Source organism: Myodes glareolus, chromosome 2 (assembly GCF_982192425.1).
Source record: "Myodes glareolus chromosome 2, mMyoGla1.1, whole genome shotgun sequence".
Lineage (NCBI taxonomy): Eukaryota > Metazoa > Chordata > Mammalia > Rodentia > Cricetidae > Myodes > Myodes glareolus.
In genome coordinates this window covers 52,427,299-52,571,477 of record NC_142027.1, presented here as the reverse complement: position 1 = coordinate 52,571,477, position 144,179 = coordinate 52,427,299, and the positions used below count along the sequence as shown (strand labels likewise).

Here is a 144,179-nt window from a genome sequence, read left to right as displayed (position 1 = left end):
TGAGGTTTTAAATGCTCAATTTACAGCCAATTTGGTATCTAGTCTTACTCTTTTTCCTGCAGATCAAGATATAGAAATCTTAGCTCAATCTCCAGCAACATATTTGCTTGCACACTGCCATACTTTCTACCATAATGATAAAGTTCTAGACTTCTGAAACTATAAGCCAACCCCAATTAAACATTTTCCTTGATAAGAGTTGCTGCAGTCAACCTTATTCAAATGAACAATTCTCAACTTCTTTTAGGAAAAAAAAATCCAGGACAGCTAAAATAATCCTGTATATATAACTTTCAGAGGTAGTTTTAGGCTCTATTATTGAGCTACAATAATAAAACCCACGTGGTATTGGCATAAAAACAGACAGGTGGATGAATGAAATCGAATCAAAGGCCCAGATGTAAACCCATATGCCTATGGATACCAATTTTCAACAAGGAAGCCAAAATTATACAATGGAAAAAAAGGAAGCACCTTCAACAAATGGTGCTGGTATAACAGGATGTAGGCATGTAAGAGAATGCAAATCAATCCTTATTTACTGCCCTGCATAAAACTCGAGTACAAGTGGATGAAAAACCTCAACATTAATCCAGATACACTGAACTTATAGAAGAGAAACTGAGAAGTAATCTCAAATGAATTGGCACAGGAGACAACTTTCTGAACAGAACACCAATAGCACAGGCACTAAGATCTACAATTAATAAATGGGAGTTCATGAAATGGAAACGCATAAAGACACCATCAATAGGACAAAATGGCAGCCCACAGAATGGAAAAAGATCTTCACCAACTTCACATCTGACAGAGGACTGATTTCTACAATATATAAAGAACTTAAGAAACTAGATATCAACAAACTTAATGATCTAACAAAAATGGGGTACAAATCTAAACAGAGAATTCTCAGTAGAAGAATGTTGAATGGCTAAGAAACATTTAAGATGTTCAACATTTTTAGTCTCATCAGGGAAATGCAAATCAAAATAACTTTGAGATTTCATCTTACATTTGTCAAAATGGCTAAGATCAAAAACACAAGAAACAAATCATGCTGGAGAGAATGTTGAGCAAGTAAAACACTCCTCCCTTGCTGTTGATAGTACAAACTTGTACAGCCACTTTGGAAAACAGTGTAGTAGCTTCTGAGAAAACTGGGAATCAACCTACCACAAGACCAAGTTGTACCACTGTTGGGCATATACCCAAAGGAAGTTCAATCATATCACAAGAAAACTTGCTCAGCTCTGTTCAAAACAGCTTTATTTGTAATAAATAGCCTCTGGAAACAACCTAGATGCCCCCTCAACTGAGGAATGGATAAGGAAAATGTGGTACATTTACACAATGGAGTATTACTCAGTGGTAAAAACATAATGACAATGAAATTTGTAAGCAAATGGATAGAACTAGAAAAGATTATCCTAAGTGAGGTAACCCAGGCTCAGAAAGACAAACATAGTACGTACTCACTCGATAGTGGATATTAACTATAAAATAAAGAATAACTCTGCTATAATCCACAGGTCCTGAGAGACTCAGTAATACTAGGTAACAAGGAGGGTTCATGGGGCAGAAATCCCGATCTCCCTGGAAAGGGTGTGTGTGTGTGTGTGTGTGTGTGTGAAGAAGTCAATGGGAAAGAGCCCAGCCTAGACTCCTTGCAGTAGCAAATAAGTAGCTTGAACTGGCCATCCCCTTTGACCAGACTGGTGCCTGGCACAAATGTGATCAGAAAAGTGACATCCACCAACTGATGGAAGCAGATGCAGAGACCCATAGCCAAACATGAGGTGGAGGTTCAGAATCCTATGGAGCAGCAGGATGAAAAAGGAGTGTAGGACCCCAATGGGGTCAAGGGCAAAATGAGAAGGTTCACACAATCAACTAACTGGGGCTCATAGGGATTCACAGAGACTGAACAGAAAATAGGGAGCCTCGGTGAGACTGACCTAGGCACTCTGCATATATGTTACAGTTGTGTAGGTTGGTCATTTTGTGAGACTCCCACCAGCAAAAACAGGAACTATTTCTGACTCTCTTACTGGCTTTTGGTACCCTACTCCTCATACTGGGTCTCCTTGCCCAGCATTAGTACATGTGGAGGTGCTTAGTGTTATGATTGTTAGGCACTTTAAGAGACAAGCCACGCCCACTCTCTGCGCTCCCCTCCCCCTCCTCTTGCCATTTTGATTCTCTCTCTGTTCCCTTTGGCCCCGTACACTCCCCTTCTTCCCCTTTCTTCTTCCCTCCCCCTCTCTCTGTCCTCTCCTTTGTCTTCTCTTTCTCTCTCTCCTCTCTTCCCCCACTTCTCCCCTCTTTTCTTCCCATTCCATAATTCAACTAATAAATATTCAATTCTGTTCTGTACGATGTGTCTGTGCCTCCTACCTGCCGCCTGCCCACAAGCCACTCCTTGCTGGGAACTTGGGACCAGCCTGCTGCCCTGCCCAGGGCTGGTTGCTCTCTCAGTCAGGGAACCTCACTCTCGCCAGGACCAACCCAGTGCTGCATAGCCACCTCTGTCTGGGACTGGAGGCTCCCAGGGCCCGCTGCCTGCCACCACATGGCCCATTACCACCATTTGGGGACTTACAGCATTTCTGCTGCTTACTGCCGCAGGGGATCTTGCAGCATTTTAAAAAAACATTCATAACACTTAGTCTTGTTGAAACTTGATATGCCATGTTTTGTTGATATTCATGGGATACCTGCCCTTTCCTGGATGGAAACAGATTAGGAGTGGATTTGGAGGTGAGAGGTAGGGGCTGGGGGAGAGGGTCTGAGATGGGAGGATGGGAGGGAGGCTGCAGCTGGGATGCAAAATAAATAGATGAACTGAAAAATATGAAAACAAAAATAAAACTACAACAGAAAAGAGTTGTTGCAGTCACGATGTCCCTTCAATGCAATAAAAACCCTAACACAAAGACATTTTTCTTGGTTTTAAGTGGGTGGTTTCATTTCCAGACTGGACCTTTGAAGTGAAAACACACATACCTCTGATTCAGATCTTGAGGCAGGAAGATGGACCTTGAATCTGTACAATACCTTCAGCCTGAAGTCTATATAAGTACATAGAAGAAGTAAGTTTTTACTCTTTGCCCGCAAGTCCTTGTATTGCTACCATATCTATTCCTTTACTGAAATTAGAGTCTAATTCTTCAGGATTACTGCATATACTCAAGACCATCTGAGAAATCTAGCACTGTGAACTGAGCAGGGACTGGATTCTTGGACTTTCTGTTCACAGACAATCATTGTTGGACTAGCTGTTTGCTGAATTGCAGACTGTATTTACAATATATATACTTCTTTAATTGTGTTTATCACCTGTTTTAGTCAGAGTTCTCTAGAATAACAACTTTTAGAATATGTCTCTCTCTCCCTAACACACACACACACACACACACACACACACATTAAGGGAATTTATTAGAACAATTTACAGACTTTGGTGCAGCTAATCCAACAATAGCTAGAAAGGTGGTCTTAAATACTGTGACATGAGTGAATGAGCAAGGTTTTTATTAACTTTACATAAATAACTGTGTTGGGCGTTGTAACTTAGAAAAGGAGTCAGATTAAAACATGTAATTTGAAAGTTTTCTGGAGCTTTCACTGTGTTATACTTCATTCCCTTTCACTATAGATCTTAAATAGTTTTTAAAGGTCTGCAAATCAAAATCTAATACTGGTATTTGTAGCAAATACATAAGGTGGTGTGCATAGTATTCTATATTGTTCATATGGCAACAGAAGCCACTTGATTCTACTTAATAACAATTGCAGTTGCGTTTTACATTCAGTAACTGAGGAAAGCAGATGCAGTGATCCACAGCCAAACACTGGGCTGAGCTCCTGGAGTTCAGTTGAAGAGAGGGAGGAGGGATCATATGAGCAAAGAAGGGTTAAGGTCATGATGGGGAAAATCACAGAGGCAGCTGATCCCAGCTAGTGGAAGCTCACTGACTCTGTACTGACAGCTGGGGAGCCTGCAGCATAGAACCAAACTAAGTAAGCCCTCTGAATGTGGGTGACAATTATGTGCCTTTGATCTGTTTCGGGGGTGCAGACAGTGCGACCAGGACTTATCGAGGGTACATGAACTAGTTTTTTGCATCCATTCCCTATGGTAGGATACCTTGCTCAGTCTTGATATGGAAGGGGAGGGGACTTGGTCCTGCCTCTACTTGGTATGCCAGACTTTGTTGACTCCCCAAGGGAGGCCTTACCCCCTCTGAGGAGTGTTTGAATAGGTGAGAAGAGGGGTGCTGGGGGGTGGGAGAAGCTGAGGGAGAGAGAACTGGAGTTGGTATGTAAAATAAAAAATTTAAATAAAACAAAAACAAAACAAAATAAAAGACAACACCAAAAACTTTGGAAAACTTGAGCCCACCAGAAAAGGCATGAGTCACAAACAGGTTCATAAAAGACAAAACCTTACACAGTAGTATATAGCAGCTGATTAAATTTCTGATGAGGAAGGATTAGTAAATTTTTTTTAGGGTCACTTTTTTTTTTAAAAAAAAGAAAAGCAAAGGCAGATTTATTTAGTGAGGCCACACTGGGTGGAAGACACATAAGGACCACCGCTGGTTCCCTGCACACGTGTGCATCCTTTTCTAGGGTTAGTTTTGCTTGGATGCTGACTTTATCCATCCCTTCATCTACTCCAGACATCAGGAAGAAGCTGTAAGAGGAGGCATTCCAGTTTAACTTTTAAATTTTGGAGTTTTGAGGTTTTCAAGAACAGAAGTAAAACAGAGACAATCCCTAAGGCCCAGAAGAAATTAGCAAAGCAAAGGGACAATCCCGAGTGACAGCCTTAGACACCAGGACAGTTCTTTCCCCCTGGCACATAAGTGCCTGCTACCCCAGAGAAACTCCACAGAGAACAAGATCCAATGGGCGATGCTTCCCGTAGTTGTAGACACCTTGGTCACTGCTCTCAGTGGAGTTGCAAAATGCAAGTCTATGCTCCAAGGGTGCTGGACCATCGGCTCCAATAACGCTTACCCTTAAAGACTGGAGCTGCCATACATTCACTGATGATGTCACTCAAATGACTCCAGATAACCGAGGAGGTACCTTGGGAAACTCTTGACATGTGAGAAAATTATTTTCAATATTGGGGGTTTGTTCTCTTCCCTTTCACATCCCAGCATTCCTTACTGACTATACTTGTATAGTAACAGGTGTGGTAAATTCTTTCAAAAGTCAAAGGAGTTGTGTTAGTCCCAGATTCAGAACTGCCCTCACCTGAAAATTAGGGTACGTTCCTGGACCCACAACTTACTTGCCCATCTACTCTGTAACACATGAATAACTAGGGCACTTATAATCTATAGTAGCTATGGTAGCTATGGTAGCTATAGCGATATGGTAGATGAAACTACAAAATGACTTGACTATCTCTTTTCCATAATTAAATATAAACCCATAAATACAGAAGCAGATAAAGAATGGACCACCCAGTGAGTCAGACTAACCAAAATGCTCAAGAGGAAGGTTCTGTTGTCCTAAGTGAAGAGGGAAAAACTATTAAGAGGATTTATGACTCACGGTACCTCAAAAATACAGGCATTGAAGGTTCTAGGTAATTGTGCCTTTGCCACAAAGGATTGTGATCTAAAAGTCAGAAAGGCCCTATCTGCCCTGTCATGGATGTGAACCTTTCCTTCATCCAGTACAAAGGATGTATACATTCTGAGAAAGTAACTGACAATTGCATTTTAATTAAATGCTACCCCTGTCAAGGGTGTGAATATCTCCTGATGTTTGCTGATAATCTTCTCAGAATGGAAAGAATGCTACCTCTTAGGCTAGATAGGGGCCTATCCTGTCAGGCTACAGAGCTCAGGAATTTAGCCTCTAGAATAAAACTTTCTTCTGTAGCCAGGCCCTCAAGTGTATCCTAAGATTTAGGCCACTTAAACCTACCAACTATTAAAAGACTTAGAAATTCTCTTCAAACAAGGGGAAAAAACACATATATTAACTTCATTGGTTTTGTTTTGTTTTTTAAGACAATGTTTCTCTGTAGAACTCTGGCTGCTCTGGAACTTGCTCTGTAGACCATGCTGGCCCAAAGCTTAGATATCTATCTGAGTGCTGGGATTAAAGGCATGCACCACACCGAACTGTGCAAATTAACTTTTTAATGTGAAGAAGTTCAATTTATGAGCCTATGTGTAGGGAGCAGAGACAGCAGAGTGGGTGAAGTCCTGAGTGACTATGTATTGTTGACATGCCCCAAACCATGGCAAGGTCTCTAGTCCATGGAAGAGGGGCAAGCCCCGTCCCCTTTGTTCTGGGTGAAGGAGTCAAAATTGTTTGTCATTTTGATATTTGTCTATGGCCTCTTTCCCAGTCTGTTTGCCTGGCAGAATGCTTATCTGCCCTCATAGCCTCAAACTATTTTCATACTAATTTATTCCACCATTAGAGTTCCTTCTTAGAACTGCTCTTTTGTGCTTGCCACATTCTCAGGATGGAGCTATCACTGTTTGTCTGTTTTTCCAGTCCGCAGACTCTCATTTCTGAACTAAAGTTAAAATAATGAGGGCTGTTATGTTACCAGACCTGGTGGCCTTGGATATTTGCTTCCAGGTAGCAGAAGTGGTTACCCGCTTATTTCTTAAAGTGAGATGCTGTTTTATTGGTGGTTTCTTTTGCTTTGTTTTTGTTTTGGATTTTTTTTCCTGTGTCTTTTTTTTTTTTTATTAATTTATAAAAGTTTCCACTTCCGCCCCTCCTCCCAATACCCTCCCACTCCCCCCACTCCCTCTCCTCCTCCCTCTCCAGCCCTTAGAACAGTCAGGGTTTCCTGCCCTGTGGGAAATTCAAGTTCCTCTCCCCTCCCTCCAGGTATAGGAAGGTGAGCATCCAAACTGACTAGCATCCCAAAAAGCCAGTACATGCAGAGGAAACAAGTCCCAGTGCCATTATGAAGGGCTTTTCAGACAGTCCCCATGCCAGCCACATACAGAGAATCCGGCCACATTCAGAGAATCCGGTTTGATCACGTGCTAGTTCAGACCCAGTCCAGCTGACCTTGGTGAACTCTCATTAGATCAGTCCCCTTGTACCAGTGGGTGAACGCACTCCTCACGGTCCTGCCTTCCTTGTTCATGTTCTCCCTCCTTTTGCTCCTCATTTGGACCTTGAGGGCTCAGTCCAGTGCTCCAATGTGGGTCTCTGTCTCAATCTCCATCCACTGTCTGGTGAAGGTTCCCTCTGATCCTGCCTTTCTTGCTCGCATTCTCCCTCCTTCTGCTTCTCATTTGGACCTAGGGGGTTAAGTCCAGTGTTCCAATGTGGGTCTCTGTCTCTGTCTCCATCCATCGCCAGATGAAGGTTCTAAGGTGATACGCAAAATATTCATCAGTATGATTATGGGCCAAGGCCAGTTCAGGCACCCTCTCCTCTGCTGTCTAGGGAACAATCTGGGGATCTCTCCTTGGACCTGGGAACCCCTCTAGAATCAAGTCTCTTGCAAACCCTAAAATGGCTCCCTTAGTTTACATATATACTTCCCTGCTCCCTAATCAATGAATAAATGGGACCTCCTGAAACTGAGAAGCTTCTGTAAAGCAAAGGACACTGTCAGTAAGACAAAAAGGCTACCTTCCGACTGGGAGAAGATCTTCACCAACCCCTCATCAGACAAAGGTCTGATCTCCAAAATATACAAAGAACTCAAGAAACTAGACACTAAAACTCTAATTAACCCAATAAAAAAAATGGGGTACTGATCTGAACAGAGAATTCACAACAGATGAACTTCGAATGGCCAGAAGACACTTAAGGACATGTTCAACCTCCTTAGCGATCAGGGAAATGCAAATTAAAACCACTTTGAGATACCATCTTACACTTGTCAGAATAGCTAAACTCAAAAACACCAATGATAGCCTATGCTGGAGAGGATGTGGAGTGAGGGGAACACTCATCCATTGTTGGTAGGAATGCAAACTTGTGCAGCCACTGTGGAAATCAGTGTGGCAGTTTCTCAGGAAACTGGGAGTCAACCTCCCTCAGGACCCAGCAATTCCACTCTTGGGAATATACCCAAGAGATGCCCTATCATACCACAAAAGCATTTGTTCAACTAAATTCATAGCTGCACTATTTGTAATAGCCAAGACCTGGATTTCATTGGGCCTTAATTGTTGAATGAGAAATATAAGGAAGCATTCCTGCTGATAAAATCATTTCTTTTGTTTTCCCCAAATAGAAGACAGCATAGGGCAAAGGAGGTAAAGCGCCTTCATCAGTCTCTCAGCTCCAGTCCTTAGCAACCACTTCATGTTACCCCAAATTCAAGGTGTTCTAAATTCTTATTTCAGCAGTGGTTTCATTAATTGTTGTTTCCCCAAGAGTCTCTGCACACAAGGGCTTATCTCTTCAGTTCAAATAAAGAAAGAAACTTGACAAAAATAGATTGTTAATTTGTTCAAATTTGCAAGACTAAGGTGGAATTTGATTTCCTGGCATGGAGTGTCTATCTTTTACGAAGATTTGTGGCAGAAACTACAGCGAAATGTGGGACGGAGACAAACTGGTCAGTCCTGTTGGCCCAGCCAGGTGTCCAGCTGCCTCCTCTTGGTTTAATCTCTCATCACATACAGCTTGTAGCCAGAGGTGCTCCTTTAGGAGATGACAAAGAAGCAGGGACCAGACCTCTCTTCTCCCATTCTTGGACTTGGGCAAGGACCTTCTCAGAACTGCTGTTTTGCAAACCCTGTCCTACTTGACCTGCATCTGCCTTTTGTTACAATAGAAGCTCTGTGAACAAAGACTACACGGGGAGATCCAATAGTGCTTGTATGTAGTAGGCTAAGATGCTGGGTGAAGATGCTTGGTGAGTTAACTTATCCTCCTGGTTTGAACATTCTGACCCACTTATCTCCAAAACCAAGTTCTAAGGGGATGGTGGTGGCACAGGCCTTTAATCCTAGTCCCGTGGAGGCAGAGACAGGGAGAGCTCTGTGTGTTGAAGACTAACCTGATCTGTATAGTGAAATCCTGTTTCAAAAAAATTCTTTGCAGAAAGTTTAAAGTAACGGCTATATGCATTGCACTTGGGAGAGAGAGGTAGGTAAATCTGTGCAAGATCAAGGGAACAACACTAATAACAACAGCAGCTTATCCCATGCTCACAATGGTCTCACTCTATATTTAATTCACAATGATCAAAATCAGCCTGGTCAACAAAGCAAATTCCAGGCCAGTCAGAATGTTAATGAATGAGTGAAGGCATACTATTTTTAAACTCAGTTTACATTGAGAGATTTGATACACAAAGATAATGAAAGTAACCCCCTGCTTTAGAATACTGATGATCCTAGAGACAGAGTTTGTACTCAAGAAGTCTGGTTTTTGCTGTGCTCCTGACTATAATCATGCCAAAAGCACCAAACCATCTTCTCCGTGACACCAGCTAAAGTTACTTGGCTGGGAGTTCTTGCTCCATAACAGTATGACCATTCTTTAAAACAAGGTCTTTTAGTTTTAGCCATTGAATAATCTTAAGAGATGACCGACTGGAAATTACTGAGGTACAGGCATAACTTCAGAGAGTATGTATATGTTCACATGTATGTATGCATTTCTGTACATGTGTGTGTATGCATATGTGTTTGTGCTTTGTGTGCACTTCTGTGCACGTGGTGTGTGTGTGTGCATCTGTTTGCATGCATGTATACTTCATGCATTCCTGTGTTTATGGGATGCTGGAAGCAGAGATCCTATCAGTCTTTGAAGAGAAACAGCAACCAATTCAGCTCCAAATGTCATCATTTCTGAGCCCCAAGGCATCTGTTAGCAGGTAGCCTCACAGTAGCCCCACTGAAGAACCCTTACTGACAACAGAGAGTCTTGTGTCAGGGGTGACAGTCCTGTGTATGCCTTCCCCTATAAGACACGGATCATATAAGGAGGTTAAAAGTAGCAGGTCTCAAAAAGAGCACCTTGATTCTGGCAGCAATTAGCACCATAGAGAACAAATGCCAGGGAAGCCATGACACTGTTAGAAAATGTCAGCTTCTTTTCCAGCTCTGCATGAAGGCACTTGAGAAAACTTCCCAGCCCAAGCTAAAGACCCGTCATTATCTCTGTGTGGCCAATAATGTGCAAAATGTGGATACATTTTGAGGCCCCTTGAGTTCAGTGAATTTACTGCTACCCGAGAAGGAGATGAAAATCATTCAAAGTGGGAAAGCAACAGAGTATAGAAATAGCATCCAATTCCCCTGTTCCCTTCATACTGTATAACATTAGTAAAGCCAAAAAAAAAAAAAAAAAAAAAAAAACTCTGTATGAATTGGACATACAGTTCCACTGGCCAAAGTAAAATATGTCAAACCCCAAGGAATCAGATTTCTTCTGGCCTGAGCCAGTTTAAATGAGTGTCTCTCAAGTTAATTCCACGTATTGTGAGCTAGAGTAACAAAGCAGCACAAATCCCCTCTCTTAGGTCTTCTGTTGCACAGCACAGCCTCCATTTCCTGTCCTTTCCTACTGCCCGCCTTTTCTTCTGCCTCGTTTCCCACCTTTAGCCATTTCTAGTGTTCCACAGCTGCTCCCTCTGCACACACTAACTAGTCCGACTACATGGAATAATTGATGGGTATACTATATTTCCCTACTGTCCTGACTTCTGACGATTTTCCAGAGCCTCTCTAGAGAAAGGATTCTTTCTTATTTTATATCATTAGAGCTAAGTAGAATATCTTGCTCATATCTACTAAAACAAACAAACAAAACAACAACCAAAAAAAAAGCAAAAAACAAAAACCAAGCTATTGTTTGAAATGAATGTCTAGCCACATGGAGAAGGAGGCTAAAGGTAGTTTTTCTTATGCTTCCCGAAATCTAGCTCAGAGTAGAAGTTCTCTTTTCACCCCACCCCACCCTTCAGTTCACCCAAGTTGGCTTCCTCTTTTATTCTCGCAGCTTCATTGAGCTCCAGTGAAACAGTTCTTGAAGGGGGATTAAAGTTTAAATTTCAAATGTTCCCCCAAAGACTCGGGTTATACATGCTTGCTGCCCGGTTTGAGGTGCTGTTTTGATGGCTGTGGATCCTGTAGGAGTAGGGGCCGGGCCATGGGTATAGACCACTAGGAATGGGCTGAAGGTCATAGCCTCCCCTGGTCCTAGTCTAACGTTCTTCTTTATGGCCCACTGCCATGTGAGTAGGCTCCACACACTCCCAGCACTATAAATGGAGCCATGCAGCTATGTCATCACTGTGGTGATGAGCTACAATTATTCTGAAACCATGAGACAGAATAAACTTCTCCTTCTTTAAATTGCTCCTTCCTCCCTCCTCCTGATTCTTTTCTTTCTTCTCACCATGTGTCTGTTTCCCTCCCTCCCTCCATCCCTCCCTCCCTCCCTCCCTCCCTCCCTCCCTTCTCTCTCTCTCTCTCTCTCTCTCTCTCTCTCTCTCTTTCTTTCTTTCTTTATTTTCTTTGAGACAGAGTCTAGTGTAGCTCAGGGAATCTTTCCACTCTGAATAGCGCAGGGTGATCTTCAACTCCTGATCCTCCTGTCTCCACTTTTCAAGTCATGGGATTACTAGGATGTATCACCATGCCTGACTGAGCCATGATATTTCTACATAGCTGTACTAACTGCCAAATGCAACCTTACTCTACTCTCCCTTTACTTTACAAAATAGTGCTATGAACTATTGTTTAATAGCCAGACTAGAATTCAGATATTACTTTCTGGAGAGATTCTTCAAAAGGTTTAAAACAGCAAAACCTAAACATTCCAAATGTCAAAGGCATCAAAATTATTTCCAACTAAGAATATCTTACTAAGCTGGTTTATAGTTGATAAAGTTACTTAGCCTTACTATACCTCTCAAGTTTGCTGTAGTTGGCTGTAAGTCAAATTTTGGTTACTTCTTACAGAGTTGTAAGCATTAAATAAAACACTATGTTAGCAGCAATCTGCACTATGCCTGATTAAGATGGTAATGCCCTCAACACAAGTTGGCTGCTTATATTACCATAATATGTAAACACTTTGCAATTTTCTCCTGGAGCCTTGCTTTCACTGATGATTAAGACATGGCCACTCCTCTTATTTATCAGCTCTATCTAATGCATCAAAGTGTTAGATTTGTAATTATGTGAAATCATTGTGAAAACTAAATCATGATACATAGATTGAACATGCTTAATCTGAATTTTTCCTAAAACCAAAAACATTTCAAGTGCCTACACAGTACCCCTTGGGGAGACTTGCACACTTGACCTCAAGTGGTGGATCACAGACACAGCAGCACACTAAAAATACCTTGCGAATATTGGTGAGATGGCTCAGTGGGCAAAAGCTCTTGCTTCACAAGTCTTTTGACTTGTGTTCTGATCCCTGAGAAGCCATAGTGTAAGAAGTGAATCAAGTCTCAAATGTTGTCCCCTGACCTCCACATATGTGCTGTGAAATGAGTGTTCTTGTAAGCATGCCTGCACACATAGACACATCACATATACATTAGGTAGATATACACACAAATAATGAAAATTTTAAAAATATTGTATAAAATTTAAAAGTACTGTGTAAAATTTCATTTAGCACACACACATAATGTATGTGTGATTTATGCAAAACATAAAACAATTGTGTTTAGACTTGGATCGTGGTTTCAGAATGTGTAAAGAAATTTAAAATTATAATTAGTTAAAATACTTCTGCTCTAAAGCATGGACATTTTGCATTTGAACAGGTTATTTCATGAATGTCAACAGGTTGCACCTGAATCCATGGAAATAGAGTTATTTCATGTGTTCTTAACTGCTGAAATTCTCTATTACAAGGTTTTACTAATTCCTTCCCATCCATCTACTTCTCCTTCTCAGCACGTTATGTGCCTCTTGAGTGACATTTTGTTCAAGGTTTGCCCATTTCTGGATATATATCGCTCATTTGATCGCCCTAAACTCTGTTCTAATACAGAAACACCTGGCACAACACACTACAGAGAAATACACACCGCCTCCTAACTGTATAGGAAAACTATTCTTATATTTTTAGTATAAAATGCAGTAGTGACAAACTTCCTAAGTGATGTTAGGATGTATTCTGTCCTTCAAAATCAAAACCAACCAGGTCCCAGTGTTTGTCAATCATTTGCTTTCTTTCTCTTCATCTTTTGTCCAAGTTAGAAATGTTCCCTGGGGTGTGTTTAGGCTTTGAAACTTGAGGAGGATGAACGGAAACTCATTCAAGTCTGGCTTTATGTATTTGCTTCATGGTTGGCTCCTTGGGTTTTAATATAGTTTTTAATTTTGTTGTTAGCCTGCTATTTCTGGACATGTGTCCTTCTCCAGCTAAGACACACTGAAATACACTTCTCTGCATTCAAGGGAAATAAATACCCCTGAGAAAAACAACCACATGACCCTACCCAAGAGAAAAGCTACTCTCCAGAACTTAAGAGTCTTTTGTACTTTGCACTGTCAAAAATGCTTGAAGTCAATCAAAAGCCAGTCATGGGAATGTCTTGAACCTTGTTCAAAAGCAGTTTTAAGAAAGTTTTGGATTAAGGTAAACTCTGAGGTCTTAACACTATATATAAATGAGGGAAATGCTTTTCTCATCTGACCTGGAGCAGGAGACCAACTCTACCAGACCACAGAAGAATTATAACAGTGTTCTAACCTTTTCTAGAATTTTGTGGTATTTGAGAAGCATGGCCAGAGCAGTTGGGTTTTGGCACACCTCTGCAACTAGACTGGAAAGCGATGGCCTCTCCCAGAAAAACTGAACTCAACTTTGTTGAGTTCCAAATTTATTTATTTTAGTTAAAAAAAAAGAAAAAGAAAGAACAAGTGAAGACTAGTACTTCAAAATTGCACGTGGTGTCCACGAAATGTTGTAATGTTTGTGAGTGGTAGCTTTCTAATTTCTTGACTAACATGAATCAGAAAGAAAAATCTCCCAACGGTGTTACCTCTGCTTCAGAAATATGAGCCTGGAGAAAGAACCTTCAGGGCAGTTGTGACATCCTACTTAAGTCATCGGGAGCATGACTGTCATCATGGAAAAGGTCTCAACATTCACTCTTGAAAGTCACATGGGGTGATGTTCAGTGTTATGTCTGCTTGACAGGACATAGAATTACTGGAAGATGGGCTTGGAAGAGCTGTTTTCTATAGGTTAGTTGATGTGGAAAAACCCATCTTAACAGAAGTTAAGACCATTCCCTGGGCAGGGATCCAGGACTGTGTAAGAAGTACAAAGTGAAGAGCTTGCTCTGCTTCTTGAGCCAACACGTCCACCTTCCTCTAGCACTTATGTCTGTGACGTGCCCCCCTTCCTCACACACCACAATGGACTGTATCTTGAACTGTGAGCCCTTCACCCCTTCTGGCTTTGTCAGAGTACTCTATCTCAGGGACAGGAAATTCTGCTGAACTGCAAACCATGCCAGGAAAGTCAGCTTTGCATAAGTGGGTTTTTAAACTTTTCTTGTTTCTTTTGTTTCTTGACACAGAAAAATGTCAACTGAAACTGGTTTGTTATTAACTCATGAAGAGGTCCCTGTATGGATACCAGATTTCTTTATTTCACATCACCAGATTCTACTGTGATACAGTTAATGTTTTCCTACTGACTTCCTAAGAATTGTAACTCTTAACTTTTGCAATGAACATTAAAATATCCTAGAAAATGAAAAACAGAAATGTCCATTTGTGAGAAAGAAAGCTTATAGGTTTTCTTAAACAGCATCAACCTTTATGTATTTTATGAACAATAAGCATGTAGTGCTGTTCCCCCTTATTCATATATTCAAACATCCCCAACTTATTATAAAAGAATGATATTTAACTTATTTCATCTTTTGCATCCCTTGTGACGACTCACCTCGCTCCTGCTTTCGGTGATGTTTCCAGTATAATAAGATTGAGATCAAGACCAGAAGAATCACCAGGGAAACAATGCTTAGCAACAGTGGAACTAAAATCCTGCAGGGGGTGAGGGGAAAACGGGAAAAGGAACAGAAAAGGAGGCCACAGAGCAAAAAGTGAAAAAAGCCACAAATTCACAAGTATGATCACTTTTAAAAACAACTGAACTCACACCTAAAATTGTCCTGAAATACAGACCTAGTTATGTTTGTAGTCATAGCCTCATAGAATTTGTGAAACATTTAGATATTAGTGATAGCCAGCATATTTCATGCAGTTACATATAATAAGATCTTTGTCAATGCCACCTAATATAGTCTTAAAAACATTCCCGGGGTTAAATGTTATTAATATATAACAGACTTCAAAATGAAACCACTCCTAATGTGAAAGACTAACTGAGCATAATACCAGGGTAGAAAATGTAAGAGCCAAGGCTTAGTCAAATCATTTTGCTTCCAAAACTCATATTCTTTGCTGTAGGTAACACTAAGGTGACAGGTTCATTAAAGAAAAATTTAAAAATATTAGGAGATATAAAGGGGAAATTATGAATCCCATGATGCCAATCATTGGAAGGAATTCCTTCAGTGTTTTATTGCATTTCTTCCATTCTATATCATCATTACTAAATCTTTTTCCAGAAGTGCCCTATGGAGCAAAACACTGGCTCCTTGGTGTTGATAACACAAAGGGAAAGGAAGTATCGAGCACCTTCTTTATAACAGAATTTTCATAACTGAACTCAAAGCCTTTGGGTTTGTCTCGTTTCCTTGGTTTCTAGAGCTGCATACAGTGCTCTTGGCATCATCAGTAAATGTTCAGAGAATAAACAAAGACTGTGCAAACAAGAGCAAACAGTTAATGTAAGTCAAACTCAGAATTCTTGGAAAAGAACTAATTTTCCCATTCAAGCTCTTGTTTCTCAAGACATTGCTCGTGGCCTTGGCTGATCCTGAAGCTTTCTTCATGAGTGTCCAAATGCAGTTCACAAGGCCCTTTACCCAAAAGGTAGCTAAATACCCAAATCTGAACTAGCCTTGAGATTTTAGGGAGCCCAGATCCTGCTGGATGAGCCACTTCCCAGAGGCACTGCACAAGATGACATGGGGAGCTCTTCCAGGCTGTAGTGATTGAAACATGTCCTGCACAGTAGCCATCATTTTAGGATGCTTATCACCGTGTGTCAATTCCAGAGCTAATGCTTCAAAACTACAGAGAAAGAAATACTTATTAAGCTCCCAACTCTGAAACCAAGTCCTCTGTAGTCACTTACACACAATCCTCACTCCTGGCATCCATGAGTCCCAGGAAGAATTTGGAAAGAATCGTCTGAGAGATTAGAAAAACATATGAATGGTAAGCAATTTCTCTTGAAAGACTGATGACCCTTCAGACAGGGCCTTTCTCAGTGAAGATTATCCAAAGATTTCATCACAGACATGGGGTTTCCCAGGAAACCTTCCTAATTCTCCAGAAAGATCTGAGGATTCTTCACCTTTGGTACTTTCATGGTCTACCATGGCTTTCTTACTGGAGTATTGAACACACGCTTTTGTGATTGCCTAGAAAATTGTTCCACATGATGGTTATCAACTACAGATATGTAAATCAATATGCTGTCTTCCCATCTTCTCTTGCGGGCAATTTTACTTTCTGAAACTTCAGTTAGCTGTTGGGCCGTGCAGAATTATGAAAAGAAAAATCCCTGAAAGAAACAATTTACAAATATTAGCTCATGGGCTACTCTGAGTAGTGTGACCACATCCCACATCATCTCATCCTACCCCACAAAGCACATGAATTGCCCAGTGTATCCACACTGTGTTTGCTGCTTCTGCTAGTCATGGAGTTGCTGCCTTGATTTTCAGATCAACTTTTTTTCCCACCACATGCTTATAGTCAAGGTTTTTTTTCTTAAAGGGATTCTAAATATAAATGTTTACTAAAGCAGTTGCTGTAATTCTATTTTCTTTATTTGTGTTTGTTGTTTAACCTTTTACCATGCCTATTAGAGAGTCATCTTAATTATAGGTGTGTGTGTGTGTGTGTGTGTCTGTGTCTGTGTCTGTGTGTGTAAAACATACTGTTCAATACTCTCTGCAGCTTCATGCAGCCGCTTTAGGTCTTAGAATGTCACCTCTTTGGATGGGGAGACTGTAGAAAAACTTGCTTTATTTGCTCCCTCAACTCTTTGTACACTTGCCTCATTCTCTCTCAACTATGTCCTTTACTGAGTAGTTGAAAGTCTCTGAAGACCATGACCCTCTTCCAGGTACATAAATATAGAAGCATCAGTCTTTCTTGCCCACCTTCTCTTACCTTTGTCCAGAGTCCTGTAGTCAAACACAGTGCCCAGGTATAAAACCTGGCAGATCACTTCCTTTCCAACCTGATTTTTGGGGGTCTTGATCTGGAAAATGTTGGTGACAGATGTGGTGCCATTTGAGTGGAAGTGACTCTTGGTACTATTCTCAATTCCTATACCAGTGCGGTTCCAGGCCATGGAGTTGCCACCAGAGACAGACATACCAAAACTTTGCTGGTAAGCCACAGTCACATGGCAATGCACAGAGTAATAGAAATGAATTTATAAATGTTTGTTTTTATTTAAAGGGAGATATGCTATAGATATTTGCATTGGTATGAATCTTGCTTTATTGATACAAATTTAAGGTCTGTTTTGTTATATGTATATTTCTGTTCTTATTAAGGTATTGTGTTTGTGCAGCTCATTTAAAAATGTAACGTGTAATTAAGAAATACAGGTTAGTAGATAGTCATCTATAATAGTCTGGCTTATAGTCATGTTAGTTTGATTTTCTAGATATATAGAGGTATATTTCTGTGACATGAGGGCTGGGCTGGTTGGGGTTTCTGTCCTGCCCAGTCCCCTCAATCGTTAGGTCCCAAAGAAAATCACACAGAGATCTCCATATGTTATAAAACTGATTGGCCCATTTGCTCAGGTTACTTATTAGCGCTTGTAACTTGTATTAACCCATTATTCTTATCTATATTAGCCACATGGCTCAGTACCTTTCTCACTGAGGCAGTTCACATTTTGTTTTTTCAGTGATCTGGGCAGGACTGCTGAGGGAGTGTCCTGCTTCCCAGAATACTCCTGTTCTCATTGCCCCGCCTCTACTTCCTGTCTGGTTGACCCACCAATACTTCCTGCCTGGCCAATCAGCATTTATTTAAAACATGACTGACAGAATACAGACAATTCTCTCTTACCATATTTAAGTTAGATGGATATCCTTCAAATCTTTCAGAGACCTTCAGACTAAGGCATATAAAATGTTTTAAGAGCTTAAGACTTTTTAAGGCAATGAGGCACATCTGCTCCTAGCAGCACCAATCTACTTCAAGAGGATGATTGGCATCAAAGAGGCTCCTCATGGAGTTTGCTAGCCACTTGGGCAAGAAACTTCTCTTGCCTGAACTGCTTGACTGAACTTGCAGGACCCACAAAAAAATCACTGCTGAAGCTGCCTAAAAAAGGTGAGACAGCTCTTTGGGGTTCCTGTTCCATGAAAGAGTCTTCAAGACATTCTTTAGGACACCTAAAAAGTGATTGACAAACTGCCAATATAGGCAGATCTGTCTTTGAAATTTCATGCTCTGTGGAAAAGTCTGCTAGATACTATGGGACTGTAGGCTGAAGGTGGATGCTCCAATGATACAGAAAAAACTTTGGGTGACTGTCCAGGCAGCAAGATGTCTCTGTCAATTCTAAAGTTTTGGATGTTTCTTACTATGCACCTCCTGTTTATTTAAGCAATATTATATCTTTCTTGGATCTTTGATGGAGTTGAATAATAGACAGTTATAATTATAGTTTCCCTTAGTTGTGATAAAAGATAAAGCAGATATAAATATTATAAATGTAATTCTTGCTTGATACCTGTTTTGTAATATGTAATTTTACCGTGTTAAAGTTAAAACCTTTTTATATAAACAGAAAAGGGGAAATGGTGTGGGAAGTCCTTCTGTATATGTATTGCTTTTATGGGTTAACGAATAAAGAAGCTGCCTTGGACTGTAATAGGGCAAGTAGAAATAGGCAAGGAAAAGTAAACTGAATGGTGGTAAAAAAAAAAAAAAGGCAGAGTCAGAGAGATGCCATGTAGCCACCAAAGATGAAAAATACAAGTTGCCAGCTGGAACCTTGCTGGAGGCCATGAACCTTGGGGTAAAATATAAAATAATGGAAGTGGGTCAGTTCTAGATGTAAGAGCTAGCTAGCAATATGCTTAAGCTATTGGCCAAAATATTGCAAATCATATAGCTTTTGATTGATTATTTCGGGAGTCTGGGCAGTCAGGAATGGAACAAGCTGTCTATCCAAACAGTAAGGCTAGGGCAAGTAAACAAAGGGTTAAAGTTCCTTTCCTCCATGTCCTTATATAGGCTTACAATAGAAGGTGTGGCCCAGATTAGAGGTGAGTTTTCCCACATCAAATGAAATGGATTAAAGATGTGTCTTCACAGCTCAAGATCTGGATTAAAGGCGTGTATGTCTTTCCTTGCTCAAATGATCTGAACTGTGTCTTCCCTCTTCAAGATCTAGATTAGAAGTGGATATTAGTATTTTAAATTAAGCAAAATTCCCTCACAGGTGTGTACTCCATTTTTTGGTTTTGGTTAATTCCAGATGTAGTCATGTAGACAACCAAGAATAGCCATCACAACCCCACCCCTTCCCAACTTGGCACATGAACATATCTCATTATATTGTGATCAATTTTCAAATGATAACAATAATTCCCAACACAATATAACCATCCCACATAAAATTAATAATGTATTATATATATAACCAAGACATAATTACACCGAAAATGAAACAATTGTGTCTCATATAACCACAAGTTTATTATAAATTTAAAATAGGTAGTAATGTCCCTTGAGGACATCCATTTATTATCTCCAACATAACATGATAAACATTGATATTCTCTTAAGAGATATAGCATTACATGATAAAGAAACTGAAGAAAGAAAATACAAATGTCTGTACAAATATATCCTCTGCAAAATTTTTACAAGAACACTCATATCAATTATGATCCTTGTTTTTGTAACTGGTCATGTGACCTTAGCTAGCATTTGTAAATCCCTTCCTCCATGACTCATTCTGTATTTTTCCTACCCTGGGCAAGAATTTCAGGAAGTCTTAGGCCTTTTCCTGGAGGAGTTTCCCAAAGTTTCATTCCTAATGAGTCTGTGCCCTCTGTCATTCTGCCTGGATTAGACTCTTAATTTCCCATTGCTTTAATCACAGGATCTTGTAGCAGCAAGAGACATCTAAAAGGACTCCCTACCCTCCAACCATAATCCTTATTGTCTCCATTGTGGAGAGGCAATACAATTTCTCCATGGTAATATGGATCAATCACCCATTATAATACTGTTGTTCCTTCCTTAGTCTGTTGTTTACAGTCATCAGAAGCCCAAAGTGTCTAAGGGTAAGAATGAGGTTCCAGTTTAATGCAATGTTGCTATGTCTCTGGACAGAAGCACTACACCCCATGGAACCAAAACTAGGCCAGAGAACTTAAGGCCACAGAACCAGGAAGGAAAACTAGGGGTGATAGTATGTGGAACTCTATTTTTTCTACCCCATGATTCCTAGACCTGTGGATCCTGGGTACAGTAAAAGCTGTATTATATACTGGATATGGAGTCAAAGCAGAGTTCTTCCTTCTGGAGAACTCTGCCATAGCACTCATGGCTTCTGCCACCTAATTGGCACTGTAACTGTCTTCAAAAGTCCTCCATATTGCTATCAGGACAACTACTTCAAGATGGTGGGGAACAGGGTGAAAGCAGCAGAATCCACAATCATTGGGACCACTGTAGCTCTTCTCTTGATGTGAAATGAGTACCTTGGTTAATAACAAAACCGTGGAATACCATGATGATAGATAAGACGTTCTGCATATTCATGGATGGTGGTTTTGGCAGAAGCATTATGTGCACAGAAGTCAAATCTATAATGAGAATAGGCATCTACACCAGTAAGGTCTCCTGGATCATATGGTTCCAGTAGTAGAGCAGCCCGTACAAGTCTGGGACTGTTGAAGAGACTTCTGTTTAGGCCCAAAAGATAGGACACAAAGATAGTAGCTGTCTGAGTGACTCAGCATATGGTTTATAACAAACCCAAGTAGAAACATGTTGTCTCCAGAATGCAAATAGGGCAACTAGATTTTGTGCTTCTTTCTTGTACATGGAAGGGGCCAGGTGCATTAACGTATCCTTTGCCTTAGAAGGAATATGTCTGCATGTCCCATACTACTGGACCCTTTAGAATTTCACTGAAGTAGAAAGTCCTTGAATTTGGTTGGATTTAATGAAAGAGATATCTTGAAAGAGGGGGCCATTTAGGGTTAGGGAGAAACTTGGTGTCAGAAAATTTCCCAGGAATCCACAAGAATTAGTTCAGTTAAGACTTCTAGAAAAAGTAGACAGGGTGCCTGAACTGGCCTTTTCCAATAATCAGGTTGGAGATTACCCTAATTATCATCAGAGAGTGTTCATCCAGTAATTGATGGAAGCAGGTGATGCAGAGATCCACAGCCAAACACTGGGCGAGCTCCGGGAGTCCAGTTGAAGAGAGGGAGGCAAGCAGGAGCAGTCAAGATCATGATGGGGATACCCACAGAGATAGCTGACCTGAGCTAGTGGGAGTGCATGGGCTCTGGATCCACAGCTGGGGAGCCTGCATGGTACCAACTTAGGTTCTCTGCATGTAGGTGACAGGTGTGTGGCTTGATCTGTTAGTAGGGCCCCAGGCAGTGTGGTACCAGGACCTGTCTCTGGTGCATGAGTTAGTTTTTTGGAATCTATTCCCCATGCTGGGATCCCTAGCCCAGCTTGGATGCACGTTAGTCCTGCCTCAACTTGATAAGTGGTGTTTAGTTGACTTACATTAAAGGCCTGCCCCTTTGTGAATGGAGGAGGAGTAAATGGACCGGAGTAGACAGGAGGTGGGGGAAGGGAAAGGGAGGACAGGAGGGAGGGGAAACTGTGGTTGTTATGTAAAAAAAAAAATGAAAATAATTAAAAAGAAATTTAAAAAAAGGATTAGGCTTTGGCAGCCCTTTACTTAGTTGGGGAGCTCACTACCTACTGAAACTTGCAAAGCCCCCGAGGAAAGGAAAAGGCTCCTGCTGCAAAGACAGGCTGAAGCCCTGCAGGTGCGGTTCTAAGCTTTTCCCCTCCCCCGTCCCATACTCTTTGTGAGACTCTCTTAAAACTTCACATGGGGCACGGAACATCTTCAGGGAGGGTTGTCACAGCTGGGACCCACCCAGAAGCCACAGGCTCAACTGCCAAGCCTTAGCACATACTGGTTGGAGCGCCATTCATTGTCAAACTTGTTCTTCAAGTGCCACCTGGTGGTGATAAGATGTAAGAGGCCACGTCTCGGGGAACAAGGCTTGAGTAGGCAGAGTACCTACCCCTCCTGGGCTTGCAGTTGCATATAGAAACTATCTTTGCTTCCGGCAGAAGGGAAGCAGAGGGTCGGATATGTATGGTAGTGGAATCTGCACACTCTGGAAAACAGAAGGGGAGACCGGATTTGAGGAAGCTTTCTGTTTTATTCTTCTTCAAAAGCTTCTGTCAGTTGAGTAGCACTCCTGTCCCTGGATGATTCTATAGGAGGTTTATTGTAGCAAATCTGCAGTCACACTGCCTACTGAATGCTGGCTCCATTCCTTAGAAATCACTGAAGTATAGCAGAATACACGTGTATGTTTTGTTTTTAATTTTCTCAATTTTTTATGTATATACGGATGTTTTGCCAGCATGTATGTCTGTGTGTCACAAGAGTGCCTGGTACTCAAGGGTGTCCTAGAGACCATTATTCCCTTAGAACTTGTGTTACAGAAGGATGTGATCATCTTTTTGTGGGCTGGGAATCAAACCAAGGTATTCTGGGTATCATCCACTACTTTTAATTCTCAGTATATCTCTCTAACTCTCTAGACCCAGTTTTCTTTTTCTTCTTTGTTTTCTTTCTTCCTTCCTTCCTTCCTTCCTTTCTTTCTTTCTTTCTTTCTTTCTTTCTTCCTTCCTTCCTTCCTTCCTTCCTTCCTTCCTTCCTTCCTTCCTTTCTTTTTGACTATGGGTTTTCTCATAGACAAGTGGCACCTGGAACTGCCGCCCATCTAACTCCCAGGCCATCTGATTCACAGTAAAATTGTCAGGTATTTTAGAGTCTCTAATATAGAAGCACATTTGTATTTTATTCTGTGGGATTCTATAGTGCCCAGTGCTAATGGTTTCTTTGTTCTGAGTTGACCTGTCGTCTAGGACGCTTGAGAGGAAAGCGTGACTGGTCCTGGTGCTTATGAACCCTCCTCCAGTTGCACAGAGATGATGAAGATGGACAGTAGATTTGCCCCTGCTACACAGAGAAGATACCAAAGAGAAGAAACCAAGCGATGTGAATCTCAGTGACAAGACTGAGCACCTGACCAGAAGGGAGAGACTAAACTCTAAAATGATTGGCAGCCTGATTTTCTTACCCACACTATCTGGATAAAGAGTGTATAGACAACATCTTTAGGATGTGAATCCATTGCCTTCTCTGATCGCTGGTTCTCTGAGTCAAACAGGGTTAATTTCTCAACTCCTGGTTGTGCCTATGTTCAAAATAGTTCAGACCTGGGTTTTGGCTGAAGATCTTGAAAACATATTGCTTGTGCTTCTCTGATAGTTCATAGTTGGAATCTACCCTGGGTTCCTTGAGATAGGAAGACCTGCCATGAATGAGGGGGAACCATTCCATGGTCTAGGCCCCAAACTCAATAAAATTGAGAAGTGAGATAAGTACCACCATTTACCTCCAATTGCTTCCCGTTTGTAAGTGTCATCTGATCAGAGGCCTATGTTTCTGCTGTCATGCATTCTTTACCATGATGGATTGTACCCTAGAACTGTAAGTTCAAATAACACCTTCCTTCCTTAACTTGCTTTTATTATATACTATGTTACAGCAATGAGAAAGGTAATTTATACAGCCTCCAAATTAAAAAAAAAAAACTTCCACAATTTTCTCCTGTACTTTATTCTAAAAGTAAGGACTTTCCAAAGCACTAATGTTAGCACATTTCTACACACTCTTGACCACATACTATATTGTGCTACATAGCTTGGAAGGGACTAATATTACATAACAGTCTTTACAGAAACAGATCAGTTAGAACAGTACTAGAAACCAGGAGGTATTTATGACTAAAGATGACATGCTTCTTCAATGAAATTTGAGTGGCTATATAGTGCCTACAACAATTAACAAATTTTGATATTAGGGTTGATGTTCTAGCTAAGTTTAATGTCAACTTGATACATCTGAGGAGAGTCATCCAAAGAGAGAGCCTCAACTGAAAGACTAGATCACATTGGCCATTGGGCATGTCTGTGTGGTGTTATCTTGATTGTTAATTGATGTAAAGGGCCCAGCACATGGTGGAAAACACCATCCCCTGGGATTGTGTGACAAGAATGTATAAGAGAGGTAGCTAATCATGCATCAAAGTGGTGCTTTAAACAGGAAAAGATTCCCATAAACCAGTTATATAAACACTTGGTCCCCTCATGATGGAATCGATTGGTGAATATTATGGAATCTTTTGGAGGTGTGATCTTGTTGGAAAGCATGGGTAACTGGGGAGCAAACTTTGAGAGTTCATAGTCTTGTTCACTTCCAGGTAGCTTGTACTGTGGTTTTTAAATGAGATCTTTGACTGTCTGTGTCATGCATCCTGGTCAATTAGGGACTCTCTGCCTATTCCTTTCTGTCTGGGAATGCCTGATTTTGAGTCACTCAGCAGAGTTCAGAAACTGAAGATAATATGGCCTGCATAATGTGAATGACTTCCTTTATACTGCCTCTGACAAAAGACCTTCGCCACAATTCCACTGAATAGAGTCCTGTTTAATGTGACAGGAATGTAGTCTACATTCCTCATGGTAAACTCAGCGTTTAGAAATAGCATCCAGTTAAAAATAGTATTAGATAAAGAGGAATTGGGAAATTTCCAGATTCATGTTCAAAAATGCTACAAAATGTATACTTCTTACTGATAGGCAATGTAGTATCATATATGTTTTAATATGTTTTAATGCCAGTGAAATGTAATGGTATCTACTGCTAATTTACTATTCACCCATGACTGAGACACTTTCAATTGTGCTTACAGCATACAGAATCCATGCGGTCATTAATTCAACAAATTTCTGCTTTATTTATGATGGATTCAATTTCTTTAGAGACTGTGGGAGTCTGAACAAAATACCCCCATAGTCTCTTACCCCTAAATGTGTAGTCATCAGATATTGGCACTCCTTTAGAAGGATTTGGAAGCCTGGCATTGTTGGAGTAGATGCGGTCTTGTTGGAGGAATTGTGTCACTGGAGGGTGGAGTCTGACCTTTCAAAACACCAACCTAGTCCCAGTGTTTTTCTCATTCTGCTGCCTGTCAATCTGTAGGACTCTCAGGTTCTTCTCTAACACTATGTCTGTCTGCATGCCACCATGCTCACTACTGTATTCTTGCCTTGATGACAATGGATTAAACTTTTGCAGTGGTAAGCAAGGCCAAATTAATGCTTTCTTTTAGAAGCATTTCCGTGGTCACAGTGTCTCTTCACAGCAGTAGGACACTGACTAAGATAAAGGTTGGTACCATAGAGCGTGATATTGCCGTGACAGGTCTGACTATGCTGCTATTGGTGAAATGTAGATTTTAGGACATTGGATTAGGAAAGTAGTCAAAGTTACTCAGCCGAATTTAACAAAGAACAATAGCCACATCCAGAGGCTTATCTCTTCCACTGTAAGACAGTTGTGCCTTAGAGGTTTTAAGATTCAGAATCTGTATGTATGTATGTATGTATGTGCATACACACATGCACACACTCTGTTAATGTGTGTGCAATAAATTTTTCCTGGGTATAATACATTTTGAGAGTGAAATAAAATTAACATATGTTTATTGTTAACATTGAAATACATGTGTACACAAACAGTAAAACAAATCACCCATGTGAATCAAATACAGTGGCTTTTCTATGCTCTCTTTATAAAAGATGAACTTATTCTCTTGTAAGGATGATGAATGTTGGTTTCTCCCTGACTGTATCATCAGAATCAACTAGACCTGTGGTCAGTGTTCAGTGACTGGATCACATGAGCACAAACTCCGTGATCAGACTCCCTGGACACAGAGGTCTGGCGAGTTTCCATTTACAGTGTCAAAGCCTGCTTTCTCCAATCCACGGATTCATTTTCAAATCCTTTTAATTTTCTAGTCAGTGTAACCCCTCTCTCTGCATTGATTATTTTCTGAAATCCCCTAGTGAGTTATAATGATACAGAGTGGTCTGCTCAGAGGTCGTCTAGATGTCCCAGGTGACTTAATATGTAGCTATTTAACAACAACCGCGTCTGTCCCAGTCCATAGGCAACGACTATTCAGTTTACAGTCTTTTTTTTTTTAAAAAGTAAATTTTATTAAATTATAAAAGTTTCCATCTCCGCCCCTCCTCCCAACACCCTCCCACTCCCCCCACTCCCTCTCCTCCTCCCTCCTCGTCCCTCAGGGCAGTCAGGGCTTCCTGCCCTGTGGGAAGTTCCAGTTCCTTCCCCCTCCCTCCAGGTCCAGGAAGGTGAGTGTCCAAACAGACTGGATCCCCAAAATCCAGTATATGCAGAGGAAACAGGTCCCAGTATTATAGTCAATGGCTTTTCAGAAAGACTTCGGGCCAGCCACAGTCAGAGAATCCGGCCAAATTCCGAGAATCTGGTTAGATCACCTCCTCGTTCAGTCCCAGTCCAACTGGCCTTGGTAAACTCTCATTAGATCCGTTCCCTTGTATCAGTGGGTGATAGCATCCCTCGCAGTCCTGATTTCGTTTTTCATGTTCTTCCTCCTTCTGCTCCCCATCTGGACCTCGGGGGGCTCAGTCCGGTGCTCCAATGTGGTTCTCCGACTGTATAGCCGTCCCTCGCCAGATGAAGGATCTATGGTGACAAGCAAAATATACATCAGTATGGTTATGGGCCACGGCCGATTCAGGCACCCTCTCCTCTGTCCAGAGAACAATCCGGGGGATCTCTCCTTGGACCTGGGATCCCATATATAATCAAGTCTCCTGTAAACCCTAAAATGACTCCCCTAGCCGAAATATATTCTTCCCTGATCCCATATTCATCCTTCCTCACTCCCCCCACCCATCCCAGGCCACCGAGCTTTCCCCGTTCCTCCCCTAATCCCCTCTCTCTAACACTCTCCCCTTACATCAACCCTCCCACCCCCCCCATGCACCCGAGGTTACCTGGGACTCTTGTCTATTTCCTACCTCCTGGTGGATAGCTAAATAATCTTCATCAGGTTCATCTTCTTATCTAGCTTCTCCAGGATCACGAACAACAGGCCCAAAGACCTTTAATTATGGTTAGAATCCACTTATGAGTGAATACATACCTTGTTCCTCTTTTTGGGTCTGGCTTACCTCACTCAGTAAAGTGTTTTCTATTTCCATCCATTTGCATGCAAATTCAAGATGTCATTGTTTTTACCGCTGAGTAAAACTCTAATGTGTATATGTTCCACACCTTTTTTAACCATTCTTCTATTGAGGGGCACCTAGGCTGTTTCCAGGTTCTGGCTATTACAAATAGTGCTGCTATGAACATAGTAGAACAAATGCTTTTGTAGTATGTTAGGGAGTCTTTAGGGTATATTCCCAAGAGTGGAATTGCTGGGTCCTGAGGGAGGTTGACTCCCAGTTTCCTGAGAAACCGCCACACTGATTTCCACAGTGGCTGCACGAGTTTGCATTCCCACCAACAATGGATGAGTGTTCCCCTCATTCCACATCCTCTCCAGCATAGGCTATCGTTGGTGTTTTTGAGTTTAGCTATTCTGACAGGTGTAAGATGGTATCTCAAAGTGGTTTTGATTTGCATTTCCCTGATCGCTAAGGAGGTTAGCGAAGACATGACCTTAAGTGTCTTCTGGCCATTCGAAGTTCATCTGTTGTGAATTCTCTGTTAAGTTCAGTACCCCATTTTTTAATTGGGTTAATTAGAGTTTTAGTGCCTAGTTTCTTGAGTTCTTTGTATATTTTGGAGATCAGACCTTTGTCTGATGAGGGGTTGGTGAAGATCTTCTCCCAGTCAGAAGGCAGCCTTTTTGTCCTACTGACAGTGTCCTTTGCTTTACAGAAGCTTCTCAGTTTCAGTAGATCCCATTTATTCATTGTTTCTCTTATTGTCTGTGCTGCTGGGGTCCTACTTAGGAAGAGGCCTCCTATGCCTATATCTTGTAGACTACTTCCCACTTTCTCTTCTATCAGGTTCAAAGTGGACGGATTAATGTTGATGTCTTTAATCCATTTGGACTTGATTTTTGTGCATGGTGATAGATATGGATCTACTTTCATTTTTTTACAGGTTGACATCCAGTTATGCCAGCACCATTTGTTAAAGATGCTTTCCTTCTTCCATTGTATACCTTTAGCTCCCTTGTCAAAAATTAGGTGTTCATAAGTTTGTAGGTTAATATCTGGGTCTTCTATTCGATTCCATAGGTCGACTTCTCTATTCTTATGCCAATACCAAGCTGTTTTCAATACTGTAGCTCTATAATAGAGTTTGAAGTCAGGGATGGTAATGCCTTCAGAAGTTCTTTTATTGTATAAGATTGTTTTGGCTATCCTGCGTTTTTTGTTTTTCCATATAAACTTGATTATTGTTCTCTCAAGGTCTGTGAAGAAGTTTGATGGGATTTTGATGGGGATTGCATTGAATCTATAGATTGCTTTTGGTAGAATTGCCATTTTTACTATGTTGATTCTCCCAATCCAAGAGCAGGGGAGGTCTTTCCATTTTCTGGTATCCTCCTCAATTTCTTTCTTCAAAGACTTAAAATTTTGTCAAATATGTCTTTCACTTCCTTGGTTAGAGTAACCCCAAGATATTTTATGCTATTTGTGGTTATCATGAAAGGTGATGCTTCTCTGATTTCCCTGTCTGCTTCTTTATCCTTTGTGTATAGGAGGGCCACTGATTTTTTGGAGTTGATCTTGTATCCTGCCACGTTACTAAAGGTGTTTATCAGCTGTAGGAGTTCTTTGGTAGAGTTTTTGGGGTCACTTACGTAAACTATCATATCGTCAGCAAATAATGAAAGTTTAACTTCATCCTTTCCAATACGAATCCCCTTGATCCCCTTATGTTGTCTTATTGCTATTGCTAGAACTTCAAGCACTATATTGAAGAGGTATGGAGAGAGTGGACAGCCTTGTCGCATTCCTGATTTTACTGGAAAGGCTTTGAGTTTCTCTCCATTCAGTTTGATGTTAGTTGTCGGCTTGCTGTATATTGCTTTTATTATATTTAGGTATGATCCTTGTATCCCCAGTCTCTCCAACACCTTTATCATAAATGGGTGTTGAATTTTGTCAAATGCTTTTTCAGCATCTAGTGAGATGATCATATGGTTTTTTTCTTTCAGTTTATTTATATGATGGATTACATTGATAGATTTGCGTATGTTGAACCAGCCCTGCATCTCTGGAATGAAGCCGACTTGATCATAATGGATAGTTTTTCTAATGTGCTCTTGGATTCGGTTTGCCAGTATTTTATTGAGAATTTTCGCGTCGATGTTCATGAGTGAGATTGGCCTGTAATTCTCTTTCTTGGTTGTGTCTTTGTGTGGTTTTGGTATTAGGGTAACTGTAGCTTCATAAAAGGAGTTAGGCAATGACTCTTCTGTTTCTATATTGTGGAATACATTAAGGAGTATAGGTATTAGCTCTTCCTGGAAGTTCTGGTAGAATTCTGCATTGAAACCATCTGGTCCTGGGCTTCTTTTGGTAGGGAGATTTTTGATAACAGCTTCTAATTCTTCGCGACTAACAGGTCTATTTAGATTGTTCACCTGTTCTTGGTTAAACTTTGGTATATGGTACTTATCTAAAAAAATGTCCATTTCTTTTACATTTTCCAACTTTGTGGCATATAAACTTTCATAGTAAGATCTAATGATTCTCTGAATTTCCTCTGTGTCTGTGGTTATGTCCCCCTTTTCATTTCTGATCTTTTTAATTTGCATGTTCTCTCTCTGCCGTTTGATTAATTTGGATAGTGGTTTGTCAATCTTGTTGATTTTCTCCAAGAACCAGCTTTTTGATTCATTGATTCTTTGAATTGTTTTCTCTGTTTCTATTTTGTTGATTTCAGCCCTCAGTTTGATTATTTCCAGTCTTCTAGACCTCCTGGGTGAATCAGCTTCTTTTTTTTCTAGATCTTTCAAGTGTGCTGTTAAGTCTCCAATGTGTGCTTTCTCCACTTTCTTTAATTGGGCACTTAGTGCTGTGAACTTTCCTCTTATCACTGCTTTCATAGTGTCCCATAGGTTTGAGTATGTTGTGTCTTTGTTTTCATTAAATTCAAGGAAGAGTTTAATTTCTTTCTTTATTTCTTCCTTGACCCAGGGGTGATTTAGTAGTTGACTGTTCAGTTTCCATGAGTTTGTTGGCTTCCTGGGGGGAGCATTGTTGTTGAATTCTAATTTTAGTCCATGGTGATCTGACAAGACACAGGTAGTTACTAATATTTTTTTGTATCTGTGGAAGTTTGCTTTGTTACCGAGTATGTGGTCAATTTTCGAGAAGGTTCCATGAGCTGCAGAGAAAAAGGTATATTCTTTCCTATTTGGGTGGAGTGTTCTATAGATGTCTGTTAAGTCCATTTGATTCAATACCTCCAATAGATCTCTCAATTCTCTGTTTGGTTTCTGTCTGATTGACCTGTCCATTGGTGAGAGAGGAGTGTTGAAGTCTCCTACTATTAGTGTGTGTGGTTTGATGACCGCCTTGAGTTCTAGAAGAGTTTCTTTTACATATGTGGGTGCCTTTATATTAGGAGCATAGATATTCAGGATTGAAACTTCCTCCTGATGAATTGTTCCAGTTATGAGTATGAAATGTCCATCTCCATTTCTTCTGATTGATTTTAGTTTGAAGTCGATTTTGTTAGATATTAGAATGGCCACGCCGGCTTGTTTCTTAGGTCCATTTGCTTGGAAAACCTTTTCCCAACCCTTTACTCTGAGTAGGTGTCTGTCTTTGTGGTTGAGGTGTGTTTCTTGTAAACAGCAGAATGTTGGATCCTGTTTTTGTATCCAATCTCTAAGTCTGTGCCTTTTTATAGGTGAATTGAGTCCATTGATATTAAGTGATATTAATGACCAGTGGTTGTTGACTCGGTCATTTTTTTTTTTTTTTAGGTAATAGAGTGTATGTGTTTTTCTTCTTTGATTTGTGCTTGTGAATGGTCGCTAGATGTTCGAGTTATTGTAGGCCGTGTTGGGAATGTTGGATTCCTTCGGTAATGATTTTCCTTCTAATATTCTCTGTAAGGCTGGATTAGTAGCTACGTATTGTTTAAATTTGTTTTTATCCTGGAATATTTTGTTTTCTCCGTTGATAGTGAACAATAACTTGGCTGGGTATAGTAGTCTGGGTTTGCATCCATGGTCTCTTAGTTTCTGCAGTACCTCTATCCAGGATCTTCTGGCTTTCATGGTTTCCATAGAGAAATCCGGTGTAAGCCTGATAGGTTTACCTTTATAAGTTACTTGACCTTTTTCCTTTGCAGCTCTTAAAATTTTTTCTTTAATATGTATGTTTTGTGTTTTGATTATTATATGGTGAGGGGATTTTTTTTTCTGATCCAGTCTATTCGGTGTTCTGTATGCTTCTTGAACCTTCATAGGAATATCGTTCTTTAGGTTGGGAAAGTTTTCTTCTATAATTTTGTTGAATATATTTTCTGGGCCTTTGATCTGCAGTTCTTCTCCTTCTTCAATCCCTATTATTCTTAGATTTGTTTTTTTTATTGTGTCCCAGATTTCCTGAATGTTTTGTGAAGAGAATTTGTTGGATTTGCCGTTTTCTTTGACCAGAGCATTTATTTTCTCTATGGTATCTTCAGATTCCGAGATCCGTTCTTCTATCTCTTGTATTCTATTGGTTATGCTTGATTCTGTAGTCTCCGTTCGTTTACCTAGGTTTTCCATATCCAGCCGGTTCTCTGTTTGTGTTTTCTTCATTGCTTCCATTTCAGTTTTCAATTCTTGCACTGTTTCCTTTACTTGTTTGATTGTTTTTTCTTGGTTTCTCAGGGTCTCATTCACGGATTTACTTATTTCTTCAAACTTTTTGTTATATTTCTCATCAATTTCTATACTCATTTCTTCAAACTTTTTGTTATATTTCTCATCCAATTCTTTAAGGGAGTTATTCATATCCTGTTTAAGGGCCTCTATTGCTTTCATAATGGCACTTTTTTCCACTTCTTCTGGGTTAAGGTGTTCAAGCCCTTCTGTTGTAGGGTCCTAGGGATCTGGTGTTTTCATGTTGTTTTTCAGAATGTTGGATGAGTTCTTGCCTTGGCGTCTGCCCATCTCTTACTTCAAATGTTCTCTATTGGAACTTCTGTTACCGGGCCAGGTTCCCTTCTTGGGCAGGGACTTCACTGACAGAATGCCCACCTTTCCTCAGGCAGGCTATTGAAGCAAAGGCACTCCCTCTTTCCTGGATGCGCTTACAATGCAGGCTCAGCTTGCAAGGCAGCTGAGCTGGGGAAAATTTTATGGCCCCAGGGGGAAGGGAGAAATATAGGAATTCGTACCTGGATGGGAGCTGGGATGGCAGGCGGGATGGGGTAGCCAGCACTGCAGGGCGACCTGGACGACTGTGGGGTCGGGGAACGCCAAAGCTCTTCCTCACCAGGACCCTGTCAAGGCCCGAAGCAAACTCACCCCTCTGATGGCCCTCTGCTAGAAGTCAGGGCCCCTGCTGCTCAGGAATGTGGCTGAGCTGGCACCTGGACCACCTGTCCTCAGGGAGGCCTTTAGGACCCAGGAACTGCCTCGAACCGAGCTGCGCCTACAGCCAAGGCCCAGCTTGCAAGGCAGCTGAGCTGGGGAAATTTTATGGCCCCAGGGGGAAGGGAGAAATATAGGAATTCGTACCTGGATGGGAGCTAGGATGGCAGGCAGGAGGGGGTAGCCAACACTGCAGGGCGACCTGGGCGTCTATGGGGTCGGGGAACACCCAAGCTCCTCCTCACCGGGACCCTGCCACGGCCCGAAGGAAACTCCTCAGTTTACAGTCTTATAGACAAGTTCTGACTTTGATAAGGTTTAGTGACAAAAATGCCTACAATCAGAAATAACATCTGTAGTCAACAGATTTTGTTTTCTGTAGAAGTTAGGGTGACTATTCGCTCTGTGGAGTCATGGGACACCTAGGTAAAATGATACTGCAAAGAACTCCCTGTAAGATCTGGGCTTTGGATCACTTTGGAAAGGGTTTATGACTGTGGTTCTTAACCTTTGGAATGTTGTGTATGACCCCCTAATAGGGGTCCTCATGTTATTGTGACCCCTAGCTTAAAATTATTTTTGTTCCTACATCATAACTATAATATTGCTACTGTTAATAATCATAATGTAAATATTCAATATTCAGATGTATAAGCAATCAAATGAAAGGGTCATTTGATCCCCAAAGGGATCATGACCTGAAGGTTGATAACTGCTGGTCTAAAAAGTAAGGCTACCCTATAAACTGGGTGAATCAGGGACAGTTCTGTCATTAGGTCTCTCAATAAATCTAATCTAGCGGGAGAGTGGGCCTAAGTAAATGACACCAGGTCTCATGACTTTCACAAGTATCTTATTTCTGTCTAACTTTGCTCATGTTTTGTTTGCTTGTTTGAGACAGGGTTTCAATTTAGCACTAGTTGGTCCTGACCTCATAGAAATCTCAGAAGCATTCCCAGCCTTATGCCATCGACACTTCCAAATAACAGGGATCATAGGAAGAAATTATCTCTACAAGTTAACAATGTAAATCCATTTTCACAAGTGCTCAAAGAAACTGTGAAGTATTTTAAAACTGATAAACTACTTATTAAGCTTTAGTGAAATAAAAGTTAACATTACCACTAGTCATTTAGATGGAAATTATGAGGATTGAATGCCTATCTTATTTTAGAGATAGATTTATATTCTTAAATGAAATAACCTCTCTATGTTTATGTTTATAGAAAGATTATTGACAAGTAGTCAATGTTGATATTGACAAATAGATTTTCTGATATTCTTTTGATTGGAGCATGTAGTTTGATCATATTCACCCCTTATAACCTCTACTTTGTCTCTCTTCCCTGTTATCCTTTTGTTTTCTTATCCTCTCCTCAATATTACAGACTCTTGCTTTCATGTTATATATGTAATGATACATGCACATGGTTTGCATATGTGTAAAAATGTAGGATCCACAAATGAGAGAAACCTTAACATTTGCTTTTCTGAGACTGGCTTATTTTGATTATATGTTGATGGCCAGTTGCATCCATATTTGCGCAGTTATTCTTACTTTATTAGTTTTTAATGTCATTCTTTGTGAATAAATCACATTCTCTTTTACATATATTCCACATTTTCCTTATTTTTTCATCTGTCCATGGGTACTCAGGCAAGCATTCATGGCCAATTGCATTTTGTAAGGATGCTATAATAACCATAGCTGTGCAAGTTTCTCTGTGGGACCTTGACTTACAATCCTTTCTGTGGTGAGGTGCACTGTGGATGTACTAGTTTGCAGTACATAAGCAGTGTTTAAGGATACCCCGTTCCTTCATAATTGCCGGCATTTCTTGTCGTTCTCACTGAAATGAGATGGAATCTCAATGAAGTGTCGATTTTCTCTTCTCTGATGCCTAAAGATGTTAAGCATGTTTTTTTTTTTCATGATAGTTTATGGGTATTTGTACTTCATCTTTTGAGACTTTTTATCCATTCTTTTGAAGTTTAGATAACATGTTTTGATTGTCATCACCACATCCCTAACTCCTACCAGGTCCAGCCCTCTCCTCTACACACTCTTTATGTTCTGTTTATTCTTTTCTTGTTTCTGTTGTTTGGTTGTTTGCTTGCTTGGTTGATTTGGGAACTGAAAAATTTGGTTTGGTTTGGTTGTTTGTTGTTTTTGTTGTTTATGTGGTTGCTTTGTCTGTTTTTTAGTATGGGGGATAGTAGTGTACATTTATGTGTTTATGAAATGCAGGCTGACTACTGATCCCAATACAGAGAAGCCAAGGCCAATTGCATGCTTCAGAGAATAGCAACGTCTCCTGGTCCAATGTCTGGGTTTTGGTTCCCCATCTGTAGTTTATTGAGGTTATCATGTTTACTTCTATTTAGATGACATAGAAATGAAGGGAGAAAGGTGGGACCATGGGAAGGGAAAGGACTTCCTCATTTTGGAGTCTGCTTGGAGCCTCTCCTAATCTCATAATGAGCTTCAGTACAATTTATAACATTTGACATGAAGGTTACTACTAACATAAAGATATGACTCCTCTCATATATAGGTATTTTATGCTAAAGTGGCAGTGAGCTTGACTTAAGGCCTGAACATATATGATTTTGAATACAGCATCATTCATTTTTCAGACAACTTTTAAAAATATTTCATACTAGGATATGTCTGAACACAAACTTCCCACAGCAGCAGAAGTGCTGGATGTTGCCCTGTTGGCAATGGACTGGAACATGTGACTACGTGGGTAAGGAACTTCTCCCTTTGATTCTGCCTCAGCAGATCCAAATTGCCTGACAACTGTGGATCACACACGTCCCAGCCATATGGACAAGTATTTCCATGACTGCAAATGTAGAGAGATATTGTGATTAAACCAACAAAAGCCAATCTGCCCTTAAAGTAAATTCTTAGGAATAAACCTATTTCCCATCTCATGATGAGGCATGGCATAAATTAACAGCCCACCTGCCCATCAAGATAAGGATCCACTTCACTCCTGCCCCTCCGCTCCTCATTTTACCTAGGAAAACTGGAAAGGAACTCATGGTTCTTTGATGACATGTGCTTTGGACCAAGTCTCCTTTTGTGGGTTTACTTTGTGTCACTTTAATAAATCCACACCTTTCTTTGATTGATTTTCTTTATTATTGATTTTCTGTGTCTTGTTCAGTTCTCTGCCCCAAGTATAATGAACCTGAAAATTGCATCATAGAAGAACACCAACATTTCCTTTAGTAACAGTTTATGGAATTTCTGGATGATAGGATAGCAAGGAAATTGAAATTTTTTTTTACAATGAATGGACTTTAAAATAATTTTGAATAAAAATATATTTTTTACAATTATAAAATTATAATTTTTTTACAATGAATGAAATTTAAAATAATTTTGAATAAAAATTTTGAATTTCATGCATGAACTCCATTCCTGCATAATTTCTCCTCCCTTTCCTTGCTCCAGTTCCTCCTCTGTCCTTCCTCCCTCCCTTCCTCATACATTCTACCACGGTGTCATTCTGAGAATCTGGGAAATTCTTTTTTTTTTCTATTCTTTTTGTTGCTGTTGTTGCTTTACTAAAATTCTTCATGTAGCATTTTCTAGGCTGGCCTCCTACTCACAGGGATCTGACAACCTCTCTCTCTGAGTGCTGAGCTTAAAGATGTGCAACACTGAGCCTTGATAGACAAAAAGGAGGAAGGAGTCATCCTAGTTAGGGTCCCTGTTGCTGTGACAATATTGTCAACCAAAGCAGCTTGGGTGGGGGGAAGCTTATTTTGTTCACAGTTCCTTTTACACTTTATCCTCAAAAGCAGCAAGGGCACAAATTCATGAAGTAGCTGATGCAGAGGCCATGGAGGGGAGCTGCTTTTTGGCTTGCTTCCCAGGACTTGCTCACCCTTTCCCTTTTTTAAAAATTGATTTTTATTGAGCTCTTCATTTTTCTCTGCTCCCATTCCTGCCTCTCCCTTCTGCCCTTCAATCCTCCCCAAACGTCCCCATGCTCCCAATTTACTCAGAAGATCTTGTGTTTTTCTATTACCCATGTAGATTAGGTCAATGTATGTCTCTCTTAGGGTCCTCATTGTAGCCTTTCTTATAGAATGCAGGACCATCAGCCCAGCAATGGAACAAGCATTGGCCATCCTCCCTTGAGCTTTTTACAATGGTTAATGATTAAACTCTTTTGAAGGGGAGCTTTGAATTAGGGTAAGTGAATGCCAGTTTGACTTGGAAGTCCAGCTGGAAAGTACGCTATGACTGATTGTGAAAACTGTCATCCTTAGATATAATGGACTTTTCACTTCATTGCCTTCTCCATCTTTTCATGTTTTCCATCTTTGTACAAGAATCAGGTAACTGTTTTTTTGTTTCTATAGATCTTTACCTAGAAGTCAATGTTAAATACAGCCCAGGTTACAGGGCATTTACTTTTTTGCCAAGAGGTAATGAGATATATAATAACTTTTGTGTGTTAGTATACCTATATTAATATACCTATATAATGCCTATATAATCGCACAGTTAGCAAATCGTTTAATATGAGCATATTTGAAACAATGACTACAAAATGAGATAAAGGTGAGAATAAAAGCAAACATACTGTTTCTGAGGTACGTACATCTTGCTCAAACTATAGTTTTCTCTATGTCTGTTTTATGTAATAAAAATTGAAGACCAGCTGGATGCAAAGGATCTCTTCAAAAATCTGTCAGTTCCTTTTAATTATGCCTCTATTCACAGTCAAATAGAATACACACCTTTTAATGCTGAGACTGACTCCTTTTGAGACCTTTCTTGGTCATACAGACTTTTTGAGTATGTGGGCAAGCCTATACGTAATTTGCTTCATGTCTTTGTCTATCATTACAAGCTAGTCTAATTTAAGAATCATGAAATAGCTCTGCCTATGAAGGAAAAAAAGCAGAATAGGGGCTGTGGTGGAATCAGTGATGGGCAGCTTGGTTGTTACCTTTTTTGTGTTTTCCTACTTTAGGTTTTCACATGTAGTGTTCAGTCTTTCCCAGAAGGCAGGGATCAACCTACCTGTGGAAATGAAAATATTTGTGGTGACTTTTAACGGTTACATGACCATTTTTTTTTTCAACACCATGTGTCAGGTAATGCCAAGCCTATTTCTGAGATGGAAATGCTGAGGTGCAGGAAAGGAAAATATTGCTAGAAGACCACAGTCCTGTGAAACAGTTGAAGCATTGGCACAGAACTGACTGATGAACACAGTGTTTCTCTCAACTGTAAGCTTGCATCACGTGTTGAATGGTTCCTGATGTACTTGTGTACTTCAGATTCACCACATTTATTTTGAAAAAATAATTGATACAAAGTTGCCTGTAATTTGATCATAACGATGAAATGAGTGACAAGCTTATGATACCCTACAAGTAAGATGGATCACGGTGTGCGACTGGGAGTTTAACCTTTGTATTTAAATAAAGCAGACACTGGGAAAAATGGGTAGCATTCCACAGCAGTTTTCAGAATATTTTACTTTTTCTCTCTGTATCCTAGTTCCCCACACTATGGGTTTATTTTCTCTGTTGTCAACTTAAAAACATAAATGGCCACTTAGCATCTATCCATTTGCCTTTGGTTTCTTTAATATATTGATAGATTTAATCACATTTTTAGAGGAAATGTAATTCATTAAATTTCTTCATTTCACGAATTCCTTTGTGTAAGGCTATAGTTTATTCATATAATCTCTTCTTTTTCATAAAATGTTATTACTTGAGAACCTCATATAACATATTTTGATCATATTTACCCACCTATTCATACTCTCTCCAGATCCATCCTCACCTCATCATGCCAAATTCATGTCCTTTAAAAAAATAATCTGAATCCAAATTATCCTGTCCCTTTGCCTAGGAATGTGGGTCTATCCCCTGCAGTGTGTCATGAGGAGGGATTATATGAGCACAGGGAGGAGTGAAACCCATAGAGACAGATGACCAGAACTTGCAGGAGCTCATGGGCTAGATCAACAGCTGGGGATCCTGCATGTGACCTCTGAATCAGGCCCCCTGCACTTGGGCGACAGTTTTGCAGCTATGTCTATTTTTCGATCACCTAGAAGAGGGTACAGGATCTATCCCTAGTTTATAAGCTGGCTTTTTGAAGCCTATTCCATAGTGGGATACCTTGCTCACAGCCTTGATGCAGCAGGCAGGTGGGGGTGGGTGCTTGGTCCTGCCTCAACTGAATGTGCAAGGCTTTGCTAGCTCCCCATGAGAGGCCTTACCTTTTCTGAGGAGTGGATAAGAGAAGGTTGGAGGAGGTGGGGAAGGGAAAGGAGAGAAGGGAGAGGAAACTGTGGTTGGTAAGTCAAATAAGTAAAAAAATAAAATAAAATATAAAAAAGAAATATATTCTTGATTTGGGTTTTGATCATGAAAAATCACGTTCCTATAAATATCTTTGCTAATATTTTTGAAGAACACATGCATGCACTACTATTAGGTATATGCTAGGAGTAGACTTACTGCTTGGAGAGCTAACAAGCTTATCATGTTCACAGATAAGACAATCCCACTAAGTATCCATAAACACATCTGGTATATATGTGATCCTCAGTTTATCTTCTATTTCCTTGAACACCTTAAGCACACAACTATTCATCTGTTCATATGTTCATATATACATTATGATTAAATACAAATTTGGTCATATATATGTATATATATATGCTTTATCTTATGTTAGTTAACTCATAATTCTTGATTTTTACCCATAAAAAGTGTTTATTAAGAAACATGTACCAGAAATCATATTAGAAACTAGATATTCAATGTTGAAGCATATGCTGTAGTTCACTGCACCCCTCCTAGTTCTGAGGATCCACTGCAGGGCTTGAATGTGTCACGCAATCATTACACCACCAGTAGTGTGCATAGAATCCAGCTGTATTCTTTTTTATTAAGATACAATCTCACTATGTACCATATGCTGGTCTTAATGCACGGTGTTCCTTCCTCAGTTAGGAGTGTGTTATTTTCCATTGTGTAAAAGAGGCAAATAAAATGGTAATCATGAGGAAGAGAGACAGGTGGTATTTGAATAATCTACTGTAATAAGGAAATAAATATCTCGTATCTGGCTCTTATTTTCAGAGTCTTCACAGAGGATGAAACCTAAGGATTAGGAGACAGCTGTTTTCTAGTTTTATAAGTCCTGGTTTGATTTACTGGGGAAAACAGAATCTTCTTCATATATATCAAAGGGATTTAAAATGTTAAAACTGTGTTTATTTAAAATATAATAAGACACTGTAAAAGTAGACCCCAGAAACTGTATTGTTTATGCACATCTAAGCTCTGGGACAGTGAGTTTCTGGTCATGAACAATGTTTTCTCTGTTCTCGAAAGAAAGAACTTCAGTTGATGGCTTAGACTGCGATGTAAAAGAAAACAACCAAGACAGGCAGGGAGAGCAGCTTCTCATTCTTTCTGGGACAAATGGGAAGCCGGTTTCAGAAACAGTAGTATAGTGTGTATTTTTTCAAATACACAAATTAACTGACATTCTTCAGTGACATTATTGTGGAATCGAGTTTTGTGTTTTGTATCTCATTTTGTATTAATCAGTGTTCTCTAGAGGGACACTGTAGGAGGAATACCTGTATATTCTAATTTGTGGCTAGCTGAGATTCAAAGCAACTGTCACAGTATCCTAAGAAGATATTTGGGGAGAAATTTTGAAATTCTTTCATAATTGAGGCCTTATTTTGTCATATGGGAGATCACTCTATATTCTGACTCACACAGAGACTTTGTGAAAACATTTAGGGGCCTATGAGAAGGAACAAACAGAGAAGACAAAGGGGGAATCTACAAGAGTAAATGCAGAGGAATAACCATTACATGGTCCTCATGGCTGTAGTGAGAAACACACCCAGACTTACACAGCCTTACACAGCCATGTAGTTGTTTTGTTTTATTTTTCATTTTGTTACTCTTTGCACTTTGGGTGACCTGACACCCCACTGCCAAATAAATACACAGAGGATTTTTTTTTTTAATTTAATGCCCCATCTTAGCTTGACTTGTTTCTAGCCAGCTTTTCTTAAATTATCCCTTCTTCACTGTATATACCAACTCCAGTTCCCCCCTCCCTCCCCTTTTCCTAACCCTCCCACACTTTCCCCATTCCCACACCCCCATCTGCTAGTCAGGGCCTTCCTTGGAGAGTCAACAAAGTCTGGCAAACCTCCAAGCCCCTCTCCCCCCATATCAATATCTTCTCACCATAGGGAATAGGCTCCAAAAACCAGTTCATATACCTGGAATAGGTTCTGGTCCTACTGCCAGGACCTTCCACCCCAACAGATCAAACCATGTAAGTGTTACCCATGTTCAGAGGGTTTAGTTTGGCCTCATGCAGACTTCCCAGCAATCAGTTTGGAGTCTGTGAGCTTTCTCTAGCTGGGGTCAGCTGTCTCTGTGGTTTTCCCTATCATGGTCTTGACTCATGATCTTTGCTCATCTCATCTCTCTTCCCTCTCTTCAACTGAGCTCCACAAGCTCAGCCCAGAGCTTGGCTGTGGGTCACTGCATCTGCTTCCATCAGTTACTGGATGTAGGTTCTAGGGTGGCAATTAGGGTAGTCACTAATCTGATTATCGGGGAAGGCCTATTCAGGTACTTTCTCCTCTACTACTAGGTGTCTTAGCTGGAGTCATCCTTGTGGATTCCTTGGAAATTCCCCATAATGACTCCCTCTATCAAGCTATCTCTTCCATTGCTCTTCCCCTTTGTCCTTTACCCAACTCAGCCTTCTTGATTCCTCATGTTCTAATCTCCAATCCCCTCCTTCCTACTCCTCTGTCTAGTTTATTCAGATCTTAACTATTTCCCTTTTCTGGGGCCCTCTCTGTATATTCCTCTTAAGGTTTTCCTTTTTACCTAGTTTCTCTGAGGTTGTGGATTGCAGCCTGGTTATACTTTGCTTTATGTCTAATATCCACATACATACAGTGTTTGTCTTTCTGGTTCTGGGCTACCTCACTGAGGATGGTTTTATTTCAGTCCCATCCTTTTGCTGGCAAATTTCAATATGTCATTGCTTTTTACCATTGGGTAATACTCCATTGTATAAACATACTATATTTTCTTTATTCAATCTTTGTTTAAGGGGCATCTAGATTGTTTCCAAGTCCTGGTTATTATGAATAATTCTGTTATAAACATAGTTGAGCAAATGTTCTTGTGGTATGATTTTGCATCCTTTGGACATATGCCTAAGAGTGCTATTGTTGGATCTTGAGATAGATTGATTCCAAATTTTCTGACAAATGGTCATACTGATATCCAACGTTGCTGTAAATGTCTGTTCTCTTACTAGCAATAGAGGAATGTTCTCCTTACTTGGCATCCTCGCCAGCATAAACTGTCATTAGTGTTTTTGATTTTTGTCATTCTGATAATGATGGTATCTCAGAGTCATTTTGATTTGCATTTTGCATTTCAATTATATTTTTAATAAATAAAGATTGCCTGAAGATCTGAGTAAAATGGCCCGACTGGTCAGCTGTACAGACCAGATAATGTAACACACCTTTAAGCCCAGTAGGCACAATAACACACATCTTAAATCCCAGTAGCCACCCTAGTTGCCATAGAAACTGGGTGGTGCAATCCTTTAATGACGTGGTACACGAAATGGGAAGAAACAGCTTCAATGGACAGTCTCATTCTGAAATACCTGGAGGCAGGATTTCAGACTGAGGTCAAGGTAAGAGCCAGTGACAGACTGTTTTGCTTTTTGGGTCTTCAGGTTGAACCCCAATTATTTCTGACCTTGAATTTTTATTAGTCATGCTTTAGCATTTTCATGATGGCTAAGAATGTTGAGCAATTCTTTATTAAAAATTTTGTTTAGAACTGTACCTCATCTTTTAATTAGATTATTTTGTATTTTGGTTTCTAGATTCTAGAGTTCTTTATTTATTTTGGGGCTAAGTCCTCTGTCTGATGTGGGGTTGGTGGGGATCTTTTCCCATTCAGTAGGCTGCCATTTTGTCTTATTGACTGTGTCCTTTGCTTTACAGAAGCTTCTCAGTTTCAGGAGGCTCCATTTATTTATTGTTGCTTTCAATGCCTATGCTATTGGTGTTATATTTAGGAAGTGGTCTTTTGTGCCCCTGAATTCAAACCAAGTTTGCACTTTCTCTTCAATCAGGTTCAGTGTAACTAGATTTGTTGTGCCTGAGTCCTAGGACCCCCAAGAAGACCAGCACGGAGCCACATTTCCAAAAGGAAAAAAACAAGGCTTAGTTTATTAAGTACTGGCTAGCATGGGTCCTCTGCCTCGCAGTCAGACACAGCAGATAGAGGGAGAAGGACCCTGTCTACTATTGTAAGGGGTTTATAAACACAAAACCCAAAAAACAGTCACAAGATTACAGTCTCAAAATACAAAATTATGTATCCTATATCATAATTGGCTAAAGATTGGGTAAACCTCAACTGTTAGTTCCTGAGAGGCTATTATTATCTAAGGGGGATAGCAACAGCCTCCCTGGTTACATCTTCCAGACATCTGCTGACCCTTTGCTAACCACAAGGGCTGTTTGTAATATTATCAAGCTAGCAGGGGAAGTTGGGTGGTCAACATTCTCTGTATGACTACGGGTGGGGGAATGGATTACAGTCAGCAACTTTGTGTAACTTAGTTTCCCCATTAGCTATTACTTCCCCTAAAGAGGGATCCCAGGGTCTTCAGCTTATCCTGGGAGTTGGGGTGTCAATCTTCAGCTTTTCCTGGGGGCTGGGGTGTGGTTCAAGGTCCCAAAAGGGCCCAGCACAGAAATAGATTTTTTTTCCAGCTTTTCAGATTTATGTTGAAGTCTTTGATCCATTTTTACTTGAGTTTTAACCATGGCGATAGATATTGACCGTCCAGTTATACCAGCACCATTTTTTTATTTATAAGTTGGATTGCATTAACCAATTTTTGCATGTTGAACCATCCCTACATCTCTGGGATGAAGCCTACCTGGTCATGGTGAATGATTTTTCTGATGTGTTCTTGGATTTGGTTTGCCAGTATTTTATTGAGTAGTTTTGTGTTAATGTTTATGAGGGAAATTTATCTGTAACTCTTTTTCTTAGTTGAGTCTTTGTGTGGTTTGGGGAATTGGTGATTACGGTCTCATAAAATAAATGAATGCCCCTTCTGTTTCTATAGTGTGGAACAATTTGAGAAATATTGCTTTTAGTTCCTCTTTGAAATTATCACAGAATTCTGTGCTGAAACCATCTGTCCCTGGGGTATTTTAGGGCTGGGAGACGTTTGATGATTGCTTCTATTTCCTTGAGTGTTATCAGGCTATTTAAATTGTTTAGCTGATCTTGATTTGATTTTGGTGTGTGGTACCCATCTGGAAAACTGTCCATTTCTTATACATTTTCCGATTTTCTGTAGTACATGTTTTTAAAGTATGACCTAATGATTCTCTGGATTTCTTCACTGTCTGTTGTTATACTAATATAACGTATTTATCTCTATATATTATATAGATATTGATGATGTAGATATATATGCATCCTATACATGTACATTACACACACACACACACACACATATATTTATATGTGTTTATGTATGTAAAATTTCTCCTACTACCCAGATGCCTGAACACAAATTATCTATAGGGAGATGTTCAGTTCTATCTTACTGGGAAAAGGAAGAAATATTTTTTTCCACAATAGGTATTCTTGGAGTCCCTAGATTGCCTCTATTGTCTACCTCTGTGGATATAGAGACATTTTTCTAAATATAAACATGTCTTTTTTAACTTTTTAAATTACTTTATAAATAACACCATTCAAAATTTCCACTTCTTCCCCTCCTCCCACTTTTCTCCCTCTTCCCCTCTTGCCCTCTCCCCTCCTCCTCCAGTCCCAAGAGCGAGTAGGGTACCCTGCCCTGTGGGAAATCCAAGGCCCTCCCCCCTCCATCCAGGCTTAGGAAGGTATGCATCCAAATAGAATAGGATCCCAGAGAGCTAGTACATGCAGTAGAGACAAATCCCAGTGCCATTATCATTGGCTTCTCAGTCTGCTGCAATTGTCAGCCACATTCAGAGGGGCCAGTTTGATCCCATGCTCATTCAGGCCCAGCTCAGCTGGATTTGGTGAGCTCCCATTATCTCAGGCACACTGTCTCAGTGGGTGGAGCAAGCCCTCATGGTCCTGACTTCCTTGGTCATCTTCTCCCTCCTTCTGTTCTTCAACTGCATCTTGGGAACTCAGTCCAGTGCTCCAATGTGGGTCTCTGTCTCTACCTCCATCTTTTCCTGGACAAAGATTTTATGGTGATATTCAAGATAGTCATCAGTCTGATTCTGGGACAAGGCCAGTTAAAGCACACCCTCCTCCACTGCCCAGGGTCCCAGCTGGAGTCATCCCCATGGACATCTGGGAACCCCTTGTTCCACCCGGGTCTGCGCTCCCTCCCGATGCAGATCGCGCGCCTTCCGCATCTTACAACGAGCTTGGGGCGAGGTTCTGGGGGTTAAACACAAGACACACACACAGAGAGATCTGGGTCATTTGCCAAAAGGTAAATGCCAAGTTTATTTAGTTTCTGCCAGGTTAAATATTCTTTTTCCCCAGAAGAGCAAACTCCCTCCCAGCCAGGAGTGAGATCACAGTGTTGAGCGACTGGCAGTGTTGAGCGAGTGGCAGGTTCTTCCCTGCAGGGAGTACTGAGCTGGGAACTGTGACAGATAGTTTAAGAGAAGATTTAGGCGCAGTGGTAACCCTCTTTTGCAGGTGAAATTACCATGCCAAAGATGAAGCAAGGCTCTATGCTAATCCCCCAGGCTGGGAGCAGAAGTTAACAGGAAGCTAAGCTGGTTTAGCATAAACAGTTCTTGCATCCTGTGTTTTGGCCTCCAGGAGCAGGTGAAAACCCTGGGATTCAACACACCTCTAGAGCCAAGCTTCTTTCCAACCTCAAAATGGCTCCCTTAATTAAGATATCTTCTTTCCTGCTCCCATATCCGTCCTTCCTCCATCTCAACTATCCCACTCCCCCAAGCTCTCAAGAACCCTCCTCTTCTTCCTTCTCTCTCCCCCACTCTCTTTCCCCCATCACAAAACACCCCCATGCTCCCAACTTCTGCCCGGCGATCTTGTCTGCTTCCAATTTCCAGGAGGATATATATATATATATATATATATATATATATATATATATATATATATATATATATATATATATATGTTTTTCTTTGGGTTTACCTTATTACTTATCTTCTCTAGGATTGTGAACTCAATGTCAATTGTTCATGGCTAGAATCCACTAAATGAGTGAGGACATACCTGTTGCCTCTGCACTTTTCCGAGCCCACGAGAACGGATTAATATCCTAAAGGGTTGAAACAGACACACACAAGAGACTGGGCTCATTTACCAAAGAGCAAGGGGCAAATGGCAGCTTTATTAAGCATAAGTCGGGTATATATACTGTGGGGCAGAAAGACACCAGCCCCCCATCAGGAACAAGGAAAGATAAAAATCAGTGGGCCACACCCAAGGTTGGAGAGCAGCTGAACAGAGAAAAGAGGAAGCCAGGTGGCCATGCTTAGGGTCAGAGAGAAGATGACCCGGGAACCTTGTCTGCTGCAAGAACCTTGCTTGCAGGTGGAATTACCATAACAGAAGAGGGAGAGTTCTCTCTAAGCTATACCCTTGGGCCTTAGGTGAAATAAACATAACAGGAGAGGGCAAGTTCTCTCTATGCTACACCCTCAAGCTGGTGCAGTGGAACCAGGAAGCAGAACGGCCCTGCATAGCGCCTCGGGCAAAATGGGGAACTGACCTGTGTACCTACACATACCATATTCATCTTTTCTCACTCAGGGTATTGTTTTCTATTTCCTTCCATTTGCATGCAAAATTCAAGATGTCATTGTTTTTTTTTACGGCTGAGTAGTACTCTAATGTGTAGATGTGCAGCACTTTATCCATTCTTCCATTGAGGGGCATCTAGGTTTTTTCCAGGTTCTGGCTATTACAAATAGTGCTGCTATGAACATGTTGAGCAAATGCTTTTATAGTATGATTGATCTCTTGGGTATATACCCAAGAGTTGTATTGCTGGATCCTGAGGTAGGTTGACTCCCAATTTTCTAAGAAACTGCCACACTGATTTCCAAAGTGGCTGCACAAGTTTGCATTCCCACCAACAATGGATGAGTGTTCCCCTCATTCCACATCCTCTCCAGCATGGGCTACCATTGGTGTTTTTGATTTTAGCAATTCTGACAGGTGTAAGATGGTATCTCAAAGTTGTTTTGATTTGCATTTCCCTGATAGCTAAGGAAGTTGAACATATCCTTAAGTATCTTTTGGCCATTTGAAATTCTTTTGTTGAGAATTCTTTGTTCAGTTCAGTACCCAATTTTTAAAAATGGGTTATTTAGGGTTTTAATGTCTAGTTTCTTGAGTTCTTTATATATTTTGGAGATCAGACCTTTGTCTGATATAGTGTTGGTGAGGATCTTCTCCCATTCAGTAGGTTGCCTATCTGTCTTAATGGCTGTGTCCTTTGCTTTACAGAAGCTTCTCAGTTTCAGGAGGTCCCATTTATTCATTGTTGTTCTTATTGTCTGTGCTACTGGGGTTATACATAGGAAGTGGTCTCCTGTGCCCATATGTTGCAGTATACTTCCCACTTTCTCTTCTATCATGTTCAGTGTGGTCAGATTTATATTAAGGTCTTTAATCCATTTGGACTTCAGTTTTGTGCATGGTGATAGATATGAATCTATTTTCATTCTTCTACAGGTTGACATCCAGTTATTCCAGCACCATTTGCTAAAGATGTTTTCTTTCTTCCATTGTATAATTTTAGCATCTTTGTCAAAAATCAGTTGTTCATCAGTTTATGGATTAATATTGGGGCCATCAATTTGATTCCATTGGTCAACATCTCTGTTTTTATGATTGCTGTGGCTCTGTAATAGAGTTTGATATCAGGAATGGTAATGCCTCCGCAAGTTTCTTTATTGTATAGGATTGTTTTGGCTATCCTGGAATTTTTGCTTTTCTATATAAAGTTGATTATTGTTCTCTCAAGGTCTGTGAAGAATTTTGCTGGGATTTTGCTGGGGATTGCTTTTAATCTATAGACTGTCTTTGGTAGAATTGCCATTTTTACTATGTTGATCCTACCAATCCAAGAGCATGGGAGATTCTTCCATTTTTTGGTATCCTCTTTAATTTTTTTCTTCAAAGACTTAAAGTTCTTGTCAAATACACCTTTCACTTCATTGGTTAGTATTACTCCAAGATATTTTATGCTGTTTGTGGCTATCGTGAAATATGATGTTTCTCTGATTTCCTTCTCTGCTTCTTTGTTCTTTGTGTATAGGAGGGCTACTGATTTTTTTTTTTTTAGTTGATCTTGTATCCTGCCACATCACTGAAGGTATTTATCAGCTGTAGGAGTTCTCTGGTAGAGTTTTTGGGGTCACTTATGTACACTATCATTTCATCTGCAAAAAACCAAAAGTTTGACTCCTTCCTTTCCAATCGAATCCCCTTGATCACCTTATGTTGTCTTATTGCTAGAACTTCAAGCACTATTTTGAAGAGGTATGAAGAGAGTGGACAGCCTTGTCTTGTTCCTGATTTTAGTGGAATTGCTTTGAGTTTCTCTACATTTAATTGATGTTGGCTGTTGACTTGCTGTATATTGTTTTTATTATGTTTAGGAATGAACTTTGTATCTCTAATCTCTCTAAGACCTTTATCATAAAGGATTGTTGAATTTTGTCAAATGCTTTTTCAGCATCTAATGCAATGATCATATGGTTTTTTTCTTTCAGTTTATTTATATGATGGATTACATTGATAGATTTTGTATGTTGAATCAGCCCTGCATCTCTGGGATGAAGTCTACTTGATCATAATGGACAATTTTATGATGTGTTCTTGGATTGGGTTTGCCAGTATTTTATTGATAATTTTTGCATCGGTGTTCATGAGTGAGATTGGTCTGTAATTCTCTTTCTTGGGTGAGTCTTTGTGTGCTTTTGATATCAGGATAACTGTGGCTTCATAAAAAAAAGTTTGGCAATGACTCTTCGGTTTCTATTTTATGAAACACAATAAGGAGTATAGATATTAGCTCTTCTTGGAAATTTTTTTCGAATTCTGCATTGAAACCATCTGGTCCTGGGCTTTTTTTGTTTGGGAGGTTTCTAATTACTCGTGACTTATAGGTCTATTTAAATTGTTCACCTGGTCTTGAGATAATTTTGGTATATGATTCTTATCTAAAAAATGTTCATTTCTTTCACATTTTCCAATTTTGTGGCATACAGGCTTTTGTAGTAAGATCTAATGATCCTCTGAATTTCCTTTGTATCTGTGGTTATGTCCCCCTTTTCATTTCTTGCTAATTTGTGTGTTCTCTCTCTGCTATTTCATTAGTTTGGATAGGGGTTTGTCAATCTTGTTGTTTTTCTCCAAGAACCAATTTTTTGTTTCATTGATTCTTTGGATTGTTTTCTGTGTTTCTATTTTGTTGATTTCAGCCCTCAGTTTGATTATTTCCAGCCTTCTACTCCTCCTGGGTGAGTCTGCTTCTTTTTTTTTTCTAGAGTTTTCAGGTGTGCTGTTAAGTCTCTAATGTGAGCTTTCCCCGTTTTCTTTATGTGGGCACTTAGTGCTATGAACTTTTCTCTTAGCACTGCTTTCATAGTGTCCCATAGGTTTGGATATGTTGTGTCTTTATTTTCGTTGAATTCAAGGAAGACTTTAATTTCTTTAATTCTTCCTTGACCCAGGTGTGGTTCAGTAGTTGACTGTTTAGCTTCCATGAGTTAGTAGGCTTTCTGGGGGTAGAAAATTGTTGTTGAATTCTAACTTTATTCCATGGTGATCTGATAGTACACAGGTGGTTACTAGAATTTTTTTTGTATCTGTGGTTGTTTGCTTTGTTACCGATTGTGTGATCAATTTTTGAGAAGGTTCCATGAGATGCTGAGAAGAAGGTATATTCTTTTCTGTTTGGGTGGAATGTTCTATAGATGTTTGTTAAGTCCATTTGGTTCATTATATCTGTTAGTTCTCTTGTTTCTCTGTTAGGTTTCTGTCTGATTGACCTGTCCATTGGTGAGAGAGGAGTGTTGAAATCTCCTACTATTAGAGTGTAGTGTACAAAGAAGTCCCAGAGGCAGGGACACTCCCCACTGTCTCCCCAAACTCCTCAGCCCCAAAGCAGACTGAGTTGGAGGATCTAAAGACCTAGAAGATGAAAAGGAGTGCTTGGTGGCAGGGTGAGATGTAGTAAAGAAAGCCAGCAGCTGGGAAACACCCTGTTGAATGGTCAGAAAAGCTTAGGGAATTGCAGGGGGCAGTACTCAGTTCCCCGGGACCATCTGGCCATGAGGCCACTCACCTCTATAGATCTGTTCAACACAGGAGCAGGGCCTCTTGCTGGGCTCCAAGGACCTCACAGACAAAAAGCCAGACTTCGGAGGCAGAGTGTGGCAGTACAAAGAAACCCCAGTGGTAAGGATACTCCCACTGGCTCCCCAGATTCCTCAGCCCAGAAGCAAACTCTCAACATGTTTTTTCTTTGAGCTACAACATGATTTATACATGGGGTCTTAAAATCTGTTAAATTACAAGAAAATTTTAGTAATTGTCCTTATGAGAACTTTCCCTAATGTGCAAGTACTGTTATCTGTGTGCACAGCAACAATAATGACATAGAGAGTAGGAATAAGTAAAAAGGTTCATAAATAAAGATCTATCAAGTCCCTAAATGTTGTTCTGCTACCACTATTCCCCATACCTAAAGAACTAGAGTAGAAAAATATGACTTTGTCATGGAGTCATTAAAAAACCTCAAATTTTAAACTAATTTAATTGGGCTTAGAGAAATAGCTCAATAATTAAGACACCTATTGCTTTTGCAGAGGGTCCGCATTCAGCATCTATGTCAAAAGGCATACAACTACCAGTACCTCCAGCTCCCCCTCTGGCCTCCAAAGGGAACTGCACTAAGGTGTTCATATCCACGCAAACACGCAAACACACACACACACACACACACACACACACACGAGAAGTAAATTGAGAGGAAATCAGCTCAAACCATTGTCTTCTTATCAATTTCTGTAAGAACTATTTTATAAAGAAGGACAACATTCTCTCTTTGATGTTTTGTGTTATCATTTTTGTCATTTAAATTCTAGGCCAGTTACTTGTTGATTGCATCCCATGTAAACAATTATATACCAGCTTCCCCAGAATATCTTCTTTGGAAATCTGTGTCCATCTAAAACCAGCTCCAAATAAGCTATTTGAAAATGAAGCTTTTATTCCCATTCTTGTTGTACACTCATTACTCACCTTCTAATTATTACTGTCTTCCCTTCAATGTTCTGTCTTAAAAGTTAGTGGCAAGGAGCACAGGAAATAAGCAAAGCTCAACTTATCACTCACAGGAAACTGAGGAAACCCCTAATCTTCAGTAGACATTACCTCAGGAAAACCGTTATTCTTGGCTTCAAAGCAAAAAAAAAAAAAAAATCCAAACAAATCCCTATAAAGCATAGTTAGAGTTTATATGTTTTCATACTATATATTATATATTTCATACATATAAGAAAAGACAGTCCTCAGAGCATTGGTGTAAGTTTCTTAAAAAGGGCAGAAAGTAAGACATACCTAAGTGTGGGTACAGCCTTCTCAAAGGAGCATCACATTTCATAGTTCTTACAATAGTCCTGTATAGAATTTGGGTGGGGTTTGAAGTTATATATTTTATCAGTTCCTTATAAGCTTTAATGAAGTTACAGGATGGTTACTTTACATATAATTGGACCCAGGGAGGCAGGAAGATAGATATGAGTGCTGCAAATAGTTTAATAGATTAAAGGAAAGCTCTATTAATATTTGTCATAGAGAAGACAAATATTTGTTCATATGGCTGGGACGTGTGTGATCCATGTTTTTCAGAAACTTGTTTCTATTGAGGCCGTATTGAATGGAGCCATGCCCTTTTCCCCTTGTTCACTTGACCCACTCTCTTAGAAGCAAGGAAACTCCCAGCACCTCCCCTCGGGTGGAAAGTTTGTGCTCACATCACACATCCTGGTAGGAATGATTCTCAAAAGTTAATCTTGTCTGAGATTCCCAGGAACTGTTCAGAAAAGGGGGACGACACCTATTTAAAGTCATATATTTGGGGCTCTTAAGTCTTATTCATTGCTATTTTAATAACAAATATCTCAAAATGAGAGGAATCCTATCTTTGTGGTAGTGACCTTCATATCAAATGTTGACAAACTGTGCAGGAACTCTTCATTCCTTGCTGGAGAGAGACGGGATGAGGAAGTTCTTTTGATTCCCATATGTCCACATTATTCCTATTCTTCTATTTTATCTAACCAAAACAAATATCATTACCTGGGTAAACTATTGATGGGGAGCAAGAAGCCAGACCTTAAGCCAGGAGATAATGCTATTTTCTGAAGAATTCAATCGGCTTTGTTTTCTCAGTGCCAGTAATAATAGTCAGCATGCATTTATAAATGTATATATTCACACTATGCTCCTCAATAATCAATAACAGGCAGCCAGCAAACCACAGAAGCAACCAAACAAACATAAAATTTCCAACATCCAAATGAACCAAGCAAAGCATCAAACAATAACAACAAAAATAGAACACAAAGAATGAGTAGGGAAGAGGGCTGGATCTGCTAGGAGTTAAGGGATGTAGTGAATATGATCAAAACATGCTGTATGAATTTCAAAAGAACTAATAAAAGTCTTAAAAGGTAAAGTAAAAAATACCCATAACCACATGAAAAATAATGCTTGACATCCGTAGCCATGAAGGAAGTGAAAATTAAAACTACATTGATATTCCATCTCACCTTATTTGGAATGACAACAAATGCAGGCCATTTTTCAATGAAAGGGGTGTCTTTAGGTGCAGTTGGTGGACTGAAAACTAGCACATCCACAGTGCACCTCACCACAGAAAGGATTCCAAGTTAATGTCCCACAGAGATACTTGCAATCCACATGCATTATAGCATCATTAGCAAACCAACCCATAGAATCAGTCTAGATATCCATTGACAGGTGAAATGATCAAGAAAATGTGTAATATATGTAAAATGAAGTCTTATTTGTCCGTAAAGAATAAGCCATTAAATAAGACCTTAAAAATAAGTAAAGGGATAATGAATTTGCTACAAAATGGGTGCAACAGGTCATCAACATATAAGCAAAATAAGTCAACCTTAGAAAGATAAACACCAACTTTTCTCTCACTTGTGGATCCTAGCTTTGTGTAGATGCATAAACTATATTTATGTATTTCATATATGACGTGAAAGCAAGTCTGTGGAAAGGAAAGGTAATGGTGAAAAGATGAAGGATAATAGGGGAAGAGAATGAAAGGAGAGGATATGGGAACTGAATGCAGTCAAACTACATGGTCCACTCAAAAGATAATCATCTGTGAAACTCACACAATAAATATCTGTCAATATCAATAATCTTCCTATAAATGTAAATATATAGAAGTTATTTTATTTAATAATCTAATTTTATCTCTGGTATAAGATATGTATTCACTCTTTATAATTTCCACCTAAATATTTAGTTAAAAATAATCCTAACTTTTATTTCATTAAACTTAACAACATTTTTTATCAGTTTTAAAATCTTTTCACAGTTTCTTTAACCACTAGCTAAAATGGATTTGCATTGTTAACATGTGGAGATAATTCCCTTCCATGATCCCTGTTCTTTGGAGCTGTGTTACAGAATATTAGTTGAAGACTTGCTACATTTGTTTATGCTGTGGAACATTAGTTTAATGATGCAAAAATGGGTTGCATTCTTTATGTTGCATATGTTTAACTCTGTGAAGCTTTGTTACTTTACTTGTCTAAAACACATGATTGACCTAAAAAAGAGCTAAATGGCCAATAGTTAGGCAGGAAAGCAATAGGAAGGGCTGACAGGCAGAGAGAATAAATAGGCAAAATCTGGGAAGATCAAGGATCAAGAAAAGGAGAAAAAAAGAAGCACCAGGCTAGCCACCCAGCTACACAGCAAGTCAGAGTAAGAAGTAAGGATAGGGGTACAGAGATGCCTACAACTATACCTGGACAGCCCTGCTCTCTAGACCCTAGTGCCCAGGAGGATCTACCGGGCAACAGCATCTTCTCCATCCTCCCCACCAACCATGCTCCTGTCACATCAACAACCACAGGACCCACAGCCCCACTTGATCTGGAGGAAGAAGGGAGAGTCTGAGCTCCTGGCTGAGCAGCCCTGCTTTCTAGGCCCTAGCCTCCAGAGGCTAACCCTACCTCCATCTAGAGGAAAAGTGACTACTGGAGCCACAGACCCCACCTTCACTAATTGGAGGAAGAGGGACCCCTGGAGCTACAGGCCCCACCTGTACCTATTAGAGGAAGAGATTGGTAGACAGCAGTGTAAGAATATGTTCAACAACATAAAGAGCAATATGCCACCACCAGAAACGAGTGGTTCTATAATAGCAAGTCCTAAACACCCAAATGCAAATGAAGCAGAAGAAACAACCTTAAAACTAACTTTATGAAGACGATAGAAGCTTTTAAAAGGAAACGAAAATTTCCCTTAAAGAGATGGAGGAAAAGACAAACAAAAAAGAAAAAAAGAAAAAAAAGAAGTCAGTAAACCCCCTTAAAGGAAGCCAGGAAAACCAAGAAAGAAAAATCAAACGAGTAAAGAAAATAGTCCAAGACCTGAAAATTGAAATAGATACAATAAAGAAAATACAAGCTAAGAGAATTCAGGAAATTGAAAATCTGGGTAAATGAACAGGAACTACAGATGCAGCATGGTTTACACAATGTAAGAGATGAAAGAGAGAATCTCAGAAGTTGAAGATATGATAGAGAAAATAGATTAATCGGTCAAAGAAAATGTTAAACTCAACAAACTTTTAACACAAAACATCCAGGAAATCTGGGACATCATGAAAAGATCAAACCTAAGAATAATAGGGATACAATAAGGAGAGGAATTCCAATTCAAAGACACAGAAAATATATTCAACAATCATAGAAGAAAACTTTCCCAACCTAAAGAAGCATGTTATGCAAATGAAGGTAAAAGAAGCTTACAGAACACCAAGGTAGACAGCACCAATATTAAAAACATCCCCTCATATAATAATCAAAACACTACATATACAGAGTAAACAAAGAATATTAAGCAAAGGAAAAAGGCCAAGCAACATATAAAGGCAGACCTGTCAGAATTACACTTGAGTTCTCAAGGGAAACTCAGAAGTCAGAGGGTCCTGGACATTCTGCATACACTAAGAATGCCAGCCCAGACTACTATACTCAGCAAAGCTTTCAATTACCATAGGTAGAGAAAACAAGCTACTCCATGACAAAACTAGATTTATATAATATCTATCCACAAATTCAGCCCTAGACATACTAGAAGGAAAACTGCAACTCGAGGAAGTCCACAAAAACACAGGCAAAAGAAAACTTCACACCAGTAAACTCCAAATAAGGGAAACAAACACTACCACCACAAACAGCAAAACAAAATATAACAGGAATTAACAATCAGTCATCATTAATATTTCTTAATATCAATGAATACAATTCACCTATAAAAAGACACAGGCTAAGAGAATGGTACAAAACCAGGACCCATCTATCTGCTGCATACAAGAAACACACCACAACCACAAAGACAAACATTACCTCAGAGTAAAGGTTTGGGAAAAGTTTTTCCTATCAAATAGACCTAAGAAACAGGTGAAGCTATTCTAATATCTAACAAAATAGACTTCAGACTAAAATTAATCAAGAGACAAAGAACATTTCATATTCATCACAGAAAAAATCCATCAAGATAAAGTCTCAGTTCTGAACATTTATGCACCAAATACAAAAGCACCCACATTGTAAAAAAATTATTAATCTTAAAGCACATATCAAACCCCACATGCTAATAGTGAAAGACTTCAACACCCCAGTCTTAGCAACAGATAGATCTGCCAGACAGAAGCTTAACAGAGAAATAAGGAAAATAACAGGTGTTATGACTTAAATGCATTTAACAGACATCTATAGAATATTCTACCCAAACACCTTCTCAGAACCTCATGAAACCTTCACTAAAATTGACTACATATTTTGTAACAAAGAAAATCTCAACAGATACAAAAAAAATTTGGAATAACCCTCTGTATTTTATAGAGTCACCATGGTTTAAAGTTAGAATTCAACAACAACACTAATTGCTGAAAGCCTACAAACTCATGGAAATTGAACAATGCTCAACTGAATCATCATTGGGTCAAGGAAGAAATAAAAAAATTTAAAGAATTTCTAGAATTCAATGAAAATGAAAGCAGAACATTCCCAAACTTAGGGGATACTGTGAAAGCAGTGCTAAGAGGAAAGTTCATAGCACTGAGTGCCTATGTAAAAAACATGGAGAAATCTCACACTAGCAACTTCAGAGCACACAAGAAAAGCTCTAGAACAGAAAGAATCAAATTTGTCTAGGAGGGGTAGACACCAGGAAAAAATAAAATTGAGGACTGAAATCAATAAAACAGAAACAAAGAGAATAAGGCAAAGAATCAAGAAACAGAGTTGGTTCTTTGAGGAAATCAACAAGATAGAAAAACCCTTATCCAAACTAACCAAAAGGCAGAGAGAATATGCAAATTAATAAAATCAGAAATGAAGTGGAGAATATAACAACAGACAGTGAAGAAATCCAGAGAATCATTAGGTCATACTTTGAAAACATGTACTACACAAAATTGGAAAATGTATAAGAAATGGACAGTTTTCCAGATGGGTACCACACACCAAAATCAAATCCAGATCAGTTAAACAATTTAAATAGCCTGATAACTCTCAAGGAAAGAGAAGCAATCATCAAATGTCTGCCAACCCTAAAATACCCCAGGGACAGATGGTTTCAGCACAGAATTCTGTGATAATTTCAAAGAGAAACTAAAAGCAATATTTCTCAAATTGTTCCACACAATAGAAACAGAAAGGGCATTCATTTACTTTATGAAACTGTAGTCACCAATTCCCCAAACCACACAAAGACTCAACTAAGAAAGAGTTACAGATAAATTTCCCTCATAAACATTAACACAAAACTACTCAATAAAATACTGGCAAACCAAATCCAAGAACACATCAGAAAAATCATTCACCATGACCAGGTAGGCTTCATCCCAGAGATGTAGGGATGGTTCAACATGCAAAAATTGGTTAATGCAATCCAACTTATAAATAAAAAAATGGTGATGTATAACTGGATGGTCAATATCTATCACCATGGTTAAAACTCAAGTAAAAATGGATCAAAGACTTCAACATAAATCTGAAAAGATGGAAAAGAATCTATTTCTGTGCTGGGCCCTTTTGGGACCTTGAACCATACCCCAGCCCCCAGGAAAAGCTGAAGATTGACACCCCAACTCCCAGGATAAGTTGAAGGCCATGGGATCCCTCTTCAGGGGAAGTAATAGCTATTGGGGAATTTACTTTAGTATGAATTTTGATCTAGTGATACAAATTTAAAGATAATTTTGCTACACTCAGCACTGTTTGACTGATGGGTCAAGTGTATTTCTAGATAGTTCTTGCATTTTAAATTTAACTATTTCTATTAGTATATGTATTGCCATGTAGCTGTGGTATTACCTCATTTTCTATATGCCTTGTTTCCTCAGCAGCTGACTGGTGTCTCTTTGACTCTTCCTCTATCTATCTATCTATCTATCTATCTATCTATCTATCTATCTATCTATCTATCTATCTATCTATCTCTATTCAGATTTCCTGCCTGGTTTTACTCTGCTAAGTCATTGGCCAAAACATCTTTATTCGAAAACTAATAAAAGCAACACATACAGAGAAAGACATCCTATATTATCTCCCTTTTTCAGTCTAAATTAAAAGGAAGGCTTTAACTTTAACATAGTAAAATTACATAGACAAAACAGTTATCAATTAAGAATTATACTTATAATATGAGTTCATTTACATTTGGCAAATTAAGAAAAATACTCTATTATCTATCCTTTCTTTGTGAGTCTAAAGTTTTATATCTAATTTATCTTTTATCATAATCATATAGGAAAACTATAATAATAACCATCTATTCTTTAACTCCATCAAAGATCCCAGAAGGATTTAATATTACCTAAGTAAACAGGATGTGCATTGGAAGCAATTTCAAAAACTCTAGAACTGACAGAGACAGCTCTCTGCCTAAACAATCACTCAAAGTTTTTCTGTAATGTTGGGGCATTTATCTTCAGCCTACAGTCTGTATCTGACAGACTTTTCCATAAAGCATAAAATTTGAAGATCTGCTCTGCACTGTATTGGCAAAGTTCATCAGTTGCTTTTTTCCTGTGTCCTTCAGAATATCTGGCAGTTTCTTCTGTGAAGCAAAAACCCTGAAGGGCCATCCTGTCCTTTTGAAAGTTCAGCAGTCACTTTTCTGTCAGTCCTACATGTCCAGTTCATACAGTTTATAATCAAGCAGTCCAGACAAGAGCAGTTTCTTATCCAAATGTCTAGTCTTGTCACATTGAAGGCAAATTCTGTAATGAGTTTCTTCAATGCTCATCAACCTCTCTGAAGCAATTGGTGCTGCCAGAAGTAAACATGTTTCACTGTCAAGAAAAGTCTAAGTTCTTAAAAATTTTTAAATGTCATATTCTGTAGGTCTTTGGAGTGTTGATGAGTATCTATCTGAAATATGTCTCTCCATATATAGACAACCTAACTAACATGACTAAAAGTTTGATTATTATAGATGACTATCTATTAATCTGTATTTCTTAATTATACATTACATTTTTAGATGAACTGTATAAACGTAATATCTTAAACAAGAATATATATAATGTTATTGTGAGAGGTCACTTGTATGTTCCTGGCTGCCCAGATTCCCAAAATAACCACACAGAAACTGTATTAATTAAATCTTATTGACTAGCTCTTATATTTTAATTTGACCCATTTCTATTAATCTGTGTATTGCAATATGGCTGTGGCTTATCAGCCAGGTTCTGGCCCATCTGTCCCCAGCAGTGGCTACATGGCATCTTCCTGACTCTGCCTTATTTCTGCCAGAATTCAGTTTAGTTTTCCCCACCTACCCCTATTCTGCCCTGTGCAGGCCAAAGACAGTTTCTTTATTAATCAATGGTATTAACAGCATACAGATGGGAATCCCACATCACAGTGTAGTAAAATCATCCTTAAATTTGAATCAATAGGCCAAAATCCATACTAATATAAATCCATACTAATGTAAAGTATTTATCTATATATCATATCCTTATTATTTTTTTCATTTTTCTTTTTAGAAATTGACTGTGACCATTAATTATTTATAACCAACCCTTTTAAAATAAAAATAAACATTTATAAACAATCATTTTGGAAATTTGGGCATAATTTTCTCCAAATTGCTTCCTGTTGTTCACTGGACAGCATATTTGGAGGGTTCATAGAGACTTTTCAGGGTATTTCTAGCCAACTGTTACATCTTAAATTAACCCATTTCTATTATTCTACATATTGTTACATGGTTGTGGTGTTACCTCATTCTCTATATGTCTTGTTTCCTAGGTTGCTGACTGAAGTCTCTGACTCTGCCTACTCTCTATATCTCTGTTCAGATATCCTACCTGGCTTTACTCTGTTAAGCCATTGGTCGAAACACCTTTATTCATCAACCAATAAAAGCAACACATATACAGAAGGACATCCTACTATACTACACTATACTATACTATTCTATACTATACTATACTATACTATACTATACTATACTATACTATACTCTATACCTGTATCTGTTTCTATATCAAATCATCTATATCTGTGTCTGTATTTCTTTCTTTTTTTTTCTTTTTTGGTTTTTCAAGGCAGGGTTTCTCTGTAGTTTTGGAGCCTGTCCTGGAACTAGCTCTTGTAGACCAGGTTGGCCTCAAACTCACAGAGAACCGCCTGCCTCTACCTCCCAAGTGCTGGGATTAAAGGCATGTGCCACCACCATACAGCCTATATCTGTATTTCTGGCTATATCTATATACATATCTGGCTATATCAAGTCAGATAAATGTTGTTAATAGGCCAATAAAGGCCAATTTGTCCTTGAATTCACCTGTTAATGAAAAAAAGAAAACCTGCTTCCCATTTCATGACTAGGCATTCATATATTTAAATTAACAGCCTATCTGCCCATATAGATAAGGATCACTTCATTCTTATCCCTGGAGATCAGTTCCTCCCTCTATCTATTAATTCCAGAAAAGAACTCATGACTCTTAGATCACATGTGTGATCATTTTGAGTGCGAAGCTTTTTAACAGGAGAAGTGAATTGCAGTCTCATTTGAAAATTCAGCTAGAAAATAAGAGATTTTGACAGTGAAGACTTTCATCCAGGAAACAATGAACTTTTCACTCCATTGCTTTTTCCATCTCTCAGTACTTCATATCTGCACCTATGAATCAGGTAACTCCATTTCTCTTATACACTTTTAGTTGTAATTCAATTACAAATAAATACCAGGTTACAGGCCATTTACTTTTATCCCAGTAGGTGAAAAGAATGTTTGCTAGGCTCTGTGTATTAGTCGCACGCCTATATAATCACCCAAATATCAAATCATTCAATGAGCATATCTGAATCAATGACTATGACTATACAAAGTGGGAGAAATGTGAATATGAAGGCAAGCTAACAGCTTCTGAGGTATATGCAACTCATACTCAAATCACAAAGTTTCCTACATGTCTGTTTTATGTAACTGTAAAGATCGCAGACCAGCTAGCTAGATACCAAGGGTTTCCTTACAACATCAGTCTGTTTCTTTGAATTATGCCCCATGTTCACAGTCTACAGCATATATATGTATAATGTTGAGACTGACTTGTTCTTAGGCCTTTCTTGATCATCAAGACTGTTTTATTATGTGGGCAAGTGTACATATATTTGTTTTGTGAATTTCTCTATTATTACAAGCTAATCTAATATTTCAATAAATATCATCTTATTATTTCCTGTTCATCCTTAATCCTTGAGTTGCTAACTCAATTAGCAACTTATTCTATCATTAACTTATTAACTTATTCTATTAACTTATTCTATCAGTTTTTCTCAGATTAAGACAATAACTTGTGTTCTTGGTTGTTAGGTGTTAGGAGACCCAATTATATTAGGAGGCTCAAAGCACCTGTAAATCCAGCTCCCAATCCTCTTTTACCCTTTGTGGTACTCAAGGGCACATACATGTAGTCACAAGTCTAATTAAATATATAGAATAAATCTTTAAAAAATAGAATTGGGAAGAGGAAACAATAGAAAAACTGTTAAACTCAAAAGAGAGGCTTAAGTTTGGTGATAAAGCTTCTCCTAAGCATGAGTAGGTCCTGGCATCAATCCCTTACACCAAGTAAGAGTAATGAATAAATAAATATAATGCATTATAAGAAAGACTTTTGTCTTGAATTGCTTTGATTATAAAGGACAAGATAATCTGGAAGCAAATGATGGTGAGAGACAAAGCAATGCAGACACTGTTGTGGGATCAGTGGACAGCTTAGTTGTTACTTTTTTTGTGTGTTGCGAGCTTAGGTTTTCATGTGTATTGTTCAAGTCTTCCCTCAAGGCAGGGACCAAATGACCTGTGGAAAGTAAAATGCTTGTGTTGTCTTATTACTGTCAGATAGCCCCATGTTTTCATTTTCTTCAACACTGAGTCAGGTAATGTTAAGCCAATTTCTGAGATGAAAATGCTGAGGTACAGGAAAGGAAAATATTGCTAGAAGACCACAGTCCTGCAAATCAGCCCAGGTAAAGCATGAACACAGAATTGGCTAGGGAACACAGTGTTTTTCTAAGCAATAAACTTGCCCCATGTGTTTGAGTGGTTCAAAATTCTTTTGCACACTTGAGATTTACTGTATTTATTTAAAAATACTTTTAATAAAAGTTGCCTCCATTTGATCATGAAAATGAAATGAGTGAAAAGCTTGTGACATTGTATGAGAAAAGTGGATCAAGATGTGTGGTCAGGTTTTAACCTTTGCATTTAAATAAAGTAGACATCCAGTTTATACCAGCACCATTTGTTAAAGATGCTTTCTTTCTTCCATTGTATAATTTTAACTCCTTTGTCGAAAATCAGTTGTTCATAGGTTTATGGATTAATATTCGGGTCTTTGATTTCATTTCATTGGTCAACATCTCTGTTTTTATGCCAATACCAAGCTGTTTTCATTACTGTAGCTCTGTAATAGAGTTTGAAGTCAGGGATGATAATGCCTCCGGAAGTACGTTTATTGTATAGGATTGTTTTGGCTATCTTGGGTTTTTCCATACAAAGTTGATTATTGTTCTCTCAAGGCCTGTGAAGAATTTTGTTGTGATTTTGATGGGGATTGCATTGACTCTATAGATTGCTTTTGGTAGAATTGCCATTTTTACTTTGTTGATCCTACCATTCCAAGAGCATGGGAGATCCTTCCATTGTCCAGATGAAGAACAGAAGGAGGGAGAACATAAGCAAGTAAGTCAGGACCACGAGGGGTGTGTCCACACACTTAGACAGTGTGACTGATCTAATGGGAGCTCACCAAGGCCAGCTGGACTGGGACTGAACGAGCATGTGTTCAGACCAGACTCTCTGAATGTGGCTGACAATGAGGGCTGATTGAGAAGCCAATGATAATGGCACTGGGTTTTGATTCTACTGCATGTACTAGCTTTTTGGGAGCCTAGTCTGTTTGGATGCACACCTTCCTAGACCTGGATGGAGTGGGGAGGGCCTTGGACTTCCCACAGGGCAGGGCACCCTGACTTCTCTTAGGACTGGAGAGGGAGGGGGAGGGGGAGAGTGGGAGGGAAATGGGAGGAAGGGAGGAAGTGGATAATTTTAATAAATAAATTAATTAATTAAAAATAAATAAATAAATAAAGTAGGCACTACGGAAAATGGGTAGTTTTCCACAGTAATATTCAGACTCCTTTCCTGTTACTTTCTTAGTCAGTGTTCTATGCTATGAAGAAAGACCATGATCACAGCAACTCTTACAAAACAAATCATTTTTTTGAGGGCTTGTTTACAGGTTGAGAGGTTTAATCCATTATCCTCATGGTGTGGAACATAGTGGAAGGCAGTCAGACATCGTAGCTGAGAGTTCTAAATCGAAATCCACAGGCAATTGAAAAAGGAGTGTGTCATTGTGTCTGGGTTGAACTTTTGAATCTAAATGCCCACCAGCCATGCCACACTTCTTCCAACAAGTCCACATCTACACCATCAAGGTCATACCTTCCTATCCCCTCAAGTGGTGCCAGTCCCTGAGAACTAAGCATTCAAATATATAAGCCAATGGGGACCATCCTTATTCAAACATTTCACACCCCAAAACACATAGGTTTGCAGTCATATAATTATGCAAATATGTATTCACTCTAACTTCATAAATTCCCATAGTCCATAATAGTCTAAACACTGTTTAAAAGTTCAAAGTCTCTTAATTGTATCCTCTTATAAAATAAAAATTAAAAAACAGATCTAATACTTCCAATACACAATGGCACAGGATATGCATTAGCATTCCAAAAGAGAGGAAAGAGAATATAATGAAGACATATTGAAACAAAACAAGAAAAAAATCAGTGAGCACATTGCACTTACTACATCTTGATATCTAACATCCACGAGCTCTTGGATTTACTACTTATTCCAGCTTTTTTGACTGAATCACTGTTCTTCTCTTGAGCTGGTTCCACACTTGGTTTGCATACTGCTTTGGCAGGTATCCTGCTGTGGGACAATGGTCTGTATCCTGTCAATTATATTTTAAATAAATGCTGATTGGTCAGTAACCAGGCAGGAAGTATAGGTGAGACAACCATACAGGAAGTAGAGGCAGGTCAATGAGAACAGAAGAATTCTGGGAAGAAGGAAGTCCTATTCTGCAGTCCTGACCCAATCACAGAAGAAGCAAGATGTGACTGACTCGCTGATAAAGGTACCAAGCTACAAGTTTAACACAGATAATAATAATGGGCTAATATTAGTTATAATATAAGCCTCTGTGTGATTTCTTTGGGACTTAATGATTGTGGGAACTTGGCAGAACAGAAAACCCCAACAACAGTATCCCATGGTTCTTGCGTTTTCAGCCTATTGAGGTCTTCGATAAAATCCAAGTTTCACCTTCACAGCTTCATTCAGTGGTTTTTTGAGTCTCCATGATGGGTCACTGATGATACATGCTTGGCCTCAGCATCTTTCCCTAGCTGCAGAGGGAGATTCCATAATCCCTTTCTTGTTTTCTTGGCCCTAAAACTAGAACCATATGGCCAAAGTGTCTAAGTTCTACTGCTTGCTGGGGTTGGAACTTGGCCCCCTTGTTCAAATATGTTTCTACCAGTTTTTTAAAATTGTTGATGGTCTCCTTTACTGCTTAAACTTTTCTTTAATTGTTTTCCACAGTTTGAAAGCTTAGGTACATTAGGTCTTGCCTACTGGTTTCCACTCCATTTAATCTATTTAGCATTCAACTTTTCTTTGAATTTTTTTACCTTCTTAATTACAAAACTAACTTCCTTACAATCCATGGTGCTCCTTTTCTCCTCAAATTGTGCATTTGTGCTTTTCCTTTCTCAGCTTGCTCCTTTTCATTATAGATCTGAAGAAGAGTGATTACTACAAACCATATAACAGAGTCAACAGTAGGGTCTCTTGAAGTCTCCTCTGCCAATGTCAGTATTCTTAAACTCTTCAGTTTAGCTTATGTCAAATTTTTAGGACAAGAGAAAAATTACACAGCCACATTCTTTGTCAAAATATCACAAGAACAACTATTAGGTCACTTCCTAATATTCTTCTACTTTAAAACTTCTTGAACCAGCCCATCATTATCTACATTGCTCTAAGCCCTACTGCTTTTCTACTACTTTGTTCCATTAAACGATGCTTGAAACATTCAAATGTTTCTCTAGTCCAAAATCCCCAAGTCTCCATTATGTCCACAAGCAGGATGGGTAGGCCTGTCACAATAATATCCTGGTTCCTACTTCTGACTTAATCACTGCTCTATTGTTATGAAAGATGCCATGACCTAGGCAGTTCATATATATTTGTTTCTGATTCTTAATATATTGGTAGGATTTATCCAAAATTTTAGAGAAACTATAGTTTATTAATTCTCATTTTTGAATGTATTTATGCAATCTATTCTATTTAACATAATATTTTTATCAATTATCTGATAAGTTTATAATATATTTTGGTCATATTTATCCCCCATTGCTCGTACTCTTCTCAGATCCACCTTCAATTCTCCACTCGAACTTCAAAGCCTTTCAAAAAAATAGCCTCCTGAGTTCAATGTGTCCTGCCCCCATACCCATAGGTTTGGGATCATCCACTGTGATGTGGTACAAAATACATTCTTAATTTGGATTTGGTTTTGATCATGACAAATAATGTTTCTATAAATATCTTTATGTTTTTGGAAAACACATGTATGCACTTCTATGACATTTAAATTATGAGTAGACTTATTTCTTATAGAGAATGCTGCTGTTCAGTGATCAGATAACTCCAAGAATTTCTACCAAGTATCCAACAGAATTTACATTCCCTTCAGCACTGTGTGTGAGGTGTATTGTTTCTGCACATTTGCAAAGTTGACATTGTTTGCCTTTCGTTGTAAATATCTGGTGCATATGTAGCCCTCAGTTTAAGCTGCATTTTCTTGATGAAGTATTTTCTTAAATAAGTACATGAGCAATCCAGACAGTTGTAGAATAATGATTACTTTATGATACATGTATAGATACATACATTAGTAATATGATACAGGCTTGATCATATATGTGTGTGTGTCATATATACAGAAATATGTCTGTTAAGTATATATACATATGTATATATTGCCTTATATTTGCTAATTTATAATTCTTAATTTTTATCATTAATAAGTATGTATTAGGTAATATGTGCCAGAAAACCAATTAGAACCTAAATGTTCAATGTTGAAGAACATATGCAGTTCTTTTTCTTTTTATTGTCTTTGTCTCTGTCTCTTGTCCCTGTGTCTCTCTGTCTGTCTGTCTCTGCCTTTCTCTCTCCTATGTTTGAGGATCCAGTGCAGGACCCTGAATGTACCAGGCAAGCATTTTATCACTGATAATGTACATAGAATCTCCAGACCTTTTCCTTTTTATTGAGACAGAGTCTCAACTATGTATCATAGGTTGGTCTTGAATGCACAATCTTCCTTCCTCCATCAGGAATATGTTGTCACACATGCCTCATTTTTTTATTAAGCAGAAGAGGCAATGAAAATGGTAATCATAAGATAGGGAGATGAGAGCTGTTTGAATAGTAAGCAGAAGGATGGAAGAATATATCTTTTAACAATGAATCTCAAATTTCAGAGTCTTCACTGAGGATAAAGCATAACAATTATGAGACAGCTGTCCTAGGAAGAAATGTGACTATCTTCTGCAACTTGACAAGTCTGGTGAATGTTGAGCAAGTCACCTGGCAGAAAGTTCAAGGTCCATTGCTTCACAATATCGGCACTTACAGCCATAAATATGGAGAAAATATTATTCCACCATATGTAAACAGGCTGCACTGCAAGATCCTGGAACCCAATGTCTCCTTCATAATCATCCAAGAAGTGACGTTTGAAGATGAAGCCTGCTACAAGTGTCTGTTTAACACCTTTGCATATGGCAGCCATGGAGGACAAACCTGCCTTAACGTCCTAAGTATATAACTCTTTCTCTAGGGTCCTATAATGGGGGCAGACATCATGGAGTTACAGTGTTTAAGGACATTGTCCAGAGAAAGCCGCATTAAGAAAAATTGCTGATGAGTCCAAGTTACTTAAACAGGAGAAACTGATGAAGGCCAGTGAAGTTTGTGTGTTCTGGCAAGAGCTATTACCTACCTCATGTCTCTTCTTTACATTATACCTCATAGGCTTCCATTTGGTGGAGAAAACCCAGGAAGAGCATCAGAATTTTGTTACAAAATCAAGGAGAAGATATGAGAAAAAAGGAGAGAATAGAGAATAAGGAGGAAAGGTGAAGACGAAATGAAACAGGGTTCCCAGTCTTCAAATAAGAAGAGTGAGAACATCAGAGTTCCTTATCATTCATATAAATGTGAAATAATGGGAACATATAATGTAATTTATAGGTGTATAGGAGTTGAGACAACCGTCAATGAACAGAGCAAAAGGTTTTGGAAGTTTTATGGCATGTGAGGGGAAGTATACAAGAGGGTTATGTTTTAGCATTTGTGTGTCATAAAATATTGGGAAAACACCATCCTTGAACAGCAGATAATTTGATAAGGACATATCTTTGTATTAATATTGTTTCCCTCTCTTTGCCTCAGCTGTATCTGAATTAGCAACCAAACTCTATCCTGTTCCTGGCTCTGAAGATCTCCTTAGGCTTCACTGTTCAGCGATGGGAAAGCCTGCTCCTGGAATCTCCATTTACCCTTCACAAGTCCTAGAGTCCATGAGGGAAGAGTACTTTACCAAGAACCCAAATACCACAGTGACCATCTCTAAAATATATGACATCTCTTTGAAAACTGTTAGGTCCTTGGGCCTCCAGCACCTGGTTGTGTCCATGACTCACCCCCTAGGATATAAAGAGAAGATAGTTTCTCTGCCAATAAAGCAAGAGGGTAAGTAGAAGTGACAGCAAATCAAAGGGGACAATTGAAGTGCAGCACCCACATAAAAAGCCACATGGGGTGTGTGTGCTTGTGATCACAAAGCTGGGGAGGCAGGAAGGACAAACATCGGGTGTTCATTGGCCAGCCATCCTAGAGAAACCGGAACTAAAGGGAGCGACACAAGTTAAGCAGCACTACTTATTGATCTCTGCCTTCAAAAGCACATAAGTTTGCACACATGCACACCCACACACACCCTCTCAAGTACAGACACATATGCATACATGCACAAACATGCACATATGTATACAGACATGAAAGAAGAAAAGATAATAGATGTTTATCTTTTAAAAAATCTGTAATAAGAAATATTTGTATAAATCAGCTATTTTTGAAGAAGTAAACCAATATAATATACATGTATGGTTAAGCAATCAAACAATGAAGTCAAGTATAGTGTCCCAAGTCTTTAATCTCAGGCCTTGGGAAGCAGAGGCAGACCGATCTCTGTGAGTTAGGGGCCAGCCTGGTCTATACAGTGAGGAATAGGACAGCCAGAGCTATATAGTTGGACCCTGTCTTGAGAGAACAAACAGCAACAACAAATCAAACAACACTGACCATCTCCACCCTAACTTTCCCACTGGGATGGAATCTTACAGATTCCCTTTCCCTTACTTCTTATATTTTGTCATTTATGGTTTTCTGTTGAATTTTTCTCCTACACAGAGAATTCTCTTTTTGTTTTTCTTTAGTGGAGGCTTGTAGATCGACGTTTTAATTTTTTTGTCATCTACTATCTTCATGTTTTAAGCAACATTTCCATAGCACCTTAATTCATGTGAGGTAGTTTTTGTTCATTTCGCCAATTTGGTGACAGTCATTGACTTTTCCTCATTTTTAATTTTTAAATCAGCATATAATATGCTAGATAGTATTATGACATTTTCATACATTTAACAAATTCAAAAGTGAATTTTTATGGTTTCCTTTCCTCCCATTTTATTCATAAGCCAGTCACTCCATCACTCCTGCCTTAGAGCTTCCTCACTCCCTGTTAATTTTCCTCTTCCATTACTCACTTGTCCCTGTGTTGACACCCTGATCCTACCTCACCACCTAATTCTATTACTCTCTCTCAGTCACCTTTCCAGGATTTGTTAAACTTTACTCACCCTTAGACTTATTTACACACACACACACACACACACAGACACACACCCTCACATACATACTGGTTATAATCTACATTTGTCCACATTTGAGGCAGAACTTGTACATTTTGTCATTCTGAATTTGGTTTCTCCTTGCTTAATGTTCATGCTTTCCAGATCCATCTTTTCCTTAAAGCAAATTTCATGATTCTGTTTCTATTTATAACTGGATAATATTACATTTGTGCATATATACTACATTTTAATTAGTCACACCTTTGTGGATGGACATCTAAGTTATGAATGGAGCTGCAATAAGCATGGATATTCAGGTGTTTCTATGGTGGAACCTGGAGTCTTTTGGGAATTTGCCCAGAAGTATATAGCTGAATCTTTTGGTAATTCTCTTTATAAATTTGTGTGGTGCTTCTAAGCCAATGTCCACGGTAACTGTATCAATTCCCACCCCCACAGCAGTGAGCGAGCATTCTTCTTTTTCCCACATCCTCTTGAACATCTGTGGTCCTTTTTCTTCTTGATAGTTTTTCGGCTGGGGTAAAGTGGTATCTCAGTTTTAATTTGCATTTCTCTGATAACTACAGACATTGAATATTCTGAAAATTAGTTACTGGAGGGCTAAAAAGATGATTCAGTGGCTAAGATTACTGGCTGCTCTTACAGAGTATGGAATCGGATTTCTAGAACATATAGTGCAGCTAAGAACAGCAGTTCCAATTTTGGGGAACCATGCATACAAAGTGTATGAAGAAATATTCAGGCAAAATACTTATATGTATAAAATACTCACAAATCTAATTTCAAGAAAAACTAGTATATATGTGACTTAGTTTGGATTTCATTTATATTGTTTCTATTGAGCTCTATATTTTTCTCTGCTCCCTTCCCATCCTCTCCTCTCACCTTCTACTCTCTCCCATGGGTCCCATGCTCCCAACTTTCTCAAGAGATCTTGTTTTTTTCTATATTCCATGTGCATTAGATCCTTGTATGTCTCTCTTAGGGTCCTCATTGTTGTCTAGGTTCTCTGGGGTTCTGAATTGTAGGCTGGTTTTTCTTTGTTTTATATTTAAAAGCCACTTATGAGTGAATACATATGATATTTGTCTTTCTGGATCTGGGTTACCTCACACAATTTGATGTTTTCTAGAGCCATCCATTTGCTCACAAATTTCAATATGTCATTATTTTTTTCTGCTGTACAGTACTCCATTGGGTAAATGTATCACATTTTCCTTACCCATTCTTTGATCAAGGGCCATTTAGGCTGTTTCCACATTCTAGCTATGACAAACAATGCTGTTATGAATATAGTCCGTGAGCACCTGTCCGTGTAGTAGGATTAAGCATCCTTTGGGTATAAATCCAAAAGTGATATTGCTGGGTCTTGTGGAAGGTTGTTTCCTAATTTTCTGAAAAATTACCACATTGATATCCAGAGGGGCTATACCAGTTTGCACTTGCACCAGCAATAGAGGAGTGTTCCCTTTACTCCACATCCTCTCCAGCATAGGTTATCATTGGTGTTTTTGATTTTAACCATCCTGACAGGTGTAAGTTGGTATCTCAACGTTGTTTTGATTTGCATTTCCCTGATCGCTAAGGAGGTTGAGCATGACCTTAAGTGTCTTTTGGTCATTCAAAGTTCATCTGTTGTGAATTCTCTGTTCAGTTCAGTACCCCATTTTTAATTGGGTTAATTAGAGTTTTAGTGTCTAGTTTCTTGAGTTCTTTATATATTTTCGAGATCAGACCTTTGTCTGATGTGGGGTTGGTGAAGATCTCTTTCCATTCCGTAGGTTGCTGTTTTGTCTTGTTGACCATGTCCTTTGCTTTACAGAAGATTTTCAGTTTCATGAGGTCCCATTTATTAGTTGTTTCTCTCAGTGTTTGTGCTGCTGGAATATATTTAGGAAGTGGTTTCCTGTTCCAATGAGTTCAAGTGTACTTCCCACTTTTTCTTCTATAATGTTCAGTGTGGTTAGATTTATGTTGAGGTCTTTGATCCATTTGGACTTGAGTTTTATGCATGGCAATAGATATGGATCTATTTTCATTCTTTTACATGTTGATATACAATTATGGCAGTACCATTTGTTGAATATGCTTTCTTTTTTCCATTTTATATTTTTTCTTTGTTGTCAAAAATTAGGTATTCTTAAATGTGTGAATTGATATCTAGGTCTTCAATTCGGTTTCATTGGTACTCCTCTCTGTTTTTATGGCAATACCAGGCTGTTTTCAGTACTGTACCTTTTTAGTAGAGTTCGAACTCAGGGATTGTGAGGCCTCCAGAAGTCCCTTTATTATACAGGACTGTTTTGGCTACCCTGGGTTTTTTGTGTTTGCATATGAAATTGAGTTTTTTTTTTAAGGTCTGTGGAGAATTTTGCTGGAATTTTGCTGAGCATTGTATTAAATCTGTAGATTGCTTTGGGTAAGATTGCCATTTTTACTATGCTATTTCTACCTACATAGAGCATGGGAGAACTTTACATTTTCTGGTGTCTTCTTCAATTTCTTTCTTCAAAGATTTAAAGTTCTTGTCATACAAGTCTTCCACTTTTTTGGTCAGTGTTACTCAGAGATATTTTATGCTATCTGGCTATTGTGAAGGGTGTTCATCTGTGAAAAGGAGGGTTACTAATGTTTTTGAGTTAATGTATCCTGCTACATTATTGAAGGTGTTTATAAGTTGTTGAAATTCCTTGGTAAAATTTTGGGGTCGCTTATGTAAACTATCATATCATCAGCAAATAGTGGGAATTTGACATCTTCTTTTCCAATTTGTGTACCCTTGATCTCCTTTTGTTGTCTTATTGCTCTAGCTAAGACCTCAAAAACTATATTGAATAGATATTGAGAAAGTGGAAAACCTTGTCTTGTTTCTGATTTCAGTGGGATTGCTTTGAGTTTCTCTCCATTTAGTTTGATATTGGCTGTTGGTTTGCTGTTTAGGTATGGTCCTTGTATCCAAGACCTTTATCATAAAAGAACGTTGTATTTTGTCAAAGTCTTTTTCAACATTTGAGTCATAACATCTGTTAATTCTCTTATTTCTCTGTTAAGTTTCTGTCTAGTGAGAGTGGGGTACTGATGTCTTCCATTATTAGTGTGTGGGGTTTAGTGTATGATTTAACCTTTAGGAATGTTTCTTTTAATATGATGGTGTCCTTGTATTTGGGGCATAGATGTTCACTATTGAGATTTCCTTTGATGGATTCTTCCTGTGCCTAATATGAAATGTCTTTCTTTGTGTCTTTTGATTGAATATAGTTTGAAATCTATATTGTTAGATATTAGAATAGCCACACCAGCTTGTTTCTTAGGTCCAGTTGATTGGAAAGTATTTTTCCAACCCTTTACTCTGAGGCGATATCTGTCTTTGTGAGTTTTACACAGAAAGTACTCATAGTCCTTTCTCCCTTGACACTTTGTTTTCATTAAGATAGGATTTACACAATTACAATGTATTGTTTGAAGGTTGTTGATATCTTCTAAGTACTTTGCAAAAATCACTAATGTCTAGTTACAAAACATTTCCACTGCTCCCTGAAGAGCCAAATACCACCAAGAGTGGAAAAAATTTCAGGGACTGAAGTGATTTGTCTTCCTATGACCTGGTCATCACTGACTTTTTTTCTGTGGTGTTGGATTTATCTATTGTGGTTACTTCATACACATGCATTAATATACACGTTGCTATTGGGCTGCAGCTTCTTTCCTATAGCAGAGCTTTCAAGGTTCATATGTGTGGTAACACATATCAAATCTTCAGTTTTTATATGAGTAAACAGTCTTTCACAGTTTAGATACACAACACTTCATTTATCTATGATTCAGTTCATTGATGTTTGGATTATTCACATTTTTGGCTACTTTGAAAAAATCCTCTTGAATATTTGTGTACAAGGTTTTACATAAATATATATTTCAGTTTCCTAGACATATAATAACCCAGAACTGAATTTGAAGTTATATAATATATTAAATGTTCCATGTTTTAATGAGCTATCTCATGGTCAAACTAATCTAAGTTCTCAGAAGTCATGTAAGTATGTTCTTGTCTGAACCCTGTCAGTACTTGTTATTCTATTTTCAAAAATGATCATACTATCCTTAATAGTGGGTACAAATTATTGGTATCTCATTGTGGTATTCCATACTTTTTAATCATAACTATTATGATCCCCATTCTCTACCTCAAAGTAGCTAGGAAACTAATGTATGTCTCACATGTATATTTCATGTGAGTGGAATTGTAGATATGGTCTTCGTAGTGAATGGTCTGATAGTATCTTCCTCTAAAAGACATTTATTTTGGCCACGCTTAGTGGTTATGGCAGACGCAGTTTGCTTAACTCAGTTAAAATAAAATAGGAGAGAGCTGGGACGATTGCTCAGTGTTCGAGTGCTAGCTTACCGTGGAGAAGGTTCTGAGTCTGGTCTCTAGCACTGGAAAGATGGAAAGGTTTTAAACAGTTTAAAATATGCCCTAGTCTTAGAAAAGCCATGGCTCTTTCTGCTCCACTCTTGTCTCCTGGAGTGTAACTATGGAGATTCAAGCCGGAGGGAGATGCTACAGCTCTTTGCTCTTGCAAATATTTACCTCAGATTTATTGCTGCGTTTGATTGCTGACATCTGCTCGGCTTTCAAGCTCAGTTTTAAGTCTTGTTTAGTGAAACGTGTTTTTAAATGTCAAGCTTGTCACGTGGATTCTTTCTCTTGTTATATTTGGACCTTATGAACTCTTTGAGAAATCTTTGATATTTTAAAAAAGCCTTTTAAAACTAATTTCTTCAGATTTTCTTAATAACCACAAAGGGACACTTGGGCTGAAATTAATTAAGTCTCTTGTAATTAAAGTAACTTTTCTTATACTATTTCACATGAAGTACTTTCCGTAGTTTTGTCAACGAATCTTTGTTATCATGTTCATCGTTAATGTGCTTTGAGCCTCCATTTCCAGCAGTACAAGACTGTCATTTTGAATCTATATCAGGCCTTCCACATTCAGTGGAAGTGGTAGAGGTGCTGGCTTATCCTATTGTCAAGGACAGGCCTCAACAAAAATACTTCTTACCAGGGTTGGGGCTTAGGAGTTGAAAAAATATAAGTAAAGAATATGAAAACATATAAAGATAATAAGACAAGAAAACTTAGAATGTATCAGGAGGGCCTTTCAGTGACTGAAATCCTAAAATTCACCTGTGTTTATTTTTCCATAATTTTATACCCAACATAAATGGAGGGGGGTAACAAAAGACGTTATTAACATGACACACAGTCAATGTCTTCATCACTCTGAGACATAAAATCATTAGCATTCTGTTGCCTAGGTAGCTAAGATGCCCTGGGACTCTTACACTGAATATCACCTAGGTGACCTCATAGTTACAGCAGGAGCAGAAGTACATTTACATACCCTGACCACCTGTCAGGATGGCATGGAGCTATCTTAATTTCAAAAGAGCCAGGCAACCACCTCCTGAGTTAGGAGGTGAAATTATATCTGTCAGTCTCCAAACTCTCTGACCAGCAGACAAGGTAGAAATGGGCCTGCAGTTTTCGGCTTCCACAACCTATTAAATGTTTTCAATCTCCTTTTTGACAAGTGGTAGAAATATTACTCCCAGTCTAAAGTTTGGCATTATTTTTATAAGCCTTTCATGTTAGGGTAAACATAATATGGATGTTCATTTGGCAACTGTCTTAGTCACAGTCTTATGTGCCCCTTAAGAGCCTTTTCCTCGTGACTAAGCATGCAAATATTTGGGCCTATAAACACTGTGCTGTATTACCTCAACTTGACAAAAGCTAAAGTCATTTGAAGGGAGAGAACTTCAAGAAAGAAAGTGCCACCATAAGATCATGGTGTAGGCAAACCTATATGTCATTTTCTTAATTAGTGATGGATGGTGGAAGGCCCAGGCCATTGTGGGTGGTGCTATCCCTGTACTGGTGGTTCTGATTTCTATATGAAAACAGGCTGAGCTATCCATGTAGAGACAGCCAGTAAGCAACATCACTCCATGACATCTGCATCAGCTCCTCCTGCCTCCAATTTGCTGCCCCATTTGAGTACTTGTCCTAAGTTCCTTTGATGATGAAGAGTGCAATGAAGTTTAAGACACTTAAATCCTTTCCTACCCAGCAAGCATTTTTTTAGTTATGGTGTTTCAGTGCATCAACAGAAGTCCTTACTAAGCCGAGTTCCTATCAGGAAAAGAGGGGATAGCTGTGACAGATCTGATCATGTTGTTTTGTGGACGATTGTGGAAGGGCTGTGAAACTGTAGACTAGAAAAGCCACTGAAGGAGAAGCACCCTGGGAACTTGCAAGATCAAAATGTTGAAATCAGTTCAGTCAATGGAGGCCTGGCTTTTGAAGTTTCAGAGGGAAGTTTTGCTATTTTGAGTTGACAGTGCCTGGTTCTGGTTAGCTGGAGCTGGTGCACCAGCTGTGTTTAACAAGAACCCAGAACCAATGAAGTAAAATCTTTGTGGTCCTGGGACAACAGAGACAGTTCAGGTGGAACTAAGAAGTTGGGGTTGATTAAGAAGAGAACAGAATCATTGAGGTGAAATCTGGGAAATGTTTCCTCAGATTCTGCACACAGAAGCTTTGTTCTAGATATAGCCAAATCTCACACACACACACACACACACACACACATATATATACGTGTGTATATATATATATATATATACATACATACATAGTCTTTTATTACTTTTTCAACAACCAAGAAGATTAACCTATTCCTCTCTCAGAATGATCATGTAAGATTCTCAAATATACACTTTCTCAACTGGAAGAGAATTTGTGCTTTCTTTCTAGTTCTCTTCCACCTTTTAATTTTGATCTACAGTGAAAATACAGTGCCTCATATAGAGACTGGGAATTTAACAAACAAAACAGCCTTCACTATTCTCTAATGTCAAGAAGAAATGTTTCCCTCTTTTCTTGCTTAAACAGGGGACCTAAGGCAGCAGTGGATCTTTCACACTGTAGAGAATTTTCTTTTCCTATAGCTCAGATTTTGGTGACTATCTTGCTATGCAATATACCACTTTGATATATGAACAAATGATTTAGAATAACTAACACCTCTTTCAAATAAAGTATTCACCTGGATTGTCGCTGATCGTCAAAGCACCAACCTGAATGGTCTCATCACCTCTGTGTTGTTTACAGACCTCCAGAATCTCATTTGAGTTTTATAGTCCAAAGCTTGATCATCTGGATTTCAAATTAATGGATGAATTTCAGGCTTTTGGAGTGACAAGGAAACAGGCACCGTTCAAGTGAAATGTCTCCCTGCCTAAGGCCTTAGCCATTACAACATACTTTTTCGAAAGTATCATGTGTTAGGGCACCACACCTCTTCCCACTTCCTCAGGACAATCTCCTAAAGTCTGGAAGATACAGCTATGAAGAGCCTGTGCTCTTGGGGTCCAATGAGCTTCAGATGGAAAGCCACAGAAAGATAGCTGTGACAAAACTCAGTTTTAAGTATGAACATAGGACACTGTCTTAGAGTTTTATTGCGGTGAAGAGATACCATAACCATGGCAATGCTTACAGAGGAAAATATTTAACTGGAGCTGGCTTATACTTCCAGAGGTTTAGCCCATTATTGTCCTGGGAAGACATGGCGGGGTAGCACGCAGGCAAACATGGTGCTGGAGCGTAGCTGAGAGTTCTACATCTTGATCTGCAGGCAGAAAAGAAGACTGTCACACTAGGCTTGCCTTGAGCATGAGACTTCAAGCCCACCTCCACAGTGACACACTTCCTCCAACAAGGCCACACCTACTCCAACAAAGCCATACCTCCTAATAGTGCCACCACCTATGGGCCAACCATTAAAACACATGAGTCTATGGGCATCAATTTTATTCAAAACATTGCATTCTACTACCTGGCCTCTATAGGCTTGTAGCCAGAACATAATAAAGAAATATATTCGGCCCAATATATTTAAAGTCTCCAGAGTCTATACAGTCTCAAACATGTTTAAAAGTCCAAATTTCAATGTCTCTTCTCAGACTCGTCTCTTAACTGTAATCCCCTTTAAAATAAAAAATAAGAAAGCAGATCACATATTTCCAACATAAAATGACACAGGATATACATTACCATTCTAAAAGGGAGAAAAGGGAGTATAGTAAGGACCAAAGCAAAACCAATAACCAGCTGGGAAAACTCCAAGATCTGCATCTCCATGTCTGCTGTCAAAATGCTCTTCAGATTTCCAATTTCTTTTAGCTATGTTAACCGCAAGTATACACACACACACTACTTCCTCTTGTGCAGGTTCCACTCCCAGTTAGCAGCTCTCCTTGGCAGATATCCCATGACTCTGGCATCTCCAACATCCTGGAGTATCCAAGGCAATTCAGGCTTCATCTTCACAGCTTCATGCTGCGACTTCTCTGGGTCTCCATTCAGAGACACCACTGACACACGCCTGGTCTCAGTGGCTTTTCTTAGTCAAGGACGGAGATTCTGTAACCCCTATCTTCTATCCTTGAATCTAAAGCAAGGACCAAGTGGCTGAATCTGCCAACTTCTACTGCTTGCTAGAGATGGAACATGGCTACCTCATTTAATTACTTCATTATTAGTTTTCTGTTTGTAATGGTATCCTTTATTACCTAAACTATCCCTGGCTATCCTGGGACTTGTTTTATAGACCAGGCTGGTCTTGAATTTAGAAATTCATTAGTGTCTGCCTTCTGAGTGCTGGGATTAAAAGCACCACCACACCTGGCTCTAAGCCTTTCTTTAATTTTTTTCATAAGTTGAAAGCTCAGCTGGGTGGGATCCTGTCCCAAGATCACCACACCCTTTATTCCATTTAACATCTGGCTCTTCTTTAGTCTGTTTATCTCCTTTAAAGAAATCCTAACATCGGATTTAGCTTCGTTCAACTTCTTAGTGCCCCTTTTCTCCTCAATCTGCACATTTTGTATATTTACTTACTTGACCTGCTCCTTTCCATTATAAATCTTTTCAAGAGTAAACACTAGTAGCAACATGACAGAGTCTATATTAGGCTGTTTTGAGATTCCCTATACCAATGCAATAAGTTCCAAACTCTTAACGTTAACCACAGGTAGACTTTTTGGACAAGGCAAAAAGTAGCCACATTCTTAACCAAAATATGACAAGAGCAGTCTCTAGGTCACATACTAAATTTCTTTTCCTCTGAAATCTCATGAACCAGGCCCCCACAGTTCAAATCATCCCCAGTCCCTCAGGCTTCCATGCTCCTACTAGTATGGCTCACTAAACACCACTAGAGCATTCCATTTCTTTCCTAATCCAAAGTTGCTGCATGACTTCTAGTTGGTCTTAATAATAAAAACCTGGAGCCAGATATTGGGATAGATGCTGAAAGGTCTGAGAGAGAAAGGAGCAAGCCACAGTCAACTCTTACCTTGCTAAATCCTCAGCTGAAAAAGGCTCAGCTCCTGTCTCCTCCCATCTTATATTCCTCTCTCTGTCTAGTCATATCACTTCCTGTCTCTCTTGTACAGACCTCCAGACCTCTATGGTTAGCTAGTGGCTCGTTCCACCCTCTGATCTTCAAGCAAGCTTTATTTGTTAGAGCACAAACAAAATATCACCACACAAAGTCCCCAAATCTATATTTCTACAAACAAAAGCATGATCAGGCCTATCATAGCATCACCTCAGTCCTGGTACCAACTTCTGTCTTAGTTAGGGTTTCTGTTTCTGTGAAGAGACATCATGACCATGGCAACTCTTATAAAGAAAAACATTTAATTGGAGCTATTGTATAGTTTCAGGGGTTTAATTCTGGTTATGGTGGGACATGGTGGCATGCAGGCAGACATGGTACTGGAGAAGAAGTTCTACCTCTTGGTCCAGAGGCAGGAAAAAGAGACTTCCACACAAACCTTGTTTGAACATGAGCTTTCAAAGACTACCTCTACAATAATTCCACAACAATTCCTCCAACAATTCCACACCTCCTAATAGTGCCACTCCTTTTGGGCCAATCATTCAAATACATGAGTCTATGGGGGCCATTCTTATCAAACCAACACAGATAATACAGAGGTTTGCTACCAAAGCCTAAAAGGAATGTAAATTATTCTCCAATGGAGAATAAGACTTAGAAGATTAAATAGGCTACCCAAATAATATTAGTTATGCTAGAAGTATTTAAGATAACTACAATAACACTTCATAAGTTTTAAAATAAAGTCAAGTAATATAATCTTTCTTCAAACCTTACATCAACAGGGTAAGCAGTTTGTTGCAAATCAAAGGAACAAGGAAGTTGTGTGTATTTTTTAACTCCCCGTTATACATCAGTTTTCCAGGCCCTCACTTGGTGACATAGTGTGCAATAAGCCTCTAGCTTTAAATCTTGTTCCTATTCCTGTCTTTTGACAGCTTCCATAGGATCCCTGCAATGAGAATGAAATGAAAACCTGTAATGATATAATGTGGTAAGGAGACCTGGTCTACTTTGTTCCAATATAATGATTGACATTTGGTTTTGATAAACTTAAAGGGGTAGTGAGAAAGATGCAACTTTCCACAATTTTTTCTTATTTCATGGAGAATTTCCTGCTGTTAATTCAGTTGATTTGTTTCAGAAAGCTATCATCAAAATTTCATTCAACCATCTGGGGAAGCTTTCTACTTCATTTTAATAGCTGTGACTCTCTTTTCTCTTCACATTCTCTGGGAGATTGTACAAATATTTCTTAAAGTTCTCTTATGAAACTTTTCCTTCTTTTGAGAAGCAATTTTTTAAATTTAAAGTTTCTTTTTTTCAACTTAAAATGATTTTTTTGTTGTTGTTGTTGCAAGGAGAGGGCTGCTTGTTCATCCTGGCTGCCCAGCTAGCTCAGTCGGTAGAGCATGAGCCTCTTAATCTCAGGGTCATGGGTTCGTGCCTCACGTTGGGTGCTATTTGTTGTTGGGACTTCTGTCCTGCCCGGTTCCTGCAATTGTTAAGTCCCAAATAAATCACACAGATGTCTACATTAGTTATAAACTAATTGGCTCATTAGCTCAGACTTCTTATTAACTCTTATTACTTATATTAGTCCATTATTCTTGTCTATTATAGCCACATGGCTCAGTACCTTATTCAGAGAGGCAGTCACTTCTTACTTCTTCTGGGTCTGGATCATGACTGTGGACCAAGCTTTCCTCTTCCCAGAATCCTCCTGTTCCTGTCTCCATACCTCTACTTCCTGCCTGGTTGTCTTGCCTATACTTCTTGCCTGGCTTCTGGCCAATCAGTGTTTTATTAAAATACAATTGACAGGGTACAAACCATTGTCCCACAGTAATTTTGATTAATTAAATTTTATTTTTGGTAATTGTACACACACACACGATACATTCTGATTCCTTTCTGTTCTCTTCCCATTACTTAACTCTCGTCCACTGCAATCACATCACCTCCACTTTCCCTCTCCCCACACTCACTCTCCTAGGCTCATGACTTTTGATCTTACTTGTGTCCCACTTAGTTTATCCAGGGCCATCAGCGGTAATATCCCCCTGGAGACTGTGTGATCACCAATGGATGCATATACAACTGAAGACAAGGTTTTCCAATTTCCCTGAATATATCAGTAGGAAATATTTAAGCATTGCAGAGTGGGAAATGCTGAGCCCCTCTTCCACCCATGCTTGGCAGTTGGGGAACTAAAAGTATTCGTTCTTTCAAACACATTTCCTCAATACTTATGTTCAGAAAATCATATCTCTTTAAGTATATCTGGAAATAGTAACTTGAAAGTCTTCAGTCATCTTCTGTTTCACTGTCTTCATCCTTCACCTCTGGAGCTCATTCTTCTATTTACATTACATGTTTTCTCAGTCTCCTTCTTCAGGAATTCTTGTCGCCAAAGGCTATGTCAATATTCTTGCTCCTTTTCATTTAACAGTTTATATTTTAATGCTATTTTTAAGGAGTCTCCAAAATATTAGGGATAAGTATTTTCATTATGTTTGTTTCTTGAAACTGAAGTTGGCCAGCCTCTTTTCCTTGCCAATTTTCCCTATTCAAACAATTTGGTTATATGAATTAAATGCTACACTTATCTTCTGTAAATCTGTTGGATGTGTTATGATGGTTAGTTTTAATTATTTATTAAAATTCAGGTGTCTACAGGAAGTAATTTACCACTTGAGAAGATGGTTCTTCATTGCTTAGTTCTATGATAAATATTAGGTGTGTGAATTCCTGATTTTGGTGAAATTCTCATGAAGTTACTTTGATTTTTTCTGAATTGTCTTCAGAAAAGAATTCATATTCCAGTATCAAATTCTTCATGTTCGATCTCTTCCATCCACATAAAATGGTTATGTAGTAACTCATTGAAAAAGAATACGAGATAAAACCACATCTGTGCAGTCAAAGGCAAAGTATAGTGTCTCACTTAAAGACATACATAACCCTAATTATACTCAAGGAAAGAGGAAACTACCTGGAATTTTCCTTTTTTTTTTCATGGTAATGGGAAATTATCTTATAGAATAAATTGGAAAGTCAATTAAACTATAGTAAGCCATAAAACATTACAAATTAAAGACCCCAAGATGGCAGTATGGTGTAATCAGAGAAACAATATGGTCTGGTTTGTGTTTTTCAGGGACCAGGAATCATGTTTCAAATTGGAAGACGACTGCAGTTGTATTCATTATTCTGTTTTTAGTTTCATGTATCATCCTTGGGACAATTCTCTATATTAATTTAGAAAATAAAGGGTAAGCTATATGATAACTTTTCGAAAGTTACAAGGGATCTGAAAAAGTTCATCATGAAGTGGATATTGAAGAAAAACTCATTTTCATAGGTCCAGCAGTTTCTGACATCGAATAGTCATATAAGTAGACTGTTGACAAGCATTTCCGTTTGTGGTGCGTTGAGTAGAAGATTGTTTTTTATTAAAGAAAATATTTGTTTATTTTTACTTTATACATATAGGTGTTTGCCTGTGTGCCTCTGGTCCCTGTGGAAGCCAGAAGAAGGTGTTAAAATTCCAGTTGCAGGCAATTATAAAACCTCCACATGAGTGCTGGGAACTGAATCAGGATCTTCTGAACAAGCAACAAATGCTTTTAACTGCTGAGCCATCTCTCCAGCCCAGTTTTCAGATTCTTTATTGATTCTGGGGCAGTGGTGGTGCATTCTTTTAATTCTTTCTATCCCCTCTCTGGGCAGGCAGAGGTAGACAGTTCTCTGAGTTCCAGGCCAGCGTGGTCTACAGAGTGACTTTCAGGACAGCCAGGGCTACACAGAGAAACCCTGTCTTGAAAAATGAAAATTTCTTTATTGAGAACAAATTTTCACAGAATAGAGCATAGGCCCAGGGCAGTGGATGGTGTGGGAGACATGTAGAAGCCTGAAATAGGTCTATCTGATGCCTAAAGTCAAAGCGAGATCTTACTTTTATATTTTATTTTATTTTAAGCCAACCTTTTTTATTTTACATTTCAATCCCTGTTCTCTCTGTCTCCCCTCCTCCCACTTCCCCCACTTTCCCCCACCCCACTCTCCATCCATTCCTCAGAGAGAGTGAGGCCTCCCATGGGAAGTCAACAAAGTCTGTCACATCACTTGAGAAGATCTTACTTTATAGGATTAAATAGTAAAATGCCCATCCACTTGTCCAGCTCTCTTCATGAACGGCTGTGCATGATGAAAAGATGAATGGAAATAAGATACCTGGCTGTGACAGTAGAAACATAAACATAAGTGGCAGCATGTGGTTTATTTTGCTGTCGTTAGGTATTCTTTGAATTCAACCATCTGTGGGGTTTTGTTCTGCACCATCTCAATCCAAATGTATAAACCAGAGGAGCACGTGGATCTGATCTAGAATCTAGAAGGTTCTCTCTCTGGGATGTGGAAGGAGATCTTAGAAGACAAGAATGAACGAGCATTTTGAAGAGACAGCTACAGTAGTCAGGAGATAGACAAACTGTCTAGACTGAAGAGGTAGAAAATAGGAGGAGGGGTTAAGGTTCTACTCAGGATGGGAAGGCTTCTTAAGAGACAGTAATGGAGAACGAGTGAAGGGAAAGAATTATCTTACCCAAAGTAAGTGTTTTAGCAGTAAAGAGAACTTTTACAAATATATACAAGAATGGAGGGAGAGCAAGCTTTGGAGGGAGGATTAAGAATTCTGTTTTAAATGTCGTCATTTTTAAATGCCTATTTTATACTTGAGGGAGTATGTTAATTATCTACATGTATGGATATGGGATTTGTGCAGCAGATGATAAGTTTTGGAATATAGAGTATATGATCTCCATGGAGACAGATTATAAAGTATTGCTCTCAAAGTCTAATTGGTATGCTTCACTGACAATGTGCTGCCAGAAGGGGGAGTGTTAGGTCAGTGTTTGGTTTATTTCTCTAACAGTGTCATGGTGTCTCCAGGTCAGAGAACACACAGGAACAATCAACACAGATGCATGACCAGTTATCAACAGTGGTGACCACACGGCCATCAACAGAGACTGAAAATTTAATGAGTCAACCTTGTCAGACAAAGGTATAATTTGTCGTATGTGATTACTTTCTGTCACTGTATTCCTTAAATTTAAGAAGTAATCTTACAAATTTGGTCATGCGGTGCCTAGCAGCAATTATCATTTTGGAGAAAAATAGTTGCTTCATTTTTATTCTGAAAGCAGCGAATTCAAGTGAGGTTTTGCTTTTGTTAACGCCTTTACATTTTGACATTAAGATTAGGTTTAACTGATACATAATAATTATAGATATTTATGGAGCACCATATATATTTGATCATGTCATACCTGTCTTTCTGTCTGGATTTTTTTTTTTTTACTTAAACATGGATGAACCCCAAGTTCTGTCCATGTTGCTGTAAATGACAGAATTTCCTTTTACGGCCAAATACTGTTCACACGGGTGTGTGCATCACACTTCTCACTCCATTCATCATTTCCACACAGGCAGTTGCTTCCTCTCTCGTCTGTTATAAATAGTGTCCAGACATCTCTGCAACCTTTTCAACATTGATTTCTTTTCCCTTTGAATGTATATCCTGAAATAGTATAGCTTTATCATCTAGCACCTTTGTTTTCAACTTTTTAAGAAGTTTTCATGCTGTTTTCCAAAATGGCCATTCTAATTTGCACTTCTCCTCCACTATGCAGGGGTTGCCTTCTCCATATGCACACACCACTTTTCTTTGGTGCTTTTAATAGGAGCTATTTTATTTAATAGCAGCTTACTCTTGTGGAGTAAGCTGTTAACTTCTGGTGGCTTGATTGGCATTTCCCTGATGATTAGTGATGTTAAATATTTTTTCATGTGCCCACTAGCCATTTTGTATGTCTTTTCTGAGATACGTCTATTTAGGTTTATTGTCCAGAAAACCAAGTAGTTTTTTTTTTTTTTTGAGTTCCTAAGTTCCTTGTATGTTTTCAAATATCAAATTATTTTCAGAAGTGGAGTTTGGAAATAGTTTCTGCTTTTCAGAAGATAGTTCCTTTCTTGCTACTGATGACTGTTTTCCTTGTTGACCAGACGTGTTTTACTATCATGTAATTCAGTTGTTTATTTGGGTTTTGTTGCCTGAGGTTTTGGAACCTTGTCTGAAATGTCTTTAGTCCTTACTACTTCTACTTTCCTGAATATTTTTCCTAAGATCTGTTCTAGTGGTTTTATCATCCTATATTTATAGAATTTTGTATTTATATTTTAAAACCTATATTATGCATAAGCATATATGTGATATGAATATATGTGATATTCGTATATTGCAATATAAATGTATAACATATAAACTTATATATAATAGAGATGTTCAAATTCTATATTTGAGCCTTCCTTCCAGTTGTATTTGATTTTTACAACTTGTGTGAGAGATTACTCTACTTTCAACCCCTTGCATGTGAGTTATCCAATTTCCCTAACACTATTTATTTATTGTCTTTTCCCAATATGTTTGTATGTTCTTTGCATTTTTATTGAAAATTGATTTCTGTACATGTATGGGTTTATTGAAGTCTTTATTCTGTTCTGTTTATCTATGTGTCTGTGTTTTGCAAATAAATACCACACTGTTTTGACTACCTCCAGTTTCATGGTATATGTTGAAGTCAGGAGGTCCAGTTTCTTTAAGGTTCTTTTACTAGTGATATGGAGAATGTCATAAAAGTTGTATGGACTCTTTGGATCACATTGAGTTCTGTAGACTTTTGACTATTTGACTCCCCCAGTCTATGAAAACAGAGTATCTTTTCAGTGTGTGTATCTTCTTTGACTTCTCTGACTGATATTTTACTGCTGCCAGTGCAGCCTGGATAGCCAAGACTGGTAGGGGCTGCCGGGATTGAGACACGGAGGCTTCTTTTCAGGTGGAAGAACAGCAACCTTTATTTTGCCCAGCAACCTTTCATACCTCTACTCCTTCTGTGGAGACCCACCGGCCAGAAAGAACACAAACATCTTTGTCAATTACAGACCACAAGGAAGTTCCTCTGACAGTCATGGAGCGTGAGGGCAGCTGGATCACAACAACTCCCCTCGTTTTATTTTATAATACCTTGCCTGTTGTGGGGAATAGCCCTCTAATATTCCCTGTCTTAGGTAGCATCCTGCCCCCAAAGTATTGCCCATCCATGGCTACCCAGACGCATAGACCTAAACCAAGTATTCCCAGGACTGACAGTGCCAAGGACCCAGATCAGCATTGCAACCATCTAGCATGCACTAACTGGGTGGTAAAATTAACAAAAGCAGTATTCCAAACCCCTCTCATATGACAGTTGAGTTCCATAACAGTAGCAGAAGCATGCAGTACAGTGCCATGAGTAACACAATAACATGATAAACTGTTGAAAAGTCCAAAGATAGTCCACTTGCTCCTGAAGCAGAGCTACTTGTTGGTTTAAGGTCAATATGCCCAATTGAATATGTCCAATAAGATTTTGATGTCCGTCCAAAGCATTGCTGACTCTTTGAGCCTGCTGGTTGACAGTCTCAGCCATCTGCACAATCTGTGAGAGAGCAGGTCTGGCAGCAGTAGCTGTGGTGGCAAAGCTCTGCTCCAGCTGCCTTCTGGCCCCAGCCATAGTCACTCTGGATCCAAACTGCTGCATGGAGTGGAGCAGAACTCAGGGAAGCAGGCTCGCTGCTCTAGCTCTGGAACCATTGAGGGGGCCCCACTTTAACAATCTATTAGGGAATTTGGGCACCATCAACCTGTCTGGCTACTTCCTGCTGAGCGGAGGTGCTGCATTCTTGGGGGTATTTTACAGCAACATTTTAGGGGATCTCGGTGATTCAAATCACATAAATTTGCAATGAATCCACAGGTTCTCATCCTCTTTGGAGACAAAAGCAGAACCTTTTTTCCAAATCATCAATTCCTTAGGCCTGTATTTTAAAGTCAAAATACCTTTCTTAGTAGTTCCCAGATCTAATGTCTTTCTCCAGTCCAGAACACAAAAGACAACACAATCAACACAATAACATATATCTCTACACATTCTATCTTTTGTGGTCCTCAATTCACCCTCCTGCCTCCTCTTTATTGCTTCCCTACTGGCCAATCTTCCAGAGGGCATCCCTCAGAGCATCTCTGAAGATGAAGACACATATACCCCTTTTAATCTGACTTGGCTTGTTCCCAGTCTGGAACATTTAAACTCTCTTCCGGAGAAGCCAAGGACAATGACACTGGGCTTTGATTCTACTGCATGGACGGGTTTTGTGGGTGCCTTGTCTGTTTGGATGCTCACCTTCCTGGACCTGGGGGAAAAGGGGAGGACCTTGGACTTCCCATAGGGTAGGGAACCCTAACTGCTCTTTGGCCTGGAGAAGGAGGGGGATGAGGAGTGGGGGGAGGGGAGGGAAGGGAAGTGGGAGAAGGGGAGGAAGAGGAAATTTTTAATAATAAATAAATAAATAAATAAATAAATAAAAATAAACTCTATCCTGTACAAAATTCTTGGCTGTCTTCCTTGTTACTTATGTACCTTGTTGCTTTAAGAGTTTCAGTTACTTTTTGAGGCCTTTCAATTCACCTTCCTGTCTCTTTATACTTGCTTATTTTTTGGAGGATGTCCCTCAGAGTTATCTCTGAGGATGAAAAATAAAAACACTTTGCTTTCCCCAATACGCTCCTCGATTTAACCAGCGGCTGGAGTGACCCCGTTCACGTATCCCCACTTTCCAGATCTCGGTGGGACCGCCACTTGCTGCAACCAGGGCAGCCTGGATAGCCAAGACTGGCGGGGGGTGCTGGGATTGAGGTACGGAAGCTTCTTTTCAGGTGGATGAACAGTAACCTTTATTTTGCCCAATAACCTTTTATACCTCTACTCCTTCTGTGGAGACCCACTGGCCAGAAAGAACACAAACATCTTTGTCAATTACAGACCACAAGGAAGTTCCCCTGACAGTCATGGGGAGTGAGGGCAGCTGGATCACAACAATATTTGGTGGTGTTTTTCACTGTGACAAGCTTTGGGAAGGCCGATGACCTTTTAGTGTTATTTGTCTCACCTCATCTTTGTTATATGTTTATCAAGTCCCTCCTTTTTAGGAAAACTCACATTGTTCTCTGTATATGAATTTTGTAATTAATTTTTGCTGATCTAACACCTTGGTTCTTTTTATTTGTTCACAATCATGAATGAAATCCTCATTTGTACTTGAAATCTTGGTGGCTGTCAGAAATAAAGGAAAATTCCTTGGTAGTGTAAGCATCATTGTGTTTGGAATGTTGGCAAGGTTTATATCTACTTGACACAAACTAGTGTCACTGGAGAGGAGGAAACCTCAACTGAGAAAGTGCTTCAATAAGATCGGGCTCTAGGCAGGCCTGTAGGTTCTTTTCTTCATTAGTGATTGATGGAAGACAGCCTAGTTCATTGTGGGTGGTGGCCCTGGGTTCTATAAGAAAGCAGGCTGAGTGTAATGCTCTCAGCATTACTCTCTATGGTACAGTTTGCACCCCTGTCTCATTCGAGAGCCAGGCAAGGGCCTGGAGATTAAAAAAACACACAAGAGACGTGGATCATCTGTGAGGAGATAATGCCGAATGTCTTTATTCAAGTTTAGGAAAAACCTTATATACCTAGCAGCTGCACAACAGAAATCCCCCCAGGCAGGTGGAAAATTACCAAGCCCAAGATGAAGTAAACAATGGCCCTATAGCTAACAACCAGGGGCAGAGGGAGCCCAGGAACAAACAGGATGTTTAGCAAAAATCTGCAACAATGTGTCTGGCCAGAAGCTGTCCTCAAGATGAACCCCGAGAGGAGTGTAGACCTGTGGGCCCTACAGTTGAGATTTCCATAAATAGCAAGCCAGTAATCAGTACCACCTCTGCATCTGCTTCTACCTCCAGGTTCGTGCTTTGTTTGAGTTGCTGCCTGACTTCCTTTGATGATGAACAATAATCAAAGTATAAGCCAAATCAACACTTTCTTCCCCAACTTGGTTTAGGTCATGATGTTTCACTAAAGAAACATAAACTCTAAAGCAAGTTGATACCAGCATTGTAGGATATTTTTCTGACAGACCTGACCATGTAGTTTTGGGGAGGATTGTGGAAAAATTTTAAAACATTGTGTAAGAAAAGCAGCTACATGTTCATTCAATGTTTGGTGAATTGTTCGGTAAGAGAACAGAGGATGTTGAGGGCAATGCAAAAGATGGAGGCATGGCTTGTGAAGTTTTAGAGTTAATTTTAAAGACTTTATTAGGAATATTTGTTATTTTGCATTGAGATTCTGTATTTCTAGTTAGCTGGGGCTGAAGAATCATCTGTGATTAACAAGATACCTACTACAGTAAAACCTTTGCTTTGCTGGGGTAATTGATGCTAGTTTACTGGAGCTGAGAAATTAATGGTGAAAGAGATATCTTGATTGAGGGAGCCATTATAGGATTAGCAGAAACCTAGCTCTAGAGAAATTCCCAGGAATCCACAAGAATGACCCCAACAGTAGAGGAGAGGGGGCCTGATCTTGACTTGCCCAGTAGTCAGACTGATGAATGTCTTAAATATCATCATAGAATCTTTATCCAGCAACTGATGAAAACAGAGGCAGAGACCCACATTGGAGCACTGAACTGAGCTCCCAAGGTCCAAATGAAGAGGAGAGAGAGAGAGAGAGAGAGAGAGGAGAGAGAGAGAGAGAGACTTTCATAATTGAGGAGAAATCTTTCTGGGAAGATTTTTATGAGACTTCCCACACAGATGTTGTGTTCCAGAGGTGTCAAAGGTTGAACGTGTTACTAGCAGCTGAACTTAATTGTGTAAGGGTCACTCAGGTGATACTGGTTTTAAATGAATGAAGAGACTAAGGAGAACAGCTGATTCTTGGCACTATGAGAGGCCAAGAGAGGACTTTAATGGCAGAGAATTTAAGGAGTCATGAAGATAAGTTGAGACTTGTCACTACAAAGAGAGCCTAGAAATGGCTGTTGATGAAAGTAGAGCCCAATTTCAGCAGAAGAACCCAGAATTTTGGAGGTACAAGAACCATGAGAAGACCTCCAAGAACAGCAGCAGCAGAGGGGTGGAGACCATGGGAGGCCAGAAGACAAGCTGTGTGTGTTGTAGAAGACAGAGCTGGAGAAGTGAAGCAAGGCCTTGAGGAGCTAAAGATTGTGAGAAAATTGTAGACTTTTTCTACAATTTTGAGAAGTTGAGTTACTTATACTATTGAAGTTTGGTTTTGCTTTGTATTGTGACTCTGCCCTGCTTCATCCCTCTTGAAATAAGAAAGTATTTCTTTTTTTTATTATTTTACAATAACATAATACAATTGAGAAATGGCATTTGAAGAAACTTTAGGTTTTAAGAGACTTTGGATTTTCTTAAAGAGACTGAATTTTAAAGTGTTTGAATTTGTAAAGACTGTGGGACTTAAAGTGATTTATGTTTTTAATGTGAGATCTTGGGGGTGAATAAGAAAGGAAGATTATGGTGTGTAACATGAGGGCCAGATTGTTGGGATTTCTGTCCCATCCGGTCCCCCAGTCATTTAGTCCCAGAGAAAATCACAGAGAGGTTTCCATAGGATTATAAACTGATTGACCCATTAGCTCAGGCTTCTTGCTATCTCTTATAACGTATATCAACCCATTGTTCTTATCTATGTTAGCCACATTGCTCAATACCTTTCTCAACGGAGCAGCTCACATCTTGCTTCTTTGGTGATCTGGTCAGAACTGTGGAGGGAGCTTTCTGCTTCCTAGAATACTCCTGTTCTCATCACCCCGCCTCTACTTCCTGTCTGGTTGACCCACCTATACTTCCTGCCTGGCCAATCAGTGTTTATTTAAAACATGATTGACAGAATACAGACAATTCTCCCGCAGCAATGGTGTAATAGTGCTGTATTTACAGGTATAGTTGACAAAGGGTCATTTGTACTGGTTAGTTTTATGTCAACTTGACACAAGATAGAGTCACTGCAGAAGCCTAATTTGAGAAAATGCTTCAATAAGATTGGAGTATAAGCAGACCTGTAGGTTATTTTCTTTATTTGTAATTCATGTGGGTGGGGCCACCCCTGGGAAGTTGGTCTTGGGTTCAATAACAAAGCAGGCTGAGCAAACTGTAAAGAGCAAGCCAGTAAGTAATAACAAGCCATGGCCTGTGCACATGCTGCTGCCTCCAGTTCTGATCCTGCCTGAGCTCCTGTCCTTTGATGATTAATGGTGATATGGAAGTAAAAGCCAAATAAACGTTTTCTTCCCCAACTTACTTTTGGTTATGGCATTTCATCACAGCAATAGAAACCCTAACTAAGACAAGATACAAGGTCTTTTGGCTGATTCTGATAGTGCTCTATGCACATGGTCATCTCCCACAAAGAATACTAATGTGGGATCTCTCTGAATTTAAACATAATATTTAAGTATGACATTTGATAGTTGCTAGCTGTTAAGAATCTTATTGTGAGTAAGAAATGTCTTATTATTCTGATTTTTAAAATAATTGCCATAGAAATGCAATTTATGGCTGAGGAAATAACATTGTAAGCAAAGTGCCTATCTGGCAAATACGAGGACTTGCGTTCTACTCCCAGAACCCACATAAAAATTCCAGACATAGTTCAAAAGCCTACTGCTCTACCAAAGGCCATGTTGGGTACCTAGAGATCCAGCTAAAACCCACCTGTGCTATGCATTCAATGCTACCTCAGAGCCCACACAGTTTTCCCAACAGCACCCTTTACCTCACTTCCATATCCAGGCCCACAATCCTGGAAGAAGCCTACAATTCTACTGGAGGCTATGCTGGTATCTGGAGCCCAAGGTAAGACCTGCCGTCCTCAGAGGCCGCTCACCTTACCCAACAGCACTCCCTGCATCTCCGTATTCCAGTCCACAATTCCAGCAGAAGCCCACTGCTCCATACACTGGTTCCCAGAGCCCCAGAAGTCATGCCAGTATCCAAAATCCTAGGAGCCACATCAGCTCCCAGAACCCCACAACCCCACAGGCAATACTGGTACCTAAAACCTTGGTGGAGATACCCTAGTAGACCGAAGGACTCACGGGTCATCAGAAACACAGGTCACTCAGACCTGCAAGGAAAGAGAAAACAAGGAGAAAAGTATCCATCCAACAAAGATACATGCAGAAATCAGCACCTAAACCTATAATTACCCCAAGTCCAGATGTCTAGATGTCAAAGGAAAAATACAATCAACAATAGACAGAGCACTATGACACCACCAGAGCCCAGCTATCCTACTGCAACAACCTCTGAATATTCCAACACAGCTGGAACACAAGAAAACAACCTTAAAACTAACTTTATGATAGAGGTTCTTAAAGAGGAAATGAATAAATCCCATAAAGAAATCCAGGAAAACAAACAAACAATGGGAAGAACTGAATACATCCCTTAAAGAAGCTGAGACAGTCTTTTACATCTCTTGTATTCTGTTGGTCATGCTTGCAACTGTAGTTCCTGTTCACTTAACTAGATTTTCTGTCATCAGAATTTCCTCAGTCTGTGTTTTCTTTATTGCTTTGATTTCCATTTTGAGGTCTTGAACAGTTTTATTAATTTCCTTTATCCATATGTATGTATGTATGTATGTATGTATGTATATATGTCTCAGCTTTAGAAGACACAATGGAAGAAATTGATTTAGCAGTCAATGAAAATGTTAAGTCTAAAAAATTCCTGACATAAAACATTCAGGAAATCTAGGGCATTATGAAAAGACAAAAGCTAAGAATAATAGGAATAGAAGAAGGAAAAGAATCCCAGCTCAAAAATCCAGAATATTTTTAACAAAATCATAAAAAATTCTTTTTTTAAATTTATTTATTTATTAAAAATTTCCACCTCCTCCCAACCTCCCTTTTTCCTCCCTCTCCTCACCTCCTCCTTCCTTTGTAGTCCTAAGAGCAGTCAGGGTTCCCTGCCCCTGTGGGAAGTCCAAGGTCCTCCCCCTTCCATCCAGGTTTATAAAGGTGAGCATCTAAACAAACCAGGCTCCCACAAAGTCAGTCCATGCAGTAGAATCAAAACCCAGTGCCATTATCCTTGGCTTCTCAGTCAGCCTTTATTGCCAGCCACATTCAGAGGGTCCAGTTTGATCACATGCTCCATCATTCCCAGTCGAGCTAGCCTTGGTGAGTTCCCATTAGATCAGTCCCACTGTCTCAGTGAGTGAACACACCCCTCGTGGTCCTGACTTCCTTGCTCATATTCTCCCTCCTTCTGCTCCTCATTTGGACCTTGGGAGCTAAGTCCAGTGCTCCAATGTGAGTCTCTGTCTCTATCTCCATCCATCGCCAGATGAAGGTTCTAAAAAGGTACAAGAAGATTACAAAACACCAAATAGATTGGACTGAAAAAGCAAATCATCCCCATCCTAATCAAAACCCCAAATATACAGAACAAAGAAAGCTGCAAGGGAATAAGGCCAAGTAACATAGAAAGGTAGACCTACTAAAATTATACCTGACTTCTCAAACCCAGACGGACATGGACAGATGTCTTACAGACTCTAAGAGACCACAGATGTCAGCCTAGACTACTGTTTCCAGCAAAACTTTCAATCACCATAGATTGAAAAACCAAAATACTCTATATAAAAGTCAATTTTAAGCACTATTTATCCACATATTCAGAACTACAGAAGGTACAAAAGGTAAAACTCCATCCCAAGGAGGCTAACTCTACCCAACAGAAACACAGGAAATAAATAATCTCACACCAGCAAAACCAAAAGAAGGGAAGAACCCACATATGTGCATGCACTCACTCATACATACACACACATTTTCTATTGCCACCATCACCAAAATAACAGAAACTAACAATAATTGGTTACTAATATCTCTCAATATCAATGGGTTCAATTTCACCAAAGCAGACACAGGCTAACAGAATGGTTGTGAAAACAGGATCCATTCTTCTGCTGCATACAAGAACCACACACCTCATCATCAAAGATAGACATTATCCCAGAATAAAGAGTTGGAAAAAGAGTTTTCAAGCAAATGGACACTAGAAATAAACTGGTATAGCCATTCTAATATCTAACAAAAGAGATTTCCAACCAAAATTAATCAAAAGTGATGGGGAAGGACACTTCATACTCATCAAAGGAAAAATCCACCAAGATGATGTTTCAATTCAACATCTATGCCCCAAAAGTAAGGGCACCCACATTTGTAAAAGAAACATTCCTAAAGTTTAAATCACACTTAGAATTCCACATATTAATAGTGGGAAACTTCAGCACCCTACACTCACCAATGGACAGGACATCCAAATGAAAACTAAACAGAGAAATAATGAAATTAACAGACATTATGAATCAAATGGACCTAACAGATATCAACAAGATATCCCAAGCACAAAAAGAATATACCTGCTTCTCAGTACCTCAGAGACCTTTCTCCAAAAATTGATCACATATTTGTTCACAAACTATGTCTCAACAGATACAAGAAAATTGAACACAACAACAGAAACCACAGAAAGCTTACAGACTCATGGATGCTGACAGCCTTCTACGGAATGACCACTGCTCCACAGAAGAGATAAGAAATTAAAGAGTTTCTAGAATTCATTGAAAATGAATGCACAGATTATTCACACTTATGGGACACAATGAAAACGGTGCTAAGAGGAAAGTTCATAGCACTAAGTGTCTACATAAAGAAGTTAGTGAGATCTCATACTAGCAACTTAATAGTGTCCCTAAAAGTTCTAGAACAAAAAGAAGCAAACACAGCCAAGAGGCAGGAAATAATCAACCTCAGAGCTGAAATTAATAAAATAGGAACAAAGGGAACAGTAGGAAAAATAAGGAAACAATGAGTTGCTTCTTCGAAAAAAAAAATCAGCAAGATAGGCAAATCCTTATTCAAACTAACTAAAAGACCCAGAGAAAATATCCTAATTAACAAAATCAGATATGAAAAGGGAGACATAAAAACATAGAAATCCAAAGCAAATCCAGACAATTATTAAGTCATACTTCAAAAGCCTATATTCCACAAAATTGGAAAATGTAAAACAATGGACAATTTTTTTGGTAGACACCACTTACTAAAGTTAAATCAAGATCAGATAAACAATTTAAATAGACCTATAACCCACAATGTTTAGAAGCAGTCATAAAAAGTCTTCCAACAAAATAAACAGCACAGGGCCAGATGGGTTTAGCACATAACTCTACCAGACTGTCAAAGAAGAGCTAATACAGATACTCCTAAAATTATTTCACAAAATAGAAACAGAAGGAACATTGCCAAATTAATTTTATGAGGCCAAGTCACCCTTATACCCAAACCACACAAAGTCACAACAAAGAAAGATAATTACAGACCAGTGTGCTTTGTGAACATTGATGCAAAAATACTCAATAACATACTCTCAAACTGAATCTAAAAAAACATTGAAAAGATCACCCACCATGATCAAGTACGCTTCATCTAAGATTGATACAGGTACTTTAGAGTATCTGTTATAGAAGTACATTTGTATTTTATTCTGTGGGATCCTATAGTGCCCTGTGCTAATAGTTTCTTTGTTCTGAGTTAGCCTGTCATCTAGGAAGCTTGAGAGGAAAGCGTGACTGGTCCTGGTGTTTGGGAGCCCTCCTCCTGTTGCACAGAGATGATGAAAATGGGCAGTAGATTTGCCCCTGCTACACAAAGAAGATACCAAAGAGAAAAAACAAACGATGTCAATCTCAGTGACAAGACTGAGCACCTGATCAGAAGAGAGAGCCTAAACTTTAAAACGATTGAATTCCTGTTTCCATTCACTACATCATTGGGCTAAGGAAGGAATGGAAGAAAAAATTTTAATATGTGTGTAGACGTAAGTCACAAAACAATTCCACATTAGTTTGGAATTATGATTAATAAAAGGGTTATTTATTTAAGGGGAAAACTTACAGATCACTGTCCTAGACAACAACCCTCTGCATGAACAGGAACAGAGTCTTGAAGCCGGAAGTGGAGCTAGAAGCAAGAGAGAGAGAGAGAGAGAGAGAGAGAGAGACAGAGACAGAGAGAGAGAGACAGACAGAGAGAGGGGGGGGGGAGCAGGGTTACCACTGCTTTTTAAAGCAAAAGAGACCACACCCATGTGGGCTGGTATCTTAAAGGCTATTGGCTGAAGGAGCGGAAGGAGCTCCCACAGCATATATGAATCTGTTGTTTTCTCTGATGGCTGTTTTTATGAGTGAAACATGGATTAATTGCTCAACTCCTGGGTGTTGCCTATGTTCCAGATAGCTGAGACCTAGTTACAGATGAAGATCTTGAAACCAAATTAGTTAATCTTCTCTGATAGTTATTAGTTAGTTTCTACATTAGATTCCTTGAGGTAGGAAGAACCACCCTGAATGCGGTGAAACTATTCCATGGACTGGACCCCTAATTGATTAAAAAGGGGAAAGTGAGCTGAGCAAACAACTGTTTGCCTCCTGTCTGTAGAGGCCATGTGACCACAGACCTGTGTTTCTGCTCCCATGCATTCTTCACCATGATGTGCTGTTCCCGAGAATCTTGAGTTCAAATAACACCTTCCTTCCTTAAGATGCTCTTATCATGTACTGTTGCTTATTCTTTCTGCTCTTTGCTTTTTTGGGGGGATCTGCCACCCAGCTCCCAAATAAATCACAGAGACCTGTTCTTACTTACAAACACCTGGCCTTAGCTTGGCTTCTTTCTTGCCAGCTTTTCTTAAAGTATTCTATGCTTTGCCTCTGGACTTTCATCTTTCTCTATTTCTCTATACCTTTCTTTGCTTCTTTCCCCATGGCTTGCTGTATAACTGGGCGGCTAGCTTCTGATGTCCTCCTCTCCTTGTTCTCTTTTGCTGCTTCTCCCAGATTTCTCCTATTCTCTCTGTCTGCCAGCCCTGACTATCCTTTCTCCTGCCTCACTATTGGCCATTCAGCTCCTAACTAGACCATCAGGTGTTTTAGACAGGCAAAGTAACACAGCTTCACAGAGTTAAACAAATACAACATGGGAGAATGCAATACATCTTTGCATCATTAAAACAAATGTAACATATTTTGGAAAATAATATTCTGCAACAATACACTATGTCACAGCAATGAGAAATGTAATTTATACAAATTTTAAAAGTCTTCTACAATTTTCTCTTATACTCTTTTTTCATATTAAGGCCTTCCCAGAATACTAATGTTTACATTACTTACCCACTCTTAATCACATACTATGCTGTGTTCTACTGTTTAGAAGGAACTATTACATAACAAGGTTGATGGGAAGATGTTCGACAGAGCTGTGTCACATAGCTTAGGAGGAACTATTACCTTAAAATGGTTACAGGAAGATGTTAACTAGAGCCTAGAGGTGGAAACCAGGGGGTATTTATGACTAAAGATGATGTACTTCGCTTTGCAAGTTGAGTAACACTACAATACCTACAGCAGTTGACAATATTAACAATACTGTGTTGCATACTTTTCAACTTTGCTACAAAATTATGTCCTTGCTACATTGAGTTGCCAGCTTGATATAGCCTAAGTCGTCTGGGGAGGGCACAGTTGAGGAACTGACTAGATCACTTTGGCCTATGGGCTTGTCTGTGTGGTACTATCTTGATTGTTAATTGATGTAAGAGGGTCCACCCTACTGGGGAGCAGCACCATTCCCTGGGAAGATGGGTCTAGCATGGATAAGAAAGCTCACTAAATGGTCCTCAGTTTGGTGTTTAGAAAAGACTCCCATAAGCCTGGTATTTAAACAGTTGGTCCCCAGTTAGTGGCATTGTTTGGAGGAATGCAATGGAATATTTTTGAAATGTAGCCCTGATGGAGATGACCCGGGAGCAGGCTTTGAGATTTCTTAGGCTTCTTGCTTGCTGACCAGGTAGCTCTCCTTTGTTCTTGTGGTTGTCCATGTGACCTCTCAAGCCTCCTGCTTCCAAGCCTCCTGGTCACTTAGGGACTCCCTCCTGACCCCAGCAATACATCAAATAAACCTTTCCCTTGTGCGCAGCTCTTGGTCACGGTGTTTTCTCACACCAACAGAAATCACCATGGTCCCTGTTCCTGTTACTAGGCAGAAGAATTGTAAAGCTTCATCAAGGACAAATGTAAATTCAAGGTAACCCGTGACTCAGTTGGACTACCTTTTCTCTTCCCTCTCCAACCCTCTCCCACAGCAGGGCAATCTGATAAAAAGAAGGAACAGTGCCTTCAGGTGCACTTTTGCGGAAGTGAGTTCTGAGCCCTAGTCACCTCTAAAGCTCTGGTGTCACACCTGGTAACTAACACACACACACACACACACACACACACACACACACACACACACACAGGCCTTTAATACACCAAAGTGTAAAATAAAGCTGTCTTCTTCTCCAGAGTATCTGTATGAATTTCCTCACCCCTCCAGGCCATTGCTAGCCTCTCCCAAGTTTTCTCTTTTGCTGTCGAGGACCACCTTCCAGCTGTACGATGGACTGTAATCTGGCGCCCTCTACTGCAGCAGAGAGGAAGGATGAGCAGACGCACGGACACAAAACATTCATTCGCGTAGGAGAAAAGATAAATACATCTAAAACGAGCAAATAAACAAAATCTATAGAATGATTCTTTTACATTTGCTCACTTATTCTAGCAGAAGCGAGGGCAAGACCTGGGTCCGTGGCAGGGGTGGGGACAAGGGGTGGGAGGGAGGGCGTGTCCACGTCTGCGTAGAGGCTGAGGCGCAGCAGGGGGCTTCAAGTCGGATTGCTGAATACCACTGCTGATAGGTGTTGCTACGATACCCTCCACAGTGGAGGAGCTAGGACCCCCAAGAAGCTGGTGTCTAGCTGCGGCCCAGAGCAACGATGGACAGTCCGGTGAGTGGAGTTTGGGATCAAAGGAGGGCGGAATGAGCTTTTCAAAGCCTGTGGCTCCTGGGAGCCCGCCGAGTCAGCCAGCAAGGGAGGCACGGGAATCTGTTCCTTGGAGAAAGGATCTTCAGGACTTGGGACTGCCTAAGTGAACGTGGGCCAGGAGAAATCCCAGGATCGCGGGTCCCACGGGGTGGGCGGCTTTGCTCCTGGCTGCAGATTCCACTGCGAGGAAAACATGGCTAGTGCTCTGTGGTTCCCAGAAGGGGAAGGGTAGTGCTGGGTAACCCCTGTGTTGGTCCTCAATCTGCCTCAGAGTACAGCCCAGTGATATTGCTGCTTGGTGCATTCTTGGCCCTTGCCAGGGAAGCCATGAAACATCATCCAATAGTGCTGCAGCAACCTTCAGAAAGGATTGTCTGCTCCGTGGTCGTGTTAAAAGCCAGGATATTTAGAGGGGACCGACATTTTGAGTCTTCAGTACTGTTTACAACATAGAAATTTTTAAAAGGATGGGTGGTCATACGCCCTATTCTTTATACACACGAAACTGGTGGAATTGGGTGAAAATCTAAATGCAATTAAAACCCAAGGGACTGTTTTCATAGAACTGACAAGACCACAGGCCAGATTTTGCTTTACCTTTCTTAACAAAGGAGAATGGTGATGTGTGAGCTGGTGTCTCCTGCCCAGCAGATGCTCTTTGAACAAGGAATTGCTTTTCTGTTTTACAAATAAACGGGCGGGTGTGGGGGAGGCTCATTTCTTCCAAGTCCTTGTGGCTGCAATGAAGATAAAAATTAAGACGTAGAAAGAATGGGGAAATGAGATCTGTATACCTAGTAGGTGCGTAGCTGTCAGATAAGACCCAGGCTGTAATGAACATCTACCTTCTTGGTGAAATTACTGGAGGATTTCTTTGTCTATATGATTGGGTTCTCTAGTCAATTCTTGATTGGTTCATTTTTTAGTATCTGATAAATTCTGGACACTGTGCTGGTGTTTTAACCATGGAATTGTTACCTTACCCCTGTGATATGACTGCAGTTTTTGCAGCAGACAGGATCCTAGGATTTTTATCATCAGAATGCTATTTTAGATTTTTGAACATTTGCATATGCACAATGAGATCTCTTGGGAGTGGGGCCCAAGACTAAGCAGGAAATTCATTCCAGTTTCATGTAGATCTTCTGTGCAGACCCTCAGATAATGGCATGGTTATGCAGTTCCTTTCGGTGACTATGGCCATCACATGATGGCAGGTGTGGAATTTTCTATGGTAATATCCTGTCAGTACTCAGAAGCTTCAGATATTGAAGCATTAGGATTTTCAGGTTGTCACCTGTGCTTCATTTAACCCTGAGAGTGTACTGTCATCTTCTCCAGGCTCCAGGGGGGGTTAAATAATGTATCTTACCTAATGCATTTGGGATCCACTTTGGGCCTGGGTCTGCCCTGGTTAACAATTCCCTCCCCTTCCTGGTAAACAGGCTGCCATTATTCTGCACGAACCAGAAGAGAATATAAAGAAATACTGCGTGAATTTTTAACAGTGAAGCCTCACGCTTGGCTGCTTGCTCCCCAGTCTCTGTGGTTTTGTTTTTCACCATCCCCAGGCCCCATTTCCCACTCCTCAGTCTTATATGTGCATCTGTTTTTTCTCTCGCCCTAAAACACAGTTTATTTTCATTACGGAAGCCAGATAATAATTTTATCTTATAATAATTAAATAAGATAATAATTTTCTTATTACAGCTTTTGCTAGGGCTTTGGTTTCATTGTGAGAGAAAGACATAATATGTAAATGAAAAAAGAGAAAAAGCAATACTGTGGAGCTAGCACACCATAGTCTGTCCCTGGGATTTCCTTAAGATAAAGTAAAATGTATTGATCCCTTGGCTGCAGACCCAGAGGATACATTTTCTGGATTTTTCTAGCTTTCCAATAAAATAAGAAATGATAGAAAAGAATAAGAAAGGAAAGGAAAAAATTGGAAGTCCCTAGGGCACTTCAGAGTTGAAGTTCCTTTGAAGGTGGTGCCTATGAGCATAAAAGGGGGGAGGCAGAGCAAGTACTGTGGAGGCTGCATTCTTTTAAGAAGCTTGCTACTTTTAACTTCCTAAAGGGTAGTGACTTTGTTTGTGAACCTTAGAACAACGAAGTCAAGAGATGTCACAGGTAGGCATGGCATATTCATGATACACTAGAATATCCCCAAACAAATTGTCCATGCAAATGAGAATTTGCAAATATTAATTATCACTCAGATGATGGGATTTTTAACTTCCTGCAGCCTTAAGAATGTTAGGAAACCCAACTTTACTGTATAGATGGATATTGGTGCATACACCTTTATGGCTCTTTGTGGGTTCCAGGCAGAAAGTCTAAGAGACTAGGGCTCCCTGGGTGAAGACAGTAAAGCACTCAGGTATGTGGTGGCATTGGAGATGACCACAGGGGTGAGACCTCATCTCTTTCAGGCCATTCATCCTGAAAGAGCTCCAGGAAGAGCAGGACAAGGTCTGTGATAGAGGTTCAGGATCTATGGCACTTTCAGTGGGTGCAGGCAGAGCCAAGTCTTCTCCCTGACTGTAATGCCAGTTTTCTTTCTCTCTTCCTCCTCCTATCCCTCACCCATGCCCCCCGCAACTACCTACAGGGTACAGTTGGTCTCACGAAAGCCAGACATACTTTGTTCGTTTTCCACAGACCCTGTCAAGGACAACTAGGCTGTTTTGCTGCCTAAACTCCAAGGAAGACAGTGTTGATCTTTACCAGTTAATTTTTCATAATGAGATTAATGTTTATGGCAATGAGATGTGTGTGTTACTTCTCCCAGTAACACTTTCTCCATTAACCCACTAAGTTTTAGGTCATAGCTCTTTTGTAAGAAGGCATCCATGAACCAAAACAATTCCATACAATGGAAAGGAAGAGGACATTAAAATTGGGGTGCTCCCACTGGGCAGGGAAAGGAGTAGAAACCCTTGTAGCAGACTGAAATTATTTCCAGACCTTCAAACACCTGTTTCCTAGGTCTGGGTGTGGCAGCATATATCAGTAATTCCAGCACTCAGAAGGCTGAGACAGGAGGATTAGCAGTTGAAGGTTATCCTTGGCTACACAGCAAATTCAAGACAAGCCTAAGCTACGTGGTATTCTATCTCAACCTCCCCCCCCCAAGAGTCATTTTTTTAAAATACACCACTCTACTATCTAACCCTAAGTCCACAGGAAAGCAGGTATCATAAGTCAAAGATGTTTTAGGGCAACGAGAATGCCCCACTGTGGAGGGGTGGCAAAAGCAGGACTTAGTTCAGGCACACCTTGAGAATGAAGCGAGTCACATAAATCATGCTTTCACAGTCACCCTGACCCGAAACCAAGAATATTTAAGTGGTTATGGTTCAACGGTTAGAAATACGCTTCAATTTACCATGGTAGCAGAGACTGTGGCTAAGCAAGAGCTAATAGCATACATATTCAGAACGGGATGTGCACTCTGGGTTTGTTATAGCAATGCATATAATATGGTCAAAATATCATATTCAAAAGAATAATATGGTCAAAATATCCTGTTTAAGCAACTGGATTTGGTGAATGTTGGCATTCTTGAGGGTCAAGGGGGACAAAACAGAGTCAAATGACAGACTGACCCTATATACAGAATATATGCCCCAACTCCAGGAACCCAATGTTTTCTGGGAGTAGTATTTTCAAAATTGTTCAGTAACACTGCAGTATTAGATTTTTCCATTTACGAAGAAGAAGGAAGAGATTGACAGTTTTGGGGAGGGTGAAGGGAATTGCTAGACAGGCAATGAAAATATGTGGACAAATTTATTCTAGGGAGATGATAGATAGATAGATAGATAGATAGATAGATAGATAGATAGATAGATAGATAGATAGATAGATACCTACCTACCTATATATTTTTTCAATTGGGAATATTTTAGGTAGAAGGAAGATGCAAAGGAACTCCAGTACAAGAAGCTTGGCTATTTAAAGGGACTGAAAGGTAGGCATGGCAGAGTTTGCTATGCAAGGAGGAGACACAGCAATATGAGGTCTGAGAGCATACATGTAGGCGCTGAGCTCCCAGTATTAGCAATTGTATGGGCACCATGAGACATCAGGTAGGAACTTATAGCCAGTTTCATAATGGCTGTCTGATTGTTTGACTCTGGAAACATCATTAAACATGATCATCTTGTCCAGACAAATCAGCAAGAGCTCGATAATCCTCACAACCATGGTTTTGAGACAGATGGTACAAAATAATTTTATGTTTGAGCCTAATTTTTAAAAAGAACAATGCTTTGAGTACAGGGCAGGCTGTGTGGTGGCCTTTATGGTTGTGAACTGTGTAGCCCATGCCTGGGCTTGGGTCTTGTCTCTACCACTTCCTAGCTATGCTACCTGAGAAAAGCCACTTAATATCTCCTTCACATTATTCATTGTGTAAGCTTGGTCTCAACAGTATCTTCTTTATAGGTTCTTGAAGTGTTGGGTGAAGTCGTTGATCTGAAGTGTTAAGAACGGTGCCAAGTACATAATGTGTTCAATAAATGTTAGTTTTAGGATCATTAGTAGTTTAGTCACCTAATGCAAGCTAAAAGCTGAAATAAATATTTCGATACATTTTTTCCTTCCATGTGTCTGTTGTCGTTTATTCTTGTCCCCTGGTCTTTCAAACCTGACAGTCATCTATCTACTACCATAGAGGAAGAATGTTATCACAAAAGGGTAGAGAAGTTTCAGAAAACGAAGTTTTGCAATGACAATGGCCTGAGACATTCAAGCTTTAAAACCACACAGGCTGACACAGGAGGAGAAAGTTCATCCCACAAAGACTTGCGGAATTCCAGGGTGGAGAAAGAACCAGCTTTTCTGACCCCAGGGAGATAAGTGTTTTTCAGTCTGGGAGAAGGGAAGGGCTGACTAGTGTCTATGGCCGGACACCAGCCTGAATGCATAAAGGAGCATTATATCTAATAGCAGCAGTTGGAAATAAAAAAAAAATAGAACTTTGCACAGGGGTCTTGGGGTCTAGAAGAAGGAAGGGCGCGGTATAGCAAAATGTCACAGGCACACAGGCACTTAGAGAGGGCATTCATGAATTTCTTTGTTCAGCGTAAAGAGAACCTGGGATAGTCCACAAGAGCACAAGAGAACTGCTGTTTGCCTTTGAAGTGGGAATTGTTCAAATAATGGCTGGTGGTTGAGGGAAGCACAAGGGAGAGAGATGGCTGTATGGGAAGCCTGGTAGTCCCATGCTGTAGCGTGGTGTGCTGTAGGCTCCCATAAGTTCCGGTAACGCAAATGCAATGCCGGAGATGGGGACCTGTAGAGAGCGCTGGGGTGGTTGGAGGCTGAATGGTCAGAGAAGACACAACATTGGTTGAAATCAAGTTTCTACCTCCAGTTGGAATGGTAACGGGAAATAAAAATGAAATTCAGTTCATGAAAATGATAGATAAAATTGGCATGTCTTTTGATATAAAAATTATAGAATTGTGGTCATGAAAATGGCTCAGTGTGTTGAGGCACTTGCTACACAGGACAGGTGACCAGCTTGTACAGCAAGTGCCTCAGCACACTGAAACACCCTGAGACTCACATAAAGATAAAAGGAGAGCCAAATCCGTGTAGTTGTCCTCTGACATCCACACATTTGGGATAACATGCAACCCCCCATTCCACACCATGGACACACACACACTCATAGTGAATTAATTAACAACATAGAAATGTTGGAACGGATCCATCTGCTTGTGTCCTTTATAATAAGCATACTTTGGATCCAATGAAACAATTCTAAGGCAACCAAAAAGCTGATCTGAACACTCTGTCTCTAGCAAGGCAATGCCCAGAATAACATTCGCTTAAATCGTGCTGGGGTATCTTTCAGGGCAGAGGATTCCTGGGCAAATAAAGAATGAAGCAATAAAAAAGCATTGGTACTGGCTTCCAAGTATTTGTAACCTTGGCTGCATTTTCAGGAGTCTGCCTCAATAAAGCCCAAAGAAGTCACAGGTTTCTGAAAAGTGTTCTCCTTGTGTGTTTTGTCCTTAATATTAGCAGTGGCTGATTATTTGGGAAGGGTAACCTGTCTGACATCTGTCAACTTAAGGCAGCTTGACCCAAAGAAGCTATGTATTCAAGACTTTGCTCTGGACAATGGTAGCTTTAAAGCAAGGTTCATACTGCCAGGGCCAGGAAAGAGCCACACTGTAGCATTTCCCTCCCCACATCCTGAGTCCTCTGTTATTTAGTCCTTTTATAGCCTTGGGTTTCTGTGAGTAAACACTTGGACTCCAGCATTTCCTAAGTAGGTGCTTCAAGGACGTTTCCCTGGCTCCATCCAAACGGAATTCTGTTTCTATCATTTGCTTTCTGTCTTCAGGTATTCAGGAGACCTTTCTGTCATCTCTCCACCTACAGCCTGATTTGGGGCATGGCAGCGGTAGCGCTGGGCACAGCTCAAGGTAAAGATGCTCAGTTCTTCACCCAGAGACCTTCTGGAGTGGAGGCTGGCCACTCCTGTGTGTGCTAGGCTAGCCCACTCATCTGCATGAATTACTAGAGCATGCCGTCCATCCATCTCGGGGTAGTGAGAGTGCTTCTGCCCACTTTCTACGCTTTTGTTTTCAAAGTAGCGGGACAGTTTGGCATTCTGAGGCTATGCCTGCCTGTAGATGAACTAAATTTAAGAAAAACATCCTCTCCCAAATGAAATATGACGTCAGTGTTCCACCCACAGAACTGGGTGGAGAGAGAACGTTGAAAAACAATTGCCTGAACTTGACTTTATGGACCTGGGAATATTTGGAGTGAAGGAATAGATAGGCATCTTCTTCCTGGAAGGCAAGCCTTAAAATTGAGTTTATCCAGTTTTTACAGAAAGGATATTTTAGAAAAACACTGACTCTCAGAGGTGTTTAAGCTTACCTTATCTCCTGTTCAAAAACCATGCTTGGACCACCTTCTCCCACTTTCCTAATTTTTCTTGTTGTTTAAGGGAGGTCACCACTCAGTTCATGCTGGTTTTGTTGTTGTTTCTAATCACTTTTGGTGTGATGTCATTCATCATTAGTCTCTGGAGAAGGCACTGCCTGTGTAGCACTGGCAGGCTCTACACCCACCCACAACCCCAATACACTATGTCCATTACAGGATTTACTGACCCAGTAGCAGAATCGAAAAGGATTCCACACTAGCACCAAATAACTGCCAAGTTTTCCACTAAGGAAGATCCTCTAGAGTCAAACATAGGCTTACCCATATGTTCAACTCTAGTTTCGATTCACTTTCCATCCTGCATTGTAAAAGTAACACTTTTTTCCCCCAAATATATTCTGTAAAATCTCCAAAAGTTTTCAGGCAACCTCAATCTCAGCAATGGGTTCTGCATACCAGAACTTCCTCGTCTTTAAGGAGTTCCCATCATTACATTACCAGCTACGCAATACTTAGTGGTTGAAGGGATACCCGGTGCTGTTCCCTCATTTGTTTTCTGTTTTCTAGGGAATGTTTGTACAGGTTCTATTTCCTGGCCATACTTGTTAGTATTTCTTCTGTTTGATTATCCGCAGAGAACAAATTTTAGTGTTTTGTGCAAGTCTATACATTGTCTACCATTTTATTATTTAATTCCCTTCTGTTGTTTGATGTAGGAAGGAGGAGGATTGGAAGTAGGCATCTGTTCATGTTCAGTCTCTTTGGTTCCCAGTAAATGTAGTTAGTATTAAACCTTCCATTAGGTAAATATTTTATCAAGTTTTACAGACACTAAGTGCATTATGTTCTGGTTACCATTTGATTATGATAATTTGTGAGTCTAGTTGAGAAGGATTGGGGAAATTTCTGGTTTATTGTAGTGTTAATAGCGTTCAGAAAGAGTAAATTTTTAAGGCCAATTTCAAATTTGATTTGGGGAAATATTTTATGTGTGCTTTGAAAAGATCATACATTTTCTCACTTAGTAGTGTACATATCTGAGTAATATATTTCCATAAATATAAAAATATATGATGATATATAGATCTAGTATATTCAAATTAAATATAAACCCACATATAAACATGTTTATATTTTCTATATTATTCTTGAATTTTTGCCTTAATGATTTAAAATTGTGGGTTTGAGGATTCTGAGAGATATATAGGAATCTCTAATATTATGACTGGATTTATAAGTTGCTATTGTAATTGCTTTATATATCTCAGAGTTAGGTTTTCAGGCACATGAGATTTTATTCATAATATGTTGTCTGATGTTGGATTGCTCCCTTCATCATTTTATAATTTTTTCATTTTACATATGAAAAGTCCTACTGGGTAAATGTTAGAATGCAGAAGTCTAGTTTTTTGAGTTTTACTTTACTTCTTTGCTTATAAATATCCCTATGTGTGACATTCTGGGGGAGTGCCATAGCCTGGCCTTCTGGTCTGCTAACTCTTCACTCAGTGGTAGCTATCTGCTAAGTTGATCAGTATTAAGATTTTTTAATTTCTTGTTCTGTAGATCTGATGCAGGATGTCCTTCTGTAAATATGTTGCTTTTATTGGTTAATTAATAAAATTACTTTGGCCTGTGGCAGGGTAGAATATGAAGGCTGGAAGGGATATAGAGAGAGTAGGCATAGTCAAAGAGATGCCATGTAGCTGCTGAAGGAGACATATGCCAGATCCTTATCAGTAAGCCACAGTCTTGTGCCAATACACAGATTAATAGAAATGGGTTAATTTAAGATATAAGAGTTAGGTAATAATAAGCCTGAGCTAATAGACCAAGCAGTATTGCAATTGATATAGTTTCTGTGTAAATATTTGAGTCTGGGTGGCCTAGAAACATAAAAACAGTCTCTGGTTACAGGTGGGCATCATTTGTTGACAGTTTTCTGTCCTGCCTGGTCCACCAGCTATCCAGTCCCATAGAAACACACAGAGGCCTACTTTAATTATAAACTGGTTGACCTTAATAGCCTCAGTCTTCTTATGAACTAGCTCTTACATCTTAAATTAACCCATAATTCTTGTCTGTGTTAGCCACATGGCTTGGTACCTCTTATCTGTGAGGCATTCTCATCTTGCTTTCTCTGTATCTAGGTGACAACTACAGACTGAGCCCTTTCTCTTCCCAGAATTCTCCTGTTCTGGTCATCCTGCCTATACGTCCTGCCTGGCTACTGGCCAATTATCATTTTATTAATCCATTACAACTGACAAATCTTTACAGGGTACAAGACCATTGTCCCACATAGATCTTTAATTTACAATGTTGATTTTTTTAACTCACCCATATTCATGTCAAAATGCTAATGGATTTAATGCCTGAATCCATTTGTTGTGAGTTCTTGGGCATAGCATTTATTACTCCTCTTTTATTATATTCCCTTTCTCAAATGTTCAGTAATTTGCTATTGGTTATTTACTATGTGGATACTAATACATTGTTATTTGTTGTGTATAAAAGGCCAGCATTGTAGAGAAGAAATAATTACTATAACATCCAATGAAAATAGAGAATATGAAGATTATCAGTTGGTGTCAAAACCTCTTAATCCTGTTGGGTACATCAAGCCTCCCAGTGCATCATCCTGTACATCACTCTTTTTGTGGGTTTATGCTCAGTCTTGCTTTCCAGAGCATGTGTCATCTGTGGTTTGTCTGTGATGCTTTCCTCCTCTGTGGCGCTTCCTCTGCAGTGTGTGTGTGTGTGTGTGTGTGTGTGTGTGTGTGTGTGTGTGTGTGTATGCACATGAATTCACCTAATGATCTTATTTCACCTGGCATTTTTCTGCTCAGTGATTCTACTTATTTTCAAACTCACAGGGATTCTTCATGGTTTCTGGTTACTAAGCATTTTTCTTGTTATTATATTCTGCCTCTGCTTTTAAAATCAAACAAACACATTTTTCCACTAACATATAGGCATGTACATAAATTTTGTTTTTGTCTTTGCCTTTTTCATTTATTTCTATAGTTGAGTTTCATCCTACAATCTATTTTATTTGTTACCAGAAGTCCATGTGTGTGAATGTATGTGTGTAAGTATATATGTAATGAGGTTCTAAAAATAGAAATTTTTTTTGTTTGTTTGTAGTGGAAGTGGTGACGCAGGACGTGAGAAAGCTGCTGCACACACCTGCATCCTTAAGATGTTCTCTGAAGCTATCCCAGGAACCCTTGATTGTGACATGGCAGAAAAAGAAAGCTGTAAGCCCAGAAAACATGGTCACTTACAGCAAAGCCCATGGAGTTGTAGTCCAGCCTGCATATAGAGACAGGGTAAACATCACTGAGCTGGGACTCTGGAATACAAGCATCACCTTCTGGAACACAACCCTGGAAGATGAGGGCTGCTACATGTGTCTCTTCAATACTTTTGTTTCTGGGAAGATCTCAGGGACAGCCTGCCTCACCCTCTATGGTGAGAATCTTTGAGAATACATTCTTTCCTTTTCAAAAATATTATTTCCAATAGCAATGGGAATGTGGTTGTAGTGCCTGGATTTTCTGTGTCGTAAGCATGGTCAGGTTCACTAGAAGGCACTTAGCCTTTCTTGCCTGTTGTGACTGCTACTGCAGGGTTTGGAGAGCTCTAGGCACTGCACTGAATTGTTTGGCAAGAACTGTCTTCTCTCTGGGGTCTTCATGTCACAAAAATTTATAACGATGAGGGCAACAAGTTCTCCACAATAGTGGTTTGATTTCTGACTTGATGTTTGGACAGCAAATATGCAATATGTTATCGCCACAGCCCTTGAATTTCTGGACCTTATGACTGGCAGATCAGACTAACCTATAGCCAATATGTTGTCTTTCTTATTTTATTTCAAGGGATCTGTTTCAAGATTACCAAGGGCACAGCCAGCATAGGCTTTTCATAATGAACTGGCGCCACTGGTAATACCAAAGGGTACAAAGTATTCTTTAAACATCCCCTAGGGTTTAGTATGGTTATATTATTTCCCTGTTGTTGACACAGGGCTGTGATGACGCATTAGGAAATGGTATTAAGGATAACTTTGTAACATTACACATGAGGTAGTGGTTTTAGGAGGGAGAAGAAAATCTGGCAGAGTCATTATACATATTGAAGCAAGGCTTTAAGAATGTCAAGAGACATGGCCATGTAAAGGAGGGGGTCCACTAGGTAAGAGAATATGGGAGATGTGATGGATGCAGGATTCTTCTACTTACTTCATCTGTGACAGACTCTCTCAATAGTATACTAGGCTTTCTTCTTGATTTTCACATCTTTGTCTGTTTCTCTTATTCCCTTCCTTAATTCTCCCCCTACCCCCTTTCCTCCCTCCCTCATTCTTCTCTTCTTTGCTCTCCTTTCTGCGTCTCATATTTTCTTTTTTATGTACCTTTTCTTTCTTCTATAGTGGGTTTTTCCTCCTCATTTTTTTCTCTATCTCCCAAACTGGGAATCCTGTTCTCACTCACAATGAAGGACCCTTTCTACATCATATTCATAAAAATCACATTCATTTTTCCTTACTTTTATCTCTCCCAGCACTTACTGATGCTTGGAATTTGGCTCCCTTCTACAGTTCCACTTCCCTAGCTACTGGGATCTACCTATCTCCTGAACCTAGATGCACAAACAAGCTTCCATTTACCATTGGCTTCTAATTAACTTGTGAGCTTTCAGGCCAAATACAAAAGCATTTGTTTATAGAGGCTGGCAGAAATAAGGTTTACATTCCAGTAGGAATGAAGTTGTTAGCTTGGGAGGCCTATTGACAACAAGAACAGGCTGAAGCTAGTGGGAAAAGTAAATGATTTTCCCTGCTCTATAAGGTGATCCCTGGGGCCCTTCCATTAGTCACTCTCTGATTTTCCTAGTTAGGAACTTGAAGTTTCTAGCCTGCATTTTAGGTATGGCTTCCAACCAAGTCTTTCTTTTTATTCTTCCCTTCTCTGCCTCATTCAGCTTTTTGCAGAAAACATCGATTTCTCTAAACAACGCCTGGTACTAGTGATAGGTACAGAGTACACATGCAGAGGTGCTGATGAGGGGATGTTGTCAAATTCTTTCTGAGAAACGTTGAATAGAAGATACTGCTCACACAATAGAAACAGACGTACACTGTGCAGAGGAGAAAAGTATCATTTCCTGTCTTCAGCTCTCTCTCTAAGCAGTCAGCTTTACTAGAGACAAACTCAGGACATGGTCTTTCTCATGAAAGGTTTGGACTCTGCTGCTCTCCACTGGAAGAGCTGGGATTCATTCAGGAGAAGGGCTGTCATCTTATCTGTCTAGCTCCCACTGTCTTTCTGTAAGGCTCCTTCCATCACCACTGTGAGAAGACGCAGGATCCACGTGAGGGGCTTAACTGATGGCAGGCCATGTGTTTTTTCTTTTGTCCCAGTACAGCCCATAGTATTCCTTCACTACAACTATTTTGAAGACCACCTAAACATCACTTGCTCTGCGACTGCCCGCCCAGCCCCTGTCATTGCCTGGAAGGGCACTGGGACAGGAATTGAGAATAGTACCGAGAGTCACTACCATTCAAATGGGACCACGTCTGTCACCAGCATTCTCCGGGTCAAAGACCCCAAGAATCAGGTTGGGAAGGAAGTGATCTGCCAGGTTTTATACCAGGGCACTGTGGTTGACTACAAGCAGACTCTGGACAAAGGTAAGAGAAGGCGGACAAAGGAGACTGGTGCTTCCCTGTTTCTGCACCTGGAAGAGGGTCATAGTCTTCAGAGACTTTGCACTACTCACTAAAGGACATAGTTGAGAGAGAATGAGGCCAGTGTAGGAAGAGTTGAAGGAGCAAATAAAGCAAGTTTGTTTGTAGTCTCCCCATCCGAAGAGGTGGCATTCTAAGACCTCCAGTCATTGCACGAAGCTGCAGAAAGTATTGAAGTATATATTTTACACACATACACACACACCCACACACACACACATACACACACCTATAATTAGCTGACTCTCTAATTAGGCATGGTAAAAGATTAAACAACAAACACCAATTAAGAAAATACAGTTACAGGAATCTACTTTAGTAAACATTTGTAGTCAGAATCCCTTAAAAACAATCAAAACATCGAAAAAGAAGTTGATCTGAAAATCAAGACATCTACCCCATGACTAAGAGAAACAGCAAACACAGTGTGGATACACTGGGCAATCCACGTGCTTTGTGGGGTAGGATGAGATGATGTGGGATGTGGTCACACTACTCGGAATATGAGCTAAACTTTGTGAATTGTTTCTTTCTGGGAATATATATATACATATATATATGTACACATATATACACACATACATACATATACACACATATAACATACATATATAATCATGCACATTAATTATGTATATATGTGTGATTATATATAATTGTATATATATAATTTTGGATGACCCAACAGCTAACTGAAGTTTCAGAAAGTAAAATTGCCAACAAGGGAAGATGGGAAACAGCGTATTGATTTATACATGTATCGCTGATAACCATCAACGTGGAACTATTTTCTAGGCAATCACAAAACCGTGTGTTCAATACTCTGGTAAGACAGCCATGGTAGACCATGAAAGTACCTAAGGTGAAGGATACAGGTCCTCAGATCATTCTGGAGAGTTAGGAAGGTTTCCTGGAAAACCCCGTGTCTGTGATGAAATCTTTGGATAATCTTCACTGAGAAAGGCCCCATCTGAAGGGTCATCAGTCTTTCAAGAGAAATTGCTCACCTTTCATATAGTTTTCTATTCTCTCAGACGATTCTTTCCAAATTCTTCCTGGAACTCATGGATGCCAGGAGTGAGGATTGTGTGTAAGTGACTACAGATGGCTTGGCTTCAGAGTTGGGAGCTTAATAAGCATGGCTTTCTCTGTAGTTTTGAAGTTTTAGCTCTGGAATTGACACACGGTGATAAGCATCCTAAAATGATGGCTACTGTGCAGGGACATGTTTCAATCACTACAGCCTGCAGCCTGGAAGAGCTGCCCATGTCATCTTGTGCAGTGCCTCTGGGAAGTGGCTCATACAGCAGGATCTGGGCTCCCTAAAATCTCAAGGCTAGTTCAAATTTGGGTATTTAGCTACCTTTTGGGCAAAGGGCCTTGTGAACTGCATTTGGACATTCATGAAGAAAGTTTCAGGATCAGACAAGGCCAAGAGCAATGTCTTGAGAAACAAGAGCCTGAATGGGAAAATTAGCTCTTTTCCAAGAATTCTTGAGTTTGACTTACATGAACTGTTTGCTCTTGTTTGTACAGTATTGTTTATTCTCTGAACATTTACTGATGATGCCAAGAGCACTGTATGCAGCTCTAGAAACCAAGGAAATGAGCCAAACCCAAAGGCTTTGAGTTTGAAAAATCTGTTATAGAGAAGGTGCTCGATGCTTCCTTTCCCTTTGTGTTATCAACACCAAGGAGTCAGTGTTTTGCTCCATTGGGCTCTGCTGGAAAAAGATTTAGTAATGAGGATATAGATTGGAAGAAATGCAATAAAACATAAATGAATTGCTTCCAATGATTGGAATCATGGGATTCATAATTTCCCCCTTTATATCTCCTAATATATTTAAATATTTCTTTAATGAACCTGTCACCTTAGTGTGACCTATAGCAAAGAATATGAGTTTTGGAGGCAAAATGATTTGTCTAAGCCTTGGCTCTTACATTTTCTACCCTGGTATTAAGCTCAGTTAGTCTCCCAGGTTAGGGGTGGTATCGTTTTGAAGTCTGTAGATATTAATAACATTTAACCTCGGGAATGCTTTATGGATTATGTTAGGTGGAATTGGCAAAGAGCTTATTATATGTAACTGTGTGAAATATGCTGGCTATCACTAATATCTAAATGTTTCACAAATTCTATGAGGCTGTGACTACAGCCATAACTAGGTCTGTACTTCAGGATAATTTTAGGTGTGAGTTCAGTGTGATTGTACTTGTGGCTTTGTGGCTTTTTTCACTTTCTGCCTCAGTGGCCTCCTCTTCTGAGTCCCCTTTCCCGTTCTCCCCTCACTCCCTGCAGGATTTTGGTTTTCAGTTCCACTGTTGCTAAGCATCGTTTCTCTGGTGATTCTTCTGGTCTTGATCTCAATCTTATTATACTGGAAACGTCACCGAAATCAGGAGCGAGGTGAGTCGTCACAAGGGATGCAAAGGATGAAATAAGGTAAATATCATTCTTTCATAAAAACTTAAGGTTGTTTGAATATATAAATAAGGGGGAACAGCACTACGTGCTTATTGTTCATAAAATACATAAAGGTTGATGCTGTTTAAGAAAAACTGTAAACTTCTTTCTCACAAGTGAACATTTTTGCTTTTCATTTTCTAGGATAGTTTAAAGTTTATCCCCAAACTTAAGAGTTACAGTTCTTAGGAAGTCTGTAGGAAAACATTGATTGGATCTCAGTGGGATCTGGTGATGTCAAATAAAGAAATCTGGTACCCGTACAGGGATCTCCACCAGTTAAAAAGGACAAATTTTTCTCATTTTATAGCAACCACAGGCCATCAGACCAATTAAGAGACTGTGAAATAACCCAATATAATCACTCAATAAATAGCACTTCTTGGATGCCCCAAACACTATCAACACACAAGTGATTCACACATACAGTTGGTATTTTGTAGTATTCTGCCTGCCTTCCCAAGTTGGGAATTTCTCTTTCATAACATTTGCCATGGCATTATATATAAATAGCTATATATGTGATATCTATTTCTCAATAAATATTCATTTATTAAGTGAGTGACTATATGGAATTAGCATAAATAAATTTTCTTTTACATTCCAACCACAGTTTTCCCCCAACTTCTCCTCTTTTTCCCCTCACCTCACCACCAGACCACGCCCCCCATCCATTCCTCCCAGTGGGTAAGGGATTCCATGAGGAGTCCTCAAAGTCTGGCACATTAAGTTGGAGCAGGACCAAGTCCCTCCCCTCTGCATCAAGAATGAGCATGGCATCCCACCATAGGGAATGGGCTCCAACAAGCTAGCTCATACACCAGGGAAAGATCCTGGTCCTACTGCCAGGGGCCTCAGGTAGTTCAAGCTTCTCCACTGTCTCCTACATATGGAGAGCCTAGTTCAGTCCCATGGAAGCTCCACAGGTATTGTTTAGAGTGCTTGAGTTTCCACTATCTTGGTTCAGTTGTTTCCATAGATTTCTCCATCATGATCTTGACTCCCTTGCTCATATATTTCCTCCTCCTTCTCGTCAGTTGGATTTCTGGAGCTCAGCCTAATGCTTAGTTGTGGATCTCTGGATCTGGTTCCATCAGTTACTGGATAAAGGATCTATGGTGATAGCTGGGATAGTCACCAATCTGATTACAGAGAAAGCCATTCGGGCACCCTTTCCACTATTGCTAGGAGTCTTAGCTGGGGTCATCCTCGCAGATTCCTGGGAATTTCCCTATCTCCAGGTTTCTCCCTAACCCCATAGTGGCTTTATCAAGATCTTTCTTTCATTGCTCTCCCACTCTGACCCTCTCCCCACTTGAACATACCGTTCTCTCACATTCTCATCTCCAATTCTCTCCCCTTTACCACCACCTCCCTCACTCCTAGTTTACCTAAGAGATCTCATCTAATTCCCCTTCCCAGAGCAACCTATGTGTCCCTCTTAGGGTCTTCTTTGTTATCTAGCTTCTTTGGAGCTATGGATTGTGGTCTGGTTATCCTTAGCTTCACGTCTAATATTCACTTAGGAGTGAGTACATATCATTATTGTCTTTCTGGCTCTGGATTACCTCACTCAGGATGATTTTTTCCAGTTCCATCCATTTGTCAGCAAATTTCAGGATGTCGTTGGTTTTTTTTTTTTTTTTCTGAGTAATACTCCATTGTGCAAATGTACCACATTTTCTTTATCCATTCTTCAGTTTAAGGGCATCTAGGATATTTTCAGGTTCTGGCTATTACGAATAATGGTGCTATGAACATTGTTGAGCAAGTGTCCTTGTGGTATGATAGAGTATCCTTTGGGTATATGCCCTGGAGAGGTATTGCTGGTCTTGAGGTAGATTAATTCCAATTTTTTTGAGAAAACACCATAAAATTCTCCAAAGTGACTGTACAAGTTTGCACTCCCATCTGCAATGGAGGAGTGTTCCCCTTACTCCACATCCTCTGCAACATAAACTGTCCTCAGTATTTTTTATCTTAGTTATTCTGACATGTGTAAGATGGTATCTCAGATTTGATTTGATTTCCTTTTTCCTGATGATTAAGGATGTTGAGCAATTACTTAAATGTCCTTTCATCATTTGAGATTCTTCTACTGCAAATTCTCTGTTTAATTCTGTACCCCAATTTTAATTGGGTTATTTGGTGTTTTTTTTTTCTAGTTTCTTGAGTTTTATATATATATCAAACCTCTGGAGATCAAATCTCTGATGTGGGGTTGGTGAAGATCTTTTCCCATTCTGTAGGCTGTCATTTTGTCTTATTTACCATGTCCTTTGCCTTACAGAAGCTTTTAAGTTTCAGGAGGTTCCACTTATTGGTCGTTGCTCTCAGAGTCTGTGCTACTGGTGTCGTATTTAGCAAGTGATCTCCTGTGCTAACGCATTCAAGGCTACTTCCTACTTTCTCTTCTTTCAGGTTAAATGTAGCTGGATTTATGTTGAGGTCCTTGATCCATTTGACTTGAATTTTGTGTATGGCAATAGATGAGGATCTATTTGCAATCTTCTACAGGTTGACATTCAGTTATACCAGCATCATTTGTTGAAGATGCTTTCCTTTTTCCATTGTACCATTTTGTCTTTGTCAAAAATCAGGTGTTCATAGGTGTGTGAATTAGTATCAGGGTCTTCAATTCGATTCCATTGGTCCAAGTGTCTGTTTTTATGTCAGTACTGAACTGGTTTTTTTTTTTTATCACAATAGCTCTATAGTGGAGTTTGAAGTCAAGGATGATGATGCTTCTGGAAGTTCCTTCATTGTACAGGGTTTTTAGCTATTCTGAGTTTTTTTTTTGTTATTCCACATGAAGCTGAGTATTGTTCTTTCAAGGTCTATGAAGAATAGTTTTGGGATTTTGATGGGGATTGCATTGATCTTTAGATTGGTTGTGGTAAGATTGTCATTTTTATTATTTTGAGCTTACCTATCCAAAAGCATGCACGAGAGAGATTTTCATTTTCTGATACAGGTCTTTCACTTGTTTTGTTAGAGTAGCCCCAAGATATTTTGTATTTGTGACTATTGTGAAGGATGATATTTCTCTGATTTCTTTCTCATCCCATTTATTATTTGTATATAGGAGAGCTACTGATATTTTGAGTTAATCTTGTATCCCAACACATTACTAAAGGTGTTTATCAGCTATAGGAGTTGCCGGGTAGAGTTTTGGGGGTCACTTATGTATACTATCATATCATCTGCAAATAATTTTCAAAGGTATTGTCCCAATCCTCTTCCTATTACTGTAACTCAGTACCCCATGAATGCCAGCCAAGTCTTAAACAATATAAGGCATCAGAAAATAAGATTGCCACTAAAACACGGGAAGTGAGAGAAGTGAGCTGTGTTTCGAGAAAGAATTACATTTCTTGGTTTTCTGAAAGCTATGTACAACCTATTAAGCACAAAGCTGTCATTTTTGTTTTGATTTGTTTTGTTTTAAATTGGGAATTTCCTAGGGTGAAGGGGTGACATGGGAGGTTTTTTTTCCATCTCAGATAACTGAACTTCAGGGTCAGGAAAAAAAAATGTTGTCTTTGAGTGATATTTTAGGATTGAATTTAAAATATCCCTCAAATTCTACCTTCTTTTCCTTTTTGTTTATGTTTTGAGGGTTACTTTTCATGCCCTCACAACTTTTTTGACCAATTTATCTTCCTTAACCTTTAAATGAACACCAGATCAATTTATATGACTTGACAAAATAAGCAATGAGCCTACAATGTCACTGACCCTTTTCTGAAAGTAGATGAAAGGATTTGTTCTGTCTGCAAGGTTATAGATCAGACAGTTTTACGGAATATAAGCATAAGCCATCGAGCGCGAACTCTCCCCACAATATCAAAGGCAGAAATCTCTTTGATTTTATTTATCCAAACATTTCAGTTTTTCAATTAGGAAATGGTAACCCAGAGAGCGAAACCAACCTCCTCACGAGTTATGGGCAGTTCTCATAAGCAGGGTGGAACTAGAATGCTTCTCTCCTGACCCTCTCCTGCTTGGGAAGGAGCTCCTGCTGTTCTTCATTATCAACTGTTCTCTGTTCCAAAGAAAAAAGTCTGAAGAATTCAAATTCATTTCTTGAAATTCATTTTGACCAAGAGTTATATTTGTTTAAGCCCAAGATAAATTTCACTAGGCAGGTATATTTGCAAAGTAATATTTCTTGGCTCATTAAACAAGTCTTAGATTTTCAGAGGAATACAATTTCTAAATACAAAAAAAGACAGTTATTCAAATTGGAAGAGATTGAGTTACATTACAAAGGTATAAATGACGTGACCAAGGAAAACAAATACTGTTTTTTTTTTCTGTTGTTTTTCTGTCAAATTATCAAAAACATTGTAACTTACACCATAAAAATTCATTGTCCAACACAGGAGTCAAGGTGTCTTCAGGGGTTCTAGAAGAAAATCTATTTCCTGTGTTAATCCATGTGTCTCAGACGGACCTCATCCATTGCTCTTATACCCCCTGACATCTACAGAGCTAGTGATGATCACTTAGGTCATTCTCAAGTTGAATGTCTCTCTGGCTCTCCTCCTTCCCTCTTACCCTCATAAAAACACACGTATTTCTGGGCCGGCAGTTAAATTGCATGGAAAACCTAATCATCCATGTGACAGATACCTTCCCACATTCCTGTATTAAGGATGGGAATGGTATAGAACACCCCTCTTATGGTACCACAAATGCAAAGACGGGCTGGAGTAAACAGAGACAGCTGGTATCTGGCTTCCAAGTACAAGCATCCAATACCTGTGATTCCTTAGCTTCAGCTTTATTCAGGCAATGTCAAAGGACATGAAAAACATGGTCAGACCCTCTGAACACATCACTTTGGCTTTCTCATTCAAGCTTCATTTACTTCCAACCAAACGAAACTTTGTTTTCAATGTTTTCAAAATTATAACTTCTGCTTTCTGTTATTTATTAATCATCACTAACTGTAACATTACCAACACGAGTTCTTTTCATTGGAACCTCAATTCTAACTACTTCCTGCTTCTCTCAACTCATATGATCCTCAAAGCAGCAAGTATTGCTTAGTCATAGGTAAGTCCACTTGGATTTTCTGTAAGAGAAGGTAAAATGATATTAGACAGGGCCAAACTGGTCTTTCCCATCATTGTAACTTAATAAGATGGAAGTTTCTGACTAGGTGTGACAGTACATGTTTGTAATATCAACTGCTGAGAAGTTAACACAACAAATCTCAATTTTAAGTTAGCCTGGTGTATATAATCAAAGACCATCTAAAGAGAAATATATGAAGATTTCTGAGTCTCTAATATTGAGAGAACAATATTATGAAGCCAGTATAGATTTCAAGAACCTGAGTATTTTCTTTATCAGTCCTTAAAATCCCTACCAATGAGACTAAATTGATATCAGTAGCTCATACACAATATAACTCTTAAAAGTTCTTAGAACTAATAAATACCATACTTGTGATACTTTAATGTACACACCATACCACACACACACACAAACACACACACACACACACACACACACACACACACACCTCTCAATATAGCATGTAGAAGTATGTCTTCTTGGTGAATCATTTTCTTCCACAACTTCAGTGTAGTCTTCTATCCCACAATAGAATATTATGGAAGCTTTACCAGATCAGAAAGCACCACAGAGCAGCCCATTTCTCTTTTTTATAAGCAAACCAGACAGAACTCACTGTAACCTGTCAATGCTCCCAGTCTAAGACTGTTGTTCCTGGTTTGCAAAACATACAACTTTCCCTCATATTTATACAACAAAGACAAAAGATTAACCTTGAATTTCATAAGTCCTTTGATGATTATTTTAAACTAAATATCACTTGGGTTTTCATCTTTGAAAAATGTGTGCACTAATGATTTCAACTTCATTATTTATATTACTTTTTAGACTGATAAAATTGTATAAACAATGTATAATACTGTGCTTTGAATGTATGTACAAATTGTGGAATGGGTCAATCAAGCTAAGGAATACAACTACTTTATTATACTTTAAACCTTTTTATAATGAGAACATTTACCAGCTAAAAAATAATAAGAATGTTGTGAAGAGTTTAAAAGAAATGCGTGCTATTAGAAAAATGCTAAAAGCCAGCACTAACTAGCTTAGGGGACAATTGGTAGAGTTGTTTTTGCCAAACTATTTAGTAAAAATGTTTTGGTCATGGTAAATTTCAAGCTACCAGCAATTTAATCAGTGTCCTACACCATTAAAGAACCATTCACATCTCTGTATCATTGTAAACTTCCAGCACATGCTGATTTCTGTGGATACTAAGTCTGTGGCCCTTTGTAGTTTTATCAATATGTATTTTCATCAGTTGCACCAATGATGAAAAGGAGGTAAGCTCGAGGAGGTGGATAGAGAAAAAGACATGGGGTTTCCAGCAAGCTGGGTTTGTGGAATCAGAATTCAAAAACTGATTTGAGCACAGGGATGGGAGTAATTGGAAGGGAGAACACATGGTATTGATTCCACCAGCAGGTTTAGGATAGTGTGGCAGAAGATAAGATGAGGAGGGAGAAAGGATAGAAGATATCTCTCTCTATATATAGATATAGATATATGACAAAAATCTATACATATTGAAAATATTGACAGCATAATTTGTTTCATTTTGAAGACATGGAATTATTTTGGTTAAGCTGAGTTGTTTTGGGGAAGGAAGAGAGACATGATGATAAGTAGGCTGGTTATTTGCTAATATTGTGTGTGTATATATATATATCCGTATATATACATATACATAGGTACACATATATGTATTTGTACACAAACACACACACACACACATATATACATATATATCATACAGAGAAACCATAAACGCAGTAATGGATAAGGATACGATGAAATAGTGAAAATGGATTTGTGAGGAAACCGTATATGGCATACAATAAATGGGGAAAACGAATGGGAAACAGGAGCCACTTATGTGAGATGAATAATCTGAGGACAGCCTCTCTGAGGTGGTCACACTAGGACCTGGAAACAGAGAATGAACCTGTTGTGGAAAAGCAAAAGATTTACACACTTGGAATCTCAAAGAGAGAAAAGCCTAAGGGCCTTAGAACAGTCCTACATGAAGCTTGGTCTGCGGGGGATTGCCCATTCAAAAACTACTTCTTACTAACCTGCAGAAGTGGTTGTTGAGACTAAATGCTATGATAATAATTTGACAGGGTAAGTTCATGTCTGCTAAGTACAATAATTAAAAAGTCAATTATCCAATATATGACTGGCCTTTTCTATATATTATATTATTTCACTTTTTAAAAAATACACAGTCACGTTAGGAGGGAAGGTCATGCTTTCATAAAACATTGATGGCTAATGCTGTTTTGCATTAAAATATTGGCATCTAAAGTGTGCAGAATTTTGAAAGACCCAGTAAAATAACCTAAGAGTACAGAGAGAGGGAAGGAGGTACCAAGGTTAAAAATTTCAAGCCTATTATCTCACTGTCTACATTCCTTGTGGGGGAGGCTGATATCCTCCCACTTTATGTGCTAGGAATTAATAACTGTTGAAAATATTTCTGTATACTTAATGACTCTTCCCAACCTGATTTTAAGCAAGTTACAGTCTGGGGAAAATGAAACTCAGCGGGTCTCATTGAGACACTCTCGGGTCATTTTGGCATTCTTAAACATGTGCCTTTCTTTGTAGTCTTGGGTGACTCTCTACTCCATTACTGGATTAGAAGTGTCTGCTTCCAGTCAGTGTGTGAGCCCAGCACTTGGGAGACCAAAGAGGTAGAGAGCTTGTTGCTAGATTAAGGCCATTCTGGGCTTCACAAGAGTCTGTGAGTTCCAAGATAGCCTAGATTACAGAGTGAAACTCTTATCTTAAACAACAACCAAAAAAAAAAAAAAAGGAAGAGAGGAAGAAAGAAGGAAAGAAAGAAAGAAAATCAAAAAGAGAGAAAGGGGGAAGAGAAAAAAAGGAAGAAAGAGAAGGAAAAGAAAATACTAACACTAAGAAATTTCTGTTTCTTAATCCTTTTTTTTTGTTAATTACTTCAAGTATGTTGAGAAACTACACATGTCCAGCATTGACACACTCCTCTTTCTTTTATCCAGAACTCTAGAGAATTATACAGAACCCTGAAAGTTTTTCCCTGGTCTACTTGAATCTGATGTGAAAGGAAAGCAGGAGGAGAAGATCATTCTTCATGGGACCTAAAACGAGCAAAAGACGCAGAAGCAAGCATGTGAGGGATTTGACTTTTGGCTGTCATCCTGGGTCCTCAGTGTTTGCATTCCAAGAGGAAGTGCCTCAGGTCTGTTGTAGGACTTGATTTCGTGGAGCACTGCAGTGTCATGCTGTTAGAAATGCACCAAGCTTAGAATCACAAGTGCCAAGCTGGCTCTCAGGCTGACTTGGGCTCCCACCAGAGGGGGGAAAAACCCTTGTAGTATATTTACCTCACAGAGCTTCCTCGTCCTCATACAACATAGAAAGGAGTGGGACCAGATAATTTGCCACGTAAGTCGGAAACCCGATGGAATTCTAGAAAGAAAGATGAAAAATAAGCAAAGGAATAAGTGAAGAGAAGAAATAACGCGGAAGGGTCCAAAGAACTTCTGAGACTGCCTTTTGCCTTTCTGTTCCTGTCCCACCTCTGCTTTTGTTCTTAGGTCCACAAGTGTGTTTCCCTGTTGTTTGAGTATCTAGTCTACTACCTGCTACGATTCTGCTAAGTGTTGGCCTTGCTAGACTCCGTGATCCCCCTGCTGTTCTCCACGTGCTTCTATGAGGGTAACTATGATGAAAATAGGACAGAATTTAGTGTGAAGTAGCATTGGCAACTGTAATGTGTCCGTTTAACTTATTTTTATAGCACGTAGGCAATATTGTTAGTCTTAGCCAGTAGTTCACATCTTTACGAAAGCATGCTTTCCCTGTCCATTTGGCCCACACTATCACCCTCTTTTAGGCCATTCCAAATCCCACCTAGTGTAATAATAATAGATTATGAAAACAGATGCGTAACAATTCCCTGTACAGCAGTCAGGTGTATATGCTCTCTCTCTCTCCCTTAGCTTCTTTTTCTGTGACTTGACTTTTCACAAAGAGAAGACAACTCTGGAAATACAATCCCTTCATTCTAAAGGCATCCTGAACCATCCATCCTCAACCCTTTGACAAGACTAGTGAAATTGTTTTCTGTATCATTTGCTTCGTCTGTCTCTTTCCAGTGACCTAGGAGTTCAAGTGTAAGTTGTTTTCATTGTTGAACTGAATATTTATATACTTGGTATGCTTTTCATGTGTTATTTAATTTCATATTATTTCTTATATTTGTATTAAAATACTGAGCAATTAAAAGTGTCAACTAAATGCATACTTGATGTGTGGCATTCCCTTGAGAAATATAAAAATAAAGAATAACACTTGGATTTTTCTCTCTGTATGTGAAATCCTCAGTGGACCCATCTGCCTACTCACAAGACTCTTACTGGGTGTCTCTGATATGGTTCAGTGAGAGCTACTGTAGCTGGGTGTCTTTTGACCCGATTCTACAGGTCATGGAGTTTCTTAGGTGTGCGCTCTTGGTTGTCTTTTTAAATAGCAGACTTCACACACTGACTAGCTTAGATGGTCTCTCGCACAGTAGGAGTCATTGCTCAGGCCTGCTGTGTCTCTGGTACCTCAGCTGAATCAGTGCTGGGTCAGGGAAGGGGAGTAGAAAGCAGCTTCTCCAACGCGTTGTCCTCAGGACACACCCATTGTTAAGGACCACAAAGTTTCTATGTACAATTAATTATGTACCTTGGCATCTTCTATATCTGAGATGAAAATTAAATTTTAAAGGGAAAATATGTGAGCACACGGAGCACTGCTGGCACGTGGAGCCATCAGAGTTGTGAATCCCACATGCCGGAGTTTCTGATCAACTCCACAGCACACTTGCAAGCGAATGAGAGTTAAAGGACAAATAGTTCCTTGGTGCTGTTGTGAAAATAGGTTTCATTCAAAAGACCCATTGAAATGGTCTTGGGACAATACTAAAGATGGAGTAAATGAAATTAAAGTCTAGGCAATACCGCTATGTATACCTTTTTTAAAGCAACTCCTTCTTAGACAGCTATCTTCACAATACCTTAGTTTTTCACCATTGAGCCTTCCCTTTATTAAGGCCATTGCCTTCCTTGGAGTTCACCTTCCAAGGTCAGAAACTTCAGAGAGCCCTGTACTAATCCTTATGGTTCATAGCTAGGTTAATTTAAATCAAAATGTTAAATGGCTTCGCAATTGCCTACCGGAATATGGAGGCACTTGGACTTAAGCCAGGTGTATTTGATGGAGAAGACAAACAAGCAGAGTTAGAAGTAAAAGGAGGAGAGGCAATCAAGAGTGAGCTTCCTTGCCTGAGGAGGCACAGAAATGTGAGTGCCACATCAGGCGCGCTCGCTCTCAGCAGGCCTCTTTCTACTGCCTCAGCGAGATCAGCTCTCACACTCACTCTGAACCTTCAGCTGTGAAGGCTTCTTGTGTATTAATGAATAAGAAAGAATAGTTTGAACTTTGCACATTAAAGCCAACCTGGGAAAGTTGTAAACTTTTTAGTTCATGATAACTCAGTCTCATACATCCTTGTTAAAATTTTAGAAAATTTCCACGGTGATAACAAGACCATTCAGAACCAGGGGGGAAAAAAGAACTCTTTGATGCTAAGCTGAAACTGAAGGTGAGGTTTGGTTCTCTCCCAAGTTAGTCACCGTCTTGAGGGTGACTCACAAATACGGGTACAAAAAAATCAAATCCATGCTATTACTAGACACTGTAGGCTTTTCCTTGACATAGTGAGTTTCAGATCAGGGCAATATAGATAGCAATGCCTTATCTAAACAAATAAACAAGGCAAACTAAACTAAACTAAAACAAAACAACATCCCCCAAACACCACGATTCTCTTGAACTGACTTTTTCTCTAATTTTTCTTATTGAGATTAGGATTTCACGTTCTAAAATTATTTCCTCAGTATGCTTTAGTGATTAAATTGTTTATTATTCTCAAAGTATTCCAAATTTGACCTTCATGTTCCTTAGAGTTGCTCAGGCTAATTAATTCACAGGAGGTCATAGAGCTATGGTAAAAACTCAAGCAAATACCATAGTCATCTGAGCCTCAAGAGTCAGGAAGGTATTTAATCCCGTTTTTATATGTATCAAAAATGAGGGCACAGACAACACTAGACATTTGCAATAGGGCTAGCATTCCAGCTCCAACTGGTACATGTTTATTCTGTTCATTTTCTGCCTCCCTCACTCTTTTATAAGCATAGTGTGTAATATTTTTATTGGCTAATAAATCTTTACTGGGCTGGGGATATTGCTCAGTTGACAAAGTGTTTTATACATGCCTCTCATGTGTAAGCCTCAAATTTACTCCTCAGCACTGCATGAGCCAGATATGGTGGTGATTATATGTGATTATATGTGATTACACACCTGCCATCACAGAACCTAAGAGGTGGCAGTAGGCTGATCAGAAATTCAAAGGTGTCCTTGCCTACATAGGAAGTTCAATGACAACTTAGGATATGTGAGACCCTGTCTAAGCCAAGTCAAAACAATCACTCATGCAATCAATATTCATTGAGTATAGTTTTCTTTATTCACAAATTATGGGAGGGAAGAAAAATTCATACAGTGTTGCCTTGGGGCATCCTTTGTGCCCTATAAAGGCACACGTGACTAAATTTTCCAGTAGGAAACAACTTAAAAATTCACAGTTATGGGGCTGAGGAGATGGCTTAGTCAGTAAAGTTTTTCCTGCACAAGCATGAGGACCTGAGTTCTAATCCCCAGCACCCATGTTAAAACCCATGTGCAGTGATCCATGCTTGTAATTCCAGTTCTGAAGCAGCACTGGATTCTCTGGATTACAATCGTCACCTGCCAAACCTAGCTTTTGATGTGAGTGTTGGAGATTCAACTCAGGTCCTCATGCCTGTAACACCAGGGCTAGGAGGCAGGCAAGAGGATCCCTGGGAGTTCTAGAATCAGTGAAAGACCCTGACAATAAATAAGCATATAGATTAGATAGATAGATGGATGGACGGATGGACGGACGGACGGATGGACGGACGGACAGACAGACAGATAGATAGGAAGATAGGTAGATGAGATAGATAGATAGATAGATAGATAGATAGATAGATAGATAGATAGATAGATAGATAGATAGATAGATAGATAGATGAGATAGAAAGACAGACAGACAAACAGACAGATAGATAGATGAAAATATAAAGATACCTGGACATCTGACAGACAAATGGACAACACACACACATATGCACACAAACATATGTGAAAACAAGTACATACACAATTGCAAAACTGACATTTATGAATTTATGAACTAGTCACTAAATCCAATAAAAGCAATGCCCAAGGGGTCCATTATAAACAATGCTAAAATGAGTCTGTTTCCCTGGATGAACCCAAGGCTCAATGGATGGATGCTGGAGTCTACAACTGTGCAAGTTCATGTGCAGGGTCCATTCTTCCTGTGACGTCAAAACCTCCATGTGACACAGCACATGCTTCTTGTCCTCAGTTTCCTTTCGCAGCTCCTCCAAACTAACACAGAGGTAGACTTGGTGTAAGGAGGATGTTTGAGACTGGGCAATGGGAACTGTGATCTGACTAAGCAGAAAGAAAAAAACCCTGACTTGAGGAGCTGCTGAGACAGGCAGGACCAATATGAGTTGACATTTTTCTGTGCCGAGAAACAAAAGGGCAAGCAAAAGTCCAAAAACCCATTTACGCGAAGCTGCCTTTCCTGGCATGGTTTTGTGATGTAGCAGGGTTTCCTGTCACTGGGATAGAGTACTCTGACAAAGCCAGAAGGGATGAACGGCTCGCAGTTCAGGCTACAGTCCATCATGATGTGGGTGGGGGCGTTACAGCCATAGGTGCTAGAGGAAGCTGGCCGGGTTCCTTCAAGAAGCAGAGCACACTCTTCACTCTTCACATCTTACACAGTCCTGGATCCCTGCCCGGGGAATGGTCTTGCCTCCTGTTCAGATGGGTTTTCCACAACAACTAACCTATAGAAAACAGACCTTGCCAGCCCATCTTCCCGTGATTCTATGTCCTGTCAACACTGAACATCACCCCACGTGACTTTCAAGAGTGAATGTTGAAACCGTTTCCATGATGACAGTCATGCTCCCGATGACTTAAGTAGGATGTCACAACTGCCCTGAAGGTTCTTTCTCCAGGCTCATATTTCTAAAGCAGAGGTAACACCGTCAGGAGACGGCCAAAGGTTGAGGCTTACTCTGAATTTAACAGTTGCTTTGAGACTTTTTCCTTCTGATTCGTGTTAGTTAAGAAATTAGGAAGCACCCACTCACACGCATCAAAACATTTCATGTACACCACCTACAGTTTTGATGTCCTAGTCTTCACTTGTTTTTTAACTAAAATAAATAAATTTGGAACTCAACAAAGTTGAGTTCAGTTTTTCTGGGAGAGGCCATCCCTTTCCAGTCTAGTTGCAGAGGTGTGCAGAAGCCCAGCTGCTCTGGCCAGACTCCTCAAACACCACAAGATTCTGGAAAAGGTTGCAACACTGTTATAATTCTTGTGTGGTCTGGTAGAGTCGGTCTCCTGCTCCAGGTCAGATGAGAAAAGCATTTTCCTCATTTATATATAGTGTTAGGACCTCAGAGTTTACCTTAAACCAAAACTTTCCTAAACTGCTTTCCCATACAAGGTTCTAGCTATTCCCATTTTTGGCTTTTGACTGACTTCAGACATTTTTGGCAGTGCAAAGTACACAACAGACTTGAGTTCTGGAGAGTAACTTTTCTCTTGGGTAGGGTCATGTGGTTGTTTTTCTCAGGGGTATTTATTTCCCTTGAATGCAGAGATGTGTATTTCAGTGTGTCTTAGCTGGAGAAGGACACATGTCCAGAGATAGCAGGCAAACAACAAAATTAAAAACTACACTAAAACCCAAAGAGCCAACCATGAAGCAAATACATAAAGCCAGACTTGAATGAGTTTCCGTTCATCCTCCTCAAGTTCCAAAGCCTAAACACACCCTAGGGAACATTTCTAACTTAGACAAAAGATGATGAGAAAGAAAGGAAATGATTGGCAAACACTGGAACCTGGTTGGTTTTGATTTTGAAGGACAGAATGCAGGTACTAACATCACTTAGGAAGTTTGTCACTACTGTATTTTATACTAAAAATATAAGAATAGTTTTCCTATACAGTTAGGAGGCGGTGTGTATTTCTCTGTAGTGTGTTATGCCAGGTGTTTCTGTATTAGAACAGAGTTTAGGGCGATCAAATGAGAGATATACATCCAGAAATGGGCAAACCTTGAACAAAATGTCACTCAAGAGGCACATAATGTGCTGAGAATGAGAAGTAGGTGCAGAGGAAAGAAGTAGTAAAACCTTGTAATGGAGAATTTCAGCACTTAAGAACACATGAAATAAATCTATTTCCACGAATTCAGAGACAACCTGTGGAAATTTATGAAATAACCTGTTCAAATGCAAAATGTTCATGCTTGAGAGCAGAAGTATTTTAACTACTATTTTAAATTTCTGTACAACATAGTTTTCCAAGGACAACTAGGACCCAAGTCTAAACACAATTGTTTTATGTTTTATATAAATTATACATTATTTGTGCACGCTAAATAAAATTTTATACAATATTTTTAAAATTTTTTAAATTTGTATATATGTCTGCCTAATGTGTATGTGACGTGTGTATGTGTGCAAGTATGCTTGCAAGCACTCACAGTCATGCCACAGCACACATGTGGAGGTCAGAGGGCAACATTTGAGACTTGATTTGCTCCTTCCATCGTGGCTTCTCAGGGATCAGACCACAAGTCAACAGACTTCTGAGGCAAGAGCTTTTGCCCACTGAGCCATCTCACCGATGTTCGCAAGGTATTTTTAGTGTGCTGCTGTGTCTGTGATCCACCACTTGAGGTCAAGTGTGCAAGCCTCCCCAAGGGACACTGTGTAGGCACTCGAATTGTTTTGGGTTTTACGAAAAGTTCGGGTTAAGCATGTTCAATCTATGTATCATGATTCAGTTTTCACAGTGATTTCATATAATTACAAATACAACACTCTGATGCATTCGATAGAGCTGATAAATAAGAGGAGTGGCCATGTCTTAGTCATCAGTGAAACCGAGGCCCATTTCATTTTCCTATTTGTTTAAAAAAAACACCATCATAACACAGACAAAGTCAGAAAAGGACTTGGGGACAATTTTCCATTATCTGAGGGTGGTTTTTCATCTAAGCAAAAATATTGCTAACTTTTTTTTTTACTTTCGCACTATATATAGTTTTACCACCTTTTCATTCCGATAAAAGCTTCTCTTGGTGTTCTTAAATTTCATTACTGTAGACTTCTGCCAATGAAAATGAAATACAAACTACTCTCCACTCAACCTTTCATAAAACCTAAATGTTAAATTGACTAAAGAATCATATCTTTAATGATTGTCATCATAGAGATAAGCTAACAGGAATACTGCTACTGAACATGTATTGAATACTTGGTCCCTAGTTGGTGTTTGAGAGTTTACGGAATGTGGTAGTTTGGATGGGAATTGTCCACATAGGCTCATATATTTGCATACTTGTTCTGCAGCTGGTGGAAGGAACTGTTTGAGAAGGATTAGAAGGTGTGGCCTTATTGGAGGAAGTAAGTCACTGGAGGTAGACTTGGAAGTTTTCAAAATCCCATTCTATTCCCCATGATTTTCCCTCTCTCTGCCTCAATCTTACAGATCAAGATGCAAACTCCCAGCTACTTCTACAGTGCCAAGGCTACCTGCCTCCTGCCATACTCACCCATCATGATGGTCACAGGTTCACTCTGAATTATAAGCCTCCAATAAACTCCTTTTTCTCTAAGTTGCATTGGTCATGGTGTCTTATCAGAGCTGTAATTCTGATAAGACAGGGAACTTTTGGAAAGGGAAACCTTTGAAGGCTTCTAGCATTGCTCCACTTCCTGTCCTTGTTTCTTGTTTTCAAATGAAAATGAGATCAACCAGCTTCCAGCTCCTGCCACCATGCTATCCCTTCCCTGCCATGATGGATTCATCCCTCTGGAATCATTTAAAAGCCTTTTCTTCTTAAGTCGCATTGGTTACAGCAACAGAGAAGTAGTTATCTGAGCAGCTCCTTGGTTATTATTCTAGGATTCCGTAATCATCACCTGTTACAAAACGGCTTGCCTCTTTCTGCGCATTTTGGATACTTTTTGCTCACTTTTAGCTACCATCGGTGTGCTAATGAAGCCATGATGCTCAGAGCTCCAAGCTGAAAACAAACACTAGAAGGACCATTTCTTCCCTGAACTGATAGCCTCCTTTCTGATTCTAACCATTAAAATGTCTGTTTTCTATCTTTCCGTGACTAGAGAGAATCCAAACCCCAATCCATTTGTTTTTGTTTTGTTTTGTTTTCTGATCACTTAAAAATGTTATGAAGTAAAGGAGGATAAAATAACAAGGTACACAAGGCAAAGAAGAAAAACCTAATCCACTATACAACTCCCTGTCCAAAAAATCCACTATGAGATCATTTTTGTAAAGTTTAAAAATGAGATTCAATTTATGAAATTGTATTTGCTATCACATTTGATATTAATATGATTACTTTTTATTTGATTCCAACTTTCATAATGTATTACTTTTTAAAACTCAATTTAGTGTGAGTGTATGTCTCTGTGTGTGTGTGTGTGTGTGTGGTATGTGTGTGCACACACATGTGTGCCTCAGTGAACATGCAGAAGTCAGAGGACAATGTTGGAGTCGGCTCTATCCTTTTCTCAATGACAGAAATCACATTGGCAGACTTGGTGATGGGTGCTTCCTGGAAAAGAGAGGACAAACAAAATTTAACCCTTAAATCAACTGACATGGTGACAATATGAGGCAAGCCAAATCAAGCTTAGCTTTCTTGACATACTCCCCACCCAGATATGCTATTATAAAGATTATGATTCATTGGCTTCAGCAGAAAATTGTGAAGTATTAAGATATAATGGTAATGCAAGCAGCCAATTTGTGTTGAGGGCGCTGCCATTTTAATCGGGCGTGGTGCAGATTGCCGCTCGCATAATGTGTTATTTAATGCTTACAACTCTGGAAGAGGCAATCAAGATTTGAGTTACAGCCAACAACAGTAACCTTGAGAGGCATAGTAAGGCTAAGTAACTTTACCAACTATAAACCAGCAAAGTTAGATATTCCCAGTTGGAAACAATTTTGATGTCTTTGACATTTGGAACGTTGAGGTTTTGTTGCTTTAAACCTTTTGAAGAATCTCTATAGAAAGTAATACCTGAATTCTAGTCTGACTATTAAACAATGGTTTATAGCACTATTTTATAGAGTAAACAGAGAGTATAATAATGTTGCATTTGGCAGTCAGCACAGCTGTGTAGAAATATCATTGCTCAGTCAGATGTGGTGATACATCCTTGTAATCCCATGACTTAAAATGTCGAGACAGGAGGATCAGTAGTTGAAGGTCACCCTGAACTAATCAGAGTGAAAAGATTCCCTGAGCTACGCTAGACTCTGCCTCAAAGAAAAGAAAAGAAAAAAAGAAGAAAAGAAAGAAAGGAGGGAGGGAGGGAGGGAAGAAGGGAGGGAAGGAGAAAGAGAAGGAGGGAGGGAGGAAAACAGACACATGGTGAGAAGAAACAGGAGAATCAGGAGGAGGGAGGAAGGAGCAATTTAAAGGAGAAGTTTATTTTGTCTCATGGTTTCAGAATCATTTTAGTCCATCACCATGGTGATGACATAGCTGCGTGGCTCCATTCATAGTACTGGGAGTGTGTGGAACCTACTCACATGTCAGCGGGCCATAAAGAAGAACGTTAGACTAGGACCAGGGGAGGCTATGACCTTCAGCCCATTCCTAGTAGTCTATACCCATGGCCTGGCCCCTACTTCTACAGGATTCACAGCCATCAAAACAGCACCTCAAACCGGGCAGCAAGCATGTATAACCCAAGTCTTTGGGGAACATTTGAAATTTAAACTTTAATCCCCCTTCAAGAACTGTTTCACTGGAGCTCAATGAAGCTGCAAGAATAAAAGAGGAAGCCAACTTGGGTGAACTGAAGGGTGGGGCAGGGTGAAAAGAGAACTTCTACTCTGAGCTAGATTTCAGGAAGCATCAGAAAAACTACCTTTAGCCTCCTCCTCCATGCGGCTAGACATTCATTTCAAACAACAGCTTAGGTTTTTTGTTTGTTTGTTTGTTTTAGCAGCTATGAGCAAGATATTCTACTTAGCTCTAGTGATATAAAATAAGACAGGATTCTTTCTCTAGAGAGGCTCTGGGAAATCGTCACAAGTCAGGACAGTAGGGAAAAATAGTATACCCATCAATTATTCCATGTAGTCGGACTAGTTAGTGTGTGCAGAAGGAGCAGCTGTGGAACACTAGGAATGGCTAAAGGTGGGAAACGAGGCAGAAGAAAAGGCGGGCAGCAGGAAAGGACAGGAAATGGAGGCTGTGCTGTGCAACAGAAGACCTAAGAGAGGGGATTTGTGCTGCTTCGTTACTTTAGCTCACAATACGTGAAATTAACTTGAGAGACACTCGTTTAAGCCGACATAGGCCAGATGAAATCTGATTCATGGGGTTTGATATATTTTACTTTGGCCAGTGGAACTGTATGTCCAATTCATACAGAGATTTCTTTCTTTCTTTCTTTCTTTCTTTGTTTCTTTCTTTCTTTCTTTCTTTCTTTCTGTCTGTCTGTCTGTCTGTCTGTCTGTCTGTCTGTCTTTCTTTCTTTCTTTCTTTCTTTCTTTGGCTCTGTTAATGTTATACAACATGAAGGGAACAGGGGAATTGGATGCTATTTCTAGACTCTGTTGCTTTCCCACATTGAATGATATGCACCACCTTCTCGGATAACAGTAAAATCACTGGACTCAAGAGGCCTCAAGATGTATCCACATTTTGCAGATTAATGGCCACACACAGATAATGATGGGTCTTTAGCTTGGGCTGGGAAGTTTTCTCAAGTGCCTTCATGCAGAGCCGGGCATGGAAAAGAAGCTGACATTTTCTAATAGTGTCTGGGAGAGTGTTCTACTTCCCAATCTTAGAAATCAGACCAGAGTGTTATAGTCAGCTCAAGTTGTTGGGGGAGATTACATAATCTTCACCCAGTATCCTAGCCTACTACATACAAGCACTATTGGATCTCCCCATGTAGTCTTTGTTCACAGAGCTTCTAGAACTCTCCATATCTCCACTCTGTCCACTTCTTTCCCTTTCCCTACAACTTGATTGAAGTTTTAACACTTCGCATGACACAAGTAAGTTAACAATAGCTCCCCATGCCTTTTCCTGAGACAGTGAGCGAAGGCGGCATCTGTTATAATACAGGAAAAGGGGATGTTAAATATTAAGAAAGGGGAAGATGGAAACTAACACATTACAATATTATTTTGACACATGTTTGAAACACAAATGGTGTTCAGTAATGATGATAATCTTTTACTTTATCTCACCAAGAAGAGAGTTGAAAGATACATTAAGACAAATGAAAGAAAACCTGGAGAAGAAGAAATAGATGTATTCTTTGGCAATTGTAGTGAGTTGAACTGGAAAAGTATATGTCTCTACTTTTGCCCCCAGAATCAATGAATATGACTTTTTGGGGGGAGGGGGGAATGTATCATGAGGATAGAAATTAAGGTAAGGATCTTGAAATAAGACCATCTTGGGATCTGAAAATGCTTTAAATCCAGTTGAAGTTGACTAGGGAAGCAGAGATTAGAGCAATATCACCACAAACCAAGGAGTGCCTGGAATCAGCAAAATCTGAAACAGGCCAGGGACAACTTTTCCCCTGTAGTCTTTAATGAACTCAGACCTGAAAAGCCTTGATTATGATCTCTAGCCTCCAGAACTGCAAGGTGATGTATTTCTGTTTCAGGGTATCATGTGTGTGACACTCCTAAACCTTGAAACAAATAACCTCGACAGACGATGACCCTGTCTCAAACAAACAAGCAAACAAACTAATAAATAAACAAATAGATCAAAATAATTACTGAGAGAGTAAATGAGCTTGCATTACATTAGAAGTTGATTAAGTTGATTTTGCCCTTTTAGTATTTATCATATTTGCTTATTTTGAGCATAGTTTTCTTGAATCTCCAGACATAATTCCTGTTGTTGCACATAGTTCCTAGCTGGGTTAAGAATAATACAACTAAATCCAGATACAAAGTCACTCTTGACTTGGCCTGGGAAAAAGACAGAAGCAGAAAATATAGTTTCATACCTGGGCAACTGTTTGCCTGAATCTGGTTCACTTATTTTCTTCTGTTTGTAGGAGAGACATTTCTAGGAGCAAATAAAGAAGCTGCCCTATATCATCTCTTTCTTTAGACACCAGACTATCAGGGAAACCAAATTTATGTAATTTCATGGACCTTAAAGACAGCTAAGTAATATCCTTTGTTCTTGAGATCATAAAAAGTTAATATTTTAGAGGTACTGGGAACAAAACTTAGAACACATGGTATAGGTGTGTGTGTGTGTGTGTGTGTGTGTGTGTGTGTGTGTGTGTGTTGCTTATCAAGTACCTGCTTTAGAGTCAACTCAAACTAAACAGGTATAATGATGGATTCTTGGTTCTTCTCACATGTTCTCTCTGGGCCCCAAATGAATAATTAATTGTGAGATGTTCTTTGGAAGGTCTAACAACCTTCTATAACCTCCATACACAGCAGAGAAGATATTCTTCCCATGTACCAGTCTGTCTCTAGCACTGAACATCACACAGAGAGATTAGGTGCTCAGTAGGGCTTTGTCAAATGTAAGATTAAACACCAGTGGCCAGGATAAGGATCCATAGATTTCATTGAATTCTTCAATGGGTTGTCACTTTCTTGTGTTTGTTATGCCAAAGAGAGATTAATTTTGGTCCATGCTAGCTTATTCCATTTTGTCTGATCCTGTGGTGAAGCAGAGCATTGTGGCAGAGAAGAAACAAAAGAGGGTGAGAAGCTAATGTCAAGAACATAATATACCTTCAAGGGCTTGCCCTTGGTGATCCCTGTCTGCAACTATGCTGCACTTCCTCATAGCCTATGAGGAACTCACCTATGAGCCCATTGATGAGAATAGTGTCTTCATTAGCCTATCACCTCTCAATGATAACATCAAAAGGGAACCAATCCTCCAACAGAAAAGTCTTTGGGACGGGCACCTCATTTCCAAATCTTAGCAGGCTTCATCTAAAAAGGTAAGAACTACTTCACGAACATGACCTTAGAGAGCTGATAACCTGAGCTTGTGTTCTCTCCAGAGAGCGTCCAGAGTCCTGATAAGGCGTTGGCATTGGGATGGTCACAGAAAGCAAACTCTCTCTGCTTTTCACTTTTGCCCTCTCTTCCTTGATGTTTTATTGCTGCCATTTATTTTTGACATTATAATTTAATTACATTTCTCCCTTCTCTTTCCTCTCTCCAAACCTTTCTACATAACCCTCCTCACTCCCCTTCAAATTCATGGCCTCTTTTGTCATTAATTGTTAATGCTTGCACCTATGTATTTCCATACACATATATTCTTAAATATAACCCATTGAGTCCATATCATTTTATTTGCATGTGTGTTTTCAAGGATGACCGTTCAGCCCTGGGCAGTCAACTAGTGAGCTCTCTCTTGGGGAAGGCGTTACCTCTTCCCCTCCCAGCTTTACTCAGTAGCTTGTAGTTCTTTGTGTAGAGTTGAGACCTTGTGAACTTTCCTCTGTCCAGTTTCACTGGCAGGTTCATTGGTGTCCTCAGAGTTCAGCTCATATTTGGGTAGCCATGCTGGTGAGACCTGATGGGTCATTGTATTTTTGCAAGAAATGTACAATATTTTGTCATCACTTACAATCTATAGGTAAAGAAACTAAAGGTCAGTGGACTAAATCATCACAGTTCTTGACTTCCGTAGTTTTATTTAATAACTTACACTTGCAGTTTTCTTCTTTGTGTTCTTTTGTGGCAGTAAAATGAGACATAATCAAGAGACCACAGTCATGGCAGAGAGTTTCCAAAGAAAAGGTGCCAGCTTCGGCCTCGGCTTCTCCAGCACACCCCTCTGTCTGTTTTCCTGCCTAACACAACTTTTACTTTTCTCTCTATTTTTTATGTCAAGATGGTACCTGGTGTCACTGGTCTCTTAGGCACTGTGGAGGGAGGTTAGTTCTTTGAGTATTTTCCTAAGAATCTCAGAAATGCTAGTGACTCTCCCTAAGGAGGGAGAGAGCCTTGCCCAGCAGGAAAATCGATTCTTGCTGCAACAAAACAAGTTCCAAATGTGATCTAATTAAACTTAAAAAAAGAAACTGACATGCTGATAAAAAAAGCAAAAGAGAAAACAGGTCGATAAGGTTTACTGGAAGGAAAACATAACAGAAAATTTGGAAGTGTCCCCAGAAAATGCAAAAGATAGTCCAGGTGGACCTCCGCAGAGACTTTGACACAAGTCACTCTCCCCTTGAGCGAGCAGATTTACAGGATCCATTACAGTCCTTGGTCCTGTGCTTGGTACAGACCCAAAGCAAATGCTCGGTTACGCTCCCCTGTATTGGATTTCATGGTTGAGGCCAATCCTATTCTCTGCTTTGAAAGTTTTGAAAGAACTTGCTGCTATCCTTTAGAGCTGCTGGTCAGGGCAGCAAGAACCTGGCAAAGGACATAATTCAAACTTGTGTTTGATCAAGTGAGTCTCTAGCTGTAACTCGGAATAGCTTAAATCATAGCCCAGACTGACTCTGAGCTCTTGATCTTCCTGTCTCAGCTTTCTGAGTAGTGAGGCCACAGGCATGTAGCACCATGCCCAGATTTTGGAAAAGTAATCCCCATAGCATCAGCAATGAGGGGAGTTTATCTTCTTGAAGGCATTTTGACTCCCCCTCCAATTGACTCATTTGATTTCTGTTCAATGACACATCCAGCCTGGGGATGACAACAGCATTTACTCACAAGTTATTCACAGGGCACACCCTTCTTGACTTCTTGAATGTTCATTGCTTTTCCGGGGAAACGTTCTAGGTCTTTGATTACAGCTAAAATAAATATTAGCTTAACTATAGACAGATGGTTGATGTAAGGTCTGTCTCCATTCTCAGAGGTCACATGTGCATACGGTGTTTGCATGACCTAGTCTTTGTCCCTTTGAATGTTTGACAAGGCTTTCCTTAGGGCTTTGTGCTAGTGAAATGTATGCAAAACCTGTGGTCTAATGCTTTAGACTAATCCTCCAAATCCTTCCAAACTCAGTGTGTTCAGTTGTATGTCTCCTATAAGGAACGGAACAGTGCAGAGAGCAGGAGAGAAGACGAGAAGGCAGGGAGAAGGCAAGCAGCTCACCTCTCCTGAGTTCTGCCAGGCTGTGCCTGCTTGTGTGGAGGAAAAGCTTCCATATGTGCACCACATACTTCCTTGTAGCTTTCCATCCCTTCATCCCTTTCCCTGCCTCCTCCGCCCTCATATCATTTCCTCTGGAACCTACCAACTGGAAGGGTTCAGAGGGAGGGAGAAATCCTGGAAACATGTGGCCATATTCCACGTTACATTTGTTAGGAACAATATTAGAAATAATAATTGGTCCTAAGGAGCAAATGCAAATAAAAATATATATGATCCACAATAGTAGGCAAACCTCACTTTCGCTGTAGAATCTCCCTTCTTCTAACTCTGCAAAGAAAGGGTTAACGTGGTCAAAGGAGACCACATTTCACCACTAGATTGCTTTCTGTTTACAGTCAAGCCACTGTTCCTAGGATGTTTGGAGTTGTTTTCCTGGAGTTAGTCCACAGAGAGACTTAGAAAGCATTGGTTCCCTTTACTGCAATTAACTGGATTCTAATGCATTAATGCACTTGCTTCCAATGAGGATATCTTTGACTATGGGACTCTGAAAACAGTTTATTAATTGAGCAGACATCAGAATTCAGTCACTAATGACTTCAACTACTAGCAGATGTGTTTCGTTTGGCATATAAAATGTGGGGTGAAATTTCGAAATTTCCTATAAAAGCATGAATTCCTTGATTTAGCAAAAAGAAAGTAATTCCAGTACCTGCCCTGGCTTGCCCAGGTGTCTGGCTGCCGTACAAACCCATGGCTTCCTTAAGACAGCAGTTATACTTTGCCAGAGTCCACCACATCTTGCTATTTTATCTGTGGAAGGTGGCTACTTATAGAGAGTGGATTCATACCTTCTGATCCATAGCAGCTAACATATGGATTGCAGGCGCCGCCTCCTCCAGCAAACTTCCTAATGAGATCTAGCCCACCCTTTCAATGCTCCGCTCATCTCTTCCTCTCCTACCCTGGAACTTGTCTATTCCCCTTCCCAGCACCATCAAGCATCTTGAGCCTAGTAGCTTTAGCTATTCTGAAACTTTACACTTTCAGCGTGATAAAGATGTGTGACTGGCAGCCCATGTCTTCCCCAGTTCAGTATGATCCTGATAGATCCCGTGGAAAATGCTTCCAGAAACTTGTTTAGCTTCTCATAATTGAGGTCAAGTTTACCATATCCTCTGATTTCCTATAGAGAGTTACTTTGGAGGTTACAGTTAGGCACTCAACAGTGCAATAATTTCATATAAACCAAAGATTTTTCCTAAAATTTCAAAAAAATGTGATAGAAGAGATGGATTGAATTCCAGTGCCAATGGACAAGGCATTATTTGTATAAACTGAATTCTCAACATTGCTACATTTAAGACTTAAACAACCAGAGCGGATGTTTTGTGCTTACATGTTTCCTCCCCACTTAAGCTCAGGCTGAAAGCATCCTCTCCTCTTGATTCCCCCTTTCAGATTCTCCAGGTTACTATGCCTTAACACATCCCCAGATGTATAGTTTTGTATTTTATTTGTGTGGTTTTCCCTCAGTGACCAGCAAGACAAAAATCTATATCTGTTCTTTCTGTATTTTACCAGTCGCTTTCAGAACCAGGCTCGATAAATGTTTGGAGTTGTTCCAAATTTAAGACCCACAAAAGAACTTAGATTGTTTCTATTAGACATACTAGAGAAGAAAGGCTATCTGACTCACATAATGTGGTACGGGCATGTACAGATTTGTGAATTGCTCACAAATATGTGCTATCTATTCATATTTCTTCTTCCGGTCATGTGGAAAAAGATACAAGGTTCTTAATTAAAATGCAGCTGAATGATTTAATATCCACACAACTTGACAGGTACTTCATTATATGGTTTAGTAACTCAAGTGTGAGGAGCGGTCATTATATACTCAAATTTGCATGCTTTTTCTATTTTGTATGATAGTCACATGTTAACCTATCTTTTCATCTAAAAAAGCTCATATAATGTATAGAGTCCTTCCTGTTACTGAGAGATTAAGTAATCATAACCATTGTTTGAGAAACTGCTACTAATGGACAAGCACAGATGACTGAGAACAACTGAAGACCAGAGTCCAGTTTCTTTCTCATTAGCTTTTTTGGTTTGACACGGCTTGTCTCCCAAAAGTTTGTACAGTGGCAACTTGGCACTCATTATGGTAGTTAGACAGAAGAAACTTTGAGTAGTTGAGCCTATTGTAAGACATCTAGATTGTGGAGGTTTGACCCTCAAGAATAAGTTAAATAACAGATTAAAGCTGTCCCACAAAATGCCATTCAAAAGTGAGGTTGCTCACACACTTTGGCCCTTGTTCAAATATAGTCTCCTTTTTTAGTTCTCACCTGTGCCGGGCCAGGCAGTGATGGCACACACCTTTAATCCCAGCAGCCCCACCACTTAGCCATAGAGGCTGGACGGTGGTGCAGGCCTTTAATCCCTGCACTAGAAAGGAATATAAGGTGGAATGAGACAGGAACTCGCCTTTTTTTCACTCTGAAGAGAGTGGGGGTAAGAGTTCTCTAGTGGGTAACTGCTTTGCTATTCTGATCTTCAACTTGAACCCCAATATCTGTCTCTGGGTTTTCATTGTTACATGTTTTGTGGCACATGTGAATCAGCCAGGGTGGCCTTTTACAAGGTGGTTGCCGTAATTTATGAACCATCTAGTCTCCTCTGTTGTAGTCCAGGTAAAACTCCTGTTTTTAACAAAGCACCCAGTCTTGAGAATTTCATTTTGTCAACACAAAATCAACTAAGATAAGAAACTGGAACCAAGACGTTGGGTTGGTTGGATAGTGTAGCTGATCCTGGCCCACCATTTTACTTGCAAGTATGAATTTTGCTTTATTTTGTATTGTGTTTTATTGTGGGATTTGTTGTGTCTTGTGTTGTTTTGTTTTAAATGGGTTTATGATTGGAAGGAATTTGAGTCTCAGAAGAGATTTTGAATTTGAACCTTTAGTGACTGTAGGATAGCGAAGACTTGGGGGCCATTGGCATGGAATGAAGGCATTGTACATTAAGATGGATAGGCCTAATGATTAATCTTGGTCTGGAATTCACTAGGAGATGCACCTCTGGGTGTATCTGTGAGGGTACTTCCAGAAGAATTAAATGAAGGGAGCAAACTGTCCTCCAAAACGGGAGGGATCTATCATCGTGGAATGAGCAGTTACCAGCTTCTCCGCCTCTCCAGCATTGGATGACTTCTGCTGGACCCCTCAGCCTTTATGGATTGTACGCCATCTTAGTAAAGCCACTGTATCACACATACACGCACACGCACGTGTACACTCACAAGCATGTGCATACAGTACATGTGTGTGCGCACACACAAACACCAGTCATGAGAAACGTGCCTGGACGGAATGACATCTATCACCTAAAAAGTCCCATCTGCTGGTTTATTGGTTCCCAGTATGGAGAGACTGGAGTAGTGATTGCAGAGACAGAGCCGACGAGAAGATAGCGAAGTCAGGAGCGCACTCCTTCCTGAACAGACTCTAAAAAGTAGGTTGCCCTCTCATATGCATTATGGCCTTGGGCCTGTGGAAGTTCCCTTCCCATGTCAGAGTGCTCTGATGCCATCTTGAGCGAAAGGAACTTGCCCGATGCTGTGCTTTCTCGATGTATAGTATCTAGTGTCATGAGATAAGTAAATCTCTTCTGTTTTTTAAACAGACACAGTCACAATCATTTCATGATTAGCAACACAAACCAGGCTCAGACAGGACAGAGCTGTGGTACATACCCAGATGGGTCACATTCAAAAGTCTGAACACTCGATTTTTATAGACTCTGGCACAAGTGAAAGACCCTATCTAAAAATATTTTTAAAGTGAGACTATCTCAAAACAGCAACAAAACCATACTACCTTTGGATCATTATCTTATATCAGTCGTTGCAAGAAACCAAGCACTGCCTCCTGGGAAATCTCCAGTCAAGACACTAATCTTTGTAATGCTGTGTTAAGCCTTTTGTGACCCTGACATCCACCATTCTTCAAGGCTTGAAATCTTCTCATTCTCTGCTTGGAGTTCATGGCCAACTCATGAAACTCTGATAAGTTCTCAGTTTGCTTTCCAGAGTTTCCCTTCGGTCACACTTCCAGGTTCTGGTGCCTCCTGAAGGACAGCAGTCACTGAACGGCTTTGTTTCTTTGTCTCACAGACTGGATGCTGCTGGGGAAGGGGTGTGGTTTGCCCCTCATTGCTCCTGAAAGCTGCTTGCCTTTCCTGTCCCACGGAAAACCCCCTCTTTGGATCTCAAGAAACTCAAGGACTTACCAGCTCCCCGTTTTGTTATGTCTACCGTCTTCAGGTCATGCTCTCTCTTTTCTTAAAACGGTCATCGGTGGTAAATAGCCACAAAGCACCAGTGTTGGTTATACCAGAGTGAACATAAACAATCCTATTAATTCCTCTATATCTGTTATCTATGGTTCTCGATTGAGTGTTGTTTTGACTCCAATTATACCAAAAGATACTTGCATTTTTAAAAGTTGTCTGGTGACAGTTATGGTTAGCACAGGGAGAGGTCGGGGCTGCTGGTAGGCACCCTACAGCACCCTGCACAGTCCTCCACAACAAGGGATTGTTCACTTAGTCAAGAAAGGGCCAAGTTTGAAAAGTCTGCCCAGCACTGCTCAGATTCTACATCTGTGATGGAGTTGGGGTCTCCAAATACGAGGTGTTCAGCTCTTAACTCTCGGGGATTTGGAATGTTCTTTTATTTGAATATAGTCATTACAGGTGTAATTAAGACAAAGTCATGCATGCTGAGAAAAGCAAGGCTCCCTGATCCAGTATGATTTTGTTCTCATAACTACCACACTAGTGATTCTGTTCTACGTAGTTATAAGTAACCATGCTTGCAAACATAAGGCTACATAAAAATAAATAAATAAAAAGAAACACATAGAAAATAAAACTAGTACAACATTGCTGCTTTACCTACTTTTCATTTTTACCAAGTATGAGTTTCAAATGCATTGTATTTCCCTTGAAGACTTTATATTGAAGACATTTAAGAGGCACTAACATCACAAATGGACGACTCTGGCTGGAGCACTGGGAGCTTTTCCTCATTTGTGTGTCGTAAGTTGTAAGTATTTAAGGTGATCTCCTCTACCACATTTGTGAATTTGGGTTTTAAAGTGCTGAAATGCTTAAAGGAACCACAAGGGGTTACAAGTTTTAATGCTATGAACTTTACTAAAATTGACTGATTTGAAAAGGGTTCCTCTCGGTCTTTGCATATTGCTTTGTTCGCTGTTTGAGGCCCTTGAGGAAATCCACTATTATGACAATAATGTAACAATCTACAGCTGGAGATTGTATAGGAATGGTGCCATCCAGGTGAGAAAAACACGTTGAAATATTCAGGGACAAGGCAATTATTGCATTTCAGAATTTACTTGCTGGATACATATATGGTATAAAGCACAATTTGCTTTAAGTTTACATGATGTATCTAAAACTTTATGTGCATTCTATGAAATATAGAAGCTAATTGAACAAGTTTAAATTGTGTTTGGTCTCATTCTAAGATCTTCTAGATCTAGAAAATAATTTTACTAGGTTTTTCTTCCCCCCAAAGCTGTGTTAAACATTTTTTAAAAAGCAGTTTCCAGTTTGTAATCATCATACACTGAGTGTCAGGGGCAGCACAAGCTACTGTGTGTATTGTTTTCTGAAAACAAAAGCTTCTAGGAGACTTAAAAATAGAAAGTTCAGCTGATATTAGCTTAGGATTCACCCAAAGCATCTTTTGAATGAAAATGATACCAGTGCCCAAAGCAAAGAGTCTGACAGAATGAGGCAAACCAGGAGAGAGGAAGCTGGTGGGTAGGGAATGGTAAGAGTGTGGAGAATAATCGGGAATCTGTAGACAGAAGCCAAATTCCATAACAGGCAAAGTATGCAAGAGGCAGCTGAAAATCATCCCCCAGTGCCTCCCACTTTCCTCAGAAACGATGCCCAAAACACGCAAACAGACGAAACGAAAGCAACTGGCCTTCCGGATGTCCTTTACCAGAAGTGGCTCTGATGGTCACAGTTCAGGAAACCAACAAGGCTTTTGTTGGCGTTGGCTAAGCCAGCTCTGTGACTCCCTTTCTTGCTTTTCTAACCTCTTAGAAATAATAGAATTCTTATAAAAGTAACAACAACAAATCCTGACGACAAGATACACATTTGTTCTGCTCTCAAACACCTCATCCCTTGGGAAGAGAGACCCTCAATTGAGGAATGGTCTCCATCAGATCGGTCTATAGACACATCTGTAATTTCTGGATTAATGGCAGTTGTTGAAGGGTCAAACCCACTGTGGGTGTGCCACCTCCAGGGCGGTGTTCCTGAATGCCCAAGCAAGCACACTGAAAAGCAAGCCAGTAAGTTCCTGCATTGTCTTTGCTGCAGTTCCTGACTACAGCTTTCTTGCCTTGAGTTGTTGCCCTGACTTCCTTGCTGGTGGACTCAATCCTGTAAGAGGTAATAGGCCCTTTCCTTTCCAGCTTGCTTTTGGCCCTGGTCTTCACCAAAACAACAGAAAGCAACTAGAACGCACTCCAGTCTGTGCACATTACTCGTCCCTTCTGTCAACTATATAGATCATTTGCTACTGATGCTTGGATTTCCCTGTGATGAGAACAAAAGGCAGATGCAGGTCAAGTAGGACAGGGTTCGCAAAAGAGCAGTTCTGAGAAGGTCCTTGCCCAAGGCCAGGAAGTGGGAGAAGAGAGGTCTGGTCCCTGCTTCTTTGTTGTCCCCTAAAGGAGCACCTCTGGCTACAGGCTGTATGTGATGAGGGATTAAAACCAAAAAGAGGCAGCTGGACACCTGGCTGGGCCAACAGGACTGACCAGATTGTCACCGTCCCACATTTCACCGTAGTTTCTGCCACAAATCTTCGTAAAAGATCATTGCAGGGCCTATCCTATAAGACACGGATCATACAAGGAGGTTAAAAGTAACAGGTCTCAAAAAGAGCAACTTGATTCTGGCAGCAATTAGCACCATAGAGAACAAATGCCAGGGAAGCCATGACTATGGATTCTCCTGGGAGTGCTTGCCCCTGGTGGTGAGATGCTTGGTGAGTTAATTTATCCTGCTGGTTTGAACTTTCTGACCCACTTTTCTCTAAAACCAAGTTCTAAGGGGATGGTGGTGGCACAGGCCTTTAATCCTAGTCCTGTGGAGGCAGAGGCAGGGAGAGCTCTGTGTGTTGAAGGCTAACGTGATCTGTATAGTGAAATCCTGTTTCAAAAAAAAAAAATCCAAAACGAAAACAAAGCAAAAGAAACCACCAACAAAACAGCATCTCTCTTTAAGGAGTAAGCAGGTTCC

The 144,179-nt window shown here is 39.6% G+C and overlaps 2 protein-coding genes across 5 annotated transcripts; both read left to right on the top strand.

The window, feature by feature from the left end:
• Nucleotides 1-37,086: 37,086 nt before the first annotated feature.
• Nucleotides 37,087-84,934, top strand: LOC125413186 (OX-2 membrane glycoprotein-like). 2 transcript variants are annotated; one of them, XM_087900421.1, is made up of 5 exons: nucleotides 37,087-37,210; nucleotides 66,388-66,726; nucleotides 67,361-67,660; nucleotides 81,478-81,592; nucleotides 83,271-84,934. In XM_087900421.1, the coding sequence occupies exons 1-5, from the start codon at nucleotides 37,147-37,149 to the stop codon at nucleotides 83,389-83,391; spliced, it is 939 nt and encodes a 312-aa protein (XP_087756547.1). In that variant the 5' UTR covers nucleotides 37,087-37,146; the 3' UTR covers nucleotides 83,392-84,934. The 2 variants fall into 2 exon arrangements, with proteins under 2 accessions (XP_087756547.1, XP_087756553.1); XM_087900427.1 differs by lacking the exon at nucleotides 37,087-37,210 and adding an exon at nucleotides 59,875-60,441.
• Nucleotides 84,935-98,035: 13,101 nt separating this feature from the next.
• On the top strand, nucleotides 98,036-122,803 carry LOC125392666 (OX-2 membrane glycoprotein). 3 transcript variants are annotated; one of them, XM_087900385.1, is made up of 6 exons: nucleotides 98,036-98,193; nucleotides 104,597-104,678; nucleotides 108,298-108,624; nucleotides 110,579-110,851; nucleotides 113,211-113,318; nucleotides 121,484-122,803. In XM_087900385.1, the coding sequence occupies exons 1-6, from the start codon at nucleotides 98,182-98,184 to the stop codon at nucleotides 121,489-121,491; spliced, it is 810 nt and encodes a 269-aa protein (XP_087756511.1). In that variant the 5' UTR covers nucleotides 98,036-98,181; the 3' UTR covers nucleotides 121,492-122,803. The 3 variants fall into 3 exon arrangements, with proteins under 3 accessions (XP_087756511.1, XP_087756510.1, XP_087756515.1); XM_087900384.1 differs by having other exon boundaries at nucleotides 98,037-98,193; nucleotides 113,211-113,354; XM_087900389.1 differs by lacking the exon at nucleotides 104,597-104,678 and having other exon boundaries at nucleotides 98,037-98,193; nucleotides 113,211-113,354.
• Nucleotides 122,804-144,179: the final 21,376 nt, after the last annotated feature.

What these genes read in the sequence shown, in the direction of transcription:
- LOC125413186 (XM_087900421.1), top strand. Translation starts at nt 37,147, where the DNA reads ATGGACTTTTCACTTCATTGCCTTCTCCATCTTTTCATGTTTTCCATC. An exon ending in AACCTGCCTTAACGTCCTAA is followed by an intron (nt 66,727 to 67,360) that starts GTATATAACTCT and finishes TCTTTGCCTCAG; the next exon opens with CTGTATCTGAATTAGCAACC. An exon ending in ATTAATTTAGAAAATAAAGG is followed by an intron (nt 81,593 to 83,270) that starts GTAAGCTATATG and finishes TGGTGTCTCCAG; the next exon opens with GTCAGAGAACACACAGGAAC.
- LOC125392666 (XM_087900384.1), top strand. An exon ending in AGCGCTGGGCACAGCTCAAG is followed by an intron (nt 104,679 to 108,297) that starts GTAAAGATGCTC and finishes GTTTGTTTGTAG; the next exon opens with TGGAAGTGGTGACGCAGGAC. An exon ending in CAAGCAGACTCTGGACAAAG is followed by an intron (nt 110,852 to 113,210) that starts GTAAGAGAAGGC and finishes CACTCCCTGCAG; the next exon opens with GATTTTGGTTTTCAGTTCCA.